This window comes from Solea senegalensis, linkage group LG11 (genome assembly GCF_019176455.1).
Source record: "Solea senegalensis isolate Sse05_10M linkage group LG11, IFAPA_SoseM_1, whole genome shotgun sequence".
NCBI lineage: Eukaryota > Metazoa > Chordata > Actinopteri > Pleuronectiformes > Soleidae > Solea > Solea senegalensis.
Window position 1 is genome coordinate 17319807 of NC_058031.1, and position 144179 is coordinate 17463985.

Genomic DNA, 144179 nt, shown 5'->3' on the forward strand with positions numbered 1-144179 from the left:
GGAGGTTAAATTATCATCAAAGAACTCCAGTGATCTGATCACAGATTGATTGGTTCTTTCAGGATGGACAGTAACACCAGGTCTGCATTGGTCCTTCATCTAACTGTTCATCTAAAGCTTGCAATTTGGATTTAAGACAAAATCTAATAATCGAATAAAGTTTTTATTCATTCATTCATTTTCTTCCAATTTATCCACATGTGGGTCACGGGGGGAGACCGGGTTCACCGTGTTTTTGAACTGTTTGTGCACACGGGAAGATGTAAACTCCAAAGACTGGTTATATATTATAGATTCCACTGTCACATAAATTAAACCTACTAACCATCTGCACTAATAGATAATATCCCATTCTATCATTTGGGGAGCACTTTTAGGAAATGTAATAAACCAAATCCAAAACTCTCACCTCTTTCTATTTACTATTCAATTTTATTTTACAACACAAAAAGTTTGATGTTCAAGATCGTCAATGTAGACTTTGTGCTCTTTGACAGTTTTGTCAAAGTTGAGTAAAGATTCAACACAAGTGAATTCAAAATAACATAAACCCTCTTTTAGCCCCTGTCCGTCTCTCATAGCCTTTCTTTCTTCACGAAAAGAGAAACTTTAGAGGAACGCCTTTGAGGGTAGGGAGTGTGTAAAGGCAGCACATGCATGCAAACACAGTACCATTACAGGGATTCATTCCACTCAAGCTAGTTATTTGTCATGCAAACCATCCATCACTGCCTCTCTTCCCCAAGACAGTAACATACCATCCATACCAAACCACCGTTCATCAATGCCAAAAGTGACCACATGTGATTTTTTTTTATTAAATGTTCAACTGCTGGTATGTGTAGCCGAGCAATGCGATGGCTGAAACATGCATTCCGGTCATGCCGCATACCCAGCAGCCCTCTTTAGACTTATTTACTGCTTCCAAACTCTTGAGGTAATGAGTGGGTCCGCGATACCTCATTATTCTGAACTGCACTTTGTTTGTACGTAAGCATACTTCTCTTCAAAAGTGGCAAAGCCTGGCCAAAACGTAAGCAGTGGTGCAATTTAGCTCTTCTTTTCACTTGAGGGATGCTCTTTGAAAGCCTGATTACGGACCAGAAAACCCGAGAGGTACTTTATGGACTGAGAAACAGGATATCACATTCAAAATAAACACATTTCAGCTGTGTTTTATTGAAGATTGAGATGTTACTTATACGTCTGACAACATCAGACCTAATTATAAAAAGAAGATGGAAGAAGAATCAGTCATTTTGACTGTTTAGTGTCGTTTTACCCACTGACGACGCCGCACAGTCTGAAGGTGAGTTTGTGGTTTTTATGCGGGGGGGTTTTTTGGGCATAGAGCGGCGGAAACTCATCTTCTTCATGTTCAACAAGGACACATTGAGGCAGACACGTGATGCCGTGTGTGGGATTGGAAACATTTCTCCATGAGCATCAGGTTATAATGGTTCCCCTCACCAAAGTGACCACATACAGTAACACTATTGAAATGTCTGGTCTGACCAAATGTTAGACAGATTCCCATTGTTCACTTATCCAGTGAAACATCTCCGTTTTCTGCAAAATACCAGGAGCCCTGTCTGTTTACAAGACGATAACTTACGTCCAGTCCTTTGGTTTATGGAGGAATTACACTAATCAAAATAACAAATGCTATCACAGAACACATGCACATGCTGTGTAGAGAGCAAACTGGAGAACATTCTGCAAGCGGAATAAATTCACTGCAGATTACTGGTGATTTTGCTGGGCCGGTCCCACAGCAGTCTTATGAAAACTTTGAAGCTGGGATTCAAACCACAAAACAAAACAAAATTTGAATAAAACCCAGAGGAGCCAGGCATTGTAACTGACCACAGCCACAATTTCAACACTTGCCATCATCCTCTTGCAACACGATAGTTTCACTTCACCCAACCGGCTCAGGAGTTTATCAGCTGCTGTGAGTGACGACCACAATAAAGGGAGTTCAGTACCAACGTGATGGCAAGTTGTCACGACATCCACAATGGTTGACTAGAGTGGCATCATTTTTATTGACATTTTTCTTTTCCACTAAGTGTTGGAAAATCAACCGGGCAATTGAACAGGAAACAAGCACTAAGAAGGAGACACTCTCACCATTTGCAACGATGAGTCATCTTCCATTTGCCTTCTTCCTCCACTTCTACGTCCAACAGGAACTCCTGTTTTCACAATGACTGCACATACGAGTGCCTTGTAGGTGTAATAAGAGGCTGTGTACATCACCACAGCATCTCTTTAACGGATGTTTTCATGCTGAACAAAATAAGCTTAGGATTTCATGTTATAGCTTCCTGCGTGAGGCAGATTGTCGTCAGTGAAGTCATTCCTGTGGACAGTAAAGGAGTAGATCTCTGCACAATTGGTTCTGTCCTTTCCTCTGACTTAGAGTCATTCATCACCCTGAACGTCTTTGGCGACTGAAATATTGCTAGTGTAATCGACTTGTGTTTCATTCGCTCTAGTTTTGCATTGTGTCTATAGCCTGGTGAGAGGTTGATGCATGTGAAAGAACAGGTATAGAGTGAAGACACGAGGCAAGCACATTTCTATGTTAATTACAGGGTGGAATGCAGTGCCCACAGTGAGAGCGATATGGGTTGCTACATTCATTCCCTCTTTGCATGAAGTAAAACCCGGGAATATGAGGCATCTGAGGTATAGATCAGAACAGAATGTTTCATGAGAGCCAGATGTCCAAGTAGCAACATATATTGGAGCTTGGGATCAGAGATGAGCAGCGACAGCAAAACCAGCCAATTCTGATGCCTCAATCTTAACTTAGCATGTAAACAATTTTTGCACAATTTTCTATTTAACAATTCTATTTTCACTCTGACTTCACAGCTGCTTTCATATTTACTTCCCATTGCAACTAGCACCTTTGTAAATACACCACAGTGCTTCACAATAAAAGGAAGATACAATTTAAAAAAGCCAATACAACAATAAAACGCAACACAGGGTGGAATAAAAATGAGCTGGTTGAAGGTTAGAGTAAAAAGACAAGTTTTAAGTCTTCTTTTTAAAATATCTAGTGAGCTGGTTTGCCCGTTTGTTAAAAGTTAAAAAATTTTATTCTTACAAAAAAACAGCGCCATGTTCTGTTTGTCTCCTGTAAATGTGTACAACTGCTCTACGTGCCTTAAATTGCCCCTTGGACAATTTGAATTTGAATTCCAACAGTAATGGTCACAGGATGTGTTTATATTCATGAAGAACATTTGAAAGTTGCTTCATGTCCAAATATGGATGTTCCTCTCGGAAACACAGCACATACATATACACAAGGTGGAAAATCTGTTGGATACCAAGTCTGTCAGACATGTGGCACCTGTATTATTATGATATACTCTTATTATATATGATTTACTCTTATAATTGGAGGCTTGATATATTATATCTGTCATAATTGTAGGTGCTATGACCTTGGTTGCTGTGGCAACTGTCAGTGAGGGCTGGGCCTACTTGTGTGAGACCTGTGGAAGTGGGTGTTTCTGTCTTAGTGGCGATTTGTGGGAGGAGAGTTTGACTGACATATGTCAAGTGAGTATTGTGCTTTGGAAAGATGTGAGATCGTCTTTTTTACTTGTTACATTATTTGCCAGTTGTTGAATTGAGAGCATTGCACCATGGTCATATTGGTGGTTATCATGTTCCACTTGTTCCACCTGCTCTAATGTTCTATTTATGTGCCATTTAAAGGAGTCATTTATGGTTTTCTTGCTGGCATTTCAGGTGACAGAATGCACAATTAAGTCTGCAGCTTTTACGATGGGTAAAAACAAATCTGTATTTAAATTTCCTGTGCATCACTAATTTCCCTAAATGTTGCCTATATATTGTGGCAGCTGCTTGTTTGTTAAAATGGCTCCTTTCTGTTGGCAACCTCCTTGGAGACATATATAAAATATGTTATGGGTAGTCGCGGTTATAGAGTGTTTTACTATTGGGTTTCAGAGATCTAATCGTCTTCGGGTAATTGTCTCCGGCTTTGATGTTTGGCACAAAATGAATCAAATTGGCTACAACAGTCGAAAACCACCAAGAGAGCAGGAGCAGCTGGCCTGGACGCATGGGGTAGATTAGAAATTTTTATAAGATCTCTAGATGTGGTAGCTGTGTGGTTTTGAATCCTCTCTCCTCCTCTGTAGCAGTGTGTGTGTCATTTGTGACCACATTCATGGGTCTGAAAAGCCACAGACACTGGCCCAGGTTCTACTGTGGAGACACACAGACTAAACCAAGGCCTCCTCATTAGCAGGCTCTTATTTTCATGTCATTTGAGCATCCGTTTTTCCAGAATGTCAAAAACATTTGTTGAATAATTCAGTGGTTTGTTAAAAAAAAGAAAAGAAGAGCAGCAGTTTTACAGCTAATTAAAACACACAGGAATGTGAAAACAGCTCTGAGTGAACGGTCACTGGAAAAAGTGTTATTCCTCTAACACTTATATTATTACGATTCACAAAACTGCAAATTGTTGGAAAAAGTTTTACAACACGTTGCCACCCGTTTGTTTATGCAGTAAACACTGGTTTTGCTTTTCATTTCAACTTTACCCTCTTTTATGGATGCAATATTGTTTTGCCAGCACAGAACCCCCAGTTACTCTGATGTTTAGATTCAACATTTTGTTTTACAGAAAAGGGCAACGTGGCTGCGGGGGGTAACAGAGGAACACATGAGCACAAAGTCAATCCAGGACAAATCAGAGGTTGTACAAAACAATTGACTTCAGGTATTTTAAATCACCCTGGAAACACACATGTTTACAATTAAATGATGGTATTTCATGACTTATTTGTGAAACATTTTGCATCTTCTACTCCCCTCACTAACAGGTCAGTGGCCAAGCTGCACACCTACAGCTGAAAGAGGTCTAGATTAGTCCAGATTAAGAAAATTCATGTTTGCCACTCATAGACATGCATGCATTCCCTTACCCAACCTTTACTCTTACCCTAATTCTAACCCAAGACTAAACCCCAACCCTAAAACTAGGTCTTAATCCCCAGAAAGCCTGTTAAAGTTGTGTTGACCAACAAAAATGTCCTCACAAGGTCAACATGTCCTCACAAAGATAGGTTTGCATGACAATTGGTCCACACAGCCTATTAAAGACATGTAAACACACAGTGGACCGTTTCCTCACCTCTGCAATTTCAACTTTGTAAAGTTATAACAGACAGTGGTGTTTGTCTCCATCTGTAGGGGAAGGTGGGGAATTTGCAGGCCAAACCATTCTGACAAGGATTCAGCTTGCATGTAGATTCAAAGTAGTAAAATAATAACGCACGTTTCAGATTTCAGATTTTGTATATTTAATTTTCAAATATAAAAAAGAAACTCCATTATACAGTTAATAAAATGATTGAAGAACACTTAGCATCAATTCATTTTTGAATACCATCACCTAAAACGCATTAGCAACCTAAGGCGGAACTCTTGTGTAGGCGTAAGAGGGGGGAAGGATTTTCAGGTCGGACTTGGTTGTTGCATTATATTTTCGTGATCAGGAACTGCTCTGGTGAGTGTTTTCTTCCATAAATTGAGCTCTCTTTTATCAATGTATGCAATTAACAAAATAAACACATTGATTTGACAAATAAAATGTATTTTATGATGTACTAATGTTAGACATTTAAAAGCGAACGTTGTAAACATTATGCTTTAAAGGCCTTGACAGCTAACGTTAGCCGCGCTTTGCTAACAACAATCAGCGCTCACAGCGAGTTAGCAGGGCGGCTAAAGACCGTAGCACATCAACTTCCTCGCTGCTGACATATATTTTTTCTTCTCATTTCCCTATTTCTGTGAGTGTGTTGTGCACCGTGGGTTATGGACACAGTTTTCTGTTCACCGTTCACAGGCGCTACTTGCAGTAGGTCATGAGAATTCAAGCTAGTGTTAACACTAAGTAAGCGTAGAGAAAGCTAGTACGGCACTTAACATGACGTCATTTCACATGTATCACTAACTATCTGCGAGTATTAAGTAGCAATAGTGTGACACAGTCATGATCAAGGAGAAAACAACAGGCATTCAGAAACTAAGTTTGTTCCTTGAGTTGCAGTCTGCATATCATCACACCCAGGGTAAAGTTCCCTCATTAGGTCAGGAGGCTGAGAACAAACCACCAACATGTCTAATGAAAAAAGAGAAACAGCTCAGCTCTTGTACAGTAGCTCTCCTTATGATTCCTATGGCTCTACTTCTGAACTACTCACTTCATAGGACTGCTTTATGGTGCAATACAGTTTAACATTTAATTTATATCATCCATATTAAAATATTTCATGATATCATCCACCATATGTATGTGTTGAGCCTCAAAATCTATCCTATTAATAGTTTCTCTCTTTTTTTCAGCAGCAGGTGGAGGGATGAGTCTCTCCCCTGTGATTGGCACAGAAGTGCCAGAAACCGCTAACGGGGTTGTGATACCTGTTGTTTCGGAAAATGGCTCCCATGTTACAGTTTCTGTGAAATGTGGGGGGAGCAGAGCTTCCTGTCCCGAGGAGTCATCAGAGGACAGCTCCCTCGAATACACAGACAACCATGTGGAAAACAGAGCTTTTGGTGATGGTCATTTGGATACAGAGATGGCCTTTAATGAGAGAATGTCTCATTTATTGTCAGAAGCCAACTGGGTGACAGACCAGTCTCTCTCTGTAGCTACAAGCACAGGTGACTCTGAGTTAGGATCTATTCCTGAGGCTTTGGATACTGTCAAGCCTCCTGATGCAGTTCTGCTGTGGGACTCAACACGCACCAAAGACTCATCACTCACCATCACCACTGACAGACAGTGGACAGAGGCAGAGACTGTAGACAGAAGCACTGACAGCAGAGAGGACGATGAAGATGGAGCGAAGGAGAAACAAGATGAGGAGGAAGATGAGAAGAATGAAAAAAAGTGGAGGAATCAGTTTGCAGGAGGAAGGACCCAGACGGGGGTGAGCGCACAGTATGAGTTTTTTTAGAGCTTCAGTGTATAATGGGTATAGGAAAAAATACCAATCAACATATATAATGAGCACAATGTCAACTGAAACCAGAGCAATCAAGGCTGTATTGCCAACATGATCTACAGCATGTTGTTGAATGACTACATCTGACAGCCAAGTATAATTTGTCAAAGTGAGTTAATTTTAAAGGTGTGGCAAGATCCATCAAAGGGAATGGTGCTATTTAAGTAATGTGTGGCTCTTGGCTTGTTTTCATAATGATTTGCCAGCGTGATTTATGAAGCAATAATTTAACTTCCCTTTTTCAAACCTTTCCAGTCTACACAGCACTACTCATCCTCAGCTCCTGGTCCTAGCACGTCCTCTTCCTCTCCTCCACCTCCTCATCTTTCCTCGGATGACGGCCCCTGTCCTCCCCATGTCATGGCCCAGGTCTGGGTTCGCAATGTGAGGGGGATGCAGGATAGCAAGAGCCTGGATGAAATTAGCCAAGCATGTGGAGGTAAAACTCTGTCAAACATATAATGTCTTGTCTTTACTCGCCTGAAATGATGAACAGTAAACCCTCCTTTAGCAAACCAATAAATTACAAGAAAAGTATTAAAATTGGTCATCATATATAAATTTATCAGTAATTAATGGCAGTATTTTATAACTATTTGACATATTTTCAGGCGGTTTGGGAGCTCGGGGAGGCGGCAGAAGTGGCCAGTCAGAGGGGCGACGGGCTACAATCTCCTCGGCTCTGGAGCTAGAGGGGACGGTTAGTCAGGAAGGTGACCTGACTCACTTCATCACCAAGAATTTAGAGCAGAAGATAAAGATGAGCTCCAAGCCTAGTCTGGATTGCAGTGACTGTAAGTGTGGCGTAGAACAAACTTTAATTTATAACTGTAATTCATTACCCAGTTAGTAGAAGTTTCATGTCATTTTTGAACCTGCAATCTTAAATGGACGTAATTCAGTCCAAAGAAATGTCATGTACAGTATACATGTATACTCTATACTGTGTGTGGTGATAGAGGCAATGTTTATGTCAGCTTTATATTTGAAGGTCAGGAAATATGAACTTTTTGTATTTATTTCTGCAGAGTCAGGTGTGAAAACCATGCATTTCAGCATGTACATGTATTGTATTGTATGTAGGTTGTGGTTGTGAAACTGCAGTGCAGGATGTCTGAGTCTCTGGGGCAGATTCACAGGTTCGATCAAGGACTACTCATTATTTAATGCATAGTTTTGGTCATGTTCAAACCATAAATAATGGATATTGAGTGATATTAATCTGTTACGCTAATGAAAGGTTGTATCTGTTGGACTGATGCAGGGTTACATGTATCAGCCTCAGCTTTGTAGTTTTCACAGTACAGCACATTGTTGAGCCTGATCCATGCAAGATGTACTTCATTTTAAAATGAGATGTAGCCGCTAATGGCAGTAGCAAGAAAAAAAAAAAGCTTTCAGATTTTTTTTTTTGGTTATCTGCTCTCTGGTTTGATCTGTTCATACTTTACTCTCTTCCTTTAATTAGCTAGTTGTAATTTAGCAGGGTGAACAAGTCCAGCCTGGCCATTATCTATCATCTGTCTTGTCAAGTTTTCAAGAGAGAAAGCCAATGACCTGCTGCCCTTCATTCTGAGAAAAATCCCCGCGGATTAGAGCATCAGCAAAACTAGCCATTCAATTGAAACTCAGAAACACAGTCAGTGTGCCCTCTGTGGCCGTTCATTCCCTCTACCTGTTGAGAGTGAAGGGATTTATTCCTGCTGCTCCCCATCAGGAATGTAATCCTGTGCTGGAATCTGGCCACCCACGTTTGGTGCATTCCAACATGTGGTGATGTGTGGCACAAATGCATTTTTGATTAAGTAAAATATTATAAAAACATATATACATATATATATATATATATATATATATGTGTGTATAATAAGTAATAATTGATGCAGGCAGCACAGGTATTTGATTAATGATGATAATTAATTTTTGTTTAACAATTTGTTCTTGTTCATGTTCTCATTACTGTTAATTAAATATCTTTAATTAAAAAAAACCTATTAGTTATTTGGTTTTCCATTTTATAGAATGGATGGACCAAAACAAATGATCATATATTATCCATCTAATTTTGTGAATATTTCTCCCCAGCGGACTGTTCAGGGCCAATCTATCGAAGTCGAGGGTTGTCACGAAGACCAGCCGATATTCCACCTATTGATCCCATGGTTCTGCTGGACCTTCAGAGACACACACAGGACGTGGCACGCAGTGTGGAGATGATGATGCGAAGCCTCAATGGAACCATCCAGAATGTGAGTCTTCAACTTTCTGAATTCAAATCAGATATTTTTTTCTTTAAATGGTATGATGAACTATGTGCACTTTTTGTATTTTTGACTATGTAAATAAATTTAAGAACACAACTGTCTCTTATTCAGATTCTATGTCTCTTTCCTTCCTGTTGTCTCACGTGCCACACACATGCATATTCCTCTGTGTCATTGATTAATTCTGTTCATCTGTGTCTCCATCCAGATGACAGCTCTGAGTGTGGGCTACATACAGACTTATAGGGACTCGGTGGACAGCCTGGGAGAATCTGTGGACATGAGTATTAAGGTGACACACAACAAGTCAGCACTGTAGATTAAAAGTCACAAACTCTTACTGTATCAGGGGCCACAATGGAGATTTTGTCTGATTAGTTTTGACTTTATCGATCTCACACTGGGAGAATTCCTGTATAACAGCAAGTCTTGTGGGAAATAAGTAATTCCTCCACTCATAGATTTGTGAAAACCTTCTTACTTTGCAGCATTTTCCTCGCACACAGATACAGTATAAAATTCTTGCTTTGTTTCCAAAATGTTACCCACTTGTGATGTGACTGATGTCTTCCTATATATTCAAGCATCAGCCCTTTTATTGCCTGGCATAATGTGCTTGCCACCACAGGGCATGTACACGCTGATGGCTCGCTGTGAGGAGTTGGATCGTTCCATGCAGCCCATTCACACGCTTGCTGCACAGATCCGCGACATCAAGCGCACCCTGGACGCTCTGGAGGCGATCTGCAAGTAACACTGCATGTCTGGTACGAAAACACACCCCAGCTGCAAAGATCTCCCATCAAGCACATCCTGAATGAGGCTGTATCTCCACCCCTCTGCAGGTACCGCACACACACTGCAGCGAAGATTAAGCGCACCCTCAGAGTCCTGGAAGCGTTGTTTACTAGGCATGCTGGATTATTGGCGCTCATAGTCCCCTCGGCCTGTCCATTGTTTGAAGGTTTGAAGGTGACCATGTTTGTGTCGTGAGAGGAATTGCGGTTGATTTGCTCTCGGGTCTGAGCTTTCTTTTTGGTTTTTTTTGAAAGCACCTTCACTTCATTTTAACCATTTTGGAGACACTGAAGACGTGGGGGTGGATGCCACGTGTTCCCATTTTACAGGAGGCATTGTGTGTCGTTATCCGTCCAGCCGGCTTGGTTCAGATTGCACTAACCTCTCCTCCCCATACGGGGGCGACATTGCTCTCTCTGTCTCTCCCTGCCTGCAAAGAGGGACCAGACCATACTGCTCTGAGGAGAAGACGATGACTTTTGCACAGGAACACAAAGTCCGTTTTTTTATCATATGCAAAAATGATCAGATTCTTTCACTCCAGGCTAAATTAAGTGGAGCATCACATCCGTCCATATGTCAGTCTGCCATTTTAAATATTCCATTTTGTTATGCATGTTTTTTAAAAAACATGGCCTCTCTGTGTCGCTGTGAACTGACCAGCTCAACTCGGGGGTCGGGGGGGTTCAAATATAATATCAATATCAGATATTTCTTAAGAGCAGTGAGATAAACCGTTGTGCTTGTCCTCTTCTGATCATCTCAGACTTCCCATCGATTAAAAATAACAGGTAACCTTTTTTTATCAAGGAGCTGCCTCTGTCATATGTGTAACTAGCACCATGCATCGTTTGAGTTAAAGTCTCACTTTGTCTGTCTGTGTCACTGCAAACTAAGAGGATATTTGGAACATAACCAGAAAAAAAACCCCACTGTAGCCTTCACATTGGATTTAGAAATTTGAAGTTTCATTAAAATTAGGATTTTACTTTTAGGTGTCCTCTGAAGTAAAAACACCACAGTTAAGGTGGAGAGATGTTCAACCTGAAGCTCAATATGGTTTCAATCCATTCAATTCTTCTTGTGTGAATTGGTTGCCCACCCGAAGCCAGTGACTTAAAGGATCTGCTTATCATAAACAGTTTAAGAAGTAGTTTGAGGCTGAAAAATCATTGATTACATGTGTAGTTATATATTGGGAACTCTCTAATAAACTCAGATTGTAAAGGTTTGTTTCTGAATGTCGATCAAACGCAGCGTGTGAAGATTTTCTTTTCTTTAAAATGGAAACAGAATAGTGTTATACATGGGACTGATGGCTAAACAAGGTGAGGGCGCGACCTTGGACTTGTATCTCTTAAGAATTAAATGGAAAGTGAGTATTTTTAGTTTAAAATATGGTGAAGGAGCGTAGTGTGACCTGGCTGTTGCTTCAACAGCCTAAAGCCACTTGCAGCCATTGAGCATTGTACTTGAATTAATGAAGAGACTGTGGTACTTCTGTCCTTGCACTGGTGGGTAGCTGTGTCAATCAATACATGTACTAGCTTCTTGCACATGTCTCACTGAAGGTATGAATAGTGTTTACTGGTTTTTGGTATGAGAGCTTTCTTTTCCAGGCTACTTTTTAGAATATATTATCCTCAAAGTTATATCAGAGGAAAGATGAAATGATTCTTGACAGATACAGATAGATTTTGTTAGTTAGTTTGTTTTTATTTGTGTTGTTCTTTTGTGGCAGGGACACAAAGAAATGATTTGAAAATAGCTGACCACCTGAATAATTTCAATTTCACTCGTCCAAATTTGTGAATCAACCTTAACCCATACTACGCTCTATCAGCCTTCAGCTAATTACATTAGAAGAGTGTTTCATCGTACACTCTCCAGAAAGGCCAATAACAGACGACAACGTGTGTGAATGGGGACATTATCATTGTACAGCCGGTAAACTGTCTCCATATATTAGAGCAATACTGCAAACACAGTAAGAACGCATTTTAATATCTGCCATTCTATTGAAGCTTAATACAATTAAGTAAAAGTAAATACAGTACTTAGAAAGTTCAAAATTAAGTTTTAATCTTGGCCATAACATTGATGCTTAAATCTAGTGTAAAATGAATTATGTTTAGTAATATTTTCAAAGTGTTGTATGGAATTGAAACTTGGAGCAGCACCGTGACTCTGCGCAGTCTAAACTGTCTTTACCTGTAGCTTTGCACCTTTTTAATGTGGTTTTACTACTGTGGGAAAATATCGACGTTACTGTCCGCCCAGAAATCTGTGTCATGTTGCAAAAGGTTGCGAAAATTCAAAGAGAGGCGCAGACATAACAAATTCAACCCAATAATATGGAAATATACTCGCATGTCCAAAGCTGTACAAAAAAAAAAGTTCGCCGAAGGAACATTCAAGCGTTTCAGTCGATTTACTCATGTGAGATGAGAAGAAATGTCATTTTCTTGTCCATAACATAAATAAATGTATGATTAATTAATTTTCTGTTGTGCAATCAGTTCCACCAGTGTACATATGATCTCTTTCTGTAACTAAAATGATTTAGATACCCTTCGTCTTGAGTGTATATTTTATTGAAAAATAATAAATGAATTTACATGAGCTGCAAAAACAAATGTTGAAGTCTTTTGTATAATAAAGTGCCTGTGGGAGAATCCCCGGAGGAGGTGGAAGGGGAAGATGCAGACGCACTATAAAGAACTCTGACTCATGAAGATGTATTCAGAGGAGTGAATGAACATATACTGCATTTTAACTGTAATCATATTTAAAGGAACCTCGATGTCATGTTGTGAAATAACGGGTGGACATTTTGATCTGGCAGGGTCGCCGATGACATGAATGGAATGTATTCGGCCATCGTTCATGTTATTAGTAGATGTAGACGGATTTGTTGGTTGAGTTGATTAATCAGGCCAATATTTGGCATTTTTTAATAATCCGCATTGGTCGATTATAATTTAATTAATCAGCTAATGGTCATAGGACACTGTAAATTGACCATAGTGTGAGAGCAGATGGTTGTTTGTCTGTATGTGGCCCTGTGATGGACTGGCGACATGTCCAGGGCGTCCCAATCCCAGCTGCGCCCTGCGACCCTCACGTGGAGGATAAAGCACTTGAAGATTAATGGATGGATAATCAGCCAGTAGTTACACATTACATGTTTTTGTTCTCCTCAAATAACGTCCACCAGCTGTACTAACCTTTAAATATTTGCATTGGCTGTAATAAAAACAAACAAAAAACATGCCCAAATCAGTCAACCTCTATGTACATCTGTGCGTTTTCTACCTATGGTCTATGGTTTGACAGAGTGGTGCACTTTCAGCAAGTCTCAGACAGGTGGTGCCAGAGAGTAGTGATCTTTTGTTCCACAGCTTAGTAGAGGGGCCAAAATGAACAGTAACACATCCACATGTACTGTATTTTATTAAATATGATTTATATATGTGACGCTCACATGTCCAACACACAATTCCCAGTTATTTTATGGACAACACTTAGTCAAAGTGCAGGTCCATTTGAATGATAAAATCTGACAGATTTTGTTTGATTCCTCCAGATTTTGATAAGTTGTCCCCTTGAAATCCTCTTTAGTGAATATACCAATTTATTGCAAAGTAAATGACTAAATGAGGTCTTTAAAATCATTTGCACACAGCAGAGCACTGACAAGTAAAAGCCAAACTACAAATGCAATATAACCTTATTGTGGGTTTCACAGGCGGCTTTCTTGTGTCTGTGACAACCTTCGACTTGATTTGATGTGACAATAAGCCAATATCAGCACATGGACAGGTTGGTCTTAATCTAGTTTGTAATTTTCCCTGTCAGGGAAAAGCATTTTAGAGTACAGCCTGTAGAGACTGAGAATTGTCAGTGACAGTTTTGTGTACCACCATCTCTTGGCACATCCAGTGATAGGATTATAGACTTTCAGCTTTGGACAGAGAATGTTTTGTGATACTCTCTTCGGGTCACATTTATCTACAGAGCAGCACGCCCGCAGCCAGCGGGGATTCAGTGTCTTGCTCAAGGGCACTTTAGTTGGGCTGTTATAGTCCAGACCTTCCAGATGAAGGCATATTTCACAATTTTAAGGTTCTAGGCAAAGACTTCCAATCACCAGCAACAGCAGAACAGTCAGGTGTGGGGCACTTGGTGGATCTGTACCACCGTCTGTTGGTCCTTCCAGGGATGGCGTTGGACTTGCAGTCTCTGGTGAGCTACTTCCTCTTAACTCAGTCACAGAGGCACCTTTTGCTGTAGAAGCTGTCATGGAAGCAGTTGTGGTTCCCACCACCTCGCCACCATTTTCTTGTACTGATCCTTCAGCAGATACTCCGTCTTTGGGGGACTGCTGGTCTGAGACGTCTCTGTCTGCAGTCTTGTACCAGTGGCACTGGAAATCTTTCTTCCACATCTCAGCTGGGTCTGGTTCAGTGTCTGTGTCAGGCTCATCTGTGGCTTTCTCTGCCTAGAAAATAGAAGCAAACGGTATCGCCTTATTTTTGACAGTATTCATACCTCAAACATCAAAATCACGGATGCTGGCCTACAGAGTGCTTAACGGCTCTGCTCCCATAACTGGATAAAAGTATCTGCTAAATGCTTAAATGTAAATGTCAATGTAGAATTATTGGTCTAGAGCCTGAATGGGAGCTCTAAGGTGTGCAGATCGTTGTGTTTCTTTCCCTGCTTCAAATTCCACCTCATCCTTCTCTGTTGTGGCTACTGTGCTGTTTTAACAGTGAAGATCTGACAGTTGTAACCGGACCACTGATTCCCTCCTGTTGTTTTTCTTTTTTTTTTCCTTAACAAAGTCACGTCTAGTTTTCTTTATCAGACGTGACCCAGGATGTGCCGGCTTTCCACGCGAAGAGAATGTGGTTGAGGACTTCTTTGTCGTTACACTTGCCTTTCATGGAGTTTCATGAAGCAACTTATAATTGGCAGGGAAGGTGAAAAGGCCATCGGGGCCATTTAAAAAAAAAAAAAAACTCCTAAAAAAAGAACCTCATTTTTCTTTTGCCCAGTAGGATCTCTGATCTTCAGCTTTGCTCAATTTATGTCAGTCTGATGATGAAATATTTCTACTACAGGTCCTGTGTGTGAGAGTTGGTGAAATCGAATGGTGAGGCAGCTTGCAACAAACAGAGAACTCCTACACTCACTTCCCAAACGCTTCAGACTACTACAAACATACCAGACAGTATAATATCTGGTCTAATGTCATTCTTCTTCATGAGCCTCATGAGCTTCCTCTTAAAAAATGTGAAATGCATGCTCTGAGTGATTTGTTGATTTGTGCTGCTGTAAGGCTGCGCTAAGTACATATAAAAGGCTATATAAAACCAAATAATTATACATTTTTACAAACATAATTATAGATATTCCTCAATTTCTGCCAATAAACCCTCCCAAGTGTGACACACTGGAACTTTAAATAGCAAAATACAGCTCCAAAAAATGGCCAATATGAATTAGTTATACACTATATCATAAGAGTTTTGGGGAAAAGCCCCAAAGCAAATAGCTGAGTCTCCAGATTTGTTAGTTACTTTGCCTTCTATGGCGTCAAACCAGAAATATCACTCACACGGCCTTTCGTATGGTTTGGTTTCCATAATTGTCTGATCTGGATGATGGTTTAGCTCAACATGTCGTCATTGTTGTCCTCTTCTGATGAGCAAAATGAGCAACCTTCTGAGGTCTGATGTGCTTCTAGGCTCTGAGGTTTTTTGGTTGGACCTATTTACAGTCTCTCACCTTTTCTGTCACCTTTTCCACCACTTGAGATCGGGGTGGGAGGTGGAGATAGACGGAGCTCTCTGGTTTTTGACGGATGCATCGACCCTTTCCCTGGCACAGGGACGCTGAGCAGAGTCGTGATGCTGCGGTCACGTTGGTAGCATAGGGTCCCAGGACCTTGCGGACAAACTGCGCCAGGTCCTGGCACTCTCTCTGGAAAATGATGTGTGTTGAATTAAACAGGGGGCGTAAAAATAGTGGTACTGGTTGAGAGATAGAATTGACAGTAAAATAATAAAGTGATCCATTTTTAAACATGTTTTTTTATGTAGAGGGATGAGAGAAAGAAAAGAGCACATTCGATGTTAAATCATAAAAGTTAAATCATAAAGCGATTATGCACTGAAAAGGAGAGGGAGTTATGAACTGTAATCACTTTTTTTCCCCTCAAATTTGCATACCTCTGTTTTAGTCTCACTTTTCTCCCAGATGACAACGCCAGCTGTTCCCATTGCTGCACTTTCTCCTATGGTGTTGACCAGGTCTGTCTGCAGAGAAAAAACATACAGTCAAAGAGTCACAGCACCACTTTAATCTAAAAAATCTACTGTTAGACGCGTCACTTTGCGACTCATGCAGCATTTAAAGGCGTCTCAGGACAAAAGTAATAAAAACACATTTCTGCCCTTTAATAACTACAATATCCTAAATATTTACTGCAGAGCCAGTGAATAATCAGTTCTATGAGATACTCCTGCAATCAATGCTTGTCCATTGATCTGCTTCACCTCCGTCTGTGGTGCACCTTGGAACAATCACTTGGTATATCAGGTGTTCCGGGTGTTCTGTAATTACCTCTGATAAGAAGGTATTAGTTGACATGTAGACACTCTTGACCAACGGAAATACTGGAAGATCGAACTCCATCCCACTCAGAGACGACACTCGTAGTGCTTCCCTTATTTGACTGGATAAATAAAGCCTGGCTCCAGGTGTCCCACTCTGTGAAATAGGAGAGATATGGAAACAAGTACATTTTCATGCAGATGTGGTTATAGCCCCAGTGTGCAACTTTTATCTTTTTATCTTTTATCTGAAGGTCAGTGTTTAGGCCAGAAAAGATCCTAAAGAGTAAATTATAAGTCCACGTACACACACACGCAAAGAGAGAGAGAGAGAGAAAGAGAGCTTCTTCTGTGGTAAAAGACGTTAGCTTGTTGTTTCTTCTTTACTTTGGTAAGTCATGTGTAATACATTTATCTTTCAACGTAACGCTGGAAACCTGGAGCTGCCCGCTGTTATTGGCACATGCAGGCACTTAATCAGACAGTTGTTTAGGGAGCACTAGATTTGCTTTGCGTTCTATTGCCGATGCACGCGTTTTCAGCTCTAGTCCAACTGTGTGCAGCTGTCTTGCTTTACTAGTGCTAAGTAACACTTGTGAACTCGTTTGACAGTGTTTTTTAATGTAAGAGGCATTCATTTATATTAAAATGTTGTGCACTGCAGGTTTAAACCTTAGAATCTTATGTCTTTTTTTCCCTGTAGATGAATTCATGTCAAGTTTTGTTCTTGCCACACCTCTTTGAGCACAAAGATGTTTGAATGTTGACAGGCATTTGTTTTGCAGCTGTTTTTGAAAGATTACATATCTTTTCTTTTGCTCTTTATTGATTCAATGTGTTATTATCAAAAGTTACACGATAACCAGGAAAGTAGTGTTTCCCACCTGCAGCTTCTCCAGGGCGAGGAGAGGGTAGAGGGCAGAGCTTCGTTTCCACAGCCACAGAAGCTCGTCATTCAGGGCCATCTCTGCAGCAGGGCACTGGCCGGTGTAATTGGCTAACATTGTTTGGGCTGGGTCACTGTTGTAGCAGCTGGGGAAAGTGGAGACACCCCATAATGCTTTGGGCCGCAATCTTTTGACCTCCCGTAGAGTCTCTGTCATTACTGACTGGGCGGCTGCCTCGAAGTCCACCTGTGACCAGATAAACAGAGCGCTTTTCAGTCCCTCCTCAGATGATTTGGATTTCCAAAGTAACACAATTAGACATACACTCATTTAAAAAGAATAAGCTGTAATTCTAGTCACTCTTGCTTTATCATGTGGGGACATTGTGACAGCTCATTGAGCATTAATGCTGCATGAAATCAGTGGAGTAAAACATTTTCCAGGAATTTGAAAAAATACTTGGTCAGGCACCCGGCATAGTCACCTCCACCGGTGTCTGGGAACCTCACAGATGGCAAAACTCTATAGTGACTTTATCGTGGACACACTTGTATAATTCTCTTAATCTTTGCATACAAGTACAAATAAATGGAAGCAGAGATAGCACCGTAAACATTCTAAACATTGTCATGAAAGGGGAATCAGCACCTTTTTTACTGAAAGCATCTTCACAGATACCATTTGGTTCAAGTACCAAAATAATGTCTCAACCCATTTACCTGTAAATGTACATACAGTATATTAAGTACATCGTTTACTACGTCCTTTGTCATTAAGTTGTCCAGGTAAACTGCAAATGTGCAAACTTTTATCTAATCTTGACATTGCACCTTTACTGCATATATAGACTATAGTAATACAGATGTAGCTGTAGCCTTTGTATAACTTACATATTTGTGATGCCTAATATGAAATTATAATATCAATATAGCATTCTTCCTTCTTCAATTCCTGACTCACTGTTGTGGAGCCTTTGTGTTTATCCTACTAGTTGCATCACTTAATTGCTTTTTCGCTTCCTTTTCCTTTGGCACCTGTTGAAGGTGCCCACTTCAAGACTTTGAAATATCATTGTCAAAATAATTGGCATCCTTTAGTGTCATAGTGCTATAGACTTTCTGTTACTCATCATATCTCAGTGGATATTTGCATTTTCCGTCAAACATTGTTGAAGACAAAGCACTCGAGGAGGAGTTGCATTTTCATTAACTTTGATTATTTCCTCTCCGTTACCGTGTCATTTCCCCTTATCTTTCTTGCTTTTATATTAGTTTTTATATTATTATTAGTCCACTCATATACACAGACTTGTATTTTCTTCCACCTGAAAATTGCTTACCTGTGACCACTTCTCCACCTCCTCTGGAGTCCAGCTAGGAAAGAACGTCTTTAGCAGGTTCCTCGATGCTTCCAGATACATAAGCTGCTTCTCTCTGTTCCTGGACCACTGGGGGACCCATTCTGTCCAGCGCAGCACACCCAACCCGAGATACCTTGGTGCAGGTAGAGTTTGCTCCAAGTCCTGCTGTATCTTCTGGAGGTGGTTGTCGAGTCGTGTGTGCTGTGGTAGCCCGCCATTGACTGGAGTGTCTTTGTCCACAAAATATGGATATTTTCCAAGTGTGTCCTCGTAAAAGACAGCCACGCGGCCCTCCCGCTCCATCCCAAAGGTTCTGGGATTTGGCCGACCAGAGCAGGAAGAGTCAGGGATACCCCAGAAAATGATAAAAGGCTGTCCAGATAGGAGAGGGGGGGTAGCTGGCTGGGGAGGACCAGCTGAGCAGAGGTCAATAAAGGCAGAAAGCAGGACGATGAGGATGGGCACTAAACAAGAAGGCTGGATTTGAGGAAAGGTTGATGAAAATCTTGTGGCTGATGTTTGAGTCCTGCGATTGTAAGCGGTCAGTTCTGGTTGTGGCCGTGGGTTTGGACGCGACAGCGATTTGGTCCACGCCATTGGAGCAGCCGATGATCAGGCTCTCACCTCTTCAGGACCTTCACAGCCAATCATGTTCCTGTAAAACAGTAGAGATCAGAGTAGAGATCAGACACTCATCAGCCTGCATCGTGAAACTTGGACTTTGTGTCTTTGACAGACACAATAGTTCCTGTTGCTTTTGGAAATGCGGCGGCAGAGACTCGGTGGCGGTTGGTGCCAACTTTGGCAAACAAAGCTGAAAACTGTTTCTGTGACTTCGCCACACAACAGTAATGAGGACAGACACAGCTCACATAAAGAGAAGCATCAGCAAACAACTCAATTATTAAAGACATCGATGAAAAAAAGATGGGATGGGTGAACAGCTGAACGAGATTTGCTCTTCTTATTATTCTCAACATCACTTTCTTGGGGGATTATATGGAAAAGGTCAGATAAAGAAAGAGAAAGTATTACAAGCTGTACATTATTCATTTTTCCTCTTTGGTGTCGACTGGGATTCCCTCAGTATTTTACTGTTTCTGCAGTTTTTACTTACTTCGGGTTTTGGTAGTTACAGTTGTACACACATACCATATTCTGATGTAGAAACCACAACATATTTATATGTATACAGTATATGGATGTGTATCTCTTGATATTTCATATTATCTATTATATTTACTGAGCTGGATTTCTTGTCACTTCAGTGCCTAAAGACTTAGAATTTAAAATGCTTCGTAAATCAATTCATATCTCCTTCACAACATTTTGCCTCCACTGTTTTATGTTGTAAAATCAGCGACAGATCATAGAGTTCTCATGGGTTTACCTCAGACACGTGTGCCTTTTAGAAAGCTGGAGTAATTAATATTTTATAGTGTCCCTGTTGAAGGATACAGTAGATACAAAAGTAAAAAAAAAGGTTGTGCATCAACTCCACTTCTAGTCCAAAAACCAAATAGAAAAAGACATTTGTCTCTCTTTCATTATGATAGTGTAATGAACACGTGCCTCTCTAAAGCGACAAACTGTCTCCCAGCAAACTTTCTTTGCATATGAGTGTTTGTGAAGATCTCATCCAAGCGCTTTCTTCACTTCGGTTGTTTTGAAGCCTTGTGGAGAATACAATGACCTGGATGACTGAAAACCTTCACAGACATTCTCAATAAATATTAATCTCGTCACTCTGCACATGTAAGTTCAGTGAACTGCATGTGATTCCCGTTCCCTTCTGCTAAAGCAAAACTTTTGATCTTTACAAACTATTTACTCATATCCTTTGCTCACTTTAAAGACTCTTTTAAGCCCCTTTTCCACTTATGGTCCCAGCTTGCCTTGACTCACCTCGGCACGGTTTAGGTTGGTTTTCCACTACATAATTGTACCTACTCAACGTGGGCACGGCTGCATGAAACTGCCTTGACTTTGTTCTTGACACACAAACGAGTGACTTGTAAAGCAGCTTTTTTTTTCAGTGTAACTGAATCATTAGAATCAGTTAATTAAAAATATTTGTTCAGTACTTCCTGCATGACCGGAGCACAGACTCCGTCTGACACAGTCACTTTCTGCATGGAATTTGCATGTTATCCCCGTGTGTGTGTGGGTTCTCTCCGGGTTCTCCGTCTTCCTCCCACAGTCCCACATGGAATATGGTGATTAGGTAAATTGGACTCTCTAAATTGACCCCGCCTATCGCCCTATGTCAGCTGAGATTGGCACAGCTCCCCACACGATCCTCATGTGTGGAGGATAAAACGGTAGAAGATGGATGGATGTTTTATTAGAAGTTTGTTCTAAGGGATGAAAATCTACACTCAATACAGTGCTATTTTATTTCACCTATGTTAAATAGAAAAAAAAAAAATCCATAAAGCAGCTTCAATCAAGTGTGTCAAGTGTTTTTACTGCACTGTTGCTCACCTACATTTGTCCCAGACTGGGAAATGCTAATGTGAACATATAGACACATTTGTCACACTAGTTCCAGACAATTAACACCATGAGTCATAGTTAATGTCCCCTCACTGCTGCTAGATGACACACAGTGTCCACTGTGACCACCGTGTGCGTCACACGGCTAATCCAGATAATAATGAACATCGTGCTAATAAATGTCAGCGGTACATTCAGGCCAATTTAAAGAGCTGGAGAGTGTGCCAGACTTTATCATTTAACGACTCTACACTTAAGTGACTGATTCTACTGTGTGACATTGAGCTGGAAGTACAGTTAGGGTGTTCTTTTGGAGTTTAAACAAAAAAAAAAAAAAAATGAAACCACCACCAACTTTAAATGCATCAATAATTTAATAGCAAAGCAGCGGCAGCAGCAGCAGAGACCGTAAAACTGACTTTGAAGTCTGAAGCACTGCAGTGTTTTCCTGCCAGTGTGTTCTCCTGGAGCTTTAGACTGTGTACTGAGATGATGGGAAATGTTCAAATGCGGTGATAAAAATATGAAGGCAGATGGGGTGCCGTTTGTCTTTTTTGAAAAGACAGAAAATCTTCTGTAGTTATCTCTTTGAGGCAAAACAGTTTTGGGGGAATAGAAGGTGAGAACACCGTCTTCAGTAATCTTCTTTAATCTGAAGATATGACAAACTAGAATAACTCTACACATTTTCATTTTTTGGTGCGTTGATGTAAAATGCAGAGGAAGGGACGGTGTTTGAAATAAAGTTCTAACTTTGCAGCAGAGCGACACATCATTTCATAATGCTGATGAAGCCTATCGGCTCCACACGACTCCAGATCTTATCTTACCCAGTGACATTCCTGCGCTGCACACAGGAAGTGATTTGTTTTATGTCAAGACAGGTGGAGGCAACAGCAACGCTGTTCTTGTAAAGCGAGACATTGGCAAACAAGAGTGTGACTGAAAACACAAAGACGACTCCACCAAAAGTATGTTTGATGAGTTAATCAACTTCATTTTCGGTGTGTTATTCAACAATTCTTATGCTAAAACCTGGAAATAAAACACAGAGAATCTATTTGTTGACCCAAAAACATCTTCTGTGACCCAACCCAGATGCTTTACATGATATGGCTGTTGTAAAGTAACGGCTTGTGTTGGCTCCCTGTACCTTGTAATTATTCATTAAAGGCACATTTGTTACTCCCTTGTTTCCTCGTCCTCCTCCTCTTCCGTACTTGCTTGTGTGTTCCCTTAATCCTCTGTACCTTCAGAGCACTGACATAATAACCTGTGGACTGTAATGTCAAGTGCCCTTAAACCATATTCCCACGTTTTTTATGATTTCAAGTGTCCTTTACAGTTTTCCACCGTTATTACTACTGTTATTGTTACCATCATCACTAACCATATTATTTATAAAAAAAAGGGAGTTATCGCCTGCTTTTTAAAAACACCCACGATCTGGTCTTAAAGTGCTTCTTTGTTATGCCAGTGGCTGTAATCCAATAATACTGTATGTAAGCCCACACTTGCTGGTAGTAGTGAATGGTAAACGTGATAACGGGCTAATCTGGTCAGACTAAGCCTCTGGTCTGTGTTTACCCCTCTGTCTGGGCACAGAATGATCTTGAGCCCAACGCCACGACAGCTCAGAGAAAGACACTTCAGGAGGAGCCTCTAATGTCAGCCTGTTACTCATGAGGTTATTTTCTAATTCCAGCATTACTAATTATAGTTATTTCATTTTTTCCTAATGATGTTTCTTCTTCACTTCATTTGTCTCATTCTCTCCCGTAATTGCCACCATGCTGTGCCAGGGACAGGGAAAGAAAGGAAGGAAAGGAAATGTATTAATTTCAAACTGCTGGGATTTTGATTTGATCTTGTTGCTGTTAAAACAACTCAGATGCTCATATGTCAACATTGAGGTCTCTTAAAGCTGCAGATTTACAAACACTGATATATGAGTACCCGACATGGACCATAGTACAGGACGACACATTTCCTTTCTTGTGTTTGCTATTGAACTCGTTAAAAACCTATAAATTCAATTAGGTTTTGCTGCATTTCCCCCCAGAACCTTTCAGGAGTGAGATTAAGGGAAATTTGTGCACCCTTTAAGAGGATTCAAGAGGATTCAGTATAGAGTTGATGGCACCGTGGAGAGGGCGATGCAGGGAGGCTACAGGTTAAAGTGCCACGCCTTTAGTGTGACTTACCCTTACACTTGAACAATAGCATGACCCTGGCTTTCTTGAGCCTGGAGTGGAACCTTAATTAATGTTATTGGTAAAAACCAAAGCAGGACATACACATGTTGTAGGACAGTTTGCTAATATCTAAGACCAACTTTCAGTTCCCTTCAAACCTGGTGATGCCCTGAAAATGTTGCACAGTACTCGTGTGTTAGCTGCTCACACAGAAGTGAGAGGAAACGGTTGTAGGAAGCGGTCGGTGAAATTAGCTGAGATTAGGATGATACCTGCGTCACTCCAATCTGATGCCCAGAGAGGAACCAACTGTTCTCTTTTTGTGTCGCAGTCTGACATTATACTGTACTTTTCTTGACTTTTGGAGCAGTGCCATTAACACACAGTGTGACTGTATTTACATGTTGTCATCGATGATGTTGTGTTAGACACAGCAGGGATAGTTACGAAGATGATGGAAGTTAATGTAAAAGTAAATGTAAATAACCACACGATTTACATTTTTACAATCGTGGTTCTTTCAATGTCCTCACTCTTGCTCTCCTCTTTCTCGGCTTGCTATATGTTGAGCAATTAGTCCTGCAATATTAAAACGGGACAATCGACAAAACAAAGAGCGATGGAAGTATCAGATAGTTGGTGAGTCACCTTCATGTCGTATTTTCTTTGTGTCTTTTCTTACTCTTGTAAAACATACTGACTTTTCACGGCCCCCGGTGATGGAGCCCAAATTGCTTTGTGGTGACCCTGATGTCTGTTCTCTCAGCAGCATGAAGATGCTTTTTTTGTCCTCCTTTGTCTCTTCATAAGACAAAGTCATTTTGGGACTAATTTTGACTCTGTGGCTCTGATTTCAGTGCCACTTTATAAATGACATAATAGGCTACATGCAGTATTGCATGGTTCAAGTGATCGTCTGCCTCAGTCAATAATGCACCACAAACTATGGCTTAAACATAATTAGCCTTTTTTTAGTTTTTAAAACTACAAAGTTGGAATCTTTCATTGACACAGGTGTCGCTCCCTACAATAGTGACTCAGTTTCTGCAATTCCTCATTGTGTTACTTCTGTAGTGTGTGCACATGTGCTGTGTCTGAGACTGCTGAGGCAGTGAGCTGCAGAAACACTGCATGTGTTGAATAAGGTGTGACGTTTACAGTGGCAACGGGAGGAAGAACAAGCAAAGCAACATAGTGGATGCCAAGTGCTGGGAAAGGAAAGAGTTGTGCACATCTTTGGTTGGATGGGTTAGGGTTTGCATATCGTTTCAGTAAAACATAATTTTCATTTTGTGGAAGCAATTGTTCAAATAATATATTATACAATGCGTGATGAGGTTTAGTTCTTTTTGGAGCTGCAACTATTTATCTGTCGATTATTTTCTCAATTAAATGATTCATCGTTTGTTGTTCGGAATGTCAGAAAACCTTCAAAAATGTTGATCGGTGTTCGTCAAACCTGGAAATGATGATGTTCTCAAATGTCTTTTTTTGTCCACAAACCAAAATCATTGACTTTTAATGATTTCTTTGTTATCCAGAGCAAAGAAATGAAGAAAATATTCACATTTAAGAAGCTTAAACAATGGGAAATGTTGTTTTAATCATGAAAAAAGCTTCAAACCGATTATTCGATTATCAAAATAGTTCTTTTACTCATGAATTCTCACGGGATGATAATTACAGGGGAAGTCACAAACATTTAATTCAGTGAATTTATTCATGGAGTTAATTGAATCCAAACAAAAATCCTCAAGTCAAGAAATCATGAATGCTGATTATTGCCATACCAAGTTAGGAGACGTGAAACTTACTGAGGCCGCAGTCGCTCCTGTCTTCACTCCTGTGTGGACATGGTCTGAGTTTCTGCTCCTGACATTTAGTCATTCACTCTGTCCCTCTGTCCTCTGTTTTATTCTTTTTTCTTTCTTTGTAGAAAAATCAAATAATCCCGTTGGATTTGTGAGTTCATGGATAAGCTGTGCATGTGTAACATGCAGCGAGAGAGAGCCTGACATCCGGAAGCGAGAGAGAGATAGGGAGGGAGGAAGGAGATGAAGAGACAGAAATAGACAAGAGAGTTAAAAACACAGTTAAAGGATAGAATGGGGGGGAGAAAAGAGAAGGATATGACACAGAAAGGTAAAGAAACAAATCCGAGGAGAGGTAGAGGAGAACCTGTCGGTGAGATAGGAAGATGGGTGGGCAGGTGTGCGTGGGCGTGTGTGTGTGTGTGTGTGTGTGCGCCAGGCTAAGCTTCCTTACTAAGAGAAGGTAAGCAGGGTCAGTGTCGACCCCGCCGGCTCACATGACCAACGACACTGTCCGTAATTCTATAATCCTCTGCTCTACTGCTGCCGCTCTTGGCTAAACAAACACAAGAGCTGTGGAGGATCACACCTGTCTTCCTCGTCCTTCTACTCATCTCCCTCTGACGCTCACTCACTCACCCTCCTCCCTTCCCTCACCCCTGTTCTTTTTTAATCATCTCTAAACAAAATATTTTAAAACCTTTAATTTCTCCACCTCCAAAACCCTCTCTCCCTAATCTCCTTTCTTCCAAAGGTGACTCTGTTGTTTAACACTGACCTTTCTTTCAAAGATTCAGTAGCCACAGAAACACCAGCATCGGGTTGGTGTCCTTATGCTCTTATTTATTTCCATCTGGTTTTTTTTTTACCTCAACAAGTAAAAAATAATTACAGACAGTGAACAAATACAAAAAAAGGAAAGATCACAAGTGGTCACCGTTGTTCTCTCATAAATACGTGGAAGGGTTTTAGTTATGAAAAAGGCTTTTAATGAAATCCATAACATTTGATTGGATCACTCTGAGCACTATGTGAAGCTGTGGTGACATTCATGCTGTGTCAATCCATTACTCACTCATTCACACAACACTTTACTGTGAAGAGTAAGCTATAATGCCTTTCTGTTAAACCCACAATGCAATGCTTCCTATGCAGAGACACAAAAGTCACACATTGCATTTCTGTGAACAGACGAGAAGGAATTGATTCTCTATCGGTGCGGCCCTTTTGGAAATGCAAACAAAGCATTATTCCTCTAAACTGTTGCCGAGTCTCTGCTCATATGTTTCCATTCAAATGTGTCACAAGTGTTACAGACATTTTCAAAAATCTATGGATATATTATATCATACAATATAATGGAATTAGATTTGTGTTGTTATTTTCAAACAAGACTTTTCACGAACCAAATAATATATTGACTTAGTCATTTAAAAATGTTGTTATTTTATTGTTAGCACTTGTTCACTTGTTGGTTTTTTGTTTGCAATTCTGACCATGGGGGGGGGGCACTTTTTGGAGCGACAACTCAATGGACCTGAAGTCGTCACGGGTTTGGAGTCGCTGCCCATCTGGAACTCGTTCCCCAGGTTTTTCCCCGTCGACATCCGACAAAATAATTGTAATTATCTAACTACGTTTGTCAGATTATAAATGTCAGATACTTACAATTATAAGTTCCAGATGGACAACGAGTCCAATCCTGTGACTACTGTCACTCCAAACCTCAGTAGCCAATCAGCAGGCAGCTTCCTAAGGACAGAATCGCAAACCAAAAACCGCGCAGCAAAGAACAAGTGTATTTTCAACCAATAAAATACAATATTTTTGAATGATTAAATCGATATTTTATTTGCTTCTTAAAAAGTGTTTTTGTGAAATTATTGACACAAATCTAATTCCATATAATATAGGCGTCTTACACTAGTAAAGGAATGTTGTGGTTTCCTCATCAGTCCGAACCTCTCACCTGTCAGTTCCATTATTTTACGTTTTATAACTACCGTCCTTTATTTTCTGAATCAGTTTCCAATTGCTCTTATTTGCATTTACCTTTTCTCCATAAGACAACTTTTCCAGCTCTATCAATCTCAGCAGCTATGACGCTATATTTCAATCAAACATTGCGCTGATGGAAACCCACCTTATCACTCAGGACAAACAATACGATGATGATAATGGAGGACTCCGCCAGTATTATGGAATATATTTGTGTTGAGGATTTGGTAAAAAAATAACCCACAAACCCTTATCAATGCATGAAAAAAACTACAGCTCTCTGTCTGGCTCCTTGTTAACAAAACATATTTATATTCTCCATGTACCGCGCTCATTTCTGCCTGTATTCGGTTCCTCTCTACATCATCTTTTTCTTCATTGTTTCTGTCTTTTTTTCATTTTGCCTCTTATATTTCCATCCCGGCTCTTTATTTGTCCTCCACGGCTTTTATATTCCATCTGTCTCCTCTAAGTTTTCTGTCATTTCTTCCGTTAGAGCTGTCACTGCCCACAATAGCTAATAACCCGGTCAGAGAATCACACCTGTGCTCTCGTGCTTTTTTGAGAAGATATTTTATTTTTCCCCTTTGCTCACCTGCTGTTCTTTTTCTAACATTGTTTTTTTTTTACCTTCTACCTTCTCTCTCTGCTCCTGGCAGTGTTTTAAATATGAGCAGTCAACATGAACATCAAATTAACGTCAATCAACCAAATCAAATCAAAACAGGTTTATTGTCAATTTTGCTGTACCTGCCACACAAGGGCAAACAATTACTCCACAATAAGAACACTGTTTATTAACTCTTAGTGCTCACATAGCATAGACCTGTGCGGCATGTGCACCCTTTGTAAATTGCCATGGGAATAATACACAACTCCTTATATGGACATCGTGGGGGTGTGTGTTCATAGGTCACATATTCAGTTTTCTTATGTCAAAGTTATGATTAATAGTTTGTTTGTTGATATAAAGTAGCAATAGACTGTTTTCTATTTGTTCATAAAAAAGTGAACTTTGAACTGTGACATTTCCAGATTTAACAAATTGGATCCGCTTTTAAACATTTTGATTACCTTTTGCCTCAGGTGTGTATGAACACTCACACATATATTGCTCATTCATTCAATTCTAGCTGGAAAATCTCACTCAAGCGACACAGGAGTGCGTTAGTTTAATCAGAAAACATCAAAACCAGAAGCTGGCTAATAATTTGGCTGGATAGCTAAAAACTTTCACTGAATATTAGCATTGCAGGGGAGGATGCTGTCAGAGAAATCAACCAGGAGAAACTTCTCATACTCCTCCATGCAGAGGAACTAATGTGTCAGAAACACGCGTTATTTGAAGAAGAGAGGGCACAGAAGATGAAGAGATGCTTGAGCTCTTACAGGAGACAACTAGACTTCACTGTCACACCTATGAATTGTTTATAAAAAAAAAACCAATAAAAAACAAAGAAAAACTCTGGTTGCAAAACAAACTTTTGTTGTGAGGTCTCAAGATATTCGTTTGACCGGTGCCACAATGTCACCTGCCACCAGGCACCTATTGGACAACGCTAATGCTGTCAATGACATGGCTTTGTTTTTCTCTAAATGGGAGCATCATTTACAAAATGCCTGAAACTAGTGATTGAGACCATTAACTGCTCAGGAAAATGTTTATAGATGTTATAAACCAAGTGATCATTAACAAGTAGCTTCATTTTCCCATAGATTTCCTTTCAAACTGAGTTATTTTTGCAACCAGTGGAGTCGCCCCCTGTTGGTTGACTGCTTCCTCTGTCCTATTCCATTTCTTATAAATAGATTATAGTCACAGACTTTGCTGTTAAAAAGTGGAAACTGCAGTGGTTTACTCTAACCTTGGGCAGCATCCACCTACTAATGGTCCTAATGTAATATATAGAAACAACTATTGTCTTTTATCTTCACTACTTATCCTTTGAGGGTTGCACAGGGCTGGAGCCAAACTGTGTTTTCACCTGTTTAAAATAACATTGAGTCATCATTATTCTGAATTAAGAGCATATAAACTGATATGGAATTGAAATTGAAAGTAAATGTACCAAGATCAAATACTGCAACCATTTTTTGAGGCAATTTAATATGTCTTTGTTATTTGCTTTAAGCTTGAAATGACCAAATGTTGCACATATTACAGATTAACATTCAGTCCCCGTGTGTGACTGTTGAACTAGGCGTGTACATTCGTGGGTGGTGTTCATCTACATTCTGCACAGTAGCTACTGCTCTCCGATGTTACATTTTCCAACCTTTTTCTTTTATTCCCGCTGAGGCCTCCTGCACTAAAAATACATGCATCACAACACAGGGAGTTTGAGATAAAAGCATCCACCACATGCCGAGCGGCAGACTACACATGAACTCTGCATGTCTCCACGTCAGCAGTCGTGTGTGGTATCTGTGTGCTCGCATGTGTTTTCCTCTCCTACGTGCACATGTACCCTCTGCATGTTTTTTATATGTTGCACACCAACATATACCTACACAAGTATTACTATGGAGTATTAGGGCCACATGTCATCTTAGAATTCTGACTTCTTTTTTTTAATCTCAGAATTCTGACTTTTTCTTAGAATTCTGACTTTAATCCCAAAATTCTGACTTTAATCTCAGAATTCTGACTTTTTTCTCAGAAGTCATGCTGTTTTGTTTTCTTTCCTCTTTCAATTTTTTTTACATGTGGCCCTAATACTCTTCCAAATATACCATCCCAATCAATGCTGGTGTTTCTGTATGCAATCATTTTCTGTTTCGATTAGGTTATAGGTTATGCTACACATTCAATTACGTTAAAATCTGGAAGGCGTCCAGTGTGCTTTGCACATAATGTGCACATATATGTACATCTTCATGTGTGCTATTCAGTGCCGTTTGTGTTGCACCAGTATTTGTCACATGTTAATCCCACTTCTTAATGGTCTTGTCAGCAGCAGGTGAAGGATCTCGTATGAATCCGTGTTATGTTTGCGTGAGGAAATCCTCGGTCCTCTCCAGGGTGGAGCAGACGGATGGTACGGATTATACAAAGGTTACCCTCAGGTTAAACGCACGTGCACCATCAAAGATCCACAAACATACCAGTACACAAGTCAGATTATATGTATTCAATACCCTGAGGTCATCTGATCTTCTGACGTTTCCCTGGAATCAGATCTGCTAATGGATGATGACGATGATGATGATGATGATGGTGATCGCACAAGACAAGCCAGCATATTCAGATAGGAATAGGACAAACTGGAGCAGATTAGTGGACAGGAAGCAGATCATGGGTAACATTACATTATAGTAAATTATTCTAAATGGATGGTAATCCTTTTGTAATACGGAAATAATATTATGGTAATGCAATCTTATTTCTATCGTAATCATCAAGCTTGATAATTACAATGGAAACTATGTGGTGGCATAAGGGAGGAATTCATTTTAACTTATTGTTATGGTAATCCATATTGATTCACGTATACATTTCCATGTAAAGGTATTAAACTGATGGTGGCCTTTATTCATTCTCATTACTAATGTATTGCATAGATATTGCATGGATATTATGTCTGGAAACAACATGGTATTGCTGGGATATTACCTTCTTATTACCACACTATTACCATTGTTATTTCCAAGCATCCAAAATAAGAAGTGGATTCTACTGCTCAAAATAAACCTAGATTTTCAGTAAGACCTCACAGTTGTATTTTTTATCACAATTTTAGCATCTCATGAACGTTAGCATCCAGTGTTTGTGCCACACAGGTCCGTTTTATGGATGCAGTCAGGAAAAATATGGTAGAAGACTGATAAACAGTGCATTGCTTACCAAAGTACTGAAGGAAGAAACTCTATTGAGAGCTCAGTTTTCTTTTCTCTCTCTCTCTCTCTCTCTCTCTCTCTCTCTCTCTCTGAGTGGGGATGAAAAACTAGGTCAAAGGCCTCCTTCACACCTGGCATTAAAATGCGTTTTCTTTGATCAGATTGTGATTGTATAATGCTTCACCACATGCATTTACTCCTGGTATTAACACACGTCTCCTGTGTCCTCATCAAGATCTGATTGCTATCCGATCACAGTCACCTCCCCCTCTGAGCGCTGCCATATCAACAACAACAACAGTGTTCGCCGCACGTGAAGTCGCGCTATTGTATGGACTCCTCTTTGCTTTTGGAGGGGAATAAGTCGTCTTTGACCGTAGCAGACTAGAATATGTAGTTTTGTTGCTGCCGTCACAGTAGCTGTGCTCGGAGCCACCAAGACGCATCAGAGACACATCGCATTTATACTGTTCAATCTGATTACAATGAGTCTGCGACCACCTCCAAAAGAGGTCTGGCCGATCGGATAACAATCCGTCCTCGTGTGTATTTACACCTGTGTTTACAAGTGGTCAGGCGCTGTCTAAATGCAGTCCAATCGCAGAAATTGCATCTTATGCCAGGTGTAAAGGGGGCCATGGAGAATGCAGTGTTTTGGTAATAATTGTCCACAGTGAGGGGATAGAGGTTCTGTATTTAACCCTGAGAACACTTCGGCTGCTTTTTTCCATTACTATGTTTAAACGTACAGTATACACAGAGGCCATAAGAATGTGCAGTATAGAGTGTCTGTACAACCTAGACAAAACAAAATATAGATAAAAAAAAAGTATTTTGATCAGCTATATAATCACAGCAAAAAGCAAAATGTACTCAAAAACGTTTAGAATCCGATTGAATTCGAGAAATTTGGAAGTTTGCTTGGCACGTTTTTATGAACAAAAATGAAGTGTACATCTTCTGCACAATTATTGCTACATGATATCACTACTAAAAATTTGAGGTAAAATTAATCATAACTTTGACTCAACAGAACACAAAGAAAACACAGTTTGTAAAGCCTGAATATGTCCATATAAGGAGTTTACCATGGGTGCACCTACAGCACAGATATGTGCCGCGTGTGCACTAAGGGTTAAAGCTGCGGGGCATCTATGTATCATACTATGAATCACCATAGTGAATAATGACTGTGTGAGGGATCAGCACAGTTGGACACCAAACAAAGCTGCTGCAACACTGAAAGAGCCACTTCTAAAACACTCATCCACTGACACTTGAAGTGCCAATCATTGGCATTTGATGAGCAGTAGTTGTGTGTGTGTTTGTGGGAGTGATTTTAGGTTTAGAGAACCATTATCAGTGCAATGTCAAGGACTGATACTTATTTTATAGATATTCATAGACATTTCTTCTCTCCACAAGAACAAACAACAACGGTATCATTTTAAGTGTTTATTTAAAAGAAGAAAGAAATGATTATTATCTTTCTGTCTGGCAGTACTGAAAATGCAAAGATCCATAAAAATGATTGGTTTTGTTCTCTATTCGATTCTCATTTCTGACTGAAGTGTGCCTCTTGACATAAATGTGACCTTCACTCTGGCTGACATGATTATTATTGCCGCATGTTCCCTGCTTAGATGTGTTGTGATTCTAGAATCTAACAAGCCCTGATTTGCTTAACTTTATAAGTCAAGTCAGCTTTACGTTCATATCAAAGACACAAAGTAGTGTAGAGAGGTCACTTAGCTTATCACATTTAGTTTTTATAATAATAATCAGATCATTTCCTACCAACTGCTCACTTTTGGCTAAACTTTAATCTACCACAATCTAACTTCATGTTATTTTTAACCTTGTTTGGAAATCTACAGATCAATGATAAATGTGTGAAAAACAATATCAGGGATTTGAAGGATTAATCAGACATTTGAGAAGTGGAAGCAATCATTCCCGATCCTGATGATGGTCATTAATTATATGATGTAGAAATGAAATTTTGTTGAACGCCAGCATTTTAGTAACAACCAGTGATGCAGGCTGTGATTGAACCAGAGCACTTTTCTTCTTACATTACTTTCCAACCCACCGCTGGTTTCCCCGCTGTCTCTCATGCTTCAGATACCAAATATCTTGTCAATATTGCAGCTTTGAATATTTATCATCAGAGATCTGAATTTCAATTCCAAAGAACCCTGGGTAGATTCCATCACCGACAAGTTTGCGTGTGTGTGTGGGGGGGATCAGATTAGCTCACACTGCCATATATATTGTGGGTCAGTACGTTACACACAGATCGGTGAGGAATTGAAGGGAAAACCTTGTACACTTCATCAAACTACAGATGCATTTCTGAAAGAAAACTTTTTTACAATGACTACAAACGTCCATATCTACATGTTTTCACCACTCGTTGCAATTTCACCAGAAATTAGGAAATGAGAGTCATGATCATGGAAATATTTATTAGGGCCGAACAATTAATCAAACTTTTATAGACATCGCAGTACAGCTTACTGACATTTTCAAATCGCAGGAGACGCAATATTTGTTTAAGCCAAAATGTGTGTCAAAATATAATTTTAGATTATTGTTTATTATTATTACACATCCTATTCTACAGACTGAAGAGAACATCTTGTTTTTCACAGAGCTGCACAAATATCACACATTAATCCTTTTCCAATGTTTTTTTTTTTAATGAAAATGAGAATAATGATGTAAAAATGACCATTCCCTCGTGAATCATATCGCAGTCACGTGTCAAAATAATTGCAATTAGATATTCATTCAAAATCCTTGTAACAGTGGTTAGGGTTAGGCACAAAAGCATCTGGTTAGGGCTAGAATAAGAGTGACACATGACCTTTGGTCACCAACCCTCCAAGTCCAAGTGAAACTGTCTAGTTTTTTGCAAATGTTGACATGACACATATAAAACAATTCTCCATAATTTGTAGAAAGGAAAATAGCAACGTTTTTCTGTGAGACTGGTTGGAAGAATGTTGTTTGTCCCCGAGAGAGAGATTTTTGTCTTTTGTCTGTGGTCTTTACATGCATGAATCATGCATAACACTAAACACAAACCTGGTGTCGGGCTGATTTCTGTCACTATAACCTGGATTGGAGTGATTGGGATGCAGAGAGACAGCTCCCTCTGATGGTTAGAGAGAGCGAGAGAGAGAGAGGGGGAGAGACAGAGAGCGAGAGAGACATGCAGAGACAGCAAATGAAAGAGCAAATCCACACACACACACCAGAGAGTGAGTGTGGTATTACTGTTTGGCTGACGTTGCTGCTCTCAACTCAAAGAATTGCAGTGTGAAAGCACCTCTATTGTGCTCTTTAGTGTGACAGTATCCAGCAGGAATGTGAAGCTAACTGGTCTTTTTGCACACAATAGATATGATCAGGTTCAGCGGGGACACCGACCACGTAGTTTACAGCTGACGAGCAAATTAGAAAAGAGACAAACCAGAGGAGGCAAAGCTGGAGCTTCTGCGTTTGTCACCCCAAAACGAGCAGGAATAATTTATGTAAGAAATCACTGCACCGAAGTGACAACAGGTTTGACTCATGCTGAGTACTTCTGCTGAAAGCCAATGTTACCCAATACAATCTACAAGTACGTTTTCAAAGAAAAGGGTTCAAATAATAACTTCAAGAAGAACAACACTGACTGCATCCTGATGGGGATTAGACTAAGGTAAAGAAAGAAAGTTAAGAAAGATTGAAGGACAGACATGTGGTTAGACAAAGAGGGGGGAAGAAAAAAGTAAAAGTGAAAAAAGGAAAGTAGGAAAGGAAGAAGAAACAGCACAAAAAGGAAGTATGGAAAAAGTGGAGAGAAAGCGAGATGGAGGGAGGGATAGGAGAAGGAGTCACTCAAGTGGTCTTTGATCTTTGTCATTTAAGAGTGGAAAGGAAGGAAATTACAATGTGTGTGTGTGTGTTGAGAGGCCTAGGCGGATGTTTTCCGAGCTCAGCAGCCGTGTCGGGGTAAGGACAGAGTCGGGGGGGTGGGGTTGGTGGTGGTGGATGGTGTAAAAGAGGGAAAAAAAAAAAAAACAGCGTGGAAAAAAAAGCGTGTCTCAGGAATTTACAAATGAAAAGAGAAGGTTTTTCTCTTAATGCGATTAAATTTTTCCATTTCACCGCTTTCCCGGCCGACAGTTTCAGCTCTTTAGGAGCACAGAGCCGCAACGCAACGCTGTCTTCAAGATGGGACGACGGGGGGTGAGGAGGAGGCAAGGGGAGCTGGTAGGGGGTAAACAGGAGGCAGTGGAGAAACACTGAGACGCGGAGGGGAAGACAGACGGGCAGAAATGTTGTATTTCAGAAACCACTTTGGCAGTGTTTTGTCTCGTGAACATTTTGTGCCAGTGCAATGATTCAAACTGAGAAATTAAATTGAGAAAGTGACAGACAGAGAGAGAGAGAGAGACGGACAGAAACAGAAGGAAATACAAAAGGATTAACTTTGAATAGGCTCAGCATTGTTGGAGTAAATGAAGTGTTTTTTTTCAACTTTAGACTGTTTCCATCAATGTAATTAGTTATAGTGAATCAAAGGAGCATTTGCTTTGGTTTAGTTTATTTAACATAGACGAGTGACGCTGTAACAAACACAGTTTTGAAAAGGGATAACAAATGACATTTTCTGACATGTTTCCATTCTGAGCTGAATACAAAAGCTGGGGTGCAAACTTACCAACATGTGTGTGTCTTAGTTTCAGTATGACAGTTTTCGTATGCAGCACTCATAGCCTCGTTACCTCACCTTTTGAGTGTGGGAGGAAGCCATAGTGAACACACACACACACACACACACACACACAAACACAGGCATGCAAACTTCTCACAGAAAGGCCCTGGGTCTAAATTAAGTTTAGTTTAGTATTTGAAATATCCCATATTTTAAAGATAAAAGACACATTCCGTATTGAACAGATAAGGAATGCGCTTTGTTCCTTACTTTTGATTATCAAGTCCATGACAGTAAAATTACAGATTGGTCCACTTGTGAATTTTGCTCGTTTTATATGACGAAAAATGCAATCCTGCTGCCCTCTCCATTTGTCTTGTCATTCATTTCAGTCGAAAAGAAAATGGGCATTTTTAATTGGTCATTCGATTCACTGTGATTCCTGTGTATCTTAGCAACAGAGACGTGGCAGGACATGAAGGTAAAATGGAGTCCTGAGAATACTGCTCCGGTTGAAAAACAAAGAAGATTGCAAAAATATAATAAAATTATAATATCAATTTACATACATACTAAAGTTACATACTTAGAATTACTATTGTAAAACAGCAGAACTGCATATTTTACTCAAAGTTCCTTATTTCCTCATCAGGAAGTCGGCAACCCAAGTCAAAATGCTTACCTTTTTACTGTTAGGCAATATTACGAGCCACCGTTCCTCTTTGTGGTCCACACTGTCTATGGGCAAAATGAAACTATTTTTCCTGCAGTAGTGTATTGTCACTTACCCCGTGGTAAATCTTCACTAATATTTACAAATATTTTTTTGTGGGCTATATGAGCAAGTCCTAAATGCATTTGTACAGTTATGCTAACTGTGTGTGTAGCTTTGAGCTAAGGCTAATGTTATCTTGCTATCATATTAGCCAGGGTATATAAAACATATCTACAATAAAATTTTTTGATTCTCTGTCTCTCAATGAGCAAAAACAGTCCAAAAATTGGAAACTATATACAGGTGTTCTTCCCACTCTCTCCTCTCTGGCAACAAAGATGCTGTGTGTGCTAAATACAGTGTGTGACTGATACAAGAGTCATATATCAAATACATCATGATTAAAAGTCAAGAGATTATTTCAGTCATCACAGCTCATCATGAAGGGAGCAAGGATATCTATATTGTGGAAATCATAACAATACATTTTATGTTTGTGGCAGTAGAGAACAACTCAGCAGTGTCCGTATATGATTCGTCATCTGAGATCCATAAATGCTTCTGTACTAACATTTGTGCCAAAATCCATCTGGTGGATTTTAAGATATTTGAAAGGATTCAAATAAAAATGAGACACAAAGTCAGGAGATCATTGAAATCATCTGAGTGTCCTCTGGAGAACGTGGAGGTTTGTACAGAATCTCACATCACTGAATGATTGCCAAGCACTGCGGTAACACTAGTTTATTTATTTCCAAGTAAATAAACTATGACATCTGAAATTTTATCAAAAAACATGATTTTACAAAGGTGGCATTTTATCCAAGAAAACATGTTAACACTATTTATTTTTTATAAATAATTTACTATTTAAGATGGTACTTCTATCCCCAATCCCCAACCTGGAGGACCAAGTGGTGAACGGCCTGTTAGCAAGTGGCTAAGCTTTCACTGATATGTCACTGATGCACACAGGATCCTCCACCTTGACGAGCCACCAGCACAGCGGGAAGAAAAATGAATTCCTGCAGATAAATTGTGAACTTCTCAGACAACTTTGAAAGTGAGGATTCAGTTTTTGTGCTTCATGCTGAAGTTGAAACAGGGAGGGAGCACTGTGTGGTGTTTCCATACATCACTGCTCTGGTGGGTTTCCACAGAGACTGTGTTGATTTTTCACTCCTACCCCACAATGAATAGGAGTAAACTGGCCATTTGAAAAATGTTTTGTACAACAAAAAGAAAACACTTCACTGGGAAGGTTTCCGGTTGAACTCATACCTGGTTGACAAGTAGTCAAGTACACAAATGCAATTAACTAAACTGATCCACTGTAGATGTAACCAAAGAGTCTGTGGGTGTGAATGCATGAGATCATTGAGGCATCAAATGAAAATTCCTCTCTTTTTTGTATACACACACACACAGTATACTTTTATCACAACTTTAATACATTAAAAGTAGGGGTTGGAATCTTTAGGCGCCTCACACTTCGATAATGATAATGATTCAGGGGCTACGATTCGATTATGGGCAGGGTGACAGAACATGTGATTGGTCGTAGCAGCGGCTCCGCAACTGGGCCCAGTAGGGTTAGGGTTAGACGGGACAGACGGAGCTATTTACCTCGATTTTCCCCCAAACTGTTGTAGTTTTACTGAGATTTCTTATCCCGTGCAAATTGGCCAACAGGACATAATACAGATGCCCTGTGGTAAAATGACATTACTCCATCTCCCCATGTAAAACTAACTGTCTCACTGTATGATCACTGACCAAATTATTATCTTTTTATCAATGTGTGTATACTGGAGCCAGTCTTTGGTGATAATGTGAGCAGTTTTAGTGACGTAAGATTCAGTGGCAACAGATGTCCAAGCATCACCTGTATTTGCTATTCGACCTGCTTTCACCAGTGAGGCCGTGGCTTCTGTTTTGGTTTTGTTGTTGAGAGTCGGGATCGCTGTGCCAGTGAAATAGCGCTGCTCTATCTATAGACTCCATGATTCTTTGTTATGTGCTCCCCATAAAGTTCCGCCTCCTCGTACCATCTACTTTAGTTTTTCCCCACCCCTAATTAAAAGTGTAGACAGGGAGATACAACCTGCACAGGTGAGAATAGGTGTCTAAACTATATATACATTTTTTTTTTTTTACAAATTCTCCAAACACCAAGCAAACTGGGAGAAGCAAGGGTAGAAGAATGAGTCAGCTAAAGCCAGAACCACCACTAGTTTGTGTTGCAAAAACAGATTTTCTTTTAGAGGTAGGTAAAGTTTTAAAGAAAAGAAATACTTGACAAATGATGCACCATCTGTGATTTTCACTCAGGCTCAGCAAGAGCAAAATTAAACCAGGCACAGCACAACATTCTGACAGATGCTGCTTAGTTTTCTGATGTAATTTGTTGAAGTGTTAAGTCTTATATTGATGTATATTTGGTGGAAGACAAGCCTGAGGCCATGTGGGCCATTAAACTGTGTTGCTTTGTCCTTCTAAGTACATTCACGATGACAAATACAATGTTAAGTTTAAAGGTGTTCTATTTTTAACATAGGAAGCAAGTGAAATAAACAATCCGAAGCTCCGCTCACAGCTCGTAGCATGAAGCCAAAGCAGAGCATCATTACGTCTTTAAAATGGCTGCACAGTGGATCATATGATAATGACAAGAATCACTTGTTGCACCTTGCAGCTCCCTGTTTTGGTTTGTTTTTCAAGTGATCTGTTCCACTCTGCATCCATTAGTAATTACGGGCCACGGTTCTCCAATCCTGCTATTATTAAAAACAAACAAACAATCACACAAAGGCACATGCGAAGAGTAAGTGCAGAAACAAAAGAGCCTTAATCAGCAAGTGAAGATTACTGTTTGACCGTGTTCACATTCACTTGTTGGTGAGTAAACAGAAAAGCGGACTTTATGAAGAACAGTTTTCTCCATTCTGGTGTTAACAAAAAAGAAAATGTTGCATTGGCAACATTCAAATGTGCTTGTTGCTCTTTAGTGCTCGGGCCAGAGTGACCACAGTCCAGTCTGGGCCAAAATCCTCCAATTACACACAGTCTAGTCTGAACTGATGCCAGACTGTGGATTCTCACTTGTGCCAACCTGTGTAAGTGCCCACATTCTGGCCCTTGTAGTATAGAGGGAGCTCTAAAGTCCTGCTCTGTGGATGTTGCTCAGGAACTTGTGTCTCTGTGCCAGCTGGCTGTCTGAAGTGTCACACATTTAACCATGGAGATGCCATGGAGGGAAACGCTGTGTTTGTGAGGCCAAACCTTTGCTGGGTCCAGAGAGGACACAGCTTCAACTGGCTCTGTTGGCACGACAGCGTCATACATCACCAACTGAAAAAGAATTAAAAAAATTCAATCAATACTTGACTGCTCATGTCAGATATGACAATGTCAAGATCAAGTTTTCTCCCTTTCTCAATCTCTTTATAGACACATCCGGAGACATCGGCAATGTGCATCCCAATCAGAATGTGCATCACGTCTGAGCTCCAGATGTGATGTGCAGGTTTAAAAACAAAATTTTCTTCGCCTGTTTAAATCCCGCTCATCTCTCTAAAACATGATCATGAACGTTTACAATCCCTCCACCAGTTAGTTTTCAGAGAGTCCAGTTTATCTGACTCTAATAATGCAGCCAAGGACAAGCCTGTCTGTGGCAGAAATGAACCAGGCAAAAAAAAAGAAAAACGATTCTGATGGAATCATTTATTTCACCAACGTGTCCGTACAAATGATAATGCAGTTTCCAAAGCATAGCAGAGCTTTCAGATTGTATGTGTATCTCTGAGTGATTTGTGGCTCTCAAATGCAAAACACAAGGGTCATTACCTCCTGAAGACAAACCTCACTCTGTGCCGTTATTGTGTGTAGCACCATATTTCACACAAAACAGACAATTGCATTTAAATCACAAGGTCCGCCTTTATGTCATTTGTTATTTTCTACCCCCTGAGGCTCTTCTGTGCCCACTATTTTGGCATCTCTTTCCACCAGAGTGTAACATCCATCCTGCAGCCAATCAACCTGGAAGCCAGCAATCCTGCCTGCCCGTCTGCCTGCCAGCTCTCTCCTCTCAGACCGACAGGCAGTGAAGGAATGGGCTGGCTTCTGGAAGCTAATGGTTCATGCCCTCCTCCCAGGGCTGAAAATGGACTGGAATGTTGTTTACCTCAAACACAGCATGACACCGCACAGTAAAAAATATCAAAATATAGAAGCTTCAGTCTGAGATTCAGGTAATTTTCTTCAATGATGAGACATGCTGAGGTAAAACAATCTTATTCATGCCCCCGAGATAAAATATAGTTTATTTGATTCTGTAGCAATATTTTTACATTCAAAGCAGAGGTAAACCAATCATTATTGTGACAGAGAGGTTTCATATCAAACCCTGGGAAACAGTGTTGTGTACGCACTAAAGACTGAGCCAAACAGTGAGATAAAGAACAACTGAATGCCATTAAATTAATAGTAATTTTGGTGGTGCAAGTTTTGTAGTGAAATATTCAAGTATTGATGTGTATTCACTCCTTTTTTGGCTTTGTGTCTACTGCTGAAAATGTGGCCTCAGGAACAGAAACAATACCAAAGGGGAGCTGACAGCTCGAGTGAAACAAACATCAGCTTTTTTGATTGACTGTGACTAATTGACTTCAGTCGTGACATTGATGTATTTTTTTGTTTTTCCATCCGCCTTCGAGGACAGATGAAGGACAGGTGGCGTCACCGAGGCAGCACAAGTGACATTTGACTAAAATTCCTGACTCCTTTTGATTTGTAAGGCCTGCGGACATCTCGTTTGACGTGTTTAATAGTTTATATGTGTCACTGACGACACAAGAAAGCTGTCAGTGGGGGCCGTCTTGGCGCCACTCTGGACATTCCTTGTCTAAAGTTTAATTGTAGGCACCTCAAGTGGCATTATCCAGCAACCACGGCGTTTTCAGAAAGACTGTTGATGTCTGTGTTGATGGATTTAATGGCTCTCTGTGTCTATCGTGAGATGTGGCCCAACACATTCAGGATGGGGCCCGACATACCATTGAAAGCTCAGATCAAGGCTGAAAAGAGTGACAATGAAGGTGAAGTGGGAGGTCCATTCATTTCCTTTCAAAGGCCTCTCGCAAGGGATTGAGTTTGATGATAGATGATGTCACAGAGGTCACAGGTCATTTGCAGAGCTGTGGAGTCGCGTGTCAGACCGAGGTCAAGGTCAATATCAAGAGAGTTCAAGTGTGACTTGTTGTCCGTGATTCAGGAAATACAACCAACATACTCTTATTATATTGAAGATTATTTTTGCTGTCGGTGTTAAAATGATTTTACTTTACATATCAAATCTGTCACAGATCACGTTTGCACTTGTGATGGAAACTGAACAGGACATCATCTCTTTCTTATTTCATTAAAAGTTCATTTTTATACTTAGCTGAATGTGTAATATGCAACCCGTAATCACACTTTGCACAAATGAACAGACCAGCCAGAGTGCTGAAGTGTAAGCTAACCATGTGAATAAAGAACAGCGATGTCCTTTTAAAGCTACCGTCTTACCATGAGATATCAGTAAATCTTACACAGTGGAACTGGCAACTTGTTACCTTGAAAACATTTGTTCTTTTCTCTACGAGGGCTCGTTTGAAATGTCTGCACAGAAATGAACAAATAACTGATGTGTGAAAACAAGGTGAATGTGAGTGACCAAGTATTTACTAGAGTGGAAATCCCTCTCCTGAATGTTAAGGCAGAGGTGGAAAGGGCAGCAGCTTGAGCAGTAGTAGTTTTCTGTCCAGCTAAACTATGCATTTTGAGTACTGGCAACTGACCTTCAAATCACCTCAGACCTGCAGAGGATGATCCAGAAACTGAAGAGTCTGCTCCGTATGTGCGGATAGATGACCTTTCAGAGAGCTTTTTCAATAGGTCTCCTTTGCCCCCGGGTCATGAAACCTGTTCGTTTTTTAAGGTACACATACAACATGGCAAGATAATTTACGAAAGGGAAATTCTCTTTCAACTCCCCGTCCACTGAGAGGTCAGACGTGTGAGAGTCCTCATCAGGTGCTGCGCTCTGCTACAGCTCAATCACAAGTGCTGTGATTGTTAGGCTCACTGCTGCCTGCCGCTCATCAGTGCTCGAGCCGTTTGTGTGTCACTCAGAGCAACAAAGCGCAGCTTTTTAGATTGCAGCAGTGCATTTAAACAAGAATGCTCTGACAATTTTAGACTGCCTGCCAATAAGCTGCCATGACATTGGTGTGTGTGTGTGTGTGTGTGTGGCATCTAAACATGCGCGCAGTCTACTGTACAGTCTGTGACAAATGTCCTCTCCTTCACATGGCTCAGCTCAGGAATGATCATTAATTCTTGACAGTTGTGCAGAGCACACTGCACGTCCAGGGCCAACTTTCAAGGAGTTGTGGACGTTAATATATCAGAGTGAACAGTATGATTGTCAAGTGGTGTGCAACACATCTGTCTTTGTCACCAGATGCTCTCATTCCTGTCACAAACTGTACCAGCAGTACGTTTTGGCTTCCTAAAAGTATTTAACCATGGCAACAACTTCATCTTCAACCCTGACCAAACTTTACTGTAGCCGTCGGAGGCTAATCGTAATTGAGTCATTCTATATTTGGCATACACAGTATGTATTTCAGGACATTAAAAGACGTTGCACATCAACAGGGATGTGAATGAAGAGCACAGACTTGGAGATGATTTGGTAATGAAATCTCTGATCGAGTCATGATGATCTGAGCTCATTTTACTTCGAGGTCCAGTGTGTAAGAATTAATGGTGGCAGTAGATGTTGAAACAAATGGAGAACTCTTCCACTCACCCCTCCCTTTACCAAGCGTGGCAGTGAACTACAGTAGCCTTTGCATACCAAATAAGGATGTTAACATGCTTTCACAAATCTCTCCATTCTTCTGCTCTCTCCGCCTTGTCCTAAATCTTCATTGTTCTGTGCATCAGTGCGTATGTGGGTATAGCTGCTCTTCTATGTTCGTGTCGTAAGCTTCTGTTTCCATCACACGTCCGTTTGGGCCAGGCTCCGGTAAACACATGGCAAGTCGGCCGCCTTCGTAAAAGCCAGACCTCTGTCTATATAAAACATATAAAAGGCTTAATCCAAGGCTACAAAAACCCAACAAACTTACAAACGTACACACTAGCTGCATAAAGAATTAAATATAGAATAAATAAAAAAAAACACATCCATTCAAATATGTTGCCACTGTGTCACATGCTAAACATTAATGCTGCTATGCTGATGTTCCTATAATTAGACAATTACAAGTGGCCCCATGTGTCTTACACCTCTGTTGTTATTCGTTGTTGTTTTTGTCGTACACCCTGAGCCTCCATTGTGTTGCTGGTGCTGTGAGATGGATGCACACACTTGAGTGGATGCTGGGCTTTTAAAGCAGGTTGACACACTGCAGTTCAAACGGGAGGCACGTCAATAAGACACAAACAGTCACACGCATCCAAACATATTAGAGGATATTAGAGCAGTGTGGTGAGGCATGTGAGTGGCGTGCCTCTGTGTCATGGTAACCATGTGAAAAGGAGTTGGAACCTAAATGTAGTGGAAAGAGGCTGAGAAACGAGGGGGTGAATTTCTTGCATGAACTTCTGATTTTGTGCTCAGGTGAGCATGTCGGAAAGTGAGTGAGTGAGTGTGTGTGTGTGTTCTTGTATTTGTTACCTCTGTAGGACCTTTTCTGGCATACACACTTACCTTGTCAGGACCAGTAGTCCTCATGGAGACCAAAACCTGGCAGACACTCTGCTTGAGTTTAGGTCTGAGATTTGAATTGTGGTTAGGTTACATTTAGGGTTAGTTATTATCTGGTTATGGTTAAGGTTAGGTATTATGATTTGTTAGTTGGTTAAGCTACTGCAGACTCCTGATAAGAAAAGTCTCTCTCTCTCTCTGTGTGTATGTGTTTAACATCAATGAGCACAACTTAACGAAATGCACCGCTGTGCTGCAATTTCTGGATCACAAAACATCCATATCTTTTTGTCACTCACTCACTCACTCTCACACACACACACACACATAGGAAGGTGCCAGCTTCAGTTGGGCGACAGTTTTGTTTCCTTGCTATGAACCTGTTTGACCCAGCCACACACACACACACACCGCACATGCAAACATGTAAAATGGATGAAGTGCATCGTTCTCATTCTGAAACACACACACACACACACACCTCTTTTCTTACCTCCTGAAGTGTAGACATTCACACCCCTCAGTGACTGTGACAACAGGGCTCATCTGTCATCAGACACACACACACAGAACAGAGGGGGAGAAAATAATGACTGTGCGTGTGTGTGTGTGTGCGTGTGTGTGTGTGTGTGTGTGTGTGTTCGTGTCCGCGTGCGTGTGCAAACAGCATGTACATTCTTTGAGCCACTGACCCGGGCTCCGTGGGTAACCATGACGACCACTGCTTCACCATGGAGACGACTGTTACTCCCTTTTACTCGCCCTCCACACGCTCCCTCCTGCCTTGCTCCCTACTTTTCTCACCACACCCTCTTCTCCTCCCTTGGTGTCCTTCTCCATCACCCTCACTTTCCATCTCTCTGCCCCCCCCCCCATGAAAAATGGTAGTGTAGTTTATTTGCGAGTCAATCCCACTGCTGTAAATATTCTCTGAAGCACCAAATGTGTCTACCTTTTCTGTTTGTACATTAACCAGACCTCCCGACAACCTCCCGATCTTTGTTGTTGTCTTCTTTTTTCTTTTCTTTTACCTGTTGGATTTATTTAGTGGGAATGTAAATAGTACTTTCTTCAGATTATTCAGGAGACCCTGAAGGGAAGCACCAGGTACCAATCTGCAGTGACACAAACATTCATGCTCATCAGTGTGGCTAGTGGTCATGATCACGGCCGGCAATTATGGCGAATCTGCACCGACGTGATATTTGTCATAATTTGTTGAGCAGCAGTTACATTGCAGAGTGAAATCCATGTGTCAGTTAGAAACCAGGTGGAAGCAGAAGCCTTGTTATGCCATGTCTGCTGCTGCTAAGTATAGCCACTGCTCACACTGGCTAAGAGTTATACAAACCACTGCACACTGATTTATTTATTTTTTCCAAGTTAATGAACAATGAACAAAACTCTGGTTTCTGGGTAACAAGCTTGCAAACAGAGAGACTCATTCATCATTAGCATGGCCCAGTGTCCCACAGCTCCCAGCTGCTATCTCAGAATTGTCTACAAGCATCTGCTCTGTGGTGAAATGCACACAAATCTGTGACAAACTTTACATTTAAATTTGCAAATATATATGTATATATACATATATATATATATGTATATATGGATGTCCTGATAACACTTTATTGTGTCCGATACCGATACCACAAACTTGAGTATGTACCGATACCAATATTATTCCGATGCAGTCATTTTAGACCATTTATGGAACTATGAAGCTGTTAACAACACAATGTGTGCTCATTCCAAAGACTTAATTCTCCAACTGTGTAACAAATATTGTTCTCCCAAAAAAAGAAGAAATAAACAGCCCAAACATGACTCAGCTAAAAATGCTTTTGCTCATTTTTATTTACATTTTGACAGTCTGTGCATATAGTGAACCATGTGATTTTTGGATTGTATCGGATTTTAAATTTTTATATCTGATACAGTGATTTTGAACAATATGATATACATATAGATATATATATACGTACATACAAAACACATTATTTAATTCCGGTTTTACCAGGTCTAATCATAAGGGAAATCAGTGGCCATGGTTTATTTTTTAGGGATTTGATTATTTTCACCAGCTTGTTCACTGCAGCTCTTAGCAGCTCGTACTTGAGCACTATAACAGCAACTGTACAAACATTTTTTTTACTAGGGATGCACAATATTATCAGAACAATATCGGTATTGGCAGATATTGGCTTTAAAATATATAATTGGAAATCGCTCTCAATATATGTGCCTATTGGATATTGGCAAAAAGTCTACTATGGTGCATACGTAATTTTTAGCTTAGCAAATACTGTGTATTGACATCTCGGTATCATATCTGAGGATTCTCACTTATCACTAACATGTCCTGATCTTATAGTTTTGCTTCTTTACTCACGTGTGTAACGTCCTGGAAAGCTGTTACACAGTGTTGACGGTACAGCTTTTAATGATGTAGTTCATCCTTAGCAAATAGACAGACATGTCTTTCCTCTGCTGTCCCTCAAACTCAATTGGTTAGACGGAAGAGTGATGAGCTGCTCTATCATAAGTCTGCAGAGGTGAACGCCTTCTCTCTTTGGCCGCTGTTTGCTGCACTTTCAAAAAGTCAATTTTTCTGAAATTTAGAGAGGCAGGCTCATTTTAAGATTGATGACTATGGATCTTCAAAATCTTATTAAGGATACTGAATGGATTTTGTTGGCCTCAGGGTTAGGGAACTTGCTGTGGGTACAAAACCCCACGTAAAAAAAATAAAGAAAAACCTGAAAATCGGAAAACAGCAGTAACCTTTTTGTCACCTACTTAAGAAAAGCACAGTAAACTGCTGCTTCTGTTGTTGTTGTGTCACTTTCATTAAATTAAATTAAACATCACTAATTAATGTTGCTGTTGTTACAAAGTACATGACGACAGAGAGAGAGAGAGAGAATTTATTTGGACAAACGTGATAAAAATCCATTCCGACAGTGAACTGCTTTGCATTTACTGACACGTGCCGCCTTTATTTCTGCTGACATTGACACGTCCTTCACACCTTTACAACAGTGTGATCAGAAAATGACACTGACTGAGTCAGAAAGTGACACGTCGGGGGGTGAGTCAGTGGTTCAAGGCCAGTGCTGTGTCATGGTTTAACTTTCACAAACGCGATTTTCTGCTTTTCACGTGTGTGTGTGTGTTTTCTCTCTTTCTTTGTCGTCATTTACCGGCAGAGGTGTATTTCTGGCTCATTTTTGTAAACGTTGGCAATGAGAACATTCCATTATTATTATAATAAGCTCATTTGCACACCAGGACGTTTTTAGTTTGTGATTTTTATTGCGTCTTGTTCGGTTGACAGTGTTCATAATGAGGGGCCGCAAAGTGAAATGTGTGAATTTCTTGAGCAAGCATTTCATTGTTGAAGCAAACAAAGCACAGAATAAATGCGAGACTTCCCCGCAGAAGTCACGGGAGGTGCTGATGTGAAGCAGAAAATGCTGCGCATACGTAAAGATTCACATTGTTTCTATACCAGTGAAAACTAAGGCAGTGCCGAAGACCTCATTTATCATTCTCAAGTGCAGTTTCTTCTTGTCAGTGATGAGACTCGGGTTGTTCTTTGCAGTAATCTCAGAAACGTGTTGTTTACCTCTACTTTCTTTTTGAACATTATTTAATTTCTCCCCCTGCCTGTGCGCCACAGTAAAAGTCTTCAAATGAAGCTGAAACACAATGAAAAAAACAAAAAAACTGTCATCTATCTATAGCACAGGTGAAATCCTGGTATTCAAAACAGCCCACGTCTCTTCATCCATATACAGTAGTTGCAGAATAGTGGCATCATGCACCAATAAAGGTAATACCACAGGTACTTAAATCTCCTACTGATTCCCCCCCTCTTCCTTCAGTCTTTCCTTTATTTCATCACCTCCACCACTCATCACCATTCTTCTTCCCCGTCTGTTCCTCTGCACTGTCTCACTCCTCATCACCTCCTTTTTTTCATCTCATGTCAGATGATCTCTGAGGCTGGTTTGATCCCCAGACCAACTTCCTCCTCCTTCCCTCCCATCACTCTGTCAGTCTCACTCTCGTCTTGATTGTCTGCCAGTCTTCTCTCTCTCTTCCATACTTATTGTCACCTGGCTGCCTTTTTCTTTTTTTTTTTTTTTTGCTTTGCTTCTCCTTTGTTTCTTTTCTTCCTTTGCCTCACATCACCCTTTTCCACTTCTTTTCTGCTCTCTTCTCCTCCTTCTTCCGTCCATTCTCATTCCCGTGTCTTTTGTTTCTTTAATCGGAGTCTCTTGACTTTTCTGACTCCTCCTATAACTTTTGCATTTCCCTCTCGACTGGCTCCATTATGCTCCTTTTGATGCTGTTTGCCTCCAAATGTCCAAAAAAGTAAAAAAAAGAAAAAAAAAGTGATTTTGATAATTGATTCAAATGGATTTCAAATGGATTTTTTTTCAACACTACGGAGGTGTATATGTTTCCATGTCTTTGTTCTCTGAATTCTATGACCTTCCCACGTTTGTGTCTTATAGCTTGCAGTTCTTTCTCTCACTTCACTCCTTTCTCTTTAGGGCCCTGCACATTTATTTCACCTTTTATCTATCATTTCCTTTTGTCTGTCTCTTATTGTCTACTGCCATAAGCTTTCTGGTCTTTCTCTCCAACCTTTCATCAAATTTTCTTTCAGGCTCTTCGACCCTCCATCCTCTAATTTTCACTACTCTTTTTCAGCCAGCCCCCTTACTCGCTGAGATTTCTCCCCTCTTTTCGCTCTCTGGTATCTCTGCTGCTGTTCTCTCTTTGCCCCCATCACACCACACTTCACACACACCTACACACACAGGCAGACACACTTCCCTCATTCATATTCCACCTGTCAGTCTACTTGGAGTTGTCTGGGGGAATCAAACCACCTTCAAATTCATCATTTTATTCTGATTCGCTCTCCGAGTCAAGGTCTCTTCTCCTTTTCTCCCCCACCCCCCTCTGCGGTGCACTTGGTCAGTAAGTGTATTGATTTGTGCAGATTTATTTCACATTTTTGTTATTGTTTGCACAGATAAAAAAATATGAAGAAACACAAATGCTATTTGTGAGGCACAGTCGGTAGACTCGCTGTATATATCGTGTGTACACACACACACACACACACACACACACACTGACACAAAACTGTATAATGTGTATAAATTTCTCCTAAATTTGCTTCCAAATGCAGAATACATAACAGGCAAGGACAAGGTGAAATTTAAGAAAGAGGCAGGATGAAAGAAAAGAGGAAAATCCTGTCTAGCCTGCGTAGAGGACAGTCAAGGATTCTTGGAGCTTTACAGGGTATCACTACTCTTCATTCTTTTCTTTTTTTTGGCAGCAAAAGGGAGAAAACAAAACTCAAAGCAGTGTGAGTGTCAACGCACATTTTTAACTCGAATTATTTCCTTTTTTCTTTGAGATGCAAGTTTTGAGACAGCAAGTAAAGCTGATAGAACAGTTTGTTCCACCGTCACGATTGTGATGGCAAATGTGAATGGACTCTTACCACAGTGCCACACTCTACACTGAAATCTGAGTACACTTTGACCTCAGATTATTTACCTGGAATCAAAAAGGATTATTTACACAACAGAGTTTGAAAACAGTGCATCCATTTGACTTACTGTTTTCAATCAACATGAATGATGCAAACGAATGAAATACTGAAGGAACGATGCGTCTGTAAACGCTCCAACGTCTCCTGAGTTAGTGATAACAGGTAGTGATTAAGGTGTTCGGTGATTATTTTTGCCACTGTCGCCTCAAATGAATCCATTAGAGCCATAAGAGTGAACCAATACAGTGCAGGTGGAGGTCGTACAGTTCCACTCTGTCTCCTAGATAATGTGTACCCACTTATCTAAACTGCATTCTCAGTCAGTGACGCGACATAGAGAACGTATCACAAAATAATGGATGTCAACGACTTCAATGTGATGGTGTTTTAACTGCTTATTGCTACTACTGTGGTTATAAGCACCTGGCTACGGCTAAGAAAACATCACGTGTCACCCATAGCATCACCATCCTTCCCATTAAAAACCTCATTGTGTCACAATGTTCTATAATGCCGTAAAATCCCTGTAATCGCACAGTTGCAGTGTTAAACCACACCGGGTGTCTATAAAAACACAGGATTTCTCCTCAAATACCTATGTCTCTATTGTGATAAAGCAAAAGCAAACATCATTTGAGAGAAAACGTGTTCCGTGTGAAATCTAAAATTTTAATGCAGTCTTGTGTGGGTGCATATTTTTGTGAGTCGGGGTTAAACAGCTAAACAATGAGCTGAAATTAACTTTAAAGCTCCATAAAGCCAAAGGCTGCAGATCCCGGGGAGAATTCTCTGTGGGTTTATCACTGTGAATGACCTTTTCATAATGTCACCTTTTCACCTCGTCACATGACACAACAGACCAGCAGCTTATACTACACTGTGGCTACACTGGCTGTTGTCTTGTTGTCCTCTGTTGCAGAGAACTCCATATTTGTCTTATTTGTCTTATTATTATTATTTATTATCTGCAGCCTCACAAATCGTTTATCTTGACTCATTTTGAATTACGTCAGCATACATTCAGGTCTTTTTTCGGGTACACTGTGGATAAACCCAGCAGCACATTCTCTGAGCATGAAGAAACCTTACTTGTGTTTGATGATCCAGACATGCTCGAAGCACCATGAACTCTAACTACTGTCGCTTTGCGGTAAAGTTATGTGGCATGAAATGATCACGATTCATTTTCTCCTTCGTCCAATTCATTTAACAGCCCTGGCTGGTTACTGTACTCCACTGGCTTGTTGTAGCTGTGGAAAACTCCACAAAGAGATTGTTGAGCTATTTTCTTTTTGTTTGTCAAATTCACCAAAGTGGGGGAACATTTTGATTATAACCAGTAATCATGTCATTTTAACAAGGGAAGGGCATTTTTATATTTAGCTGTCTGAATGTGGACTGCGTTCCTGTGCCCCAGCCCCCCCTCCCCTCTCTCTGACATGCCGATGGGTCTCCTGGTGAGGGGTGACCTTTCTCCTCAAGGAGAGAGAGAGAGAGAGAGGAAGAGAGAGTGAGCAGCAAATTAAGTGAGAGAGGCAATTTAAATTAGTGAATGACAGTGGGATAGAAGGGTGATTATTTCCTGTTTTAAGCCAGAGTTGTGCATATATGTCGTGTGTTGGTGGTAGGTTACAAAGTATGTGTTCCAAGACACAGTATGTGTGTGTGTGTTTGTGCGTGTGTGTGTGTGTGTTCATGTGTCACTTGGTAAAATGTGTGAGTGAGGAGGGGGAAAAAAAAAACTGTGAATGTACGTGTGTATGCATACCATATGTCCAATGTGTGTGTGTGCTGAACTGATGGTAAATAGAGATATTTACAGCATTGTCTCCATGTGGTAACCATGACGATGCCACAGTAGGAGAGGCTGTCTGAATCAATGCATTATGACATCAATGTTTAACTCTCTCTCACTCTCTTTCACACACACACACACACACAGGTTTGCATAGGCAGTCTTGTCAGGGACCTTGCATTGGCTTCCATTCAGTTAGACAGGCTAACCAGAGCTTTAACCCTAACCAGTTAGTACCTAATCCTAACCATTACCTAACCACAATTTATATCTTACCTGTAACTTTAACCAGAGTTTCATAAATTAGGTTCTGTCTTATTAGGATCAGGCTTTGGTCCCCATGAGGACCAAAAGTCAGTCAACACACACACACATCCACACGTGAAGTGAAGTGAAGCAGATAGAAACCTGTTTATACTCTCGGGGGTAAGCTTGCTTGTAGTCTCTTAAGTGCTCTTGAGAACATCCTGTTGAGTGGTAATGTGGTAATACAGTGAAGTCTGTACCAGTGACTGGATATAAACATGGATGACATGATGGGGACTGAAAGTGAAGCCAAAACATCTCAATTGACCCCTGGTGGTTAGCTGCAGTATAGAACGTAGACCCTGCCTCCTTCATGTCAGCGGATGGGACACACACGGGACAAGATTGTCAGCGTGAACACAAAATAAATGGTGTTTTCTCCATAAGGCACTTTGGAATATACAACCACAGACACAGGCAGACAAAAACAAACAGACAGCTACAGCAGCGGCAGTAGTTGTGAGCAGCTCTCCAGTTTAAAATAAACCCACTAACTCCAGTGTTCACACATTCGTAAGCCAGTTTTTCAATGAGTCGAAAAAGCATCTGGCGTGTGTTTGCAATGGGAATAGAAACAATCCAGGTCAAATGAATTTGCACTTCATGCAGGTTTTTATCAGCTCCTGCTCGCGTTATCAGTACAATAATGTAAACATGAGTAATGTGCCAATATTATCTTCTACTGCCATATTTTAGCAGTCCATTCACTGAGTCTGCACTAGGGCTGCAACGATTATTCGATTAATTAATTACCAAATGAATCGTATGAAACTATTTTTATAATCAAGTCCTTTGAGTGTTTTTTTGAATAATTAAAAAAAAGCTCTCAGATTGTTCAGATTGTTCATGTTTTCTGTGTTTTTTTATGCTCCCTATAACAAAGAAACCGGTTCATGGACATAAGACATTCAAGAACACCATCATCAGGTTTTGCAAACACCGATCACGGTTTTTTCAACTTGTTCTATGTTAAAGGTAGGGCTGGGTTATAATTCAATAACAATACATAATGTGACATCATTTTCTTCAATGTCAGTATTACAGAGGTTCCATATGTATCATCTGTATGCTTAGTGCAAGCAAACTTTAAACGTGACACATCACTGCCATCAATGTTTCTGGACCATTATTAACTCAACATTCCTTCAGGAGCAAAGCTCATTATTTAAATATCTGACATTTTATCACAAGGAAATATCAATATAGACTGAATTGAAAGTTTATTGTATCGTTATGAAGGACTTTCCTCAGCTCAATAGGAAGCATGTGTGAGTGATGACCACTGTAGTACTGGGCGATCTCTGAAGCTGCTGCTGTTCTGTTTAAAGTGAGCACACTTGAAGTCACATACATGTACTGTCGGCCAGCTTACATCACTTGACCATTCCCATTGGCTCCCAACAGCAGTGTTAACAGAAAAAAATAACCTTTATACGACAACCTGTTATTTTGACTTAAATAAATGAAGCAGAACCCCTGCTTAATTTGGCATAAAAGAGATTTTACTGTAATATCAGTCAGTATGTTTCCATTCCAACAGTTAACCTTGAGCTACTGCTGTACTTAAACTATGCCATTCAACTGGACGACTGTCTTTGTCCCAGTATTCAAGCACTGTAGTGATTTATTGACTGAAGCGTGTCTGCCTCTGCTCCGCTAAGTGGCACAGCTTAGTACAGTATTAGTACAGGCACAGTATTATGTCGCTTTTCCACTAGCGCGATTCGCCTTGGTACGGCACGGTTATTTTGCTTTACCAAACCTGGTACTTCTTTTAGTACCTGCTCAGATCCAGTCCAAGCGAGCTGATACTATGCGTGATATCGTCAGACTGCTGTCCACTGATTGGTCAGAGGGCCGTCACTGGAAGAGTCATGAGCGCGACGGCCGACACAAGAATCAAGCTGAACAATGCCAAACTGTAGATCCGTTCAATAGACATCACAACCCTGAAAACTACCATCTTTGACTATAAAATATTCAATTCTTGAAGCTTCTGTCTCCTCTTTAGTCCAAAATAAGTACCAGTCTGAATTCCACCATGTTTATGTCACTCTTGTCTTCTGTCTTCTGCATATCAGCTTCTGAACTGTGGTGCATGTGCAGAACACCCAGGCTGAATCTGCTCCAACTGAAGGAATACATGCAGTTGTCCAATTCAATTCATCTCACATTATCATGCTTACACAAATTTTGAAAGTCGGACTAACACAATCATTCGGTGGAAGAAAGGGAGAAATATAAGTCACTCAAACATGTCACAAGGATGTAAGATACAAGGGTTTTCCCTCCGATGATAGTGAGACAAAGTTGTGTTTCCTAAACTATCCATCAAACACTACCCCCCACCCCCCAACCCGCCGCGTGTGAGACAGACGACAGAATGTGTGAGATACTGCAGGTGTGTGGGTGGTGGAGGGGAGAATTGAACGGTCAGAGAGAGAGAGAGAGAATGAGTACGTGAACAAGAGAGAGAGAGAGAGAGAGAGTGAGAGTGAATCATTCCCTGAACAGACCACCTCGACAGCGTGATATCAGATGCATTATTTGATGATTGGATCGCTGGCTACAAAAGGTGATAGATCTCCGCCTGAAATTGATTTCTGTCTGGATGTGACTCACGCACACACACACACACACACACGCCATGAGACAGAAAGCCAGGAGAAACTAATTACCAGTTCACTCAGTGTCTGAACCTCAATGAAAACACCTGAAGGACTGGCAGGTTGGCAACTAGAGACAAAATAAATTGGGAAATTAATGTTCTATTATTGGAAGGAGGGTGGGTGTGTGTGTGTGTGTGTGTGTGTGTGTGTATACATACATACGTACGTGTGCAGTGTCTGATTATTTGATCACCCTTTGTATCCCTTTTGGTCATTTTTGGGAGCAGTTTTGGAAAATAAAGTTGCCACTGAATTATGGCAAATAAAAAGACTTTTTCAGTTTTACATGACTGCATGCAGCAAGGAGCAAATAATTTTGTTTCTGTAGCTTCAGCTTCAGTTAACGCACGTTTGTTTACTAGTGTGCACTGACCTCTGACGTGAAAGCCATGAATTATCCGCGCAAAACAGTCACTTGCCAGCAGTCAGTCAGATACTGCAGGAGAGACAGAGATAGTAGCTGAAGATGGAGAGAGGTGAAGGATTGTTGGGCGTAAGGTTTCATTTTAACCCTTTAGCACTTTGCAATACTGTAGTTACACGATTAAACGATTTTTTAAACAATTTTTGAAAGCTGAGAAGTTCCACATCAAAGCCACCATGTGGTTATTACGGTAAATGTGGTATATTATGATAAATATGTCTTATACTGTTTTCAATTTCAAATTTACCATGCAAAATCTGTCGTTCATGTACAACCGCGGTGCTTCTCTAAATTTCTTTCTTCATTTTAAATTGTTAAAACTGTATTTTGACATGCAGTGAATTGTAAATAACTGCCAGATATTGGAAGTTATTCTGGGGAAACTTGGCAAAAGCACTTACAGGACATTCTCTGGTTGTTTTATGGTTAAAATAAGCAAAAAAATAAAGTCCAGACAGACTGGTTGGCACTTGATAGGCCAGAAATCACATAGTTCTATGTGCAGTTCTGTGTTTAAAAAGAAAGATACAATTCAATTTTTGATCGCAATTAATCTCAATGAATTAATTTCAAAAAGCAAGATTAATTAGTTATTAGTTTTAATCGATTGACAGCACATCACACAGTGCGACATGGATCAAAGAAGCTTGGGTACGACATCAAGACAACTTTTGTATCGTTGGCCACAAAGCAAGTCAGTACATCCTACATTTCTGACCCTGTCAGAACATTTTCAGGCTCTTTTTGATCACAAGACTGTGACAAAGACTGTCTTTGAACTTCCCTGGCAGTACGATGTATAGGATCACCGTTCAGGAGCCGCGACCACAGAGCCGGTGATGATTGTTACTCACTGGTCATCTGAGACAGCACAAACTTATACATTGTATACTGGTCGTCAGTTTCACTTCTTATTTATGGTGGAAAACAGGTCAGATAAGGCAAGAAGAAGCTTATAGAATAAACAATTGGATTCCCAGACACTTCAAAAAGCCGATAAACTGACTATAAGGTTTCAACCTCTGCTCCATCTCTACCTCTTTCCATGTATGGCACTAACATTAGTGGTCATGGTGATGTTGTGTGCACGTGTGTGTGTGTGTGTGTGAGATGGGGGTTACCTCTCTGTCAGAACTCCTCTGTCACACTCTGTAATGATCAAAGCTCTCCCTGGGACCCCCTACCGTACACACTCACACAACCAGCCAACTATACAGGAATTGCTCAGCCATGCAGCTCCCGCTCCACACGGCTCATACGAGATCACACTCACGCACACACACATATTCATACACACTGCTCCTCTCATGCCTGATGCCTTTAATCCCACCAATTCCTTATTCCTTTTCTTTTTTTCTGTATGTTGTGCTATGTCTTCCGCAGCTTCAGTTAAAAAGGTCTCTTACTGCTTGTGGTCTTCCTCTCAGCCTCATCCAGCTGTTTCACCACATTTTTATAATGTTTCTATGTTGGTTCACAGTTTCTGTCTTTAAATGTATTCACTCAGCGACTTAAGTTATTCAGTATAGTCTTTTTACTTCCTTTTTTTTTCTTCTTTAGTTCAATTATATATATATTATATGGTATGGTAAAAAACTAATAATAAAGTAAAACCACACCCTTAGATCGGAAAGTAATTTGGTCACATTAAATGTTATTTTTCAACAACCCGACAAAAGAAACTATTTAAAGTTTGAAGATTGTGTTATTTGACGATGACCTAATAACAAGTTTTTGCAGATGAACTTGCCGTGATTTACTTTCAGGACACTGGGTTGCATTTCGTCTTTCACGCTGTTGCTTTTCGTCTTGTTTTGCCTCATGACATATTTTATTTTTTATTTTATTTAACCTTTATTTAACCAGGCAGGACAAATTAAGAACAAATTTGTATTTATAACTGTGGCCAACAAAGCACTCAGAGTTCATTTGTCCCATTTCTTTCTACTCCTCTCTCTCTCTCTCTCCCTCAATTTGTCTTTTCTTTCATCTTTCTCTCTTGTCCTTTCAGCTGTCTTATTCTTCAAAAACAGAGCAGATTTTATGTTTATGTATTCCGGGTTGTTTTTAATTATGTTTTTCTGTCTTAGCGAAAAGATAAAAGTCTGCCGAGGATGATGTCACATTCACTACCAAAATATTACTTCTTTGTTATTTTATTATGACTCTTTGAACATATCAGGGAAGACTGAAGAGTAATATAACAGCTACATAAATACACTTGTGGCAATGTTGCAGGTCCATGTACTGTATGTCCATGCCATGTTTTGGAAGAGTTCAGTCTGAACCTACATCAATGTCATTTCACACTTCAAGTATTTTCACAGGCTTGACATGACTTGACTGTCAAAAAAACCACCATTCAGCAACAACACTAAAGGCTGCTCCCACTTACAGGTTTCATTATTATGGTTATATATCATGCTACAATTTTTTCAATATCAATAGAACAAAGGTTTAATATTTATCCGTACAATGCCTCACTTTACATTTGTTTAAAACCGCAATTAACTGGCTGATTCAACTGTCACACAGGAGCCACACTTAATCTTTAATTATCTGAAATTCGGTTGCAATAATTATCGTTATCGACTGATTTGAAACTCAATTGTGTGAATGGTTTTGGCCATTATCGCCCAGCCTCAGTTGTGGCTGATTTCTAACTATAACCTCAATGACAAACCTTTGACCGCTGGACCTTTTTGTCCCTGCGATGACTGGTGTGTGATTCAATCTTCCCTTCCATCATGAACCACTGATTCACATTATGTTGCTTTCATTTAAGAAGGAGAGTGGGTATCCCATCTCCTACAGGCCTTGTGATGGCACACTGAGACTGGAACCAAACTCACTGACACTCACATCTGCATGGAGACACCAAAACCACCAAGAGGCCCTATTTGTTTTTACCTAACGTGTGACCCCCAGAGACACTTTTGTGCTTCACTAACAACTGATCATTTCCCACAAATCCAACATACTGGAATATATATAGGCCTAAATAAGCTGAAAAAGCTTTGAGTCTCATGCCAGAAAATATTTTGACCTCTAAATCCCCCTGTGCGGTGGGCTTCCCCTATTAGCCGCAGAGCCTCGGCTGTTTATAATCCTTTTTTCTTGCAGTGTTTTAGTAAAAGCTTTAAACATGCTTGTAGGTGTTTTGCCAGCCTAGTAATCCAAATGAGCTGCAGATTAGCAGTGTAACAGTAAACAGGTCAAATAGGTGCGTTTATCAAGGTAATGGATGTTGCAACCTACCAGGCTAACCAGTTTCGACAGGCTAGAAGAGTTACAATTATACCTCACTTCACTTGGAGTGAAGATAGACAGGGCACTCAAAATGAAATGTGCCATGTATGGAGTATGGACGTCAACTTATGGAAATTGTCTGTAGAATCAGTTCACAATTGACTTTGAGATGCTGCCAACACACCTTTTAAATAATCACATTTCTTGTCAGTTTCAGTAGAGAGTTGTTTGATTTCACTTTGTCTCCAAGCAATGATGATTTGGGAGGGAGGTAATAACAGGGGAAGCTTGAGTTTTGACGCAAAGCAAAAATGAACATGAGCTCTTTTTTTTCCTCACTTGTAAACCAAAACAAAATGTATAAAATGAAGCAACATGCTGCCTGCGTAGACAACCATGAGCTGCAGAATGGGCTCCACAGCACACACAGGTGTTACCCCTTGAAGCTAATTCAGGCTGTGGAATTGGATCACTAACCTCTGCCACTCACAGATTACTATACTATAGCTGGCCAGGGCTGACTGTGCACTGTATCAAGAACAAAGCAGAGAGACAACGAGAAAAGACAGAGAGGATAAAAGACGAAAAGACAAAACCGGAGAGGATGATTAGAAAAACCCTGCTAGTCATCGGCTCTATGGAGCTGAAATCCCTTCTCTCAGCTCTCTGGATGGTGAACAAGCAGGGAGCCACAATGGCCGGCAGATTCCCCCGGATTTGGAGCACAAAGGGTGGGCATTTGTCCACCCAATAACTCTCAAAACACCCACCACCCTGCATCTCTTCTGTCATCGCCCCATCACTCCAGTTCCCTATCGACATGGCCATCCATCAGGTCCAACCAACAGTGGCTGCTGCAGATTTCCTGAATCATTAGCAAAAACCGAAATGTGTAAGCCAAAAGCATAAATGTGATTTGATTTGATTGACCTGCTCACTACTCACTACTATCAACACCAGAAAAGTGAAGCAACGGATCCACATGTACACTTGAAGTGAATGAGAAGAGTTTCAGTTGCGTCTCGTCATTGGGAGTCTGGGTGTCTGCCGTTTAAAGGGTCACCAGATCGAGGCTCGGATGACTATCCTTGGCAACTTCTTCTTCTGTTGATTTTTCTGCTTGGTGAGCGAGGCTTAATACTCCAAATTCAGTTTGCGCATGCGGCGTCCACGCGCACCCCATTTCCTCTTGTGCAGGCGTAGAATGTATATGCTGGTTCCTGTAGTAAGTGTGTGTGTGTGTGTGTGTGTGTGTGTGTGTGTGACACATTCCGGTCTCAGCATCACAGTTGGTTGTTGGTGGTCATTGGTGCAGTGTGTCCAGAGACATGGGGATAACGATGGACACAGCCGCGCACCAACTTGCCATTAGCTCTGAATAGGTGCTTATAAAGTTTTAAACCCAGGTTTGGGTTCAGCCTTTTCCCAGGCTCATTAAAAGTTGCGTGATCTCCTCACACATAGACCCAGCAGAGGAGTGCCCATGACCAACTTCCAGTTCTCCCACCCTTAGCTTGAGAAACTGTGGCTTTGAGTGTATTGCAGCCAGGTGTTTAGTGCACTTGAGTTTAACATAATCATTAGGTTCGTCTCAGACAATTAAACTGTGAGACATTTAAAGCTCAATTAATGACTAATGTGTAATGTCTCTTGCACTGTTATGTTTCTGCCTGAAGCCGAGTTACAGATATGGCAGCAGGTGGCTGAGTGTAGCACAGCGATGGAGCATCCACTTAGCGAGTTACAACCACAAAGTGTGTGTGTGTGTCCGTGTGTTTGTGTGTGTGTGTGTGCGTGCGCGCGCATGCTTTCCCTGAGATTGTGTCATAGCCTGACTCTTATTACCAGGATTGTGCCACTTGTGTCTGCCATGATAGAGATAGTAATTGCAGTAGAGTTTGGCTCCTGTGCTAATAGAAAAGACACAAGCAGCCAAGTGGCTGCTGGGACCCATCACCTCTGCAGAAATGGACACCAGGCAGTATTTAATATGACCCTGTGGTGTATTAAAAACAATGCAATTAGGTTTTTCATATTTATTCCTCTCATTTGCGGTTTTTCCAAAAAGACAAAATACAGCATGTAAAGGCAAAGGAGAAAGCACCTTCTCTCCCTCCAACATCCTAATGTGCACTTTTTGTACCACTGTTCACCTGATCTCACACACTCTATTTTAATAATATATGTGTATGGTCTAAAATCGTTTAATGTAACTGCATTTAGGTTTTGTCCAAATCTGCTACTGCTAGTTTGCAAAAAAACAAAAACCGACTGTATCAGACAGTAGGTGCAAAACAGTTGTGCTGGAGTACAATACATACAATAAACCACCTAGAGTGTCATCTTCTTTTCCTTTTAAAAGCCAGGTGCACTCGCACCTTGGCAAATGACTATTATAAGATGAGATTTGCCATGTAGAAAAACAGAACACTTCTCTGCAGAGGGAAATTATCTACTTGTGTGCAGAGTGAAATCACATAAGTAGGCCATCTGTGTGTAACACACGTGTATATGTGTGCGGTGCTGCTATTTAAACAATTTATAGGCACTGGTGAGTAAAAGACTTATGGGTAAAGGTAGTTGAGACACTTGTATCGCACTTTGCCTCACTTCATGCCCTATTGAGCAGATTGAACACCAATTTCAGTGTCTCTCGCTGTACCGAATCGTTAGCGTTGTCTCACAGTTTTAAGTCTCTCGGGATAAAAGTTTCTGATGTGTAAATGCAAATGTACAAGTGTGATGCAAATAATAATTAACAATATCAGCTCAAAATGAATCATTGTAGTGTTACATGACATTCTCAAGCTACTTAATTTCTAAACCTCTTTCCTAGGCAGTTTGAGCTTCCTTTGTTGGAGGAGATGGGACACAGAGCAGAACAGAAACTGTTGATTTGTTGTAGGCGATCTCGTCAGGACTGACCCTGTGAAGCTTTTCTGCAGGGATTGTGTATCCAATCTGGTTTTGGAATCTCACAGGGATCCCATGGAACAAGCTGGAGGTAGTAGCTGGGCAGTTGGATATAAAGGCTGCAGCTATGACCCAGACCACTGCATCTTTTTGCCCCATCCTGACAGAACAGGACATCGCACCTCCTAGATTTTGTGGAATTGTGGGATTTTATTTCCTGTTGAAATTACTTTGAAAACTCCAGAGTGGATCCTCCATTGCTCCTTGTGGACTTCTGAGTAATTACTAAAACACTGTGGTCTCTATGACCTAGTTTTCTCTCCCAGCCCATCCGCAGTCACACACACACACACACAGAAGAGGTGTCTGCGATGCAAGGCATTAGACTGTAGACCTCCACAGCACTTCATTAAGTTATGTGTTGTTTATGTATCTTTTATTATAGTCTTACTTGTCCACACTGCATCCAGGAAACTTTGAGACGCGAGCAGATTATCACATGCAGACGCGTAGTTTGGTGGAGCGCCGTTGGTGTAGCATGCATTTTTAATAGCTATGTTTACATTTCTTCATTCCGAAAGGATTTGTTCCGAGTTTACGTGGATGCAAAAATGAAATGATCCGATTGTGGTGTGCCTACATGTGCCTCTAGCATTAGAACGTCAGAACAGACTATTTTGACATGTGCAGTGTTGTCTAATTCTCAGGAAGCAGATGCAGGTGAGGAAGCTTCACTTCCACTTCCATAGTAAACAAATGCTGCACGTGTCTGCTCGTCTCCTCGCTGTATACAATCTTGATTTTTTTATAATTTATATTTTGTTAAGTTAAACTGTTGGTTCTTCTCTTATTATTCTTCTTATCGCTGGGCCGACCGGGTTCTGGAGAGACTGATTTTCGTTCTGACCTCATGTCTAATGTGTGTTGGTATGACAATAAAGAAATCTTGAATCTTGAATCTTGATAATATCTTTCTAAATTTTGGAAAGACATTTCATATGGGCTGTTTTTGGAGCAGAGATTTTGCATGACATATTTTTATTCCGATCAGGCTTTTATTATAACTACTTGTGTCCATGTTAACATAGCAAGAGTCAGGCAAACAAGGTAAACAAAGCTAAACTCATGACTGTGCTGAACATTTTCAATAAATTACTAAACGTTCAGGCCTTATTTTTAGCTGCTTTTTTTATGGTCACTTCTCGGTTCTTAACCATAGTCGCCAGCTTTGCTGGTGCTGTGTGATTCTCCCACCTCGCCACTCTGTGTGTACCACTGTAAACGCTATATTTAAAACAGAGCTGACAGGCTCAATCAGCAGTGCGTGAACTCATTTGACGACCATTTGTTTGTAGCGGACGTTTGTTTATGTTCAAAGTTGCACACTGCAGCTTTAAATTGTTTGTTTTCATGGTTTGTAGTTAAATTTAGATTTGATTAAGAGAGGGAGAGAGACATAAATCACTCCGGTGGTGCGGTGATTGCTGGAGCATGAGGATGGCTGTATGTTTGTGTGCAGGTGGCGAGCTGTGAGCGCACTTCTTGAACAGAGCAGTGGAGATCGATACACAGACAGACTGAACTTGTCACTTTGTTCAATTTCTTATCACGCTCACTTTTCCCCACAACCATCTTCGCTGTATTCAGAGACTTCCTGCTTTACCAGTCAATTGTTGTGTATAAATTGCATTACTGACAAAGCAATGTTAATCTACCTGGGAGGCAGCCATTTATTTTTTGTTTATTTCATAACCGTATGGAATTTAGCAATATAATCTGCTCAGCGTTTTATTCCCAGAATCAAAGGTCATTATGCTAACATGCACAATAAATATCACTGCCAAGGAGTCTTAATTATCATATACAGTGCTCAGCATAAATGTGTACACCCCTTTGAACAGGAAGGTTTTAATCAATATCTCAATGACCACATTTTTTTAACTTATAACAGAAAGTAAGGTTAATAATATATCTTACGTTACAAAACCCAAATTAATTGATGCAAAAGGAAAACACCCCACAGAAAAAGTACTACATCTAGTATTTTGTATGATTTTTAAGTACAGCACCATATCTTGTTGGCATTTGTATTTTGTAGTATGGTATCCATGTGAAAATGTTGATTCTGAATGGAAAGTAAAGGTTTTCTGACAATATCTGTTGGCTGAGCACTGTATGTACAGTATGAAGCATGGCTACTTGTTTTTCTTATGATAAACACTTTTCTAACAACAAGTGTTTTCTAAGGAGGGATTTTCATGCCATTCAAAGATGAACACTGATTCTTATAACACAGCATTACTTGGTTGCAAATATACTTGGAGGGGGGTTGTCTTATGTGAGAATAACATCATACAGATCTTTCCTTATTAAAGTAAGCTTCAAGCACAATTTGTTTTCACTGCAGTGGCATAAATCAGAAAAGTAGACGGGTGAAAGCTGTATAAAGATTTTTTTTTTACAATCAGTCACAGCTTTCTCCCCTTTTTTTTTTCTTTTTTTTCACAGCTATTCTTTTCAAGGCTGTCTTGGCAGTGACAAGATGCCCAGCATCTCATTCTCCACTGTTGATACAGCGGAGACAGGATCAGCCGCTCAGCTGACCCACATAAGTTTAAAAATCAGATTTTCTGCTCTCTTGTAAATGTAACCAGTGACTCATACCAGGCTGCCTTCAAAGCTGGCCCCCTTTCTAAACAGTTTCTGGGCAATTGACCAATACTATCAAAGAAAGAAGCTTTGACTCCCTTGACATATTTATTGATCATAATACTGCATTCTGATATGTGCTGCTAGAAGGGGAGCCCTACCCTGAATATCAATGAAGTCCCACTGACAGGCAGATAGAGTGAGAATATCATCAAGGGCCTATTCATATTTCATGTTTTCTATTGCAGCCTATTCTCATGTTCTGATCAACTCTGACTTGCGCTATTCATTTTCTGCTGGTTTTTTTTTTTTTTCTCCTCTTGCCCGTTTCAATCTTTCTTCGCTCTCACGCGACTAATGTGTTGTGAATAATCATGTAGCTTATTTCAGACACGCAGAAGTTGGATTGAAGCGTACAAGCCTAATTCACCTCGTTCTTATTTTAAAGGATCAAACACGTAAGGCAATAAGGCAAAGATCAAAAAAGGCCATATTTCTGTGTGTGTGTGTTGCCTTTGCATTATTATTCTAGTCTTCCAGTAATGATCACTTGTAACAGCAGATATATATAAATATACTGTATACAATTGTACACATATAGCATCGCCACATAAATATTTTATTTTTCATCATCAAGCGGAAAGTATGATCAATAGTCAAAAAAAAATAAAAGCTTTATGTTGTATGTATTTTTCTTTCTAATGAGAAGTGACTCCTACTTCTTTTTCTTATCCTTTTCTCAGGATCACTTGACGACTTCTATAATGTGTCTTACTCCAGCTCTGGTGAGACGGGAGCACTTTTCTCTCTGCAGATGCTGAGGGAAATTTAAATTCTCATCATTTCCAGATCGACTGCAACATGTTTGATTACAGCTGTAAAATCTTGGTTATGCTTCACCGCTGCCTCATGCATCACCATCACATCCATATTCAAAGTACAAAGCCGTCTTCTGCACTTTATGGCTGCTGCTACAGTTGCAATGGTGCACACGAAAAAATTAAAAAAAAGAGCACTATAGAGTTCAAGTTTTCACTTTTACTGTAAAATATTTTAAGATCTACTCGCGGCATTGCTGTACACACATTCTTTATTGTATTATGGCCATTACAGGGTGGATGTGAACATGGACTTTTTTTTAATTTTGGGAAGTTTTCTGATGCGACTGCAGCTGTTGTTCAACCTAGGAGGGGACAGTCAGTCACAGATGATTTATGGTGATCCATTAATTCTTCATCTGGAACTGTCATCTGGTAAACAATTTAATTTGTCCAATATTTTTATGTTCATGACCAGATGCCTGCAAAGCGAATGATATTCCCATCAGCCTCGGCTGAATTTTCTGTTTAAATGATAAACAAATAGTAGCACGTAAACACACACAGTTCAGGTGGTGAAAACGGTCAACACGTCAAGACATTTTAAGTGAAGATGACCACAGATTTTTCATAACTGCGAGTTTGTCTGTCTGTTTGACTGAGCACAGCACCACGTTATCACCGTCAGTATCGTTAGTGTTTCAAGTATTAGAGCTGGCTTAAATCACTGTGGACCACGTAGACACATTTCACAAGAATCAGTAAACTTGTGTTTAATATCCAAACACTGTCACGATTAGTGGAGTTGAAGATAATAAATGATACCATCGATTCTTTACTTTCTCAATCTAATGGTTATAGCGTGTGTGTGTGTGTGTGTGTGTATGTGTGCTCAAGAAAGCTCAACCTCACACACACACACACACACTGCACGTCAGGAGCAACTTGGGCTTAAGTGTCTTGCCCACAACCTGGGAGTTGAAAGACGACTCGCTGTACAAGGGAGCTGGCGATGTGAAAGCTTGTGTTAGTGTTACTGTGATGAGAGAAGCGTCACAGATTCTGTTGTCACTACAAAGTGCCTGTTTAATATTACAAATAAACGTCGCGGGGCCACCTTTTTTGCGTTTGATCTTGAAAGGATACCTGTTTGTTGAGATGAAGCAAGGCAAAGACATTCCACCACGTCCATTAGTCCTTTAAAGAGACATTCAAAATGTGAAAGAAATGGAATAGAGTAACCTCTGCAACCTTTTCGTGTTTGTTTTGCACGTTAACATTTCAGCTTGTAATACCAAATATAAAATAGCACACAGTCACTAACAGTTACTGACTTACTGAAAGCAGTCTGAGCTCAGAAATTCCTTCAGACACACAAACCTGATGCAGCATTTGAGCGATAAAATAAGATCTTGGCAGTGACATCGTTTGACATTTGGAGCTGAGCGGACGTCACCGTGAGGAAATTCTCATCTAATCTTTCTTCACACACCTGCTTCCCCCTTTGTAAACTCTCCTGTCTTTATCCAGGGTTTATTAAACTGTATTTTCTCTTTCTCCCTCGCCCCCATAACATACCTTTCTTCCATACTGCACCTCTTTCTCTCTTCTATTCCCCCTCAATTTCCCGATTTCCCTCCCCCATCGTCAATTTTTTTTCCATGTGTCGTCTGAGCCTTGTGGTAAACATCAGACGTCAGCTGCTGTGCCTTAATGAGTTAGAACACAGTAATTAATTAGTTTGCTTTTCAATGTGTTCAGTATCGTTTCAGTGCTGACATAATTAACAGACCATGGACATCATTTCTGATCAATCACAAATACATGCTGCTGTTTGTCTGCGATAAATCTGTAAGTCTGTGTAAAGCATTGGCTTCTAAGCCCAGAAGATCTGACCGTTCACTTCATATCACCCTACTCCTCTCACGTGTTTATATGATCAATAATGCTGTAACCCTAATTATTAGAATAGGCTACCACAGCAAGGGTTTACAACATGATCACTGTGGTCATGATGCGGCCCAGAATAAATCACAAGTCTGCAGTGTATTTATACGGTGAGCGTTCACCTCTGTTCACCAAAGTGAAATCCAAAGTGCCTTTGTGTAAAGCTTACTTTTAAAGGCGCTCCAATCAATATTATTATATTAATGATCACAGATCTACTTGCATGGGAAAGGGGTCGCTCACAGACGAAAACACTTCACATCCCCTCAATTCTATGAAGCACTTTATTGCTGAAATAGACAACTTAGTTCCCCTTTTGCAGCTATAACCGCTTCCACACTAGAGCTGCAACTAACGATTATTTTCATAATCGATTCATCTGTCGATTATTTTCTCGATTAATCAATGAACCGTTTGGTCGAGGGTTATCAGAAAACCGTAAAAAATCTGGAAAATGATGATGTTCTCAAATGTCTTGTTATGTCCACAAACCAAACTGATTAACTTTTAAAGATTTCTTTGTTATCCAGAGCAAAGAAATGAAGAAAATATTCACATTTAAGAAGCTTAAACAATTGGAAATCTTGTTTTAATCATGAAAAAAGCTTCCAACCAATGAACCGATTATCAAAATAGTTGTCGATTAATTATCTATTAATTGTTTCAGCTCTATTGCACACTTCTTGAAAGACTTTCCTGTTCCTGTGTTTTGATGGTAATATGTGCTCATTCATTCTGTAGAGCATTTATGAGGTCAGGAACTAGTGTAGGACGAGAAGGCCTAGCTCGCAATCTCTGTTCCAGTTCATCCCGAAGGTGCTCGATGAGGTTGACGTCAGGGCTCTGTGTGCGGGTCAGTCAAGTTCTTCCACACCAAACTCATCAAACTGTGTCTTTATAATTCTTGCTTTGTGCACTGCGGCACTATCATGTCGGAACAGAAAAGGGCCTTCCGCAAACTGTTGCTAAGTTGGAGCTGAAGTATTAAGATTGTTCTTCACTGGAGATAAGGGGCCAAGCCTGAGTGAAACAGCTGAATTCAATATTTTCAAAAACATTTTTTTTTTTTTCATATTTTTGATGCATTCTTTTTCATATTGTATATGAAAGTAAAGTTATTACAGATCCATTTATTGCAATATTAAGTAACAATGTGATATAAAAATTTCCATCACGTCTGATGGCATTTTCAACATTGTTTGCTCAATGACTTTATCTCACTCACATTGGAATAATGAGGAAATGTCTATTCTCAGTTAAAGTTAGTTAGTTAGTAGTAGTAGTATTGTTATTATTTGTCAAGGGGACGATGGGAGCTCAGTGGTCGAGCGAGTCATCGTTCAACTCGAAGGTTGTGTGTTTGATTCCCGGCTCCGCTTGTCTATGTGCTGATGTGTCCTTGTTTAAGACACTTAACCCCACGTGGCTGAATGGGTATGAAAGATGAGTGATGGAAAATGCACTGCACATAGATGCGCTATATGAAAGTGTGAGTGAATGGGTGAATGGCAAAACTGTAGTGTAAAGCAGCATTGAGTGCTCATCAAGACTAGAAAAGCGCTACATAAATACAGACCATTTACCATTATTATCATTATCATTGTTATTATTATTGTTGTTGTTGTATATTTATACTGATTAAATACACTGCAGCATTTGTAGATACAGTAAAGAACAACATTGTCCAGCAGTAAACAGCAGATGACAAAGTTAGGCCTGATTAACAGACATGTTTCCTGATCTTTATTTATAAAATGATAAAGAGTGTTGATGTGTCCAGGGTGTACTCTGCATTTTGCCAAATGTTAGCTGATTAGCCCTTCATTGGTGAGTGGTATGACTGCTGTATGGATTGTTTTTCTATTTAAAAAAACCCTTATTGATTCAAATGGGATGGTGAAAAGTAAAAGTAAAATATAAACATCTTTTACTATAGCCCAATACACTTGAGCGCCACTACCAACTTCAGCTTCATTCGAAGCTTGATGAAGTGATGCTTCTCAGACTGTGTTACACTTCACTTGAGCAAAAAAAGAACTAAATGTATTTGGCAGCTTAGTGAAGACCACAAGCTGAGCTAAAAGAGATTGAATTTTGGCTCGACGTTTCCAGGTGACTCCACATAAATGATAATGTTACTTTATCGGCTATTCACTTAAAAAGTAATCAAAAATGTTTCCACCATCCGCATGTGGTCAAAAGAAGGCTTTTTTTTTATTCTTTACACAGCTATGATTAGCTATTATAAATGAATGGAATACATACTGTATGTAAACTATATTTAGATGATTCTGTAAATAACTTTATTTAATTAATGATTTGGACACAGATAGTGTGATTGAGTTTTAGTTTAGGTTGGGAACGAGTTGGGAAAGATATTCTCGAAATCCTGGCATTGCAAGTGTCGTGCCAAGGTACAGTTCTCCCGACATGCATTCAGCGAGGCGGAGGCGGGCTTACCTTGCTACCTGTACAGTGACTCTTAATATTTATATTTAAATGCCTCTCGCTAATAATGATGCCAGGCTTTGTGAATTCAGTTTCTTTTTAGAGAAAATTAGACAGTAATGGGCAGCGCACAATAAGTGAACGCCAGTGTGATTGACAGTTCGATCAACAGGTGCCTGGTTGCGGGTGACATCTGTGAAACTTCATTTTGTAAAACCTTGTAAATAAGAATTATATTGTGTGACCATTTCAAAAAGCCTATTCATTTATTGAACGCCATTTATGACGACAATGAAAAAAAAAAAAGCACTTACTTGTACATTGCACTTAGGACTAGCACTTTATAGTTTGGCTTACTTGAAGCACTTACTTACTTCTACCTCTTGTTTGCACCCAAATGTTTGAATGCACTTATTGTAAGTCTCTTTGGATAAAAGCGTCTGCTAAATGACATGCAATGTAATGTGATGTAATATAATAACCTGTATTTAAACAGGAAAGTCTTCAAAATCTCTTTTACCAGAGGGTCCTGGCCATGACTGGCAGCAGTACAGAATGATAAAATATCATTTAATGTATCACCCGGACAGGGTGATTCAGCTAAAGTATCTTTGGACGGATTGAAAACCCATTTTTGAGCGCTATTTGAAGAATGTTTGTCTGGAAGAGTCTATAATATGTTGTACCACTTTAATTTATGTTAATGTATGGCAGACCACACGTGAAAGAACTGATGCACCTGTTTATTTGTGTTTAAAGTGGGGAAGTGAGATCAGATCACTGGAGACGTTCTCATAACAGGTGTGAAAATAATCAACCATAAACTTATGAATATTAAATGACTAAAGGGACGTAAACATGCACAGGTGTTTGTTGGCCGACGTCCCGCCCATCTGGACCAGAAGGCACTTTAGCCATGTGTGCTGTGTCCCCTCTCTGGTGTCCTCTCTATTATTCTACCTTTACTTTCTCTCTATTTAACTCCACTTTATTGGACTTTATTAAAAGCAGGCAGCTCAGAGCAAACCCATCTGACTCTAATGGCCCTGAGAGAAGCAAATGATCCTGAACGGAGATTTTAGTTTCAATTTTATTACCGTCAGAAATGAGGGCAGAAGGGAGGGTTGGACGCATTAGGTCTTACTCTCCCGGGTCACTTTATTTTCTGTCCTTCACTGTTGCATCTCCTCCTTACACCTGCTGGTTCTGTGTCTCCCCCGTCCATCCCTCACTTCCACACCTCCCCTCCCTCGTTCATACTGCAACTACGTCTCTTTCTCCTCCACCCTCTCCTTTTTCTTCCTATGTTGTGTCCTCTGTCACCTCTTTCACTTTCTTTCTCCCTCTTCTCCTACACTGTCCTCAACCATCCCTTCACCTTCAACCTCTTTTCTTCATCGCTCTCATTCCTTCACTTTCTCCTTCTCACTCATGATGCCCCCCCCCTCCTTCTCCATACCCATTTTCTCATTCATCCTGTCTCCCCTCTCCAGAGGGTTCCACCTTCACCGCCACCTCCTCCCTCCTCCTTTCACTCTCTCTTCCTCCCCCTCCTCCTCCTCTTCCTCCTCTGCCCGGCATGACGTGGGACCAGATCAAGGAACAGTGTTGCCGGGAGTAGCAGGGATTGAGAGCGACGCGTTGGAATGCAACTCCAGCCGAGCTCCTGAGAACAGAAGGAGGAGGGGGAGGAGGAGGGGGAAGGTCGAAAGCAAGTATTTTCTACTTTATCCCTGTGAAGTGTTTCTTTCAAATTCTCTTGTATTCTTTTTTTTCTTGCCCCTTCTCCTTCGTTCTGTTTTCATTTCAATCTCATGTCTTTATTTGTCTCTTGATGTGCAGTCCTTCTTTTTTAATAGTATTATTATCTTCTGTCTCTGAAAGGTAGGTGCCAAGAACTGTTACATTTCGGTATTTCCGTATTATTGCTCCAAAGCTTCTTCCTTCCTCACCTTTGACCTGCCTCTTACCTCATATTTTACCTCCTGTTAAATTATTATAGCTTGATTCAGTGTTTCTTTTCTCTGTTTCTAATCTCTTGTCTGGTTGGGGGCTTGTGTTTACTGGCCATTGGTCAGGCTGTACAGCCAGCCGTCTGTTTGTCTGGCTGCTTGCAATGTAAATGCCAGTGAAAGAGAGAGACAGAGAGGGAGAGGATTGGGGCAAGGGAATTTGTGAATGTGTTTGAGTGTGTATCCATCTGCATCTCTATGTGTTTGCTCTCTCTCTCTCTCTCTCTCTCTCTCTCTCGCTCTCTCTCTACTTTATCAGCAGAATGAAAGTGCTTTCTGGTGCTATTTGAATGAGACAGAAAAGAGCCCTATTCAGCCCCTCTGCCCGGTATTATTAACACTGCGTGTCACTGAGGCGACATAAGCCTCCCCCTCCCTCAAACCCTCTGTCCACACACACACACACACACAGACAGAGAGAGAGAGAGTCTCCTGTTCAGGTATGATGATGATGATGGTGATGATGATGATGCCCCCTTCCTCGCTTTATTCCCCTCTCCTCTTCTATCATCCCTCATTTTTCGTTGGCTCATTCAGGGTCTTTTGTTGTCTCCCCCCTTCCTCCTCCTCCTCCTCTCCACCACACCTCCATCCCTCCCTCCTCCTCCCTCTCTCTCTCTCTCGTTCGCCACTGCCGTTGAATGGAAATACGCACAGATGCGTAAAGGGGCGGTCAAACACATATCCACCGGTGGCAGCGGCAGCATCGCCAGCACCGACCCCCGTCTCTTCGGACAAGAGGACTGAGCAGAGGACAAACTACTGGGTTGTTGTTTTTTTTATAACAATTGTTCAGACTTCAGGCTAAAGCACGAGACTGGAGACCACCTGTTTGAAACAGGACGCAGTTTGCTCGGATCAAGCGGCCACAGGACGCACAGAGACACATGAGGATCCGTGATGTCCCACCACAGATGCATGGATGCGTCTCTCCTCTCCTTCATCATATTTTTATTTTTTTTTATTCTCGAGCTGCTGTTGCTCATCGGCATCCAGATATAGCAGCAGCTTATATTTATCTGCGGTAACTGTTACATGATTTTCCAGACGACTTTTCTCGTTTTATCTGTCTTTCGTGTCTCTCTCTCTCTCTCTCTCTCTCTCTCGCTTTCTCTCTCGTGGCTCCCGATGTTGAGTTTCCTGCTTTGATGCCACTTAGTCTGCCGAAGTCTTACTAATTAGCAGCTTGATTGACAGCTCAGTAATTGGATTTATTTCATATCGGCTCCTTGAAGTTGTGAAGCCTATTAAGGCGCGACGGGAGAGGTTTCGCTGCTTTTAATTCTGTAGGAGAAAAAAAACAACAATAACATACGTACTTTATTCTAATTTTTAATGCCGTCACTTGTCAAATTCTCATTCCATCTCCAAACCTTACCTGTGGCTTATGAGTAAAGTAATGCACTATTTTAGGGAGGGGAAAAGGAAGATAGGGATTTTTACTTTGAGTTTACTATAAAGTGCATCGCTGTTCCTGAAAAAATGACGTGGAGATGTACCCGGTGTTTAAAAAAGACACTGTTATTTACGGTAACACGTGCAACACAAGAGAAATATTTAATGTCATATTTTTAAAAGGGTTAATAAAAAACTGTGAATATGGATGAGTTTGCAGAAGGTGCTTCTGATCCAAGAGAACAACAGGTCTCACCACTTATTGGTGGGGAAAAGGCCCTCTTTTGGAGCAAGTTTAGAGCTTTTTTTTAATGAGCCGAAACACGAAAAGTCATTTTGATTATTCAGAAACAGACTTGGATTGAAGGGTTTGGCATCTTTTTTAAGATGATATAGATTCAAACTGTTTTGGTGTAAACTGTATTTTCACTGCCACCAGCACCTGAGGCAGACACCAGAATGTATCCATCCTTCCTTCCTTCCATCCTTCCTTCCTTCCCTAGTATTTACAGATGGGAGAGGAACAGATGTAGTGCTGCAGGCTATTTTGGGAAGGAGCAGGACATATTTGTGTAGCTATCTTGCCTTTTTTGTTACTGACCTGTTTTATCGCAGTATCTGAAAGTTAATCCCCAAATTCTGAGGAGAAAATCTCATATGTCATGCAGTAGGGTTTGTCTTTGTGATCGTGATGAGCTGCATGACAACACTGTGGGGACATTACTTTGCTTCAACCTAAAACTGTTTCCACACCTCAACACCAGGTGGCATCATCAGGCCCTGATGAAGCTTCAAGTGCTCTTGCTCTCATGCACACACTCACACTGTCTGTCCTCTGGACAGCCAGACAGTCAGATCAGACCTCACCCCTGTATGATGCATAGATCCTGTGTATTCAGTAAATGCTGACAGTTCTCTGGGTATCCATGTCCTCCACTGACTTTTATCTTTTTTTCTTTTGTTTTTTTGCAATTTTACAGGCAACAAAGGTTTTATAAGAATGTCTTTGAATCCGTAATCTGACTGTGTCTGTCCCTGTTTGTGTTTGTGTGTGTGTGTGTGTGTGTGTCCTTGCCTCTTAAATCTGGTTTAACCAATGCCCAGTGCGCTGTATGGCTTTTTATTCCTATCTGACTGTACTGATGGTTCATATAGGGATGGAAGCCATGCACCGCGCTGGGAGCCCAACACACTGGACTATGGACTCAAGCCCTGCCACCAAGCACACACACACGCACACACACACACGCACTAAATTGTTTTATATCTTAGTAAGGACACCTAACCTTTACCATCACAACTAAGTGCCTAACCTAAACCCTAAAACCAGGTCTTAGCCCTGAAGAAGAACTTTGAAGTTGTAAGGCACAAACAAAATGTCCTCACAAGGTCAAAATGTTGGACCTCACAAAGATAAAGATACAAGTACACACACACACACAACTTAATGTATGAGCACACTCAGGAGCCTACTTTCTAAAAGAAGACAATGAATGCATGCACACAACCAGGAGACGGTGAAGTGACATGGACACACGTGCGCTGCCCACATAAACATGCATTAATTTATGCGTATGCATGAAATAGATATGCATATGGTGCCTTGTTTCCACACACACACACACACAATCTCTCAGGGCACAGAGCGCACCAAGGTCCCATCAGGCCACTACTGCAGCGAGTCAGTCTGAAGCTGTCTGATTGTATGAGCTGACAGACAGCTCTCTGAAGTGAAGCACACATCTGCCACAGACTCTCAATGTGATCAATACAAATCGCAACGGAGCCGAATGAAAATTAGATTGAACTGAAATGAACCAAATTGATTCAGAGGGAAGAGACAGAACTCGTTTCAGGGGAATCACACAGGCCCATGGCAGAATAACAAGATATAGAATTCATTCAGTCACGGTCTTTTACCTACTTAATTCCTTATTCAGGGTCCTAATGGGAAGAACAGAGAGCACCCCAGCATGCGCTGCATGGAAGACTGAGATTCCAGGATATGGTTGACACACAGAGTCAAGTCCAAAAAGAATTCTATAGGAAAAAGTTGAATAGAAGACGGGAGGTGATTTAGACATTTTTGAAAGAGCTCTGTTTCAGAAGACTCATTTTGCATAGAAAATATGGAAAATAACATTTGGAACACAGTTGAAAAGAAAACACACAACATGGTTTTCACAACCTTCTCACACATTAATCATACAAATATTTTCAAGAGTCAATATCTGCTTGAAAACCTGTTTTCTGAAAATTGTAAACAAGGCATTATCGGATTGAATATTTACATACAATTCAGGAACATAAATCTGAATATTGGATTGTTTCCTTTTTTTGACACATTAGACCTCAAAGTTATTACACCACATGGGGCATTTTAGGATCTTGTAGAAAAATATTTTTCCACTATGTTATTGAATAAATATTCAGACTGTAATATAGACACACTTTTGTAAAATGAACACTTAAAGGTGTGTGTCAGACATTTTGTTACTTACTTCTATAGCGAGGTGCTAAGAATCCCTCCTTTTAAACCGGTACATTTGTTAACCCAAAGGTCATCAAATAAAATCATGAATGAAAATCATAAATACATTTCTGTCTTGATTATTACTTTATTTCCAACATGTCAGAGGTACAACAAAATAACACAAAGCCCCATCTTTTCATCCGGTTGCTACTGAATTATGACAAATTAGAAGAAATTGCTATAGAGTGATGAATTCATTTTGTTTTAATAAACTTGCCGGAGGACTGAGACTGAACCTTTTTTTCATTCAACCATACCATAGTATTCAGTAGAGTAAAACTGAATATGAAACTAATACATGACAGTGACCAGTGACTTGTATCACTGCAGCATACATGTATTTTTTGGTTAAAAGCATTTGTTTCTTGTCGCCTTTAATGTGTACCTTGCTTTCTATAGACCACCATTTTGCACTGCCATGTTTCTGCAGCAGCCCTCACTAGCCCATGAATCCAGGCTGGATCCTTCCAATCAGAAGGAGACTGAAGTCAGACGCTTTATGAGGAGATGGTCGAGCCCACAAAACTCACAGGTTCCCGTTCTTCTCCTAATTCTTTCAGGTTGTATACACCAAACAGTTATTGAAGCCTGTCAGTGGGTTTAACCCCAACTATCACCTAAAACATGCCACAAATCTGATATATTTAAGATAACCCTCGTTCTAGAACTAATAGTATTTTTAGTGATTTTTTTTATAGTTTTGTGTTCCATCACTTTTATTAGTTGTGTGATTATTTATTGGTTTTGGATGGATCCTCCAGTCATTAAATAGTTTATGTAATACTGGAGGAAATGGAGATGCATCAATGCAGACGCTGCTGTGTGATGAGTCAAACATGGACATGTACAATGATTTCCCTTAAATGTTTAACATTATAATAATCTACTGCTGAGCCTTAAACCTTTTTTTGCTTAAACTACCGGATTAACCCTTTTTAAACAAGCAGGTTCACTGTTTTTGTCTAATTAATCAAAGATTATGCAACAATAAAAGCTTCAGTTTTGAAAACTGACCTGATTAAAAAAAGGTTGAGGAAATACTGTCTCAAACTGTTTGAACAACAGTCAACAGTCGATCTTAACTTGACTGAGGGCGCCCTCTGCTGTTAGAGACGAAGATTACACCTCACGTTCCCCCATTTTCTAATTGTTATAGGGTTTCTTTTTAATTTATGGCTAAAAGTCCACAATATACAAGCATATGATTATGACATGGGACGGAATATGCTTTACAAGCGAAGGATTAACACATTTTTGCACTGCAATTTTGTGTTGTATATAAATATTAATGGCAATAATAATAATAACAAAAACAGTAATATCATAAAACACAACCATTCCCTTTGTCACTCTTCTTGTTTGCTTGTATGTGGCAGTTGCGTCACAATGTTTTCTGCCGTAAGGAATTGTGGGGTGTCGTTGCTCTATTTATATGTTCTTTTTATTATATTTATATATTTTATATTGTGTTTTCCTTTGCATTCAGGCCAGGCCAGCACTGAGAAACTCACTTATTCGGCGAATTTAACGATGCTATAAATGATATTATTTTCCTTCTATAAAAGATCCAACTCTTATATTTATATTTACATTTAGGCTGATTTAATCTCTACTTTGTCTCCAAGTACATTTGTCAGTAACGTAAACTAAGGGAAAACACACACACAGTAAAAGCTGAAATGTTCATCTTTTGTCTCATATTCATCTTTCAATGTCAAACCCAAATGTTTTTAGTCCATGGCAAAAATAATGGAATTGGCCTCACTGTTTCAACACTTTTGGAGGGCACTGTATAAACAAATGTATAACCCGAATACCTAAACCAGCAATCACATAGGAGAAACGCCATGCATTTAGGCATGCAGACATTGCCAAGAAAAGCTGCGATTGGGATTTTCATGTACACCTACCATTACAATATCTGAGTAACTGCTAACTTTAACATCCTTGTAACCCGTTTGGTCATTCTCCTCTGACCTAGAGAGGACTGACACTCACTGGATATTTTTATCTGTTTTCGATTGTTCTCTGTAAACCACAGAGATGGTGGAGCAGGAAAATCTCCATAGATTAGCAATTACTGAAATACTCCGACCAACTATGACATGTTCACTAAAGTCACTTAAGTCACCTTTCTCCCCATTCTGATGCTCAGTGTAAACTGCAGCAGGTTGTCTTGACAATGTCTGCATGCTTTGCTGCCAAATGTATAGATGTTTAGTGGCAGCCAAACGTTAGTCTGTCATTTAGTGGACAGAACAAATGTATTTTCACCCAAACAAAAATTGGATAATAATTTCGTGGAGATTGAATCTGACTTTTAATTAGATTTTTTTTTCAAACATTGTACAGTACAACTGCTTTACGGTACACTATCAGATGTATACAGTACTTTGTGCCGATCGCTTAAATCCGATTAATAGGTATCTGACACAGCTGCGAGGAGGTGTGTTTTCAAACGTGTAGATATGGTGATCTGAGTGTTTTATTTTGAAAAACGGACGTCGATGTCCTTAAAAATCAGCTTGATTGTTGGCTTTTTTTTAAAATCGTAAATCCCGTAGGTATTCAGGCGTATTGTCACTTTGCATTAAGTTGTTCTGTTGTTCATAAGAGGGCAGGTGCATCGCTGAGCGGCAAACGGAACACGAAGCGGATATGACGTCAGGGCTCTGCCTCCAAAACATCCGGAACGCTGCCGTAGCCTTGTGTAATAAGAGAAAGGAACGTTAGATAATTGCAGCATGCTTTCAGTTGGTCGACTGTTACTCGTCTAGTTTACTTTGATGATACTCGATAAAAGTATTTTGAATAAGAAAAGGGAGAGCCGAAACCATGGCAAAGAGAAGAGAGTGCGCACAGAAAGAGGTCGACTCAAAGAAATCGCGACAGTTACTGAATGCGAAGAGCAACGCTGCTAAAACAGCGAGAGCTAAGAAAAGAGTCACAGGTGAGAAAAGTCAGCTCTGACACAGTGGTCTATTATGTCCCATAATGTTATGATAATTGTAACATCCTCTACTAGTTAAGAGGGAATGGTGAGTGTGCATTAAATATGAACATGTAAATTACACCAGTCAGCTCAGATCTGTCACTGTCTCTCAAATAAGGACTTTGAAGAGCTGTGCACTTTCCCAACACAACAGAAATGTTTCTGGCACGATTACTATATTCTTTTGTTGTGGTTCCACAAGTGTAAAATGTAAAGTGTAAAGATGATATATAATCACAGTCCACTTCTAGGTAGCAGCGATTCAGTTTGCAGATGCTGTTTAGATAATAGAATTCTCAGTGGTTGTAAATACAGAAATGGAAAATTGTATTTTTTTTGTTCACTCATCTGGTTGTTTTGTATTGTTTGTTGTTGCCACCGCACTATTCACTCAGCCACCCAGTGCAAGTGCAGGTGCACTGGGTGGTTGTAAGTCATGTTTACTGGAGTGAATCGGCTGGTCCACATACACACCTGTGCTCCAGTTTATCGAAACATGTTTGCATGTGAAATGATTGGTGTGTGTTCTGGGCTTATGCATCACTTTCAATAACTGTATAAACATTTATATACTTTATATTATATTTACATTGCTTATTGACTTTGTTTCTGTGTTTTATTGGTTTCACATTCCATTTTTATTTGTATCTGACTCTGCTCATGTCACAGCAGCATTAGTGGCCTTTGGTTTGCTATAAACAAGCAAGACTGTGTATAAACAGTGCCTGTGTGTTTTACTTTTCTTTCTTTGCAGAGATTCTTGTATTGTACTATATCCATAAAAGACAAGTTTGTGTGTGAAGTAGCAACCTAACCTTTCCGTCTGTCCATCCAGACACTGGCATCATAGAAAAAGAGGAGAAGCTTAAGAGAAAGATCAAACCCAAGTCACGTTTGTCCTCAAAACTACTGGTGAAGTGCAACTCTTCTCCTAAATCCACTGCTGTCAACACCAGTAAATACTTCAAATCACCAGTGAAGGACAAGAAGGTTGATAGCGATGATGACTTTAACATGGTGACCTCACTGACACCTGTGGTAACAGTTAATGCCAGGAAACCAGAGAAAGAAGAGGAGGTGGATGACAGTGAAGATGATGAGGATGATTGGGAGGAAGTGGAAGGTACTTTTTTTAGTGTGTTATTACTACATTACCCCTGGTTTGTAATTGTATATGCAATGTTGAGGAATTTAGAATACGCTGGTATGTTTTAGAACTAGATGAACCACTGGGTCCAGTTGACTCGTCAGAACCCGCCCTGCTTGCTCAGCCAGTAGAAATAGAGATTGAGACTCCAGAAGTCAGGAAAAAGTAAGTGATATTGAATTGTGAGAATGTTAACATTAAACTAAAAGCTTATTTGTATTTATTTCTACTAAACATTTGCAAAATACTCATTGATCATGACCTTCTGATTGGTCAGGCAGAAGAAGCAGGCGGAGTTTGAGACATATCTGAGGCGGATGATGAACAAATACCAAAAAGACGTGCTGATAGACACACATAAGGTAAACAAAATCAAACGTGTCCTTTATGCTGTGTCTGATCCACCACAGTAAGACCATGGACATTATTAACTTCTCAATTTTGTCTTGTCAGGTTCACCTCATGTGCTTGATTGCCAGTGGGATGTTTTGTAATCGTCTGTGCAGTGAACCAGATCTGCTGGCCATCACTCTGTCATTGCTGCCCACCCACTTTGGCATGGTTGCTAAGGAACGCATTGACCAGAACTACCTCTCTGGATTGCTCAAATGGTTTGTTCTTTCATGTCAGAATGTGTAAAATGTTCATCTATTGTGAAAAGTCTTGACCAGTGTTCCACTGTGTTTTCAGGTTGAGATCAGAATCATCAAACTAAACTCAATTACCACTTTATCTTTTCAGGTTTAGAGCAACATTCACCCTCAATCCCAGTCTTCCTTGCGAGGAGCGTCCAGACACCCGGGTTCTTCTTGAGAGGCGGCTGGCCAGCCTCTCAGCAAGGAACCACCAGGAGATGACTCATGTTCGTTGATTTAATTAAATGAAATACAGACTCAAAGTCAACATACAAATGTAGAAGAGATAATAATTTTTTCCTGGATGTTTTGTATTTTCTGCAGCTGTTCCTGTTGGTCCTGAGGTCTCTGCAGCTCTTCTGCAGATTGGTTCTTTCTCTGCAGCCAGTATCTTTCAAATTCCCATCAGCCAAGGTACAAATGTCCAAGCCCTCGTACATCAAAAAATTATTTGCATTTCCATTGACAGACATTTAGAAGGCTACCAAAACAACTGATCTGTACTGTCCCAGTTTTTGGCACTGTTCTGTTGGGGTACCAAGCACACTACAGTGGGGAGATAAAAATAATGCAATCCGTTGCCTGGATGACAGAATCATCACTTACTGTACATGTGACATCTGGGAAAAAATTTAGTTTTTTTTTCCATGCCGCGTTCTCTCAAACAGCGCTTGTCTTCTTGTGATAAACAGCCACAAGATATAACAACATGGAATGCTGGATGTCCTCCACTATTGCTCTTTTTGTACAATGGCACCTTCATTTTCCTTGGGGAAGTTATTGTCTAATCTGTCACACTGGTATGATGTCTTGCTATATACAATACGTGGCTGACACAGTTTAGTGATTTGCTAAATCATTTATTTAATCGGGCCCATCCACTGTGAAACCATGAGTGCGAGCTAAGCTTTTTCTTTTTTCTTTTTTTTTAAAAAGGCTTTTCTTCTCTTTTTCCATGATGCTGTACTCAGTTTACAGCTTTACAGAGTCTTGTCATAGTAATACAATAATAATACACAATAGATTAGTATGGCTACAACTGACAATTATTTTAATTATTAAATAATCAGATAATCAAATGACTTATTACTTGTTTAGTCAAAGAAATGCCACAAATAATAGAAAAATGCCATTTGCAGCTTTGCAGTGTCCAACTTGATATCTTCAAATAACTTCTTAACATGGATGTTTCCATTCTGATGATAAATTTACAGAAATAATAAACTGTAAGATCCTCCACAGTCTTTTTATATATCACCTGGAAACCCTGTTCACCTCCAGGTTTCAAGTACCTCTGGTTGTCTTTTGTCATCATTATCATATCCATTGAATTTTTCAAATAGTTTTAATACTCAAACGGCAAAACTCATGAACTACATGACAAACTCTGTTATTTTATGAAATTGTCAGTGCTTTTTCTTTTTAATGTAATGCTTTTGTTTTTACAAATACATTGTAATTATCTTTGTCGTTTCTTTAGGGTAAAGCAAACAGAACCTCGAATGGTGCCGCAGGGAAAAGCCACATAATCCCAGAAACCTCCAAGATCACCTCTCCTAGTCCAAAGGTCTCTCCTGGCACCAAGAGACCAGCCACAGGGGCGGGACCCAAGGAAGACAGAGGAGGAAAAAAAGCCAAAATAAAAAAAATGGAGGAGGAGGAGAAGGCTGTAACATCAGGAGGACAGAGACCAAAGAACTCAAAGCGCCGAAGTGTTGCGTCAAAGGTTAGCTACAAGGAGGAGAGCAACAGTGAGAGAGAAGAGGAGCTTAGTGATGAGGAAGAATTTCAGGCAACGAGTGGTGAGGAGAGTGAGGATTCAGAGAGTGAGGCTAAACCTGCAAAGAAGGGAAAAGGGAGCAGAAAAGCTAAAGTGACAAACAACAAGAAGACTGCTGCTCCAGAAAGAAAGAGAGATGGAGGGAAAAAACAGGTAAAAGATGAAGAGTGGGAGGAAGGGGATGATGATTTTATAGAAGTAGAAGGACCAAAAAATAACACAACGAAGCGCAGGAGTGGGAAGAAGACAGAGCCAGGAGCAGACGAGTGGTTGGAGGTGTACCTGGAAAAAACCTCCTCTTGGGTATGCGTGGATGTTGAGCACGGTGTTGGGATGCCTCACCTATGTTCCAAGAATGCAACCGTTCCAGTGACGTATGTGGTGTCGGTGGATGACGACGGGTTTGTGAAGGATTTGGGAAGGAAGTATGACCCCACCTGGATGACATTGTCAAGGAAGAGGCGGGTGGATGAAGAGTGGTGGGAAGCAACGCTTGCACCATTCCAGGGACCAGAGGATGAGAGAGACATGAAGGAGGAGAAGGAGGTGAGACAGACCATTTATGAACATGAACCCTCAGGTTATAGATGTGTACAGATTAATTATACTCTTAATTGTTAACGCTTGTGGCAGATTATGTCTGTTTCTGATCAGCTGTTTCACTCACTCAAGAGGTTTAAAGATAAAAATTGAGCACCATGACTGAGTTGATGAAGTGGAGAAGTACACGCTCGTTTTCATAAAGTCTTTTTATCTGTGTTTAGTATACCCCACAGACATCACTGCAATTCTAATGAACAGTTTTATCACATCAAGTTTAAGGCCTCTATTACTCTTTGCTTAAACTGATCCTCTCTTTTATTTGTGTTTACTCCACTTAGCTCCAGAATAAACTTCAGAACAAACCCCTGCCCATCTCTGTAAGTGAGTACAAGAACCACCCAATGTACGCATTAAAGAGACACCTGCTGAAGTATGAAGCCATCTACCCACCAACATCCACCGTACTGGGATACTGCAGAGGAGAGCCAGTATACTCCAGGTCTGTCATCTCATGACAACTGCATTTGTGTGAACTTAAAACTACATCCATCTTCTACCAATTTCTCCTCCACAAGAGGGTCACGGGGGGTGCTGTGCCAATCTCAGCTGACATTGGGCAAAAGGCGGGGTTCCCCCCCGGACAGATTGCCAGTCCATCACAGGGCCACATATAGAGACAGCCATCCACTCTCACACCTCACTGTCAATTTAGAGTGTCCAATTTACTTGGTACCCCCATATTGCATGTTTTTGGACTGTGAGAGGAAACCAGAGAACCCAGAGAAAACCCATGCACATACGGGGAGACCATACAATCTCCATGCAGAAATGCCCTTGTTCCGACCAGATCATATTAACCACATTTGATTAATCGTGTATTCAACTAAAATATCACCTCTTGCACTGCAATCAAGAACATCATGGAAGTTTCTCTGTTAAAATCAGTTTGGGTTTTTTTTTTATTTTTTATAAGAAAATATCTCTGAATGCACCCTGAATTAACTGTTGTTGTGTACATCACTGTCCACCTGGTGGTGCTATGTGATTATTTAATATGCTGAACATGAGGTTTTCATAAGAGTCAGCTTGTGGCTGTGATGTTCTTCTGACTATTATGTTATTTAGGCACTGTTCATACTAAACAGAGCTCATCCAAAATACAAAATCATAAGACATTGTGCCTGAACCTGCCACTGAAAAACACACATTTTATTAATGTTGCTTATATCTTTCTCTCCAGGGATTGTGTGCACACACTCCACTCCAGAGACACATGGCTAAAAGAAGCTCGTACTGTCAGACTGGGAGAGGAGCCATACAAAGTGAGATAGAATATTTTTCGCCAATTTTGTTTTTTCTTGTTTGTTTCCAGTTTCAGTAACTTAAGCAACAACTTCAGAAACTTCCAAGTTACAACTTCTTTGCCTCATGATGTGACATATTATCATTCTTGAGAGGGAAGCTGCTCATTTTTCTCCAGTGTAGTGTCATATATTGAATGGGTTATTCAGAAAAGCAAGTAACAATATTGCACATTATTGGTCAACCACCATATTTCCACAAAAGAGTATTGCCATGCAAAGTCACCATTCAATTGTCAGCATCATGTTGTAACATATTTATTTAAACTAAAAGCATCTTTTTTCATTGTTATTATTATTATTATTATTATTATTGTTGTTCGACAGTGATGAATAAAGGTTGAAACCTTATACCTCATACACAAAGCAAAATTGGCATGTATAGAGCACAAAACAATCTTTTCACCAAGTAAATTTCCCTGGAGTATCCCTTTGTGCTGACATGATATTGTACTTTAAGTTAATTCCCTGGCTGACCGGTCCGTCTCAGTTGAGATGGAAAAAGTGATTTTTGATAGAATGTTCTCATTGTTGTGTTTTTTTCTTTGTCAGATGGTGAGGGGCTTCTCTAATCGATCACGGAAGGCCAGGGTCATGTCGGAGCTGAAGGAAGAAAATGACCTGGCACTGTTTGGAGATTGGCAGACTGAAGAGTACCAACCACCTATAGCTGTGGATGGGAAGGTAGCTGTCTAGATTCAGCAGACATTATTAAGTTCTGCACTCTGCAATTTCTAAGGAATATACCAAGTGCTTAGAAATGAAAAGCAGTGTAAGAGAGAATTAGTCGCATGTTTCTAAAGGCAATATTTTTATATCATTGGTTATGTTTATTACCAACAGACCAAATCTAAATGGAAATCTTTATGAAAGACAGAATACCATAAATATGAAATTTCAAAAAGAAAATGTTTTGTATTTGTCCTTGAAATTAAGTGTCATTGATTTTCTTCCCTGAAACTGACTTCTCGGCATAAATCCATGACGGTGGTCTGTCATCTTTGCCATCAGGTTCCCCGTAACGACTACGGTAACGTTTACCTGTTTAAGCCCTGTATGTTGCCAGTGGGCTGTGTTCACCTCAGATTGTCCAACCTGCACCGTGTGGCCAGGAAGCTGGACATTGATGCTGCTCCTGCAGTCACAGGATTTGACTTCCATGGGGGATACTCGCATGCTGTGTAAGCCAGAACTTTTAATTAATTTCTTTTGCTGTAAGTTGAACACTGAAAAGAGGGGACAGGATTAGTACGGGAGCATGTCAAATGAGGTAGGATGTTTAATGACCGTAGACAAATTAGGGCCAACAAACAAACTCCCCAGCTGTGTTTTTATTTATTATCACAGTCTTTATTGGTTTTAATAGTTGAATAATCTCCACCACTGTCAGGACACACAATCTCATATACTGTGCACTGAAGCAATACGCATTTGCATTAATATGTGCTCATATTAAAATGAATATCAACCTACAACAGATGCATTATAAAGACTTTGACTACCGTTACTTTTTTTATAATTAGTAGGAGGCTTTGCTGTCACTCTCCTCCATGGTGTGATCAGATTTAAAATGAAAAAGGAGAAAGTTAGTTTCATACAAAGCTCCCTTGTGTCTGTTTGTATTTCAGGACTGATGGATACATCGTGTGTGAGGAGCATGAGGAGATTCTCAGAGCTGCCTGGCAGGAAGACCAAGAGCATCAGAAGCAGAAAGAGAAAGAGGTATGTGCTCGCTTTATTTTGAACTCTTTTGATGTCCGTAATTAGAAACGAAACACAATTAATCAAACCCTTTATCAAACCCTCACTTTCTGAGCTCTATGTAGGATTCTAAAGTTGTGTTTATTTCACACTTGTTTTGCCTTATTTACCAGTTCCACATACTTTTCTGGTGGGCTGATTCTCTTTTAGCTCATTTTATCACTGATCATCAAAATTATCAGTTAAACATTTTTGCTACCAACTATTTAAAATGTATGATTTGAAATAAATCAGCCTACATCAGACTTAAAAATAATAATAAAAAATGATTGTGGAACGAAATATTGATTTAATGCATTGTCAGAGAAGTTCCCAAAGATGTCTTGTACTGTTCGTTTGTTTCTTTTTTTTAAACCAGCTACATAAGGTTTAAGTTTGACTGCTTTTCTCCATCCTGTAAAGTCTCTATCTGTTTCTTTCACTTATAACAGTTTGGGTCAATATCTTTTTGTACAATGACGTTCAAACCAACTGGTCTTTTCCTTTGTTTACTTTTTCTCACCATTGTGATATAATATCACTACTTCCCAAAGTACAGTAACCAGCATATGGTCTAATAAATCAGTTTGTTCTAACACAGAGGATCTGTAGGTGAATAACTTAAAACTATAGATACTGTTTGCTTCAACTTTCAAGGCTTTATTTAATTCCATTTCTCATTGAAAGCCTTAAGTTAACGTTTTAGCACCAGCATGTACATCAGTTTTTCTCTTCCTCCACTATACAGAAAAGAGAAAAAAGAGTGATCTCCAACTGGACTCTGCTGGTGAAAGGACTCCTGATCAGAGAAAGGCTCAAGAAGCGCTACGGCAAGAAGAACCCTGGACTGGGGAGCCTTCCACATGAAGACAATGCTGGTGGCTTTTCTTCTGATGAGGAGGTGGTTGAAGAGGAGAGTCATGCTGCTAAGACTGCATCTGAGACTTTGGCCATGTCCTGGCCCCAAAACAGACAAGCAGAGGAGGACGGAGGGAACTCCAGTGGACTGAAGACAAAACGAGAAAGGAGAGGACAAGAGAAACACATGTTTCCTTTTGAGAAAGTAGAATGACTGATCAAAACCTTTAGATAAAAACTTTGATGAATCGAGGTTTATCACACTGTGCTGCTCCTTGTATTAACTTGTTTACATGCTTTTTAAAGCAGGATACAATGTGTCTCAGGTGCAACAGTATTGAAAAGGTGTAGCAATATGTCCAGCCCTGGAAAAGTTGGCTGCAGGGCTAAGGGGAGGAGCAGACAGAAAGGGAGTGAAACTGAATAATTTTCTTCCTGTGGTAATACTCAAATTATCGTTGTACATATTCCTATTAGCTACCTGCTCTAGATTTTGTATGAAAGTTATATAGAGCTACACTACATGCCAGTACATCAGTGCTGAATACATGAAAGAACACTATGTACTCTGGTGCAGATCAAGTTGGTGTGCTCCAAATTCTCTCACCGCTCTAGTGTGACTTGATCCTGGTGGTCTTCACTTTCAAGTCTTGATTTTTCACAAACATAACTTCAGCCTCTTTTTTTCTGTCACAGCAGTAGCAGTAGAAGCAGTAATTAACAGTTGTATTTGTCCAATACAAATGAAAAGCAAATTACTAAAATCAATGTTTAAGTCTTTTTAAATTAACTGTATCTGTGTTTTTATTTGTAAGATATTTTGTATGGTTACAAAAAATTACAACAGACACAGTAATAGTCAAGACCAGCCAAAGTCATGACTTAAGGATTAGGCCGTGAAATCCTCAGAAATTACAACATACATTTCTATTTTCAGATAATCTGTGTTAAATTATTTTTGCTGCAGCTTCAGTGAATTCTATTTTGTGTGCATCAAAACCAACATCTGCTACTTCAAGCAATATATTTTCCTTCACAGCGATTCGAGACCAATTACAGTACAGTAACCCCAGAGGCTCACCCTCTGCTTCTTTGCGGATCTGCTGAGAAGCACAGCAGAAGGTAATGCATTGTTTATGAAGCTATCGATCCTAACCTTCAGACTGAAAGCACTTTTGAGTGCCCCATTTAGATGCATAGCCACATAACTGGCTCCTACACCCTGACCTCTGCCACCCAGTGGATAGGCAAGGAAAGTAACAACTGAACAATTTAGTCCCTACTGGATAGGAAAGGAAAGTAACAACTGAACAATTTAGACCTGCTGTTGGGTTACTGCAGGCAAGTTTAAGAATGTTTCCCTGAATCTTAATCCTTTGCCGTCCTTAAACTACATGAATTAAATAACTTATTTATTTATAGTTGGGTAAATATGTTGAATAAGGATGGATTATCAAACCTGTGACACCAGACCCCAGGAGTCCCAGGATTCCCTAAAGCCCCAGGCTGGGTACATATCAGTTGAGCCAGAATCATGTTCATCAGAAATGTATGCACCACTGAAACAATACCAACTGCCATTCCCTCCATCAAGTGACAATAAGGTCAAAAATATCTACAATTTAAAAAATTAAAACTATCTTTCTTAAATTGCTGTATGGACAATGCTTCTTTTTAAGCCCCTAGAGAGTTGTAGGCACATATATTCTCCAGATTTTAACTGTCCTATCAATATTTTATACTCTCTGTGGAAAGAAAGAAAGACAGAAGTTTAATATTTTGAGAACAACAATTTTCTAATCAGTATTATGATAATTATGTCAGCACAATGTGGCCTCCCATAAAGGAGATAGGAGAGAAAACGTATTTAAAAATGGAAATTCAGGAGGTACTATTATATCAGACATGTACTCAATCAATGTAGTAACTAAATGTTTATAAAACATTTGCATGAGGGTTATGGAGACAGTAAAGAAACTACAGTTTTGGTGTTCAAACAATTTCAGCTATAACAGTTACTCTTTTTCATCTAAATATGGTAAATGTCAATTCATTTCCTTATCAAGCCCTGTAATTGATTGAGTGTATGATAATTCTAAATGTGTTGGATATATAATATGTAAACACTTGATATGCACTTTAATTTTGGTGTGTTGACTGGTGAGAGAATAGCGGATGTGACGTCATAGATAAGCACCCCTGTAACCGTGTATCTTCCGCCAACCATCAATGCGAACACACTCTTTGGGGTTTCCCACAGCACCAAAACCACTTCGGACTGTCACCGCGGGTCGAGCCGACGCTGCCCTGAGAGGTAAACACCACCGGTGTAAATTGACGCCGCGGTTGTCGAAATGTGTTGGTTTACTCCCGAGCTCTAGAGGGCCTTGTTTACATCTCAATCCTCGGATTTGAGTGGATGAGAGGCGGAGGCATAGCGTGAGGGAGCGATACAGGGGGGTAGTTTACCTATGTAGTTATGATGCCTTAAATAATTCTTATTGGATTACATTTTATTTTAGTTTCAAAGGCATATGTTAATCTAATCTTGAATCATGTCACTGTTTAACCAGTCACTCGTAAGGACGGCATACCGTTACTTCGCTGCTGAACTACTGTGAGCGTGTTAGCCAGGAAGCTAATCTGGCTAACAGTGACTTAGCTAGTCGCTCTGTGGATTTGACTTCACTGCCGTTGTTTTCGGCTACGGTGCAGATATCCAGCAACAATCACGCCGGTCTTTCTATGTTGGCTTATCTCACCGCGAACCACTTTCATTCCACACCACGGAACGCATTATTAAACCTGCCTTGAGTTGCTGTGACACATTAGCCTAGCAAAATGTGTGTCACCCACTTAGCTGCCTATTTTTAGCCTGCACCGGGCGGAACGCAAGCATTCGTGTGTTGCTGGGCTGGCTCAGGGGCTAGGCTTTCCCCTGCCAACCTCTATTTTATATCCAGGTGGACATTTGCGAAGTCATTTTAAACCCGTTGCCATGAACCAACTATGATCCCGTATCTGCCGACCACAGTCATTACAAATAACATAGTTATACACCTGAGTAAGCCCTCAGGGGTTGTGTCATCTTCAGAGTGCACTTCCTTTTTGAAAGTTGTGTGAGTATGAAGTGACCTGGAGAGAAGCAAAGACAGGCACCCGTCCTCAGTACCCCAATGTTGCACTGAGACTCAAGAAGAAATTCATTCTGAAAAGGACACACAATTTGGCTTGACACTGGTGCACATCAATGTGAGAAAACCTCCACGATGTATAATCTAGATGGAAAGGAATACAAATGTTCTGCCAAGTGGCTGGGCAATAGAAAACAAATGTTACAGTAATGAGGAAAAGCACTTTGAGAGCGCTTGGGCTGGGTATTGATTAAATTTTTTGATACATAATGATACCAGGACTTTTATACCTATTCCTGAACAATATTGTGTTCGATACCATTGTTATTAAATTAGTTTCAACAAAATATAAACATGTATATTTTCAGTTGCATGATATTTTTACATACTCTTACAATTACATAGAAACAATTCAGAGTGTTGTTTGAGTGCCTGAGTACCTTTACACTTAAACATAACAGCTTAGCTGTTATGCCATCCAACCCAACTGGATAAGTTGATGGAACTATCCACCCAAATCTTTAAAAGGGCAACTGGATTTGCTTAAGTATAATTAAAACAGTTTACCTCTCATCTAAGACGTGTCTTCAGGTCTAACTGAAAACCCCAGGCTGGTTACCTGTCTAGAGATTGTTCACCTCCTGACCCAGTTTCAGGTTAGTTTCACCTGATTCAAGATGTGAATGAGGGTAAAATAAAATAACAGTAAAATAACTTATCTAAACCAGTGGAGCTGGTGCTGCTGTCCTCAGCAGATTTATTTACAAGAGACTTATTTGAAGGAGGATGTTCTCATATTTATTCTGTGAACTTAAGATCTTCTTGAACTTCCTTCATTGAAGAAGTGGCAGCCTCTCAAAACACAACATGGGCACACACTCACTCTCAGTCACTTTTCCTTTGGGGTGAGGTCCATCACTGCTCTTGACTCCCTACACATATCATGATAGTACTGTTAGCTCTTGGTCATAGCGTGCCGCATGCTACTTATTGGCTCAATGACACTGATTAGATTTACTCTTTAGGTATTTTGGTATTGGAAGGCTTTTGATATTACATAACAGAGGAGTTTCGATCAATACCACACAAAGATCGATACCCAGCCCAAGAGAGCAACTCTGTTTCCTACAGTATCAGTACACTCTCCTATTTCATGAGATTAACAGTTGTTAAATTATGATCAGTTTTGACTGTAATTGTTTCAAAACGACACCTTGAAGTATTTTAGAATTATCAACATGGAAATTTCACCTCCATAATTGTGACTCAAAAGATGTGTTCATCAGGGTTTTTGCTGGCTTTGCTTTGACTGCTTGTTTTTTGCTTTTAACCCCAAATGAGACAGGCTGTTTAGTCCAATATCTTTCTTTAGAGTTGCAGGCTGGTTTGCTATCAAGTTAACTCCAGTTGTTTGTGTCATCCTCATCCTCAAAGCACAAGTGGCAGGTAATCCTCGAAACCGTGGTGTTAAGCTTTCACCCTTGCCTTGTGTCTCCTGCATGTGCGTTATTGATCAACAATGGTGTAGGATGGAGAAATGCAGGTTATTCGCTGTTTTATGAAGTTTTTATTAAGTTAAATTTAAAACTAGTGCTTAAAATAAAGATAGACCAGTGTTTATGTAACAGGAAGTATATAGGCACTACTGTAAATGAAACATTGTTGTGCAATGGAAATCCCTCAAACTGCAACTCACATTCTTTATTTGGGGAAAATGCTTGTTTGGTACCAGATCTCACTAAATGCAAATGGACACGTTTTCAAAAGTGGAGTATGGTGTCCATTTTAAGCAAATTCCCTCGATCATAGTAATGTCACCACAATGGTGAAGTAGCATGGAGGGAAGCATCATGATTTGTGCTGACTATGAAAAATAACACTTATCACATAAGGAAAAGCACTGCTGGAAAGGATATGTAATAACTGGGCCTTTTCGATGTAACTAAGTGGCATTAATGTATCTTCACCTGCCTCTTTCCTTCTGTGACAAGTTGAAATGTCTTCTGTTAAAGAGTCACTTAGGCCAGTCTTCTCTATGGCTGAACTGAATCATCTCTGCTGGATGAAAGGTCCGGAACTCCTCCTGAGCATTGTGCAGCTACAGGAGGCACTTGTTGGAAGTTATTGCTGCCGAAGAGGTTCAGCCAGTTATTAAATTCATGGGCGCACCTACTTTTCCCACCAGCAATGGTAGCGTTTTATGGGTGTGTTCAATTAGTACAACAAGGACTATATTTGTTTGTTTGTGTAAATTGTTTTTGTCTACTTTTGTGACCTGGAGGAAGGTCAGCTCACACTTATCACATGTACCGTCAGTCTTCTCAGTAGACGTTTTGTGCATCTGTATATTTATTTTATGCATTATGTGTGATTTTTCCCCCCCCCTCCTTTCCCGATCCTTAGATTTACCAGCTTTCCCAATGACTGACGGGGAGTGTGACTTCTTCTGTTTCTTCCGCTGCTGTTGAGTGCGCTTATTACGCGCCTCAGGCAGACGTGAAGGCAGAGTGACCCTGAGGAGCGACACAAGCTGGTGGAGAGTTGGGCAGGGAGAAGTGAGAAGGTGGGGCTTTAAAACAAGCCATTTCAGCCAACCAGGCCACTTAGATCCGACAGGTGGGCGGGCTGTCTACCTGTTTGGGTGATTGATTCAGTAGTCTGGATGTCTGTGGACATGAACAGCCAGGCTTCGGACAGCAATGAGGAAGACTTTGGGGTGAACTCTGAAGAAGAGGATGATGACGATGATGGAGGAGATGAAGAGGACCAGGGTGATATTGCAGCCTACTATGAGGGTGTGGCCAGTGATGTGGAACAACAGGGAGCTGACTCCTTTGACCCAGAGGAGTACCAATTCACCTGTCTTACCTATAAAGAGAGTCAAAGGGTGCTGATAGAGGAGGTTAACACTGTGGCTGCTGCACTGAAGGTGAGCAAAGCTGGACCTTTCTAATGCTGCATGTGGTGTTATCGTTGTAGAATTAGCAAAAGCTTAATTTGAAATCAACAAGAAACGAGGTGTTGACAGCATGTATTAAAATTGGATAAATTGATCAGTGGCACTATCACACAACCTTTGAGACAGACTTTGCATTTTAATATATATATATATTATTTTATGTGAGCAGTTTAACACTAACTAATTTCAGACAGGCTTTTGGCTGTTATTTGGCTATTGCCCTAAGTCACAGGTGTCAAACTCAAGGTCCACGGGCCACATCTGGCCCACCATGCAATTGTACTCGGCCCCTCAAGAGATAATGTTATGTCTTTCTTGCTTTTTTTTCCCCTATTGGGTCACTGAATTTGAAAACACAGAGCCTCTCTTTTTGCTTTATATGTCTCATAAAATGATTGAGTTCTGCAAATTATTGGCTAAGATTGCATGTGACTACAGGCCTGGATGTGCTGTTCCACTGAAATACAGCAGAGGAAGTCAGGCAAGATAGATGGTAATGGAAAAATCATTTGTTCTAAACTTTTTGTTTATCTGGCCCTCGACTTGGACATGGTTTTTAATTTCGGCCCCCCATTGAGTTTGACACCCCTGCACCTAAGTGGTAATAAGAATAATGTCGTCTTATGTGGTTACCCTCTTAGTGTCACTAGTTCAAACAATGTTCAGCTCTTACTCTCCATGAGTAGTGATAACAGACTGTCACATATGTTTCTGCGTGTCAACAGACGATGGTGTAAGTATGTAAAAGGGGTTTGATTACATTTATAACACTTATAAAACAACTACTGTGCAGAGAATAGTAATAAAATCCCTCTGTCCCGCTTGCAAAGCTTTTTCAAATGGAATATCAGCAGACGTCTGCAAGGTAGCAACAGAGGAAAGTTTTGTTAATCTGATTAATAGTAGGGCTCTGTTAAGATAGTAGGAAACAGGACATGGTGTCCCAGTGTCTAGGCCAGGTGTTCTCATTTTTCTTTCTGTCAAGGACCATCTACAAGATAAAAAAAAAAAATACAGACCTCCTTCATGTATTTTCCTTTGAACATGATTGGTTTAGAGCGTTATCAGTACATGATGTTAAATTTAATTGATGAATCAGTTAATACTAGAATGAATCCAAGTTTCATTTGAACTCAAGAGGAAAAGTCATGTTAAAATGTTTGTTGTGATTGTTGTGTAAAAGCATTTGCAGCAGATTGAGTAATCTTCCCTCTGACTTTGTTCTGTCTCTCTCAGGTTTTGCCAGCTGTAGCAAAACTGATTCTGGTGCATTTTCACTGGCAGGTTTCACAAATAGTAGACAGGTATGTGTCCTCTTTCCATCCATGATCCTGCCTACCTTACTTACATTTTAAGTGTCTTTGAGTTTTAGAAAAGCGCTATAAAAATATGATGTAGTATTATTATTATTATTATTATTATTATTATTTTATTATTCAATTCTTTGTTTCTAATCACCCATTCTCTGCTTCTTGAATTCACCTTCCATTGTTTCCCTTTTTTTTTTTACTTTTTTGTTTTGCTTCCGTCATCTCAGTCTCTTTGCAACTTATGTATCCCCTTTTGTATTTACACATTGATTATTTTCTCATGTGTGACCTTTTATTCTTCATTCTCATCCTTTTTATGACCCCTGGTTCTGTTCATGTTTCCACAGATATAAGTCCAACTCATCTCTGCTGTTGGCAGATGCTCTGGTCCAGCCCAGCAGCACCTGCAGATCAGTCACTGTGAGTAACAGATGGCATGAATCAGGACTTGTGTGTGAATTTGATGGCAAATATGGAATGCTTTCTTTGATTTTAGCTTTAATAATCATCCATGTATTTTCAGGACAAATATTTATTACAGCTTAGCTAACCTAGTTTTTGACGCACTGCTCTATTAAAGCCAAAATTAAGTCATAAAATCATTGTTTACTGGGTAAAATTAGACTGCAATCTACATGTGTTCCTTGTGGCTGCTTATTCACTTATTCACTCGCTCTCCAGTGTGGGGTTTTTGCTGAAGTGCTCATGATTTGTGTGTTTTAGGCCCATCAGTCCCTCCACTGTGGCGTGTGTCTACAGGTCGTACGGAGAGACTCTCTATTGGCACTGCCATGTCAGCACTCCTTCTGTAAAGCATGCTGGGAGCAGCACTGCACTGTACTGGTCAAAGATGGCATGGGAGTAGGTAAGTGTGTGTGTAGGCATCAAAGCTGGTATTGGAGTGGGTGAGCCACACTTTGATCCAAGTGTCTGTGTGTTTGTCCATTCTGGGATTCATGGTTTTAGCCTCTGATCTACTGTAATGTTAATTTCAGCCACTGTTTTCCTGTCAGAACAGCAGGGTTTGGACTGGTGTCGAAATCACCAAAGCAAGCTATAATGACACCTTGTTTAAAGCTACGGTTACCAAAACACGACAGCTTCTCTCTCACAACTACCACTCCTCTCTCAGCCACACAAATTTGTTTACATCCTGACTGGACCTTTGTGCGCACATGTTATTAGTTGTAGGTGTTAACATGTTTGTATTTTTAATTTCACTAGAAGCTTGTGACTTTGTAGATACAGAGGTGTAATATGAGGATTTAATGACTCCATCTGGTGACCAGACCATCCTTATCCAGAGTGTGCCACAAGTGCATATCTATTATCTATTTATGTGTCAACAGTAACATTGTGTGCCCCTGTGCATGTTAACAGTCTCTCAAAAAACTCACTCCATGTGCCAGAGTCCTTCAGAGCCTGATAAGTATGTCAGCTGTACGAAGGACACATCCATGACTGATCCACTTTCTGGGTCACACTTAATCTGTAAACCCTCACATGTCACTCAGAACTACATTTAAACTTTCTAAGTCACAGCTTTTGTAGGGCTTGAATTGTACATGGTGGTGTTTCGTTGTGATTCTGGACTTTATATATTAAAATATGGTGTGTGTGTGTTTTTGTAGGTATCTCATGTATGGCTCAAGACTGTTCCCTGCAGATGCCTGAAGACTTTGTCCTGCCACTGCTACCAGGAGAGGAGCTGAAGGACAAATATAGACGCTACCTCTTCAGAGACTACGTTGAGGTGTGTGCTTCTGCGTATGTGTGCTGACCGTTTGCTCAAATGCTGTGTCGGTGTGTCTGCATCAGATGTGCATGTATAGCAAGTGAGATGTCAGGTATAGGGAGAGGGTGTGAGAAAACCTTACTTAGGCCCCAGGATGGACAAATAGACATATTCTTATTAATGTCAGTTTTTTTACATAATTTTTGTGTAATCTAATTCACCTCAAATTTCCTGGTGTCTCTTGGACCCACAGAGTCACTTCCAGTTGCAGTTGTGTCCGGGCGCAGACTGTCCCATCGTCATCAAGGTGCAGGAGCCTCGGGCACGCAGGGTGCAGTGTAGCCGCTGCAGTGAAGTCTTCTGGTAGGAGACACTCACATGCACACACCTCCATGTAGATTATCTTCATGTGTGAGCCAGATTAACAGTTTGAAACCCATGTTGCAAAATGATTCAAAATCCTTCTGCAAGCTCTTGTATTCAAATGTGTTAGATTTTATACTGTTGCATATTTGCGTGGCAGATTTTTACATGGCGATAGAACACCTGAGTTTATTATGGGATGTAAATGTAATAACTTCTGTATTACTCTCTACAGTTTTAAATGCCGTCAGATGTACCATGCACCCACAGACTGTGCAACAATCCGAAAATGGCTGACTAAATGTGCCGACGATTCAGAGACAGCCAACTACATCAGCGCACACACTAAAGATGTATGAGGAATCTAAAAGTTAACACACACACACACACACCCCAATAAAGATACTGTAACTCCTGTCATTTTAACCTGCTTGCATTTTTCACATTGCCAAACAAATTCTTGCACAATCAAAAACATATACTATTTCTACCAATACTGCTGTAATCATATTTTAATGCAATTATACTTGTGCAATAGATTGAAATGATGTGTTTCTCCTCTAGTGTCCTAAGTGCAACATCTGCATTGAGAAGAACGGAGGCTGTAATCACATGGTGAGTCAGAGCTGAAAAAGATCACACTTTCCCAGAACACAGGAAATGCTATAAATATCTGACAGTGCTCTTCTTTAATATTTTGAAACTTGGCAAACTTTTAGGCAGATACATGTTCCCTGTTTTGTTGCTGCTGTTATACTTGTCATCTGCATCAAACATGGTGAAAGGATAGGTCATGAGACTGAGCCACTGAATGTTTCAGGAAATGTTGGTTGTTTTGGTGATTTGAACTGGTCCGACGTATATTTTAGGGCTGTAAAGTCCCAGTCGACTGGTCGATTTATGAGTCGATACGTTCTGGCTCGACTGAAATTCTGGTTGGTCGACGTTTTGCTGTGTTAATTTCATACAGTATATGGTTAATTTGATTTCATCAGGAGGACAGTACGAAGTGCTAATGGTTTCACAGGTAACAGTGTGTCTACAGAGAACACCCCCCTTGTTTTCAGTATTTTGGATTAGCCCAACCAACTCGAGACAGATAGATTAAAGAACGTCCGGTGGTTTTATTTAAATTTTGAGCTTTTCATTTTAGGCTACAGTCAGTCCTTCTCTAACATCCATGTGAAAGACATCGGCAGTGTGGCAGCATTTTACAAAAATAGATAGAAAATAAAAATAAATAAATAGAACAAAGTTGAATGTAAATTTTGTAAGCAACAGTTTGCATATCACAGCTCGACTACAAACATGGCATGTCATAAAAACGATAAGCTAGCTTGTCTGTGTTATGTAGCTTTGTCCGTTTTGAGTATATGAACATAGCAAAATTGGCATATTTCAATGTTTTAGTCTAATCGTTGCTGAGCTCCTATGTTTAGTCTCGCTCTGTGCGAGGACATGCACAGGGCCAAATTATCTAAATATTCCTCAACAGTTTTTGTGCTGATATCACTAGTTGGCATAGTATATTTTCAGAAATCATGGGCTATGATATTGCACAGATGCACATGATGCAAAACAAATCAAATGTTTATTTTCTAATGTTAATGTTAATTTCTAATTTGACTTCCTTTGTCTTTGTTTCAGCAATGCTCCAAGTGCAAACACGGTAAGAAGTGTGTCTCACGGTTTCATATCTCCTGTAGCAGCCAGTGCAGCATTAATGTGTTGTTCTGTGATGAGCTTTCCTGGTGACATAATACATCACATTAAAAATAGACTCACTAAACTTAAAGAAGTGGAAGAAAACACGTGGTTAGAATGAAAGATCAGGACTTTACCTGACCCTCCAGCCCTTGAATGAAAATTGTTTCTTGAACAAGAGTCTCTGTGAATGTCGTGTCATTTGTTTGTAGCTGGGTCCATAAGTTTGTGTTGTGTCTCCTGTCAGACTTCTGCTGGATGTGTCTCGGTGACTGGAAGACTCATGGCAGTGAATACTACGAGTGCAGCCGCTACAAAGAAAACCCTGATATAGTCAACCAAAGCCAGCAGGCTCAGGCTAGAGAGGCCCTCAAGAAATACCTCTTCTACTTTGAGAGGGTAAGGACTTTCTTGTGTTCTTGTCAATATGCTATCCTAACAACATTCAAGTAGCAAAAACATGGACGTCCTGGATGAAATTACAAGCAAGACTGATTTGACTTCCTTCCTTTTCCTTTTTTTTCCCCTCACAAGTGGGAGAATCACAACAAGTCTCTACAGCTAGAGGCTCAGACGTACCAGAGAATCCAGGAGAAAATCCAAGAGAGAGTGATGAACAACCTGGGAACCTGGATTGACTGGCAGTATCTGCATAATGCTTCAAAGCTACTGGCTAAGGTACTTATTTACTCACTTCGTCAAAGAGAGTGGGAGGTGAAAATGGCTCCACTACATTATTAGGAAACAATAACATTTTTGGATTGAACCTCAATATAATGATACCATTAAGTTCATTTAAATTTGACTTCAAAGTCAGTAAGAAAAGAAGTCAGACTGATGGGTTTGGTGCTAACAAAGTGTACAATGTGAAAGCTTATTACCATCATAACTATTATAAAATGTATGTGTATTATAAAATTTGTCTTCATCTTTTTCACACCTCATTGGAGGATTTATTTGGAGGATTTCAGAAATGAAGCACTTCCCCGTACTATTCCTGTGTCTTATATCTTAGGTTTAATATTAACCAGTGAAGGCGCTGAATCACAATCAATGCTTCTCTTAATTTTAAAGTAGTCTTGACTTAACTTTTTTAGTATAATATGTTTGTCTTAATGTTTCCAGTGCCGCTACACACTGCAGTATACGTATCCATATGCCTACTACATGGAGTCTGGCCCACGCAAAAAACTGGTGAGACAAACTCCTCTCTCTGATTGATTGTTATTGCAGAACAAATATTGTTAAAATAACAACGTAGTGACTATTCAGACTGATATCATCTAGATTTAGCTTTAAACTAATCCTTGTTTTATCTTTTTTTTTTCCTTACCTTTTTGTCTGATTGTCTTGTGTTTGTGCTCTGCAGTTCGAGTATCAGCAGGCTCAGCTGGAAGCAGAGATTGAAAACCTGTCATGGAAGGTGGAGCGAGCTGACAGCTACGAGAGAGGAGTGGTGGGAGGCGAGGGGGAGCTCAGCGCCAGTGACAGAGGGGTATGATGGCATAATGCATTATGGGAGAATTTTTCACTTCAAACACTAACTCAAGGGAAGAAGGGGAAGAAGACAACTGCAGAAATGTATGTTCTGTGGATTCTGTGATTTGCCTATTGTTTTGAAAGTACAACACAGATCTTTGTGGGAAGTCACGTTATTGGGCAGCAGTTCAAATAAATTTAAAGTCATAAAAATATTTGGCTAAATCGATTCAATAATCAAAGCTTCATAAAATGTTATTGTTTTTTGCTGTCACAGATGATAGTGGATAGTTAGTGTTGGCATGGTGTTCTTGTAATGTCTGTGGATCAACAAAATATCTTACAAAGTAATTGTTTCTTTATTAATTATTATTTAAAACCAAATAAACTATCATTTGCATTTGTGGTAATTGAAGCATGTCATCCACTACAATGGTTCTGACTAATTTGAATGCTGAGTTCTGTGGCACAGACGAGTTAGCCCAACTGTTTCAGGGGGTTTGCTGACAATTAAAAAAAAAAAGAAAATATCGAATATTCAAACTAATTGTTGACCTACAGTGAAAAATGATTTGTCTATTTCAGGATTTGGAGAATCAAATGCACATTGCTGAGCAGAGGCGACGCACGCTGCTGAAGGATTTTCATGACACCTGAGGCTCCATCGTGACTGCGAAGCACCAGCATCTCCTTCCTTCCTTTCCTCCTTTTCCTCTTTCCTTTTTTTCCTCCTTCCTTGCCCTCCAATCTTTTGCTTCTTTCCATGACTATAATTTGGTGCAGTTGTACCACTCCTCCTTTTGCTTCTTTACACTTGCTCATTTGCTCTCTTCTCTCCCTCCTGTTATGCTGCAGGGTCACAAAAAGGCACGATAGTAGCTTCCCTTCCTCCCGTCACCCTTATCGGCACCTCGTTTTCATGTTTTGTCCCCAGAGCATCACATTCACCATGGTTTCTTCATCATTGCTTTTCAGTTCAGATCGTAAAGGTCTAAAGATTTTTAGACCTAAACCGTTATAAAAGCGTTTTTATAACGGAGGACTTGCTTTTGATTCACATAAGCATTTATTATGAGCAGCTAAAACATTGTCTGTAAAGAGAGTATGAGTGAGCTGTTATTCTCCAACATTATCCCTGTGATGCTGGAATAATGAATGAAGAGAGAAGCAATTGGAGACATAAAAATGCGGAGTATGCAGAAGCTTTTAGCGAATGAAGTATTGGGAAAGAGAATTTTTTTTTTCTTTAAAGAGACGGTGCTGATTGCAGATCTTTAGTGGTTTTATATAGACAATAGTGACTAGCAGACACTGTCATACTTAATCAATCTGTCTGAACACATATCCAACTAATGTTCTGAACTTTCAAAACACAGGAATTTCAGATCAATCAATGAAAGTAATTCCATATAAGAAATGATGGCTGCCACTGCTCTCATTCTGCTTTGATTCAAACTTTTCACCAGCTGACAGATGTAACTCAGCATGGCAGTCTAAAATTCTCAGTAGACGTGACCAGGGTGTGTTTGTTGTGAAAAAATGGTCACCACATTATTATTTTGAAAAACAAAATCCAGTATTTTCTTACATATGCTGTATTGTCATATATGCAACATGTTATAGACAAAGACGAATGTGTGTTAACATGGCAACTATTTCAGATTTTTGTCGCCACTGTTTCATAATAAGTACACCTTTCCCTTGGTAAATAGCAGCTAGTCATTGTTACCTACATAAAACTACTGAATTACTCCAACTCTTGTCTCTTTATAGTCTCATACTGGTGCTTGAACTTGTTCAGCTAATGTAGATCAAAACTAGTGTGAGTCTTGAGTGTCTACAGAAACACCTCCTTTTGATTAGCTGATGAAGTTGTGTTGAAGCAGCAAGCGCAAGCTTAGTCTTTCACACACACTACAGCACCACCCACTGACACTGACGCAGCATGCACATAACACGTGCGCAAACACTCCGCTGCAGAAAAAAACGTCACCTGTTTGTCTCCATCCCCCCATCTCATGCTCTCCTCTCTTTCTTTACCTTAATCACTTTCACTTTATTTTTGCTCTCTTTTCTCTCCTCTTTCTGCTCACGTTGTTCACATTTTTCTTCTGGAAAATGGTTGTTGATAGATAGATCATTTAAAAAAAAGAGAAAAAAAGGAAAAAATAATAAAAAAAATTGCTGTAATTTTCAACGGTTGTACATTAATACAGAAATAGAGTTACTGAAAGAGTTTTTAAAACCAGATCCTGTCTTGTGTGTTCATTACATGTGCGCCCACACACACACAAATGCACACATGTAGACACAAAGTTTACTTCATATGGTAGGAGCATACTATAAGCATAAGTGATTTTTCCAATTATGAAATCAGGGTTATTTTTTGTCAATATTACAGGAGGAAATGTAGTGATCAACATGTCCTTGTAGGGATATTTATCACTGCCAAAACTATTTTTACACATAGGATTGTAGATTGAGAATAAGTTACATTATAATTATCCGTTTAAGATGCAGAACTTGTTAAATTATCTTTAAAATTGATTTTACAAACTTGATGTAGGTAGTGGCAAACTCATGTTCATGAAATTTAATTGCCACACATTTAGTATTGGTAAAAAAAAAAAAGTCCACACCAAAAAAAAGCATTTTGACAGGTTTTAATGTTTCTTGTCAGTGATTCCTGCTGCAGATCCCCAGTTCACCTTTGACCTAATATTGGCAGCTTGTTTGATGCAGGATCTGGTGTGTCCGCTGCAGCTAAATATAGTTAGATGTAACTGTGTGCCAAGACAGCATTAACTGCCCTACAACTCTGCATGACCTTATGTGTGTAAGAGACTGAGGTTCACTGTTACACAGGCACATGGAGTGTGGGTAAAAATTGCACCATCAAGTATTCATTCCAGAGCAGGACAGTGATGCTCTTCTCAGATGAAACCTCTTCATGAGGACGAGTGTAGATAAAGAGGCATTTTTTTTATGCAGTTCACCAAACTTTCAAAATAGTTGAACTTGAAACACACCAAAGGAGGTTGATTGCATAAAACTATTTTTCCTTAACCCATATATCATGTTTGCATGTGGGACTGCATAATAATCCACATAAATGTATTATTGACTGCAATAAATAGAAGACTAAGCTGTCCTTACAAATTAAAATCAACAAATATCAAACTGTATAATCAACAAATTAATAAAAGCAGTACATTCAAATCTAGAGTAGATTCAACCCAAACCTTCAGGCAGTGGTTAAACATTTAATATTATATTGCATGCTGACCCTGACTCTACATGGCAGTTTCATTATTTCCAAAAACTGTCAATCAGTACTCATTAATGTCATAGTGTTGTAGAGCATATCTGTGTAAAAATGTATTTATTTATTTTGATGATACTTTAAATATAGTTATTTTTCAGTTTATATTTAGCTAGTTTGTTTTTTATTCCTTTAACATTTGTTTTTATAAGACATCTCATTAACATCAACACAGTCAAAATGTCTACAGAGAAAATGAGATTTGCAGCAGAATATCCAAATTGACTGTATTTCTTTCAACGTTGCATTCATCCAGTTTTAATGTTTCTCTTTTAATCATTTAATGTATATTAATTAATATTTTATCGTTTATAAAAAGTGGGTGATAAATACAAACTGTCTTGCCTATATGTCCTTAAATGCTACATTTTTGTATGAGTAGATTTAGGCTTCAGCCAATATTAAAATGAGTGGGCGGGGCGACCGGATGTGACGTATTCGTCAGATACGCGGTCCGACGGGAATAACGCACGTGTGGCCAGTTGAAAGGAGCTACAGACAGTGGAGCATGCGTTTCCACCTGGTGCTTATAGACTTTCAATAAGGCATTGACACATCTGTGCCCAGTTTGTGGCGATAACTCATTCACGCTGCGGGCGTCTGTATTTTCTACGCAGCTCGCAGAGTAGGAGGACAGACAGACAGTGAAGTAAAGGGAAGAAAGTTCTCGTTGTCTGTTCCCGGGCCTCTGGGTGTTTGACTTCAGTCGTTGCTACCGCAGCGTGTGGAGTTTTAGTGTATTGACAGTAAGGACTGAACATTTGGTGCACATTTGAACGTCATGGCAGACTATCTGATCAGCGGACAGACCAGCTACGTTCCCGACGACGGTTTATCAGGACAGCAGCTCTTCACCGGAGGAGACGGGCTCACCTACAAGTAATGTCTACCGAAAACCGAACTAACCTGTTCAGTCGCACCTCGACGACACGTTATAACGTGCTAACAGCGATAATTGGGCAGCAACACCTATCACTAAATAGAGCTGACCCGCAACTGAAGAACACAGTAACCATGCTCAGGCTGAGGCGTGTCAGCCTTAAAACTTGTGTTTTTGTCTTTCTACCGAGGATGTACTGCATTTCCGCACCAGCCCTTAATGATAAATCAGAGAAATAAACATGGTATTGTCTGTTATGTCAAGGTCAACTTGTTCCCTGACGCGCGTGGGAGAGGGAGGGGCTAGCAGTTACAGTCTGCAGTCTCGCCACCAGATATCTCTAATTCATACTCACTGTACCTTTTTAATAAACGTTTATTGAACAACCTTTATGATCTGCTTCTCACTTATTCCAGTCTTGCATTTTAATTGTGAGGACGAAGTTAACATGTATGTTAGTTTGCAAGTAGATTATGGTTGTAGCATTAGTAAAATTATGACTGCTCTGAACTTTACCTACAGTTAGTATATCTTTTTCAAGTGCCTGGTCTACAATGGGAAAACATGTAATTTGGATCACTGTCTCTTGGAATTGAGGCAGTGACATTCCTTCTGCACACATACTGGTCCCAAATATAGGTCCTGGCTCACAAGCTTGTGCCTCTTGTCTCTGGTCTAGCTGTCACATGAGCACTGGTCATACCTTGTATGTTGCAGTAACATGTTACACAGGTCCTCTCGCTGTAACGTGATAAGTTCTAAGGATCTTTAAAAAGAAGTCCATGTTGGTAGTGCTCTGAAGCTTGTGTCATTTTCTTCCTTGAATGCCCCTTTTGGTTTTATGTTTCTGAACTGGAAAATATTTACTAAAAACATTCTTGCTGTGTCCTGGTACATGATCCACATATTTGTTTTCTGAGCATCTTGATGTGTTTATGTTGGACAAATCTCATTATTTTCTCTTGTTTCTCCCCAGTGACTTCCTCATTCTTCCAGGTTATATCGACTTCACAGCAGATCAAGTGGTGAGTTGTAATGGGTTTACTAACACCCAAACATTCCCAGAATTCAATGGATTAAGGCTTGTCATGCTTTGTTTTTTCCCCTGGCAGTTTCACTTGTACTTTCCACTAACCCCAAACTAACATGAATGTGATGTGGCAAATTCTAAAATATAATTTTGTTGGTTGGAAGCACAATAATAGTTATAGATGGATGTCTGTCTTTGTATTGATATATAATTAGTTTCCTTTATCAAACTGCTTTTAATATATTGAACTTGTTATACATTGTAAGCGTGATATATGAGATTGAAGGATTTTGTTGTATACAAATTCTGTTTAGGTAAATTATGCATTATCATTAAAACAATAAAAATTGTATTAGACAGTAATGCACACAGCTCACCTGTCCAACCTTCATGGTCCCTTTGACTCTGCATTTTCAATCACAAATAAATACTTGTCTGCTTTAAATATGCTAGAACCACATAAAGGCTGTACACATGGGCACTCGGTGCCTTCTCTATTCTGATCATGAGTAAAATAAAGCAAAATATGTGGACATACACAAGTTTGTTTATGACTCACTTGTTTGTACTTGTTGTCATTGACATAAAAATGATTGAAATATGGAGAAAACAAAACTCCAGCAGCATATATTATGTATTTACAAGGGAACAGTTTGAGGTGTTCTAGTGAAGTTTGGCAGTGTCATTCTGAAGTCGAATCTGTGCATGCCATGTCCAATTTCCTTTTGGTATCAAATCATAAAAGTATAGAATGTTTATCTTGCATTCGTCTTCCACTGCTTATCCCAACATGGAGGATAAGCGGTAGAAGAGGAATGCAAGATAAACATTCTTGCATTCAGTTCACAGGGAGAACTGGTGCCAATCCCAGCTGACATAGGGCACACCCTGGACAAGCTGCCAGTCCATCACAGGGTCAACATAAAGACAAACAACAATCCACTCTCACATTCACACCTACGGCCAAATTAGAGTGTCCAATTTGCGTATTTGCCCTATCTGCATGTTTTTGGACTACTATACACTGCATATATTGTGTTTGTCACATGAAGTTGGTACATAACTTGTCATAGTACAATCACAGATGTCACATTGACACTGTAAAGTAAACTATGACGCAGATTAAGACCCTGAGGCAATCAAACATTTACTTACCATGAAGTGTTTGTGTTACTGAAAGATGAAGAGCATGGTTGAAGAACTTTAGTTTACTTTAGTCTGTTTTTTTAATACAGGACCTGACATCAGCTCTCACTAAAACAATCACCATGAAGACTCCATTTGTCTCCTCTCCTATGGACACGGTGTCAGAAGCTAACATGGCCATTGCTATGGCAGTAAGTGTGACACACAAAACACGTTGTTGAGACCCAGTTCTGCTCCCTTATTCTCCATTTTCAATTATGTAAATCACAGGCAACATTCTGGATGTTAAGCAATGAATTAATTGAATGACTTGAAGGAACCTTACTTTTCGTTGTCGGAATGTCACCACACTGAATCATTGTCTCCTCAGCTTACAGGTGGCATTGGCTTCATTCATCACAATTGCACTCCAGAATTCCAGGCAAATGAAGTTCGCAAAGTTAAGGTAATCATGATGAATGTCAATGTTGTTTCCCATTATATTATTTTGAAAATATAATCTATCCATCCATCTTCTACCACTTTATCCTCCACACGAGGGTTGCGGGGGGCGCTGTGCCAATCCCAGCTGGCATAGGGCGAAAGGCAGGGTACACCCTGGACAGTTCGCCGGTCCATAAATGTAATCTATTTCATCATTTATCTAGGGCTGTGCGATATGGGGAAAAAACATTTTTATATCACTATACAAATCTTGAGGGACTTTATTTAATATGATTTTGTGATTCCATGTATGTTTTGATATGTATATATGTGTGTGTGTATGTATGTATGTATGTGTGTGTGTGTATATATATATGTATATGTATGTGTGTATGTATATGTATATGTGTATATATGTATGTATATGTGTGTATATATATATATATATATATATATATATATATATATGTATATATATGTGTGTGTGTGGTTTTCACTGAACCAAAATTAAGTTCATGTGTAGAACACATGTTCAGAGCCATAGATGTCCTAGGTAAACCTTATGTGCAACCTCTGCTTGAGTATTTGCCTGCATTTTGAACACATAATTCAGCTCCAACATTTCACTTTCAAAATATGTCACATTTTGAACAAAAAGTGATAGCCCCAATGTCATGTGTGTTTATCTTTATCTACTTAATCTTTTCTCTTGTGCTGGTTTTGTCCTTTTAGTCCACACCAAAATTTTTATTTACCCCTTTATAACTCCTTTTCATCCCAACCCTCCTTTTCCTCACCACCTCCCTGCCTCCCTCCCTCCCTCCCTCTTTCCCTCCTGTAGCGATATGAGCAGGGCTTCATCACAGACCCCGTGGTGATGAGTCCCAACGAGCGTGTACGGGACGTCTTCCAGGCCAAGGCTCGTCATGGCTTCTGTGGCATCCCCATCACAGACAATGGGAAAATGGGCGGCAAGCTGGTGGGCATCATTTCCTCCAGAGACATAGACTTCCTGAAGGATGAGGACCTCAACCTGCCACTCAGTGAGGTAGATGGAGTTTAAACATATACATTCTGTCTCTTGGGTTAAATATTGCACCTTATCTTTACAGAGGTGACTGCAGAAACCATGGCATTAAAGGTTGAACACAAAAGTACAATCAAGGAACTTAACTTTGCCTTAAGGTTTCAAATCATGGGGAAGCAAAAGGGGAGCTCGTCTCCCCTAAATAGGACACAACCTCCCCTGAAAAAGCCTTCTTTGAGACATTGAGGGGGAGCTCTGAAACATGGTCTATTTTTGTGTCACAGCTAACACTGTGGTTTTCTGCTCAATGAAGTTCCTGAAATAAATAGCTAGCACTAATAAACCTAAAGCTATTTCTGCTGTTTCCACACATGCATGGTGGTGTTGCACACAAATCACCTACATTTTAATTTGTGTTGAATTTCTCTTCAATGGGTTTGCATTTGACTTGTTAAGTAACTGTACCACCTGAAAATAGGGCTCCCCCAAATGTCAACACTGCTTTGCCCAATAGAAGATTAATTCATCAGCTAAGAATTTAAATAACCAGCAACTGATAATAAACTTGACAGTGCTCAAATGCACCAAAAACCTTAGAAATACAAGTTTACAAGTCACCATCTTCACAGGTCATGACAAAGCGAGAGGACCTAGTGGTTGCTCATGCTGGAGTGACGTTGACAGAAGCCAATGAAATCCTCCAGAGGAGTAAGAAAGGTGAGTGAAATAACGACACTGAGCCAATCACATCAGTGAATTGGGTCCACAATGGATGCATGAGCAGAGTGTCTACAGCAGCACTGCGACTGTGAGACATTTCTCATTTGTGTCTGATCGAGTGAACTGCACTGGTTTTCTTTCCCTGAGAACAAAGTTCTCGTCTATTATTAGGTTTCATGGTAAGAACAGATGATGGAAAAATAATTTTTTTGTATTCACAGTTTCACCATCTGTATCTGTCACATATGCCACAAACGCAGTAGGTAGTAGTAGGTAAACAGACTCGCACTCCTCGAAATGTCAATTATTTGTTTATTTTATTATTGTGTCTTTGTGTCAACAAAACTATGTTAAAAGTATTTAATTATACTTTAAATTGAAAGTCACAGATGCTGCTGCTGCACATATTTAAATATGCAGTTTATTGGATTTGACCACTTAACCGCTGCACTTGTACAAGGTAGATTGACTTGACTGTGCTTGGAAACACGCTCACAGTCTGAGCATGTTTGAATCTCCCTGCAGGAAAACTTCCCATAGTAAATGAAGAAGGATCTCTGGTATCCATCATCGCACGCACAGACCTGAAAAAGAACAGAGACTTTCCTCTGGCCTCCAAAGATCCACGCAAACAACTGCTTTGTGGCGCAGCCATCGGCACCCACAACGATGACAAGTACAGATTGGATTTATTGGTGCAGAGTGGGGTGGATGTGGTCGTATTGGTAAGGACAACTTAAATGACAGGTTGTAAACACTGACAATATTATTTGTTGACAATAATGACGGGGAGTAATTGAGTCTCATGATCAAATTTGTGGGATGATGCTCAAATGTCTTTTTTTGTATTTGTGATACAGATTAAACTGAACAGCTTGTGTTTCTGAACAATTACAAACAAAAACTCATGATGTCCTACAGCCTTAGGTCGATTAAACTGTGCAAGTAAAGGTACTGACTGAAGTGTGCTTCTTCTCTACCACCAGGACTCGTCTCAGGGCAACTCAATCTTCCAGATTGACATGATCAAATATATCAAAGAAAAGTTCCCCCACCTACAGGTCATTGGAGGCAATGGTAACTACACTTCAACAAATTACACACCAATGTACAGTACACAAAATGGATTTAAGCAGTATTACGTAATCAATATAAGAATTTGCACTTTTTATATGATTTATTAAAACCATTAGCCTTTTTTCAGCCAGCCAGGTTTTTGGGCTTCCTTGATCCCTTCTTATAATCGGAAAAAACTTTCTGTCTCCCTCTGTCTGTTGCAGTGGTTACTGCAGCTCAAGCGAAGAATCTCATCGACGCTGGAGCGGATGCACTGAGGGTGGGGATGGGCAGCGGCTCCATCTGCATCACACAGGAGGGTTAGTGACTGACGAGCTTACTCAACAAACACCACCAGCCCTCACTAACTGCTTCCAGCCTCAAAGCAGCCAGTGTGACTCCTCTAATGTGGCAAAGGGCAAGAGCATTATACTCAGTTCACACTCCAGGATGCATCACCGGTGCGTCGTGGCTGTGCTGCGCCTTGCTCATGTATATCCCAAGCCCAAACGTGTGTTTACCCTTGCAGAGTGTCCGCTATGTTTCCCTCGCTAGTCTTCTCACACACATATATGATTATGGCTTCACTTTCTGAATCGTCTCTGGTAGGAAGCGTTACATGATTTTTGTTTACTAAGACGGGGAAAGACAGAGAGAGATATTTTTCATGTATTTAGATTCTGCCTAGACACTAAAACTACAGTTAGAGGTGTGGTAGAGAGTCATTATCACTATCAACAGATCTTCTCACTGTCCGTTATGCTCAAAACCACACACACCAGGTGTGAAGAAACACGGCTGTGAACAGTGTGAACATTCTAATCTCTGAACATGGGTGCAAAAATTAAAAACATGATGGAACCAAACAGCAAAGCACATGTGACATATCTGGTGTGAACCAGGCTTTGGGAGTGGGAGTGGAAAGCTTAAGACATTTCCTTCAGCTTATGGGCACAACAGTGTGTTGTATCATTGTATTGTGTCTTAACGCAAGATGGTGGAAGTTGCAGAATGTTTCAGGAAGCTAGGACTGAAGCCCTGCAGCCTCTGTGATAGTTGATTGAGATTCTGTCTGTGATACTTTGGATGATGTGGTTGTTGTCATTACAGAAGTTTATTTCCACTGATTACCTTTGTAAGTCATGCAATTTGCTAAAGAGCATAAGCATCGTCTGACTGGGGTTCAGCTGTGATCAGCGCATTGTTTTTTTATGACAATCCACAAAGGCGAGTTGTCTTACTGAGAGTGTGATGTGATGTTGGTTAAATTGTGTAGTTTGCATTGTTGTGTCCATTTCTATAAGTCATTTTGGTGCAAATGGTTGATGATTTAAGTTTTCATGTTCTCCCCGTGTGCGTGGGTTTCCTCTGGGTTCTCCAGTTTCCTCCCACAGTCCAAAAACATGCAATATGGGAATTGGGTAAATTGGACACTCTAAATTGACTGTCGGTGTGAGAGTGAGAGTGAATGGTTGTTTGTCTCTATGTGGCCCTGTGATGGATTGGCTAGCTGTCCAGGGTGTGACCCCGCCTATCGTCATGTCAGATTGGCACCGCTTCCCCCGCAACCCTCATGTGCAGGATAAAATGGTAGATAATGGATGGTTATGATTTACAAGGCACATTTGATCTTTCATAGATTTATCTCAGATCATCAGTTGTTCTTGTTCTTAATTTTCTTGTGCTGATTTTTCTTCATTTTGTCATCTTCGTCCTGTTGTCCTTCCTACCACATTCCCTTCTTCTTTCATCCTTTCTGTTTTCCCTAAATTACTCTCTCCTACCTCCAACCTTCATGTTTTTTTGTGTGTCCATGTCCAGCTCCCCTCAGTGTACCACCAGCATTAGAGCTCCACAGCCCCAAAACCCCAACTTCTGTTACTGGATACAGCAGTAAGTTTGCCCTCTGGCCTTTGCTGGGCTCTTATTGGCTCCAAATATCACAGTGTGAAACACCCAACTCCCTCTCACTCCACAGCCTGCTGCACTGAATGGTTAACAGCTTTGCTTTGTTAGAAGTAGTGGAAGATGGTTTGTTTGGTTTTGAGAGCTGGCATTAGGTGTTTTGGGGTTTTGGAGTTTGCTTGATCCCATGTCAACACTAATCTGTCAATCATCCTGAGTGGATCCTCCTACTGTTGTACCCATCGTATCATTCGATTTGCTTATGAATACTATTGGTCATGTGTCGATCATTAGCTATGTTTACATGTGCAAAATGTCTTCATTCCGAAAAGATTAGTTACGATTGGAATTTACAATTCTATTGTTTACATGGATGCAGAATCAAATTACCTGATTGTGGTGTGCGTACACATGCATCAGGCGTTCAGACGGAATGGACTATTTTGACATGCACAGTGTTGTCTAATTCTCTAGAAGTGGAAGCAGAAGTTTCTGCTTCTGTAGTTAACACTGCATGACTCTGCTTGTCCACTCGCTGTCCGCGATCCATCTCGTTTTCCACGTCTGTGACTTTTTCGTGCCTGTTCATTATTCTGTTTTTGGAATGAAAGTACATAATCACAATTACATGGATCAGACATGTGATAGTACCAAGCCAGGAAGTCATGATCAAATTGGATATTTATATGAACCTGGATCTGAATGACGATCGGCATATACCAGCCCTGTTGTTCGGAGTGAAATTTGTTTCCTAATGGGCTGTATCGGATCAATGTTTTTGGATTGTCATATTTACATGGCTTTCTTATTCCGATTACATGTGTCCATGTAAACATAGCTTCTACCCACTGCTCTAATCAGTTTCCAAACTCCATTCCGAACAATGACAGTGGAATGAGCAAAGGTAGCGAGTAGATAAGTGGTGGAGCCTGCAGCCACAGACTCTGCAGTGGGCTGGTTGGAACAGATGGCTGTGTTTGGGTTTTTTTTAGGCAGCTTAATTGAAGCTTCAACATCTCACTTAATTAAGAAGAAGGAATGTTTGTACATTTCTTTAATCATCCATGTCTTCCATTTCTTAATGTTTTCAGACTACTGTAATGGGCAGTTTACACTGCTTGCAGACCAATGGTGGCCCACCTGCATACACTTTTGTAGGGCTGCAGTGATTAATCAATTACTAAATTAATAATCACCAACTGTTTTAATAATAGATTAATCGTTTTTAGTCTTTTTTTATAATCAAAATAACTCTGATATTTAATTTTCTTTAATTAATATGTTCTGGTTTTATTAAAATAATTAAAATGGAATCGTTTTCATTTGGGGACAAAGAAAGACATTTCACAACATAATTCAAGAATTGGGAAATAGCAAATTAATTAATTTTTCACATTTCAATCGATTAACTGAGAAAATAAACCAACTGTTAAATCATTTATGAAAGTGGCTGTTTGTAGCAGCCCTACACCTGTTACTGTTGCACTCAAAAGAGCCACTTTTATTTTGTGACGTGCCAACACAAAATGTTAATCAAGTAATTTGTTAAATTGCTCAATAGGTTTTTTTTGTGAAAACAGCGTGTAAAAAAGGTTTTGCTCTTCTATGACAGCTTTTTTCTCTTTTTGTTAGATGCTTTTATTTATCTATTCATTTCTCAACTGGTATTTTTGTGTACCATCTATGACGATGATGCACCATCATACGTGACATAATTATTTTAGCGATGATGCAGCCCCAAGTTGCCAGGAAGAAAATAAAAATCTGTGCAATGTTGTCGGCAAACAAAAAAATTAAGACTTAGTAACACATGGTATGAACCTTTTTGCTTTATATAGGAAGAGGGCAGTTTCTGCTTGTTGGCTCTTCATGAATGAGCATCACTGTCCTTTGCTTGATGGTTTGAAAATCTGCTGGTTGAACATTTAAAAGAACAAGGTGGAATCAATTGAATGGCAGAGTTTGTTGTACATTGTTAGATCCAACTTTGGGTCTTCAGGGTTTCCACGGGTCCTTGAAAGTAATGAAAACCAGTGCAGCGCCCGTTCTCTTGCATTATGTTACCCAAACATCAAAGGCATTGCACACACTGGTACCCTTTGTAGGTCACTTGCCAAGTTTGAACTGTTGGACAGTTATCTGATGAGCAGTCAGATGGACAAACATTCCTGGAATTAATAGAGAGTTCTACATTTTAGACCTGATTATACATATTTTATTGATAGTCGTCCATCTACTGACCATTGTCTGCACGTGTGTTTCCCTCAGATGCATTTCTTAAATTCATAAACAAAACTCTCTATCACTCACCTAATTCAGAGTTTATTTACTGTGAGAGAAAGCAAAAAACAAACGATCACTAACACACCACCACTGTGTTCACCGTTGACACATTCAAACTTCTCTTTGACTTCTTTCAGATCTGGTATTAACATTCATCCTGAGTGATCCTATCATGAACGTACTCTAACTCTAACTAAATGTGTAAATGCACCCAAATGCGTCCAATCATTTGAACCACATCCCCAATGAGAGCGAGTTGACCGGGAAACGGATGTTGTGTACTTTAGTTTAGAACCATAACTTGTAGAAGCCAACTTGATTCTGTCTTCTCAGCCATAACTTCATTCTTTCAGCACAAAACATTGCACATACAGCAGCTATTAAGTGTTGATGTCAACAGTCTGGCTCCATGTCTGTTTATATTCTGAAGTCACTGTATATCAGTTTCTCTGAGATCCCAAAAATGTGCTCCTGTGTCTTGACTGGATCGTCTGGTTTGTGCGGTCTCAGATTAAAATATTAAAAGATCATTTACAAAGTTCATTGTGTCTTTGGTCTCCCACATTTTTAAAATCAAGTCTAGTGTGGGCCAGGCATAAGGGCAATATTTATCTGCTGATGTGACATGTTTCACTTCCTCACTCTTTCTTAAATAAGAGTGACCTATTCCCGCATTTCCAGCCGGCTGCTTGGTTTAGATAGAAAGTTTGCGATGCTGTTGATCACATTGTAAACTGAGATTTCATGTTGATTTCATGTTTCAGAGTTCATTTATGTTTATGTTGCATTTCTAGGTAGATCATTTCTAGGTGAAGGTAAAGGCAATAGTTCTTTCTCACGTTATTTAATTCTCTCTCTCTCTGTCTCTCTGTCTGTCTCTCTGTCTCTCTCACTTTTAGTGCTGGCATGTGGCAGACCCCAGGCCACAGCGGTCTATAAAGTATCAGAGTACGCCCGGCGTTTCGGAGTGCCAGTCATCGCGGATGGTGGCATCCAGAATGTCGGGCACATCGCTAAAGCTCTGGCATTGGGAGCATCCACAGGTATGGAGAAACACATAGGTTTTCCCTTATGTGTTCACCTGCTGTGTTTTTTTTTTTTTTTTTAATCCATATTTAAGAGGATTTGAATGTGAGTAGTAGATTTTTAGATTAGCATTATGGGGTTTATGACCCTCAGAGTAAAAGTGTGATTCCACAATACCTCATTTAAGCCTTTCAGTCACTGTCACGAGTGTAACTTCCAAACCTCGGTCTCTCTGTCTCTGTCGTCAGTGATGATGGGTTCTCTGCTTGCTGCCACCAGTGAAGCTCCAGGTGAATATTTCTTCTCTGACGGCATTAGGCTGAAGAAATACCGTGGCATGGGTTCGTTGGATGCAATGGACAAAAACTTGGGCTCCCAAACCAGATACTTCAGGTACAGATAAGAAAAAACATCTGAATTTACAAATGATATGAGTATGTTTAGTGTGTAAAAGTCTTAGGCCACCATTAGATTTGTCGTTGTATCAGTATGCGGTTTTAAAAAAATAATTAAACAAAGTTAAACAAATATCTGCTGTGAAAAACATCAGGTTTATTTGTCATGCGTAAGAATGTGTAATATATTTTAAATGTAAAAGAGAATTACCACATGTCACCAACAAAATGTTTTTCTACTCTATATTGTGTTGGTGGATGAGAATTTAAAGATATGAACCATTTTTTTTTATTTACATTTAACAGCCAAAAATGAAAGAATTACATTGAATCTTTTGAGGTTTACTAATAAATCATAACATTGTAAGAGACATTTACCAAAAGAGAAGCCATGTTAACAGACAAATGTAGTTTTTCATACTACCTCATTTTAGTTATTTTCTGAGTTCAATGATAAAAGACAGTTGGGCTAACATTGTCAAGTCATTCTTGTAATTAAGTGTTTATCACAACAGTCTCAAAGGGCGAGCAGCTTTGTTTGTATTCAACCTGAGCCACTAGATGGCAGTATGCGGTTCTAATATCAGTTACAGACAGATGATCTCTAAGTGTTTCTGTGCCATGTCATTACCAAGCTCACCTATTTCTCCCCCTTGCTCCCTCCTCACAGTGAGAGTGATAAGATTAAAGTTGCTCAGGGTGTTTCTGGAGCCGTGCAGGACAAAGGCTCCATCCACAAGTTTGTTCCCTACCTGCTGGCTGGTATTCAGCACTCTTGTCAGGACATTGGTGCCAAGAGCCTCACACAGCTCAGGTAAAGACACACGGAATCGGTACCACATTATTTCCATGCTACGTTCTTCACCTGAAAATGGGTTCTGTTCATCGAAACGGTCAGACCTGACTGAGAGCATTTGTGTAAATGCAGCACTGGGGCGGGCGGGCGGCGACGAGAAGTGTTGATCCTATCAAACTGTCGTGTTTGTGGAGCAGTGGAAGACTGTTGAAACATTTTGCGGGCACTTCTTTGTTTTTTTTACTCCAACCTGTTTGTAGCTGCCTCACTTTACAAGCGCAACATTGCTAACGCATACTGCTATGCTGAGAAATTGTTTGGAGTTGTTGGGCTTAATCGGCCTTGTGTGAACTCATCTGACAATGGTTTGAATCTAACATTTGATGATATTTAAAATAGCATCCACGACAGTTTTAATTAAAACAAACTCACATCTAGTATCTGTGGATAATGTAGGGTGTTGTGGTGTCGTCATGTCTGGTTCCTCCTCCCTGCAGAGCCATGATGTACTCAGGAGATCTGAAATTTGAAAAGAGAACGTCGTCGGCTCAGATGGAGGGTGGAGTCCACAGCCTGCACAGGTACATGCACCTTTCCTTCAAAACACACCTATTCACCTTTAATTATTTTGTTCTGTGATCAATCACTTCATCTTCTCTCTCTCTCCCACAGTTACGAGAAACGTCTGTTTTGAAACACATTATGCAAACAAACATACAACTACAACAGGACCCGTCTCATAGTCACACTCCACACACTGGGCTTGATAAAGTCTCCAATCCTTGAGGATGACACTTCAGGAGATTGATCGAGCGATTGGATTTATCTGTTGAAGCAACATGTTTAACTTCCTCATTCTTTCTCTAACAAACGATACAACAAAATGCATGTGTTCCCCAGTCTGTCTGCTCATTTGTTGTTTGTTTTTTTTAAGGCGCTCTCAAAAACCCTGATTAAATTGAGTCAAATGCTTCATGTTTCAGTGTTCATCTGTATTCATGTTTAAGCAAGTGAGCAAAAAAAACGAGAGCATGTGTCAGAGCCACGTAGGATAAATAAAGATTAGCTTTGGTTATGTGTTATGTTGTAAGCGAGGGATTAGCATTATCTGACAGAAGTACAAAACTATAGAACGATGTCATTTCTAAACCCTCCACACTCAGTTTCTGAAACAACTTAAATCAACATAAAGTGAGTTAGGTCAGTCTGTTATCAGGCATGTTAATTGATCTATTCCATAGTTGCAGCACATCACCTTGATGCCTCACTTCACGGCTCCTATCCCACATCACCACATACTACAAGTTTAGGGGCCGATTTATTCACACCCAGAAAAGAGTGCATAGCTCAGTTTTGAACTATGAACTACTTTGGTTTGCTTGCAATATCTGTGGACACCCGCTCCTCAGTCTGAAACGGGACAAGTGTTTATACTGTATGTTTTATATCCAAGGTCAAAGCTCTGACCTAAAGCTCTACCAGCAGAGTCTCAAAGAACTTCTAGACCTGGGGTGGCCAACCACTGACGAAGAGCCACGGTGTTACTGCAAAGAGCCACATCATGCACTTGGGCACACATGAACATCCCCCTGTCCCTTCCTCTCACTCTCTCTGTTTCTCTCCCTCACACACACACAGAGGCAGACCTCTGCTCAGCGCTTGCCATTTTGTTCAACAAAAAAATACAAACTCTCCCACTCTGTTAAAAACGTCCTGTTCATCTTCGTATTTTTGCGTTTTGCTGTGTATTTTTTCCCTGCCAGTTTCAGAGCGAACTTGACAATGAACAATGTCATTGTTTTACAATATAAAACAATGACAATGTTTTACTCAACAATGAGTTTTTCCCTCGCACATGTGCACGTTTGATATTTAACTAAGGCGAACATGCGCACACATATACATGACAAAACCCACAAACACATCATTTGATATGAACGCGAGTGTCGCATGAAACCAGGCAAAGAGCCGCTTGAGGCTTGGGAGCCACGGGTTGGCCAGGCCTGCTCTAGAGTTCATTCTAGTTGGAGTTCAAATTTGGTTTGCAGCCGTCCTTTCCCTGAAGTCCATCACCTGACCTATTTTTCTGGAAGTAAATGGTTTAGTATATTTTATTAATTAAAAATCATTGTTATTCTAATTTATGCTCTCGGTATACTTGGTTTTCATAGGCTGTGAATTTTCTGTGCTTGGTCGGAGAAGCTGTAAAGCACTTTCTCCTGGAGGATTAATAAATTATTCCTGATTGAGATTCTGATTATAGAGAGTGCCGTATACAGTATAAACACCAGAAGGATAAGCCTATTAATAATTGATAAATCACAATGCCACATCAATAGGAAGTTTGAATTGATGTATGTGTGTGTGTATATATGTGTATATATACTGTATATATATGTATGTGTATATACAGTAGATGCACTGTATGAAAGCATGGGGGGAATTGGTGTGAATGGTAAAACTATAGCACCCTGCATGTCATATATACAGTATCTATCTCTCTCTTTGACTAAAAAAAACACAGGTGTCTATAGACGACCAAAAGTCTACTGTAAATAGTAAACAATTGTATGCAGTGACATTTGTCAATAAAAAAAGAAGGAAATACAAGCAATCAATAAACAGCTTGCACTGAATGATTTACTCTTAGAAACCAAAGAAATTTCCCCATAGGGAAGTAAAAGCCATATGTGTTTCCTGTCCCACAGTCTCTCGTGCATTGTTGCTAAACTTCAACTCATTGTTATTTCGTGTCCAGGTACATTCAAGGACAAAGCATGTGAATGATGTCTTGCGTTTTGTCCATCGCCATCTTTCCTCCCCCGCTGCAGGTCTCCAGGGAGAATCACGTTCTCCACCAAATCCACCGGACTTTCCAGGCTGAAACCCAAACGGGCTGATTGGACTCCTGCGGTCGCGCTCTGTTGAACACACCTGTCCAACTTCATCCATCATGCAAAAAAAACATGATGGATGAAGTTTTTTTTTGCAAGTACAATCACCCTTTTGTATATTCCTGAACCTACAGACATTAAAGTGTTACGACTTAGTGGACCTGTACAAAATAAATGTATTTTTCTTGTTTTGATTAGGATTTTTGTTCTACAAATGATGTGCCTTTGAGTACTTGAGCTTCAACTTCAGCCTACACCCTTTCAGTCTATTTCTTTTATTTTATAAGAATGTGTGTCAACACAAATGTATCTGACTTTAACCTGCTTTTACTAACCTGATGATAGGTTTTACAATATAAGTCAAGCGAGGCACAGATTATTAACATTTGACGTGTTAATTATCGGTGGATTATTTTCTCTCCACTGTGTGTAGTTTTTCCATATCAATCGTGTTTCACTCACGAGCACCACACAAGGGAGAGAGAGAGAAAGAAACAGTAGGTTCCCCCTGAATCATGTGATGATCACACTTGATGATCACAGCTAAGAACTGGCAAAAACTACAATCGAAAAACAAAAAAAGATGTCTCTGTGTTTCATTGCTGCTGTAGGTTTAAGTGTAATCAGTTTTCTGTAAAGAGCCACACACCTCGTGTCATTTTCTACAAACTACAAAGTGTCCGATAAAAACTGTAAACAAACATTGTGGACGTGCGTTCATGTCTGGTCCTGATGTCCACAGGGAACTGAGAAGTCGAGCAAGAGCAACCACAGAAGGTTCACTCTTTCACTGAAATTACAAAACGCAAATACATACAGTAAATACATAAATAAATAAATAAAACAATTACAGAACAAAACAAATCAACAAAATCTGCTTGTTTCAGTCTGTCTGACCCCCACCACTCCCATGCATATGATGAAAGTGAAAAGAGTTTCTGTGCAGTGCTCCCTCATCATCGTGATAAATATTACATTTTAATATAAAATATAACATTTGAAACAATATGTGAGTCGGAATAATCCTCAAAATGACACCTCAAAGTTTTTCAATGAAAGTCAACACCACAGATTCATTCTTCTCCTATAACTTATTTTTCTATTACGTTATTTGATTAGAATTTGTTCTCCACTTCATTTAACATTTAATCGTCTTAAATGCTAATTTTTGTAACAATTTATCCATTGTAATCTTTACCTCTGTGTTGATTTGCAACAATTCTGTCTCTGTTGTTTTTAAATGTGTTGTTTCGGTTTAAATCCTAATGGAACGCCGAGATAACATGGAAACGTGTCGAGATGCACATCCTGTACAAAACAACGGCAAAAAAATCGCCTGACATTTAGATACTATAATACATATAAGAATGTTTCATCTTCTTTTTAATTAAATTAAAATGCTTCTACCTGGAACATTTGTAAAGGCAAATTAAAACCACTGAATGTTTGGACCAGTCAAGTGAAAGTGGTTTCAAGTGGTTTCAGTATCACAATATTCCATCATAATATTGCAGTTAAGTTATTTATGATGATATTTCACTGTATTTCAAATCAAAAGTCTTTGTTGTCTTTAAATTATGCATAAAATGCACTTTATATACAAAAATGTACTTACAGCAATGAGTTACAGCAATTTCAAATGAAAACATGGCAGGGGTGTGATTAACAGATTCTCCTAAAATTAAGATGCAGCACTGTGTTCATGTACAAATACATAACTTTTATTTTTATTAACATGAAGCAAATTTGGGTTATTTTATCGTGCCAATGAGAGAGATGGAATTTTGACTTTAATCTCAGAATTCAGAGAAAAAAAGTCATAATTTTGACTTTAGTCTCATAATTCAGAGAAAAAAGAGTTGGAATTCTGACTTTAATCTCAGAATTTAGAGGGAAAAAAATCAAAATTCTGACTTTAATTTAAAATTGAGTTGGAAATAACCTTACAGAAATTAAATGAAATGAAATGGGTCAATCCTCTTCCGGCAGGGAAGGAGGGAGGGGGTGGATGAAGGAAGGAAAGGAGGAGTTTTGTCTGATCAGGAGAAGTGAAAGTGAAATGAATCTGTAGAGTATTTAAAGAGGAAGTCTGGACTGTGAGCTGTTGGCAGGCAGACAGACGCAGAGGGACACACGGCTCTGACATGCTGGTGAGCTGAGAACCTTAAGACACTTTAAACCACTCACTTACACAAGTGATTGTGCAACTTTCACTTTGCTTTGCTTTCAGTCTTCTTGGCTTCTTTATGTGACTGAGTGTCAGTCAGTTTCTCTTCTAACTAACTATCTTTCAGAGGAGTAGAGTGAGTGAGGAATGTTTGTTTGTTCCATCTTTTTTTCTGTCATTTTCAGAAAGACAAAACAGGTTTTCTCAATAAAAGTCAAGATGACAAATTGGAACCTGTTGGAACTTGTCCTCTTTGTCTTTTATGCTTCATTATTTTTAAAGATTTCCCAGTTTGACTGCTCCACAGGAAGGAATCCCACGATGTAAATCTCTTCCTTAATTTGTTTTTCTTCATCTGTCTCTCTCCTTCCTTTTATCATTTTATCAGCTCCTCCTCGCCGGGCTGACCTCTCATGCTCCTTCTGGTTTTCTTTCCTCGTCCTGTCAACAGGTTTTTCGAGATTGTGCACAAACATAAAAGAACTATTTATAAGAACGATGGTGTCTGTGATAAGTCAGTAAATTCTTTGCTACCACATGTAACGGACAGACAGGAATTTAAATCAAGTGGTTTCAGAAGCTAATGTTTTCCTGATTATTATAATAATAATGATAAATATTATTATGGTTATTATTACATAAATGTTGACTTGTTTTCATGTTCTTCCACAGAAACAATCAAAGTGTTGTCTGCATCCCGAGGAAGCTGCAGGGCCAGGACTAAAGTATCACTGCTCCTCATTCAGCTTTACATCTACATGGTTGGATTTGTGGTGTCACAAGAGGTAAAGCAGTGTAGGATTCATTCATTCATAATATTATTAGTATATATATAGTATATATTAGTTTGTTTTTTTTGCTTTTCTGCTGTGTTTTCAGCTTTTCTGCAGTCGCTTGGTAAGACTTTTGGAGTGGAAGTTACTCCATGGTCCAGCTTGTTTTATGTTCCACCGCAGAACAACCCAGTTTCTGCAGCTGTGAAAAATGAAGTAAGTGAAATGTACATGACAAATTCAAATGAAACAGTATTTTTACGTCAGAATCCCAGTAAAACACTTAACATTCAGTGGACACGTTGTGTGTGACTTGACAATTAACATTTCCCACTCGAGTCACATGCGTCTGAAACCACAGCTGAGAGCTTTTGGTTTCAATGCAGACAAATGTCAATTGTTACTGTTCATTCAAATTTCAATGATTGTCACTGAACAACAAAAACAGGACAAAGGGAGTCAGAAAAAGCCGGTGTGTGTGTTTATATGTGTATTTTTTTATGTTGTGAGGACCTAGATCTATTTATACAGTCACATTATGGGGATACAAATCAAGTCCCCATAATGCGTATTACTACATTTTAAGGTGAAGACATGTTTTAAAGTTTAGGCTTCGGATTAGGTCAGAAGTAATTATGGTTAAGGTTAGACTAAGTGTCCAAGAAATGAATGGAAGTCAATGCAATGTCCTCTGAAGTCATGGAAACCTGTGTGTGTGTGTGTGTGTGTGTGTTACAACAGCCACATCCTTTTTAAAGTACACTTTCTGTTCTACACTGGGAACAGAGCTCTTCAGATTAACAATGATTTACAGTGGGAGACTGAAGACAAATGTAATAAAAATGCTGCTATATAACATGTTATAAAGGCAGAGTTCATCACAGTTATTAACATAGAGTTGTCATAGCTCAAGTGAACCAATATTTATCCACTCTTTGATTTCCCACTCCTGTAAACTCCTTTTTTTGTAATCTTTTTATCTTTTTCTTAGTTTGTGGCCTGTAACCAGAGCATTGCAGACTTGACTTGTTTTGGTGGGTGGGATTGTAACGGAACCCATAATGCAGCTGTGATTCTGGACTCCAGCTGGTTATGAGGTCCGTTTCCATCCCACAACGCACAGAAACCTCCTGAGGCAATGGAGTCATCGACAAGACAACTGACTCTCTGCTTCTATAGAATCGGTCTGAAAGTAAATGAATGTTATACCAGCTGAAAACTTTATTGTTCCTTAAAAAACACAGTAACATATTTAAAAAGTAAAACACTGGTAATAGTAAAGAACAGTATAAAAGTATGTGCAATATGTTGACTGAACCACACGGACAAAGTGTATTTAGCTTGAAGTGAACTCATTTTCATTCACAAAAGCTCCTGGTAGGTGGAAGGATTTCAGATTTTCTTTCTGCTAAAACAAACAAAAAGTGAAAGTAACATTATATAGGCAGTTTAATGCATTGCTGACAGTCTGGAGAGAGTTTATTGTTGTGTGACAGATGACAGAGGGTGTTTTTCCTCAATGACACGTTTTCTCCCGGATTGCCGGCGACAGTAAACGCAACCGGGAATTCCGTGTCAGCCAAGAATGACACCAACCACAGCGATTTGAGAGCTTCCTGATCATTATTCTTTTGTTTGTAAAAATGCACCTCTACATTTGTGATCACAGCACCTGACAGGTATTTCTGGATAGCATTTTGTTTTTTAAATAAATCTCAATTTCAAACGTTATCGGTTCGTGTGAATGTTTTTGGCAATCCCTTCATGTTGAAATCTGTGTTATATCTCTAGCTTTACACTCACCAGCCACTTTATTAGGTACACTTGTTCAGCTGCTTGTCTTATCCACCAACTCGAGGCATTTAGAGCATGTGGACAAACTGAGCATCACAATGGGAAAGAAAGGTGATTTAAGGGACTTTGAATGTGACACGGTTGTTGGTGTATTTCAGAGATTGCTGTGTGGGATTGGGATTTTTTTTAGACACAACAAGTTTGAGGGTTCCGCTCTATAGCTTTAACAGCATAACACAATTTTGATCACACAGAATGGGCAGCAAAAGAGAAATGATCTTGCGATGCCTTGATGTCAGACATCAGAGGTGAATGACCAGTGTGGTTTGAAATGACACAAAGGCAACAGTAAATCTTCAACGCTCATTACTGACTGGGCAATGATTTAATATCCCGATAACTAGTGTTTCCCAACCCTGGTCCTCAGGGTTTTAGATGTTGCCCGCTCCAGCACACCTGATTCAAATGAACAGCTCGTTATCAGGCTTCTGCAGAGCTAGATGACGAGCCGTTCATTTGAATCAGGTGTGTTGGAGCGGGACAGTGTTCAGCAGCAGGGTTGAGAAACACTGACTTATGTCAATATAACATAGGTACAATAACTTTCTATTCCCTTAGTTTGGCAGACTGGAAACAAACCTTGAAGCAGATGGGCTTCAGCAGCAGAAGAGAGATTCAAATACCTACAGAAGTGGCCGGTGAGTGTTGATTTTTGCAGGTCTGATGGCCAATAAATCATTTTCCTCAGTTAATTTAGTTAAAACTATGACAAAAAGCAACAAAATTGACCGTATCGCTGTACTCCATGATTGTAATTGTAAATGTATAGTGTGTGTGTGTGAGTAAACTGAACTGACTGAGAACGTGCACACGCTACATAAATCCTCTTCTGCCCAAAATATCAGTTGAATTGACATCTTGACCTGTTGCTCTACATGAATACAAACACCTGGCCAATGTTATGTGTGCCAGTGTTGTCATCTAGACTACAAAAATAATCAAATGACTAAAATGAATATACAAAAAGGTTAAATAAAAAACCGTTGTGAAAGTGTAAGACGATTGGACATTTAGTATAATTCACAGGAAGATCGAATGGTGTACTAGTAACAGTTGTTTGTGTATTGTATTACAATAAGTATTGAACAAACTGTTGCAGAAGTGGACTGATGCTACATCAGTGTCTCCGTTCCTTTCAAGTCATGGTTTGGTTATTGTTCATGTACATTTGTGTCAGTTTGTTGTGATGTGGTTCGTCTCTGGGTTCATTAAAACTGTACAGATGAAAACATGAGCAGTGAATCACAACAGAGCACGGCGGGCCGTTGGTGTGAACGTGGTCTGGTTTTAGCCGTAGACCGCTTATAAAAATGGACGTAGTCTTCTGGTTGCAAAACAAACTCCCATTTAAAGCCTTGTGATTTCGATTTGACCGATCCGACTAATCCATGTCAGTTTTTGAAAGTGGACGTTCACCGATGTTACCTGCTGCCAGGCACCTATCGGACAATACTAACAGTCAATTCCCTTTGATTGGAACATCCTGTTCTATTGAAGAAGACCTCAAAATAGAGCTTGAGCACATGCACTCTTACATGGGAGTTCTATTTGCCACCAGTGAAGTTGCCCCTTGGAAGATAACAGCTAATTCCAGCCAACTTCAAGGATTCACTTTTCATTTTGATATAGAGCCTATGGTTTTAACCTGAATCTGTTTCAGCTGCAGGCAAGTAGAGTCGAGTTTAAAGGCCAGATGATATCAGTGAGTTGATTTTCAATGCAGTGGAAATAGTAAAAGGGGGTGTGGGGTGGGGGGGCGATGTGTCAGGCACTAGTCAGTTGGTGGAGGACAGAGTCAGAAATGGTCCCTGCACCTGGAAAAACCCTGTCACACTGCTCACGCAAAGAAGGGTCCATCAGCGGCCCGAAGGTGAGGGGAATCTAGAGAGAATCCTGTCGACAAGTTCCAGCTGTCTCTCGTGGTTTTCTCGACTGATCCGTTCATGCATGACAGCGAGCTGACTCATTAGATTGGTCTGCATTTCCCTCTCATGGTCCATTAACCTCTGCAGCCGGGCGTCCTCCTGCGCCTGCATGGCTGCGTCCATCTCGCTGAGCTGGGCCACAGTTGCTGAAACTAAAGCGGAGACTTGGTCCATTACTGTTGTTTTCCTTTTTTTTGTTGGAACCTTGTACGCTGGAAAAACCAAAGACACAAAGCAGTCAGTCGGTGAGGAGACACTGACAAGTGAGCTACAGATACCAAAACCTACATATTAGTTAGTTGTGGTCTTGACAAATATTGATTTAAAATGCTGAATTCTGATGACTTAAGACCAAGTATATTTTGCCTTGAAGAACTGCCACAAAATATTATTCTGTTAAGCAAAAATAGATTCAAATTCAAAGAGGTTTGCCGTATAAAAAGCGTAACTTAACAAAAGCTTCCTCACTTTGTAGCAGCAGCAATTCAGTTCACACCTCAACAAAATCAGTTAACTGGGAAAGCTGTCTGATTTGGTTATGATGCCTTTCAGTCTAAGTCCTGATTTCTTTAACATGACTTTAAAATTACTGTGAACTGCACTTGTTTTACCTCTTTGATAAATGACAAACAATTATTGCTGCCTTCTTTGCTTTTAACTCCACAAGGTTCAATATTAGGTCCTTTTACTTTTTAGTTTATATATTAACGATCTACCTGACAGATGCCAAATACGACACAGTGGTATTTGTGTCTGCAAAAACTCCTCAGTTGGCAGCCAAAACTGTGTCAGAGGAGATGTCTGGTGTATCACAGTGGCTCAGAAACAATCATTTGACTTTGAATTATAAAAAAAACCCAGTGTCAATGGGCTTTTCAAGTTAAAGAAAAGCCAATGAAAATTCTGGAGTAAAGATTGACGAGATAGATCAAGTAGACAAGTTTAAATTTTTAGGTGTCATTTTAGATTCTCAGTTTAAATTGAAAAGCCATGTTAAGAAACTGTGCAGAACTGTCAAGACCAACTTAAATTGCTTTTGCCTAATAATAAGACAATATACTGTATACCTCTCAAGGCAGCACAACAATTTATGCATGCCATGATATTCTCCCATTTGTCTTATTGTATATTATATATAAAATAATGGATCAGAAACCTGTTAGATGGCACCATTGCCAAAGAGTTTTGACAACTTTGTAAGCTTTTCATTTTTAAAACTTATTGGTGGTTGAAATTGAAAAACACCTGTGAACATTAACCCTCAAACACAGCATGTGCATACACACTTCTTGTGTTGTCACTATGTGTCCTGTATGTAAGTGTGTTTTGTTTTCTAATGTGTGTATTGTTTTTAACACTACTGTGCAACTGTTAGCAAAGGCCTCACCAGGGACAGGGGTTGCAAATTAATGCATGGCATCTATTTTATATGAAACAATGTATTTGTCCCTGCTCAATAAAAACTTCTATCTAATGTGAAGTGACTCTGAGTTAATGAAAAGTGCTATAGAAATAAAATGTACTATTTGTTTTACTGTCTGTAAGATTTCTATTTGTGTTTCTGACATTATTTTTTGTTATGCTGCTAACTGACCCTGTCTTGGCGAGATAAGTATTGTATAATATAGTTCCGACTTCTATCACGATTTCATTTCCAAGAGGCCAAGTACATACAGCGTGTGTGTGTGTTTGTGTGTATATATGTTCTATAATATGATCTAAATGCCAACAATGTTGCCAGTCCTCAAATTTGATTTAAGTGTCTACAATGGTCCATTTTCCAGAACTTCTCCTGCCAGCTATTTCCTTTTTCCAGGCAAATGTCCAAGTGAGCTCATGTGAGAAGAGAACACAGCTGGGAAATCTCCGGAAAATTCACAGTGAGAGGATCCTGGATCCTGCGTGTTTATGCCAGGCGCCACCTCCCCTCCTCCCTCTCATCCTCCTCCTCTGCATGAATGTTCCGGAAATTCCTGCTGACGTAAACACGTCTGGCTCAGACAATCTCCCGCTGTGTTCTGCAGGATTATGATGTGAACGGCAAACTCCGGATTATGCCCGCAACCTTATTTTCCACGCATTTCCCAGCGCTAATATCTGAAAACTAATGACTTGTTTCTATTCATCTATATATAACATCGTATAACAACGCTGTTATTTGCAAGATATTTAACAACATCTGGATGAATCTGTGCTGTGGACATTTATTTTTAGATTTGGTTAAAAAAGAGGTCAAACCCCCTGTCCACTTGTGTTTCCTCTAGAACAGAAAACACATACGTACAGGTGTTGATGGTGTGCAGCGGTTCTGGTGGACTGTACTGGTCCTCGTCGTCCTCTGCCTCCACGGGACCCAGGTGCTTATCGACCTCGTCCCAGAGGCCGACCACCACCTCCTGGTGCTCGTCGCTAAGGGCGGACGTCGGCGGCGGAGGAGTCGGAGGCGGTGGCGGCGGCGACGGCGGCAGTGAGGATGCAGGTGGAGGAGAGGGGCTCCGCTGGCGCTTCACCGGGTTCACGGCGGGGGCGTTCCCAAACACCCGGTGGCACTGCTCGTAAAACGGCCAGTCGACTCGGTCGCTCCCGCAGCGGATCTTCTGCTGGTGATACTTGAGGTACTGCTTCCTCAGCGCCTTCAGTTTGCTGATCACCTGCATGTGTGACCTGAACACCCCCCGCTCCGATAGTTGTTTGGTGATCCTGCTGTAAACTACAGAGTCCTTCACCGTGCCCGTGATCTGGTTACGGATCGACTCCGACCCCCGGATGGTCAGAAGTTCTTTGATTTCGTTCTCCTGCCAGTTGTGCATCTTCTCTCTGTTGGAAAAAGCTGCAGCCGAAGCGTCTCAACTTACTACAAAGACCTCCCTTGTATGTTTGCACCCGTGACGTCACATTTCTGAGCCGGAAGTCGACTCGCTTGTCACTTCGTCTGTGTTGTTATACATTTAGCAAAAACAGTCAACTTCAATTTGTTTCTTTTCTTTAGCCTTTGGTTGGTGATATCTATTTTTATTGACTCTTTTACTTTAAACAATATGGCTTATTGATGTATTTATTAATTTACTTTTAATGTTTAATGTTCATAGTATTTCCATACTGCCTAAAAGGTTGTTTATGTAATAGTATGTGACTTTCTGTCAAATGTTGTATTGTACGCAAAAAAATTTCAATAAAAAAAGTAACTTTTATTTATTTTTTCAATATCCCTGTAGTTAAAACCCCCAAACATGAATCATTTGTGTAAGTAGAACATAAATGCCTACCACAATGTCTTTGTCCCGACGCTGACACATTTAGGTATAAATCACATCCAAATATTTGGTAAACCAAAACTGTCCATGAATTTATATTCTCTAAATCTTAAATGATTAACTTATCATTAATGAAATATTAGAGATGTACTGTATCGACAATACACTAATCAAATATGTCAAATGTAATGTCCATTGCAGTATTTATTATAGGCATTAGCCATTATTTACTTATTTATGAGGATACAACTGTTCAAAAGTATTTGACAAGTCCACTTATTTATAACCTACATTCTTGAAAACAAGCCTGTGTCCGCATATGTTTGGCCATGTGGGTCCGTTTGTATTGTAGTTGCACTGCCGTGCAGGGGGTGGCGCTGTGATACTCGAGGGACATTATCCTGGTCCAACACGAAAAATCAGCTCGACAGACACACGGATGCTCTTCACTGGTTCCGCGCAGAGAAAAAACAGCGGATGCAGTCAGACCTCCTGCTGCTGCCAATATCGATCATTGATCATCAGCGCGCCTGGCAAATCGCGCAGAACTCGGTATATTGTATCACCGCCGATAAGAGGAACCATATTTGAACAGAGGGCATGAGCAGAGTGTGGATGTGCTGGTAGCCTGTTAGCAAGCTCACCTGTTCGCTTCGGTGTGGCGATGATGGAGAACATCGAGGAGCCTTCGCCTCTGCGGATCACCCCCACTGTCCGGGCGCTGAGCGCTGCACTGCGGGGGAAGCGTAAAAATGTCCACGAATCCAGTCGGACAAATGGAGACAGAATCTTCGCTGAACCAGAGAAGCTGTGGTTTAAGGAGAGCAGCGTTAAAAACCTGCGAAACAGAGACTTCTTGTCGCCGACCACGGTGCTGAACACGCTGTATGCGGACGGACAGGTTGGCTGTTTTGACTGATACCTGTTGTGTTTCACAGCATTTAGACAAGTTTTAAATTGTCTGTGTCGATAAATGTATCGAAGAGAGGTATAAAATAAAAGCGGAACTCGTCACTGGACGCCCTCATTAAACAGTATATCATTTTCACATGGTAAATACAGCTAGTTAGCACACTACACTAATTGTGTATATTTCAACAAGTAAACGTTTTGTTCCTTCGCTAAATAAAATAGTTCACAGTATACAGTATAGTGTAGTTTATAGAACTGCTGAAGGATGATGTTTGCTTGAATGGGATTTTTTTTTACAATAATATAAAAGATCATAATTATTCTTGTAAAGCTAGTCAATTAGACAAAGACAGACATCAATCACTGAAAATAGATGGATAATAAATCAAAATGAAAACGAAAATTAAGGTTAGGGCTTGTTTTCTAAGTCACAATCTCTGATAATGTGGTGTAAGAACGTTTTTATTCTTCTCATTTTCATTAGTTTGAACTAGCTTAATCACATTGCTCCACTGCTTCAACTACCTACTTAAACAGAAAAATGAGCAGACTGGACTTTAACATATCTTCAATTAAGACACCTAAAATGTTACAGGGATGCAGCAAAACCTCTGCAATCCACTATCCGCCCCATCACTATTGACCATGGCCCCCACAGCAGCCTGCGGTGGTCATTATCAACCCATGAATGGCAGATATAATATGGGTCAGACACAAATGGCTGCAAGCTAGTCCATGCAGAGGTCAGGTGTCTCTTATTTGTGTCAGACTCTCATTAAAATGAGAGTTTTGAGTGTGTGTATGCATACACTACACTGTAATATGAGCCTTTGTAATTAATTTACTAGAACAGAAATGCCCATACATAGGTTTTTGTAGCAGACACTAAATAATAAATCACTGTTTTTTCCAGACTTGGATGAGTTTTCCAGACTTGGATTTCTTGAAAAACCGACTGGGTCACATCACAGGTCATTCGTCCCTGTTGCTGTGATAACCACCACTTCTCTCCATAGACTACATGCACTACATGTCATTTTCATCCAAATAACTGTGTAAAATACATCAGTGTAACACTTCATATGTGCAGTCCCCTACACTGTTTAATTTGCCCATGATGTACATACTATGGTTATCAAGCACTCAACATTTGTGCTTATGTTCACAAAGCTCCAGCTTTTCCCCCCCCATGTCATTCTCATGTGTGCATCAGTAAGATGAGTCTCTTTTTTAACTCAGGTTCCTCCAGCAGTGATGTCCATGGTCAGTTCCCTTCGTGGTAGTGGGGTTCTCCCTATGGCTGCTGGTGAGGTGATGGATGATGGGCTGAGGGTGAGGGTGGACCGGGCTGCAGCCTTCAAAGCGGTTCTGTCCGGTGGAGCCACGGAGTATCTGAAGCCCTCAAGTCAGAGGCAGGGCTCTGTGGTGGTGAACTGCCCCGTGCTGCACCCTAAACCCAACATACCCACTCCTGATACACTGACCCTTGGCCAGTTGAGGACTATTCTGGTGGCTGACCACATGGGGGCACTGTTGAGAAGACAAGGGTGAGTATGTGGGTTAATTCCAACACGACTCCTCAATACATGACACTTTAAATCACTTTCTTTTTACACTCTTCTGAAAGATATTCCTTTGACTAATGTTTTAATGTTATCACTCTGTATATAGATAGAATGAAGCCATAGGACTGACATGTTAATGTGACCTCTTTCAGATTTTCAGTGTCCTTTTGCCCCATGCTTCCCGAAGACAGCAACATCAGCATCTTTCTTCAAGATTTAGGAATCGATTGGCCAATAGCTCCAGCCAGCTGGACCAACGAGGAACAGGAGGAGAAAGTCCAGGAGGCACTGGAGAACTGCCCATATAGAGAGAGTGAAATGGAGAGAGGAAAGAAGAATGGAAGGAAATCTGAGATGGATGAGAATGAGGGAACACTCAGGGTCAACCTGAAAAGAGTGTTCCAAGAGGAGGGACTGCTGGGATATGACCCAAGCCTTGGTACCTGCACAGGTAAGGTCACAGTGTGGGTGCAATTGATTATTATTTTATTGATTATGATAATCTAATTGTTAATACAGTTAATGCTTCTATGTTTTTTTCTTGTGATTCTGCGATGGGATCGACCCAGTTTATTTTTGGCGTTAATGTGGGTCTTGGTGTTGATCTGAACAAATGTGGAAACCGACCTACTTTGCTTCTTACTCCTGCATCTGTCATGCATCGCCAAAGTGTCCAGCTGACAGCTTGTGGTCACTGTTACATATGTGATGATTGTCCTCGAATCATCTTGGCAAACTATTTGTATATTTAGATCACATTATAATCATGGTGGTTATTTGCACTTGTACCGCGCACTGAATCCTTCACTAAACACTCAACACATAAAGCCAGGTTTAAATAGAGTAGTTGTTTCCACATTGTCAGAAGCTTCAGTCTTTGTGTGAGTCATTCATTAAAACATCACCTAACATAGTGTAATTTGACTCCATCTGAAAACCTTAACTCCCTTTTTGTTTTTTTTGAGCTTGAATTAGGCTGCATGTTGTTAGTGACATAATTTCTTTGATATTTTCTCACTTGCTGTGGCTTCAGAAAATATTGTGACTCTTTTACTTTTAAAACTCTTTATTTTGTTAACCATTTAATTGCAGGTGTACAACACTAGAGGAGACTTGAAACTGTAACTGCCAGCAAAGAGACTTTAACTAAACACTGAACTAAGGATCTGAAAGATTATGCTGATTTTCATTTGTTTAGTGTATTAAAACTTTTGTCATAGTGTATTATTAAGTATAGCTTTCTGCCATCATTGTATAATTAAATCTACAACACAATGAGTGCAGCCGTCTGAATATATTTCAATATTAACAACTTCAACTCCTTTAATGGACACAGTTAACTATAAAATGAAACATAAAATAAAACGGTTGCTTGTCTACATATGATTTAAGAAAGACTTATGGAAAAACATGCCATTGACATCACCTTACTTGTTCTCCAAATGTGGAACTGTTCCTTTAATATTTAATTCATGATCACAGCTTCAGGTCAGAGAGAAGACTTCATATTTCCTGCTAATCAATAGTTTGTTATATCTGTTTCAGTGTGCAGGGACAGTGTTTTACACTTGGTACAACTGGATTTAGCCATGGCCCACTGCACAGTGAGACGCACACACACACAGGCAATATCAAATTTTTTCTCTCAGGAACAGACAAAAAACAAATTTCTTGTATATTACTATTGACTCTTTCATAGGTAGTCACGGCAACAGTGTTACATGTGACTTCCTGTCAGGATGAGTTTCGCCAGCAGCAGATAGCAATGCTATGGAGAGCTCGTGGAGCAACACATGCACAGGTAACCACACGCACACAAATACACACAATATGCAGTCAATCATGTTGTGCAGCATGTTTTTATTTTTGTTTGCTCTGCTCTGTGTGTCTGCAGAGACATCTGGTCTGTCGGCCTGTGAAGACTCTTGGTTCTGACATCACTGCTGCACAGTATCTGCAGTAAGACACAACATCTCTCTCTTCATGCCTTTTCATCATTTCTTTTCTTGCCTATATGTTTTCTATTTTTTCTCTTCCATTGTCTTTACTTGTCTGCTTATTCCCCCCCATCTCTTCATCAGACTTATTTTATCACAGAAACTCTGCACTAGTAAAACTGCAGTTGTAATCAAACAAAATTAAAATAAAATAAAAACATTTGTGGGCCTTGTTAATACTTTTCTTCATCTCTGTGTCAGAAACGTCGTGTAAACTGTACTCTGTGTCAGAAACTGTACGTGGAAACGAGGTCTCTGTTGTTGCTCGTGCAGGTTGAGAAGAGGTCAGATGAAGGAGGCATCAGAGATGAAGTATGGAGGTCAAGTAGAAGGTGTGTGTGTGTGTGCACATTAACCAGTGTGGTCAGTGTTTGTGTGCTCCGCTCCTTTCTTATGAAGCCTTGTCCTCCTCTAGGTCAGACATGGGATGACATCATCAGGGTCATGACCTCAGCCACTGTCAGATTTGAGCTACTGTCTACAGTTCACAGTAGTCCTGTGAGTTATCACTGCAGATGGTGGTGTGTGTGTGTGTGTGTGTGTCCACTTTCATTGATTAATTAAGAATGACTGGGCACATTTGTCTCTGTTCACAGATAAATTGATGACACTGATCTCTGTGTTGTAATTAGTTGAGCTATATTGACTGACAGCTGTCTGCTCTAGGTGACTCTGGATGTGCAAAGAGAAGGGGGAGTGTCCACCAAAGGGCCGAGAGGAGGCGTGTTTGTGATGTACAACTGTGCCAGACTTCACACTCTGTTTGACGGCTACGAGAGAGGAGTGGAGAAGGGTAAGATTTGTGCTTTGCTTCATTTCTCTTCCATGTGGGATCAATAACAAATGCTGTTGCCTGGTACATTATCCGCAGAATGGAAAAAAAAAAGAACATGCATGTTAAGATGTAGATGATTAATCAGTATTGATTGTGTTTGTAAGATGTACTCTATGTATGTGAAATGTCTCTCTCAGAGATACACAGTATGTCTAATATTGTGGTAAGAGTGGCACCTGGTGTGGTCTTCTGCTGCTGCAGACCATCAGCTATAAGGTTAAAAGTGTCTTCTGAGATGGTCCTCTGCAAACCTGGTTGCACTTGCATGGTTATAATGAGCACTTATTTGAGATACTGTTTCCTTGGTATTATTTTGAACTAGTCTGGTCATTCTCCTCTGTTGTATTTTTTCGCCAGACCATTTGTTGTAAACATTAGAAATGTGAGGGTGTGTATGACAATCCCAGTAGATCTGCAGTTACTGAAATACTCAGACTAGCCTGTCTGACACCAACGAATGCCATGTTCAGACCATCTTAAATCAGATTTTACCCCATTAAAATGCTCCTACAAATCGCTGAAGTTGCTGCCATGTGATCAGCAAAGCAGTTGAACAGGTATACCTAATAAAGTGGTGATCGAAAGTGAGGCTAGTTCCCAGTAGATAAGCTTTCATCATATTTCAGCAACAGGCTTTTCATACTGATCAATAAAGTTTGACTTTAGAAAACAAAGAGGTTGCACAGATCATTGCTGACTTGCCAACGTTTGTTTAGCCACCTGGCTTCGAAGAGGCTGAATGTTTTACATTATGTTCTTATTAATTACTCTGTTTGTTCTTAACAAGGTTGTCATGCTCTGGTTTGCAAGGTGCTGTGATAAGTTGCTAAAACGGACTCAAGTTAATGAGAAACAGATTTCTAATTTAAGTGAATTAGACATATTAAGCTACAGTCTGATCATGTGACAAAAGCTTATTATTTTGGTTTGATACTTAGAACAACACTGAATGATGATTTATCCCTCAATATATTGACATGGGTTGTTTGACTGTTAATCTCCAGGTTTGTATCCAGAAATTCCAGAGGGCTCCCAGCTGGACTTCTCTGCTCTCACAGAGGAGGTACAACTGCATTTGATCAATAGATTATTGATTTGGAAAAGACTTGTTAGTTACAGTGATATTACTATGGTCCTGTCTGTGCTGCAACAGGGTGAGTGGCTGCTCCTTTTCAATTACCTCGTCACGTTCTCTGAGCTGCTGGACCAATCGGGTCAAGCTTTAGACGGAGAAGGAGGAGGGGCCAGAGTCAATATGAAGACTGAACAGGTAGGAGGAGCTGGGCTACATATATGTGATTTGTAAATGCAGCTGTTGGGACGTTGACGTGACTCATGAACGTGTTGGTGTTTGTTCCTCAGATCTGTAAATTCCTTGTGTCTCTCAGTAAAGACTTCAGCTCGTACTACAACAGAGTCCACGTACTTGGGGTAAGAAGACGTGTGTTTTTATATTGGATTGTAGAGAGTTGGAGTGATTTTTCTCTTGAGTAATTGTTGATGAAGGTAAAAGAACATTGTGATTATTGACTAAATGATCCCAGCTCACTTTTGGGTTGGCAGCACTTAAAGTTCTATGTGTTTGTTTGGATCACTAATTCACTTCCTGTGTTTCCTCACATTCTCCTCACCATATTCTTCCCCTTCCTCTGTCCTTTCGGTCTTTCCTTCTTTCAAGGAGCCTTTGCCTCATCTCTTCAACCAGATGTTTTGTCGTCTGTATCTGTTGAGAGCTTTGAGGGAGCTCTACCACAGCGCTCTGGACACCCTGAACCTTCCCCCCATCAGGCAACTGTAGCCTCAATATGATATATTTCACTGCTGTGGTCACTGTTAGTCCTTCCTTCCCACCCGCCACACACACACACTCGTGTACACACACACATACACATGCGGGTATACACACGCACACACACACGCACACACACACACACGCACACACTTGTAGCTTCATCGTATAAATAGTTGGAAATGAAATGATGTCCACACATTCTCGACTTTCCCTCTCGTTAGTCAGTCATGAAATATGATAAATCATGTAATATAACAATAGATCTAATTGGACAGACTTTGTGTAAGAATTTACACAGCTTTTATTGTTAAAGAAATCCGTTTTATATTTTGGAAAATCTTCTTTGTTTGTGGAGAGTCAGAGCAGAGGAATGATGGCCCTCTCGTGGCTGTGCGGTAAACCGTGAAACTACTGCGAGCACTAATTTATTGTAGTTTAGCACCTAGAGTCGGAGCAGTGATTGGTATTTTGTGTTGGACTGTTTTGATTCTTTTAACAAGTTGTCAAACAAGTTGAGCCAAGACATTAAGTATATACTGAACAAATTATTATGTTTTTTACAATATTGTTGCACAGATTAAACAATCTGGAATCAATTAACACCATTTGGCAAGAAAAGTGTTAAAATTCACTGATAACATTAACAATGGCTCCGTTCCGTTCATGTAGTGACAGCCATCGTTAGTCTGATTATTTGCACCTGTGCTTTCCCCACTTTGCTCTATCAAAATGGCTGCCGTGAAAAAGGCCCATTCTTTAAAAATTTTAATTAGCTGCTATATTCAGATGAATGTTTCTCTCACCACTGCACCGCACGTACCAGGAAGCAGACTCTAAACGGACGAATACGGCAAAAGTACGTCAAAGGTGGGACCTTTTTCTGTTGAAGATTCTGCTCTTCTTACCATGAACTACCAAAAGGACCCTCCTTTAAAGGAATACTTGATTGATGATTTGCATGTAGCTTTGTATTACTAGAATATTGAAAAAAATGTGCCTCCCAACCTCAGTTTCTCCTGAGTTGAGAAATATCTCATACTTTTCTTTGTTACGTGCCCACCAGTGACACTTGGTCCTGTTAGCGTAACTATTAGCAAAGATGGCGGACACTGTTTACATTCTGGGAATGAAGTCCCGTCCCCCAACGAGTGGGTCTAAAAAGTGTGGAATTAGCGTTGCACTTTCAAGCTGTCACTGGTGGGCACGTAACAAAAAAAAGAATGAAGATATTTCTCGACTCAGGGGGAACTGAGGTTCGAGAGCACAATTTTTCAAAAATATTACTCCTATTCCAATAATACACAGCTAAATGCAAGTTGGTGAAGTGTATAAGTTGTCCAACTTTCTAAAATGTCCTGATCATAACTTCAGCGCCCCTCCCCACACACCCACACACTCACACACTAAATTTCACAAACACTGCCTGAAAAAAATCACTCTTTGTTTGATGCTTTGTTGTTCAAGATCTAGATTCATGTTTTAGCCATCTTGCATTTATTAATGCTATATAACTATTTATTGTTTACAGAAACCTATAGACTGAACAGAATATGCATAATAAGTCTTAATTGCTGTGATTATTCCGAGCACCCAGATTAGTTAACAGTAATCCTGCTTGACAAATCACAATTGTTCAGTATCATGTACCAGATAAACAGGTGTGACACAAAAAAACCACAACAGTACATTAGCAGCATTTAGGACTTTGTGCCAAAATGCTAAGAAATGCATGGAATGGCATGGAAATAATATATGTGAAGAATTTTATGGGATAAGGGGTTATTTATAAATTTAAGAAGCTGGGAAACTATAAAAACCTTTTGTATTTCAGAAATGTGTTGCATTTCAGTGACCTTCCATTTGTTCAAATGTGCCATAGCCTGTTGTATTGTTTTTGGGTTTTTTTCTCATTGAAAGAACAGAATTGTTTTTTACTTTTTTTCTTTTTTTTCTTTTCTTCTTTACTACGGAAAAACAAAGGGGATATTTGCAATATGCTGATTAATTTACAGTAAATGTAAACTGCCATAATAATCACAGCAGTATTAAAACAGGAGAGATGCAGGATGATGGACTCTGGTTGTTGTTTTTTCCCTTATCATTTAGCCAAGTTAATTGTTCTGTAACTGAATAAAGGTCAGTCTACAAACAAGGCTCAGCTTTACAGCAGTATTTGCATCAGCATCTCAGGACGTTCCCTCACAACCTCTACACAAATCTCTACATGTCTCCCCCTTGAGTGTATCCACCCATCTGAATTTGAATAGCGCTGCCAAACTTGCTCCCACACACACGTTTCCACCTATATTTTCTGTGACTTTCCCATCTGCAGAATGAAAATAACCGAGGCACACTCTCTCGCTGTGTGTTTGCCTCGTCGGCAACACAGATACACACTCACACTGTGATTGCTTGTGCTCCATTGCTGCACGCTGCCTTTAGGCTACGTAGATGGAACAATATCCCACACACACTGCATTCATACACAGACTATGCTGTTAAGGGCGATCCATCACTGCAGATACACCCTGGCTAATGTGACATGCCATTATTCTTTGCCCCTTTTTCTCTTTTGCATCCTTTCCCTCCTGCTTGGATTCCTCATGTAGTGTTTCCTTGCATTCGTCCTGCTGTGTGTCTTACCTTTTCTGGAGCTCATTAATAAAAAAAAAAAGGAAGGCACTTATCATTGACTGATTACACTTTATTATTATATTTATTATTATTATTTAATTTAACCACATAAAACCCATTGAGATCTAAATCCAAATTGTCTCATATTCATCTTTCGATGTCAAACACAAATGTTATCAGTCTATGGCAAAAATAAAGAAAGTTCTTTCCAATACCAAACATCATGTCCAGATGAACTAGTGTGGGCCACATCTATCCACCTGGGATAGATCGATTCTTTTTAAAAAAAATCTACGAAAGGGTCCCAGAGGTCAATGAAGAATGGGATGTTTGCCTTTAATAATATATGTAAGCTTTTCCAAGGGCATAGTTGTAGATAACTCTAAAATCCATTAACCCATCCTTGGCCTAAAACCCAACTTGTTAAGGTCATTCATTTTCTGTAGGAAGCAGGGATAAGTTATTATACAAAGTTATTATAATAATAATAATAAAGTTATTTAGCTGCATGTGGTAAATGTGTTAATAACAAAGCTCCTCATTTACACATGTACCAGATTTGGAGCCTCACTGTAAAGCTGTGAGGTATGAAAGTTAAATTTAGACTCTGCAAAGTATCTTCGTTTTGATTTATTTACTAACCTTAGCTGTCTGCAGTCTGAGCAGGAAGTTGGTTCTAATTTCTATTCACTGCTTTCTTTATGTTTGCATCTGTTTTGAAGTGTATGTCTTTAGTATGATTACAGAGAGGATCTTTAGAGACGAGGTAATGGTACATCCTGATTAATGTTGCTTCAGGGAGAAACGTAGCTTCCACCTCCTCAGGCTGTCTCCTCCTTCTTCCTCTGGCATTTCTTTTTATACAGAACGGCAAGTGAGAGATGGTGAGAGCCCACGCAGTCCGAATACATCTTCCTACCAACAAACGCACCCAGGAGGCAACTAAGATCCAGAGCCATAGTGTGAGTTCATCAATGTGAGTTCCAGAGAATAAAATAAGTCGAAATATTACCATTAACTCCTGACATTTACTGCCATTTATGACAAGTGACAGCCAATAACTGTCAGACCAGCAGATGAATGATTTGGTTCCTCTGTTTCACAATCTTCCCTGACCTTCAATAATGAGCAGCAGTCAGACACATACATGCACATGTATACTTTAAAAATATACATACTATATATCCTTATTTCGCCAAATCCTTTCTTACAATTACAAAAAAATGTGACACTTACTAACTACTATCTTTCACTGCACTCATGAAAATGTCATTAGTCAGACCCTTTCATAGTCTAATGACCCTTTCATTTCCAGGAGCTGTAGACTTGAGACTTGAGTTAGACTCGACTCTGGCAAATGGAAAAAAAAAAAGAATTACAACAAGGGAACGGAAAGTTTTCAAAATAGACACAAATTGTTCAAAGTTTGAAGAATATTTTGAGATACTCTCACCGTTTCACAACTTTCCATGGCGTGATAACTTGTAGCACTCAAGTCACACAAATTACACTCGTCTTGTTTGGGAAATTGATTTTCACACCCTTTTTCACATACATGCATACACTTACTGAGAATAAGTTGTGATACCTGTCTGAAGGGATTGTGTGATTTTAGTGAATGTCGTTTGTGTTTTATTTACACCCTTTACATTTCGAGTATTTTTACACACACACACACACATTTGAACATCTATTCTATCCTAAAGACTTTGCATTGACTTCCATATATGTGTGTGTGAGTGATAACGAGGTCACTGTTAGTTTCTCACTGGAGAATCATCTGCTGCCGAAAGCCTTTGTGTGTTTCGCAGCAGTGGCATCACAGCTGTTTTCTGGAGTCAGTCACACAGATTTTCTTCAGCTGAATACACTAGTTACATGAGTAAAGCAATAACCAAGCAGCCTCATTACTCTGCAGCTGCTCTCAGTGCTGTTTATTTATGTGTTTGTGAGCTGCTTAAGTCAAAAACTAAAGGATGGATTTTGATGACATTTTCTGTGGATGTAGGTTATGACCAGAGGTGCAAAGTAATGATTTACGTTTACTAGGGCTTTTTGTGTACTTGTACTTTTTAAAGTTTTTCTGGAAGTAGTGTACCTCGCTACGTTTTAAATCACATAAATAGAAACTTTGGCAGTGAATGATGAGGGCAGATGGGTGAATGATGATGACCTTTGACCCAACTGACTGATACACTGTGTGTACAATATTTCATTTTGTCAGCACTTTAATTTGAAAAGGTTTGCCTTTAACGACACAAGAACCCCAACCTTGTTAAAAAAGTAATTAAATAACATTTTAAACAAGCTACCTACTTTTACTTTAACTTAAGTACATTTTTAGACAAGTACTTTTACTTGTACCTATGTAAAATTGTATCAAAAATAGTGGTACTTTTACTCGAGTAGACTAATTTAGTACTCTTTCCAAACATGGATCCAGGATTTCTTTTTGAATACTTTGAGGTTTTTGCTCTCTGAGTGCTTTCTCAAGTCTAACATCTTGGCCTCTTTCTTCTCTTCTTGCTGAGTGTTGGCATGAGTGTGCCACCTCTTGCTTTGTAATTTCACAGGAATCTCACAACTCATAACATATAATGCAGCTCTAATGGATGGGATGGAATGCACTACAGATCTATGATGTCATGACGCTGTAGTGCACCAGGTTCACCACACGGTGGAGATGTTCAAACAGGTTTTAAATGAGCTGACAAGTCTTAAACCCAGCCATAAATACTGCTCAAAAAACTCAAAGGATAAAGAATAGTGGTGTGTTAATAAGCTGTGAAAGCATCTTGTTATTCGTCAGTGAAGCCATTCATATGGATGACTTCTTTTTAATAATTAGAATTTTTATAATTTGGGTAAAATCTTTGTAATGGAAGGAGTCATACTCATTCTTTGGTGTGCATTCCTTTATACTTCATAGTTAACATCTAGCTTTTAGGGCCTTTTCCCCATTTTGTTTATGTCAATACATCTGTGTGACGAGGGCAGATGATCCTTCTTTTTTAGACCTGTACAATTATACTTTATGGGAGTTTCCTGTAACTCCATGTTCAGATTCTGATGCTGTATGGACTGGAAACCATAAAAATTATTGATTTGCTGTTAATTACGAAGCTTTCCAAATCTTCAAATGACTCTGTGAAACAAGCAGCTGTTGTTGAATCTTTACAAAACATACAATTGAGACTAAAAATGTCAACAGGATGTGTTTCAAAATCGAGTTTGTCAGTCACTCATGTTTTCTTTTGTACATAATGTAAACTACTTTGGCTGATCGTGTGTGTTACAAAAGTAACATACACAATAAGAACAACTGTGCAAATCATAATATATAAAAATGAAGGCAATCTGGACGTGACATGAGCAACAAAAAAACAGAACATCTTGGCTATTTTTTTTTGTAATCTAACTTTGTGTAAATATTAACTCAGTTTTCATCATTAATCAGTTTGGCACCGTCTAAACTAAATGCTGTAAACACTGCCAATTTCAAAGACGGCATGCTGGATGTGAACACTGCTTTACACTGAGCCCAGGACAAATTACACCAAATCCTTTTTTCCAGGGCAGTCGGGGCAGATCCAGGTCCAGGAGGCTTTATCCTTTTCATCTCTCTCACCAATCAGAAACTCCCCCTTACAATGTCCTGCTTGCTTGTCAATCACTCCCCTTGGGCAATAGGTTGGATCGAGACAAAAGAGGCAGGAGAGAGAAAGGGAGGCAGGATAAAGCGGTACGGGGAGTGGACCTGAAAGTAAATGGGAAACACAGCGATGTGATGTTCGAGAGAGCAAAGCATGTCGAGTAAATCGCTGAGAGCTGGTCCACTGTCTTCAAGAGAGATGAATGAATGGGGTCAGGGACGCCCCAGAGAATAAAAAAGAGGAGGCTGGATAGAGTGAGAGAAAGGGGATAACAGACAGTAAAGGATTGAGTGAATGCACGAGGTGGAAATGGGCTGAGGGCAAGCGCAGTGAAGAATTTAAGTAATAAAGGAAAATAGAGGGGAAACAAAAAAAGTGTGCAAGGAGAAGAGCCAGAAGGAGGAACAAAAGGAAAGATGAAAAAGAAGAGTGAGATAAAGAGAGGAGCATCGTTTAATGAGGAAGACTGAGAGAAAGGAAAGATGGAGGGATTGAAGAGCGAGGAAGAAAAAGAGGCAGAGTGACAGTGTGATGAAAGCACAACAGTAAATTAGTCTTTATCCCAGTTAAGGAACACTGGTGAGTGGAAGAGACAAAAATGATCAGAGGCACATGTGACAACAAATGACTTCCCTTTCCATGTTTTCATGTATAAATGCTGACATACATTTTTTTTTAGTTCAAAGAATCACATATTTTAACGATGCAGATGTTGATCTTTAAACATTAGACAACGAGAATCCATTGAACAGTACCTGCGTCTTTAATTGTTGCTGTGATCTCAACGACTGCACTTTGTAACTGTCAAGCTGCCCTATATCATTGTCTATTTTAATTAACTTTATCTGGTTAAATTGAGGTTAAATAAATCCATCTTTCATACATACAGTGGATCAGAGTAGCTAACTGTAGTAAAGCGGTCACAGAAATCATTCCAGGTTCATCAGCAATGCATGTTACCCAGCACAGTTTGGCTTCAGAATGATCCACAGACAGTTAACTAAACTGTGCAGCTGCCACACATCAGCTCACTCATGTTCAGTATAACCCACAGTAAGCACAGAGAGGCATGCACACACACTTGTCTCCGTCAGCATGTGCAGCCCCTGTGGATCAACAAACATGCAACTCCATCTCATTAAACACTTAGTTTGCAGTCGATTTGTCTTGTTTATTCTGGAAGGTCCCTCGCTGGCTGAAATAACTAGAAGCATCTAAAGTGGTGATCGTGATAAACACTCCTTGGCCACTGTAAACACAAATGCTCCCTCAGTCAGGACTGATAGTATTTCTTGACAGAGTCTATTGAAGGTTTATATGAAGGTCAACATGTCCTCACAGAGACACATGTTGACAACAGTCCTTGTGGACACTGAGGTAATGTTAATGTTCTAGCTGTGTCTGCTGTCTCGGTCCATATGATTAAAAGGCATTTCAAGTATTAACAATGTTGTCAGGCACAAAGGAGGTGATGCTGACGACAGAAAGTTAGACCTGGGTCTGGACCAGAGATATTAGCAAAACAGACACTTCAGAATGCAGATTAGTTATCCAATCTATGGAAGAAACAGAGACGGAGAGAGAGAGAGGGAGAGAATAAGGACAGAAAAGCTGTAGCACTGTAGGAGAGCAGGACAGCAGCCAACATGCTGCTGAGGGAGAGGCGACAAAAGTAGAAGCAACAGGTGAGGCTGACGGCTCACACAGGGATGTGAGCTGAACTGTTTACTCTGTTTCACTGATATTTGGCTGGCAGTATTATTTAATTATATTTTATATGATTTAACATTTCTCCGGGTTTCCCTCCAAAGTCCAAAAACATGCAGATTTGGGGATTAGGCAAACTGGACACTCTAAACAGACCATATGTGTGAGTGTGAGAGTGGATGGTTGTTTGTCTCTATGTGTGGCCCTGTGATGGACTGGCAAACTGTCCAGGGTGTACCCCACCTGTCGCCCTATGTCAGCTGATACATCCCATGGTCAAAACCAATGACAAGAGAGAATATTTTCATATCCATTCAGGGTTTCAAAGTATCAATATGTCATGAAGTATCTCAATATTTTTCTTATACCACTACTGGATACTAGAGCAGATTATATAGCACAGTTACTATGCCACGTCCTTGTGTTTTACAGCAGTTGATTAATAACTGATGGATCAGTCACATTTCCTCATGGATTGTGCCATTTATGCCCAGTGATTAATATTATTATTATTATTATTAGAACTGTGCTCAAACGTGGAGCTGGCAGATAAGACACTGCTGTGTGGGATGTGTGTGTGTGTGTGTGTGTGACAGAAATTTCAGAGAGCATAATTTCGTATGCATTTTTGTGCGTTTGCGAACCACAGACACTCACTCAAGACGACAGCGAGAGAAACACAAGATAAAAGAAACACCGACAATGCAGTACAGTGGGCTGTGAAACATTAATACCCTCCACTCACGGCAAGCTGTCGATTTATCTTCCCTCTACATGCAGTGAAAACACAGACGTCCACTTCATCTGGGCCTCTGACACATTCATGGCAACAGATTAAACACACCACTCAAGACAGTGCACAGTTAATATCTGGGCTGCTTGGAAGCTAAGACTCTCTATTTTGAGATATTTCCATCCTCCGCAAGCCAAAGAGTTCCTTGCTGACTCAGCGGTAAAGCTCAGAGAGACAGAGCGGAGGATGCTGAGGAGACTGGAGCAGTCGGGCAGGTGCTGAACTGCGACTGGCCCACCTGCTTTATATAAATAATAAATGGGACCTACATCATTTTCTACATACAGTAGATTTTTAGTTATCCTAGTTGAGGCTACGATGAGGTTTAAACTGAGCTAAATTCAGCTTTAGAGTAAAAAAAAAAAAAGTTCCACAGTTGAAAGCAAAAATAATGGGATAAAGGGGACGCTGCATC

The 144179-nt window shown here is 40.0% G+C and overlaps 7 protein-coding genes and 3 long non-coding RNA genes across 11 annotated transcripts; 6 read left to right on the forward strand and 4 right to left on the reverse strand.

Moving 5' to 3' along the window:
* Window positions 1–4047: 4047 nt before the first annotated feature.
* On the forward strand, window positions 4048–12768 carry borcs6 (BLOC-1 related complex subunit 6). Its single transcript, XM_044037594.1, has 8 exons — window positions 4048–4116; window positions 5467–5566; window positions 6409–6995; window positions 7326–7509; window positions 7682–7864; window positions 9156–9319; window positions 9543–9626; window positions 9963–12768. The coding sequence occupies exons 1-8, from the start codon at window positions 4048–4050 to the stop codon at window positions 10086–10088; spliced, it is 1497 nt and encodes a 498-aa protein (XP_043893529.1). The 3' UTR covers window positions 10089–12768.
* A 393-nt stretch (window positions 12769–13161) lies between these two features.
* si:dkey-72l14.3 (Glyco_hydro_56 domain-containing protein) lies at window positions 13162–25732 on the reverse strand. Its single transcript, XM_044038627.1, has 7 exons — window positions 25505–25732; window positions 18979–19654; window positions 17637–17885; window positions 16763–16909; window positions 16369–16455; window positions 15926–16120; window positions 13162–14633 (listed from the first exon to the last, which is right to left on the reverse strand). The coding sequence occupies exons 2-7, from the start codon at window positions 19594–19596 to the stop codon at window positions 14253–14255; spliced, it is 1677 nt and encodes a 558-aa protein (XP_043894562.1). The 5' UTR covers window positions 19597–19654; window positions 25505–25732; the 3' UTR covers window positions 13162–14252.
* Window positions 25733–38215: 12483 nt separating this feature from the next.
* Window positions 38216–42851, reverse strand: LOC122777621. The gene is made up of 3 exons (XR_006361346.1): window positions 42606–42851; window positions 40042–40110; window positions 38216–39536 (listed from the first exon to the last, which is right to left on the reverse strand). It is a non-coding gene; the product is annotated as an uncharacterized LOC122777621 (long non-coding RNA).
* Window positions 42852–47606: 4755 nt separating this feature from the next.
* Window positions 47607–59556, reverse strand: LOC122776589. Its single transcript, XR_006361241.1, has 3 exons — window positions 59491–59556; window positions 59316–59410; window positions 47607–48222 (listed from the first exon to the last, which is right to left on the reverse strand). It is a non-coding gene; the product is annotated as an uncharacterized LOC122776589 (long non-coding RNA).
* Window positions 59557–77923: 18367 nt separating this feature from the next.
* xpc (xeroderma pigmentosum, complementation group C) lies at window positions 77924–87966 on the forward strand. Its single transcript, XM_044039413.1, has 14 exons — window positions 77924–78210; window positions 79088–79375; window positions 79468–79564; window positions 79677–79761; window positions 79853–80010; window positions 80141–80261; window positions 80359–80448; window positions 81515–82360; window positions 82696–82856; window positions 83598–83679; window positions 84271–84402; window positions 84730–84899; window positions 85347–85440; window positions 86207–87966. The coding sequence occupies exons 1-14, from the start codon at window positions 78096–78098 to the stop codon at window positions 86528–86530; spliced, it is 2763 nt and encodes a 920-aa protein (XP_043895348.1). The 5' UTR covers window positions 77924–78095; the 3' UTR covers window positions 86531–87966.
* Window positions 87967–88498: 532 nt separating this feature from the next.
* On the forward strand, window positions 88499–101248 carry arih2 (ariadne homolog 2 (Drosophila)). Its single transcript, XM_044039416.1, has 15 exons — window positions 88499–88630; window positions 91854–92379; window positions 93646–93713; window positions 94067–94139; window positions 94443–94584; window positions 95351–95472; window positions 95708–95817; window positions 96053–96170; window positions 96382–96432; window positions 97465–97486; window positions 97769–97920; window positions 98056–98199; window positions 98647–98715; window positions 98891–99016; window positions 99586–101248. Exons 2-15 carry the CDS (start codon window positions 92113–92115, stop codon window positions 99655–99657), a joined length of 1536 nt encoding a protein of 511 aa, XP_043895351.1. The 5' UTR covers window positions 88499–88630; window positions 91854–92112; the 3' UTR covers window positions 99658–101248.
* A 1521-nt stretch (window positions 101249–102769) lies between these two features.
* impdh2 (IMP (inosine 5'-monophosphate) dehydrogenase 2) lies at window positions 102770–115981 on the forward strand. Of its 2 annotated transcripts, XM_044039414.1 has the most exons (15): window positions 102770–103201; window positions 104179–104227; window positions 105468–105569; window positions 105749–105823; window positions 106643–106849; window positions 107458–107545; window positions 108074–108273; window positions 108535–108625; window positions 108829–108924; window positions 110426–110497; window positions 113692–113835; window positions 114067–114211; window positions 114884–115027; window positions 115507–115590; window positions 115682–115981. In XM_044039414.1, the coding sequence occupies exons 1-15, from the start codon at window positions 103104–103106 to the stop codon at window positions 115701–115703; spliced, it is 1617 nt and encodes a 538-aa protein (XP_043895349.1). In that variant the 5' UTR covers window positions 102770–103103; the 3' UTR covers window positions 115704–115981. The 2 variants fall into 2 exon arrangements, with proteins under 2 accessions (XP_043895349.1, XP_043895350.1); XM_044039415.1 differs by lacking the exon at window positions 110426–110497.
* Window positions 115982–119992: 4011 nt separating this feature from the next.
* On the forward strand, window positions 119993–122574 carry LOC122777503. The gene is made up of 4 exons (XR_006361329.1): window positions 119993–120053; window positions 120743–120855; window positions 120950–121059; window positions 121835–122574. It is a non-coding gene; the product is annotated as an uncharacterized LOC122777503 (long non-coding RNA).
* Window positions 122575–123334: 760 nt separating this feature from the next.
* Window positions 123335–127554, reverse strand: LOC122777443 (MICAL C-terminal-like protein). Its single transcript, XM_044038693.1, has 2 exons — window positions 126907–127554; window positions 123335–124834 (listed from the first exon to the last, which is right to left on the reverse strand). The coding sequence occupies exons 1-2, from the start codon at window positions 127430–127432 to the stop codon at window positions 124554–124556; spliced, it is 807 nt and encodes a 268-aa protein (XP_043894628.1). The 5' UTR covers window positions 127433–127554; the 3' UTR covers window positions 123335–124553.
* Window positions 127555–128066: 512 nt separating this feature from the next.
* On the forward strand, window positions 128067–137131 carry dalrd3 (DALR anticodon binding domain containing 3). Its single transcript, XM_044038692.1, has 13 exons — window positions 128067–128777; window positions 130028–130335; window positions 130506–130804; window positions 131899–131957; window positions 132053–132154; window positions 132248–132312; window positions 132624–132682; window positions 132766–132848; window positions 133017–133143; window positions 134190–134248; window positions 134339–134455; window positions 134548–134616; window positions 134864–137131. The coding sequence occupies exons 1-13, from the start codon at window positions 128541–128543 to the stop codon at window positions 134981–134983; spliced, it is 1704 nt and encodes a 567-aa protein (XP_043894627.1). The 5' UTR covers window positions 128067–128540; the 3' UTR covers window positions 134984–137131.
* The last annotated feature ends 7048 nt before the right edge of the window (window positions 137132–144179 follow it).

Bases quoted from the DNA above. Each gene is read 5' to 3' on its own strand.
- si:dkey-72l14.3 (XM_044038627.1), bottom strand. From the start codon at position 19,596: ATGGCGTGGACCAAATCGCTGTCGCGTCCAAACCCACGGCCACAACCA. The intron at 17,886-18,978 runs GTAAGCAATTTT...ATCTGGTCACAG, and splicing joins AGGTGGAGAAGTGGTCACAG to GTGGACTTCGAGGCAGCCGC. The intron at 16,456-16,762 runs GTAATTACAGAA...TTTTCTCTGCAG, and splicing joins CTAATACCTTCTTATCAGAG to ACAGACCTGGTCAACACCAT.
- arih2 (XM_044039416.1), top strand. From the start codon at position 92,113: ATGTCTGTGGACATGAACAGCCAGGCTTCGGACAGCAATGAGGAAGAC. The intron at 97,921-98,055 runs GTAAGGACTTTC...TCCCCTCACAAG, and splicing joins ACCTCTTCTACTTTGAGAGG to TGGGAGAATCACAACAAGTC. The intron at 98,716-98,890 runs GTGAGACAAACT...TGTGCTCTGCAG, and splicing joins CTGGCCCACGCAAAAAACTG to TTCGAGTATCAGCAGGCTCA.
- borcs6 (XM_044037594.1), top strand. From the start codon at position 4,048: ATGAATCAAATTGGCTACAACAGTCGAAAACCACCAAGAGAGCAGGAG. The intron at 5,567-6,408 runs GTGAGTGTTTTC...TCTTTTTTTCAG, and splicing joins CGTGATCAGGAACTGCTCTG to CAGCAGGTGGAGGGATGAGT. The intron at 9,320-9,542 runs GTGAGTCTTCAA...GTCTCCATCCAG, and splicing joins TCAATGGAACCATCCAGAAT to ATGACAGCTCTGAGTGTGGG.
- impdh2 (XM_044039414.1), top strand. From the start codon at position 103,104: ATGGCAGACTATCTGATCAGCGGACAGACCAGCTACGTTCCCGACGAC. The intron at 108,626-108,828 runs GTAACTACACTT...TGTCTGTTGCAG, and splicing joins ACAGGTCATTGGAGGCAATG to TGGTTACTGCAGCTCAAGCG. The intron at 113,836-114,066 runs GTATGGAGAAAC...CTCTGTCGTCAG, and splicing joins GGCATTGGGAGCATCCACAG to TGATGATGGGTTCTCTGCTT.
- dalrd3 (XM_044038692.1), top strand. From the start codon at position 128,541: ATGATGGAGAACATCGAGGAGCCTTCGCCTCTGCGGATCACCCCCACT. The intron at 130,336-130,505 runs GTGAGTATGTGG...GACCTCTTTCAG, and splicing joins GCACTGTTGAGAAGACAAGG to ATTTTCAGTGTCCTTTTGCC. The intron at 134,456-134,547 runs GTAGGAGGAGCT...TTTGTTCCTCAG, and splicing joins TCAATATGAAGACTGAACAG to ATCTGTAAATTCCTTGTGTC.
- LOC122777443 (XM_044038693.1), bottom strand. From the start codon at position 127,432: ATGCACAACTGGCAGGAGAACGAAATCAAAGAACTTCTGACCATCCGG. The intron at 124,835-126,906 runs GTACGTATGTGT...TGGTTTTTCCAG, and splicing joins GCTGCACACCATCAACACCT to CGTACAAGGTTCCAACAAAA.
- xpc (XM_044039413.1), top strand. From the start codon at position 78,096: ATGGCAAAGAGAAGAGAGTGCGCACAGAAAGAGGTCGACTCAAAGAAA. The intron at 82,857-83,597 runs GTCTGTCATCTC...CTTTCTCTCCAG, and splicing joins GGAGAGCCAGTATACTCCAG to GGATTGTGTGCACACACTCC. The intron at 83,680-84,270 runs GTGAGATAGAAT...TTTCTTTGTCAG, and splicing joins TGGGAGAGGAGCCATACAAA to ATGGTGAGGGGCTTCTCTAA.